Source organism: Cornus florida, unplaced genomic scaffold, assembly GCF_030987335.1.
Source record: "Cornus florida cultivar Cherokee Brave unplaced genomic scaffold, ASM3098733v1 CherokeeBrave_3.0.0_Hap2_Chr02, whole genome shotgun sequence".
NCBI lineage: Eukaryota > Viridiplantae > Streptophyta > Magnoliopsida > Cornales > Cornaceae > Cornus > Cornus florida.
Window position 1 is genome coordinate 37,840,449 of NW_026775572.1, and position 144,179 is coordinate 37,984,627.

The window sequence follows — 144,179 nt, forward strand, 5'->3', positions numbered from 1 at the left end:
ATTAAATCGAGTGAGGAAGGCTTGCAAGCTCTCCCCCTTCATTTGTCGGATTGTGAAAATACTGGCAATGGTTTTTTTCTGTTTCTTGTTTCCATAGTACTGGGCTAGAAATGCTACGCATAGTGATTCGAAGTTTGGAATTGACTTGTATGGGCAGTTTTTGAACCACTCCAGGGCCACCCCTATCAGACTGGATGGGAATATTTTGCATATGAACAGATCATTGTGTGCCTCTAGTGTCATTTCCTGAGTATAATGGTTTAGATGTTGGAGAGGGTCTCCAGTTCCATTGAATTTGATGAACTTTGGCATCACTAATTTCCTGGGTCTCCCGACTCATTCTATCTCATCAGCAAAAGGAGTCTTCACTATTGACGCAGTGAATTCCCTCGCCATGTCTTCGAGTGTTTAGGCCTTCGGCCCTTTGATTCGCTCATCCACTTACTTTTGGAGCCTTGCTTTAAAGTCACTTCCTGAGGAGGGTTGATCAGCCGCTGGGATCTGTTCTTCCCTCCCGCATGAATCAGCATCGTCTAATTGGTGTACCCTAGTGGTTCGGGGTCCTCCCATGCTAGAGTTTCCAATGATGCGGAATTGGCTTGCTGTATCGTTGGCGTCATCCAATGTTTCGTTGAACTGTTGCCGCGGGACCCTATGCTGGAGAGGAGGGTTATCGGGGATTACAAGGCCTGGCTCCGGAGGAAGATTTTCGTTCGTTCGTTCAGGTGGTAAGTCGATCGGACGTCGTTCGAGCGGTAGGTCGATCGGACGCCGTTCAGGCAATAGGTCGATCGGGGGATCATTCCGTCGAGTGTCCCCCCGAAGTCTTTCGTTTTCCTCACACAGGGTATTGATTTGCACCATGTTGGCTTCCTGAGCTTGCCTCAGTGCGTTGATATGTTCAATACTGGCCTCATTGGCTTGTCGAAGGACATCAAGTTGCACTTGCATCTCTTCACGTATTTTCTGCATGGTTTCTAGTTGTTGTGACTATGCGATGTCTGATCCTATTGGCATTCTGGATTTGAATCACTTGTAAGTAGTAGAAAATTGGATTTTTGTATCAAATTCCAATAGACGATGCCAAAGTATAGGTGCAAATTTTTACACCCGAGCACTTAAAGAAATAAATTGAATAGAAATGCAAAGAATATTAGTGAAGTAAAAACAATTTTCGAAGAGAAGAACAATGATGGGAATTCGATGCCTCTTCATTCTCATTCAGACTCTATTTATAAACTTTTCTTAAAGATTTACATGGAGCCATTTCTTGGCTTTTACTCTCAAACGTAGGTATTTATACCTATTGATCGTGCGTATATCATTATGGCAAATGTTATGGATTTTTGGGCTTGTTAAGACTGGACAGTCCATTCAGCTTTTATGTTAAGTGGAGCTTCCTTCACTTAATTGGGCTGAACTAGTATGTGCATATGGCTTCTGCTGTTGGGCCTCCAACTGATTGTGGGCTTCTGGTTTATTTTAGTTTGGTTGTGGGCTGCTCTTTTGCTGCCACGTGGTATGCTGTGATTGTTGGGGTTTTTTCCCTCCACGACTTACTTTTCATGAAAGTATTATTATTGAAGATGTCTTGAACTAGTTTGAAGAAGTTGAAGAATTTTTCGAGTACTTTGAGATACCTGAAAATAAGCAAGCTCCACTTGTTGCCCTTAAATTGAAAAGATGGGCTTCAACTTGGTGGGAACAAATATGCACTAACCGGAAGAGATAAGGAAAATTGATGGCTGATTTTTTACTATCAAATTATGAGGAATTGATATTTCAAAAATATCAAAATTTATGGATATGTGACTGCCTTCGGGTGGAGCAGTCATTCGGAAAAATGATATGCTGCCAGATCGAATCTCTTTTGTGTAAAATATATACTGTCACGTATGATGTATAATTTTTTTAATCTCCGGCAGTCTGTTAAGATACACTGCCATGTAACTAGTGTGTAAATTTTTTGTGTATTTTACACAACATTTTTACACAGCCACATCAGCATATGTCCTCTCCTTCCTATTTCTCATTTCATTAACGAATCAATTCTATATTACATATTTTATAAAAATTATGTGGGGTTCAGGCATAATACTGGTTGATTATTGTTAGAGATATATTTTTACCCAAAAAGTATAAAACAACCGTTGGAGTTAAAAATAAATAATTCAAAATTTTTGTTTAAATCTATTTACAAAAAAAAAAAAAAAAAAAAAAAAAAAAAAAAAAAAAAAAAAAGAAGAAGAAGAAGAAGAAGAAGAAGAAGAAGAAAAACAACGGTTGGAGATGCTCTTACTTTCTATAATCTCATATGGCCATGCAACTGCTTTTTTATTTATTTATTTATTTTACAACTAGTTCTAATTTACTACGTAAAGTTGGCATACATAGGTCGTGAACATTGACATTAGTATCTTACATGGCGAAAGTGTAATATTTGCGACATCAAATTACAAGGAGCTCATACGAGCATGCATATATATATATATATATATATATATATATATAAGTGCATAGTGTATTTGTGTGCAATATTTTAATTTACCGCAGCCACCATAATTCTCGGTCCCTTGAACCGAAACAACAGAACTTGAACACCAGAACTTCCTCTCCAAGCTGAGTGGCTCTTCTTCGCGGTCCCAGTGAATCCCGGCACAGGGGACAAGTTATGTGCCTGGATCCAACCCATCTGTCTAGGCAGACTCTGTGAAAGAGGTGTTCACATCTCAATTCTCTTATCTCATCACCTTCTTCAATCTTACACAGACACACAGCACATTCCACACCTTCATCTGACCCTTCGCCTTCGTAGCGCCTTACACTGAGTTCTTCGCCATTTGGCAAACGATCACATTGTGAATGCTGAAAGTTGGAGCGTGGGAACAAAAAATTCCGGCCCAAATTCAAATGGGTAGTGGCTAGAATTACATAATGATCCATCATGAATGGTTGGCTGTTATACTTGCGAAGTAAGTTGTGGTAGACACAGATATATGATATCAAAAAGAGGAAGAAGATTATTATTGAACAAATTGCCAAAATGCTCATGTTTCCTTGTTTTCTGAAGGTTTAGGAGTGAGGGGTGAAGGCATAGTACAAAATATCTATACATATATATAGAGAAAGAGTAGTGGCGTGGAAGGAATATTTGGCGGAGCAGTCCTCGCCTAGGCTGCTGTGGTCCCCAAAGGTCTGGAAGCCACAAATATTTAAATTAAATGGGGGCATTACTAAGATTTTTAATATATATATATATAAACACACACGAGAGTCAGTAACACGTGACGTAATCCTCGAAAATTATAAACTTTCTTGGGGCCGCCACGACAAGAATGTGCGACTCTGTTCGCTTTCATAATATACAAACCCACACTTACCACGTTTTTGAGAGTGATAGGACAGGGCTATCACGGTTCAAGGTCTTATCAATCATTATATGAAAATCTTACGATAGGTAAATGCATTTTTCAACCTCGACTCTTCGGCGGTAAAGCTTGTTCTACGCCAAACATAGACTATATTGTTTTCTCCTCAGACCAATTGTGCTTAGACGTAATTTGTACATTGATTGTCTTTGTTGATCTTGACTTCCAACCTTGAACTCATTCGTTGGTCTTGTTACTTCATGAGAAAATTTCTTTGTGAAAATTAAATACGTGATTTTAATTATGACGGCTGATATATAGCGTGCTAGGCTCACTAACCGTAAACCTTTTCCCATTCGACAACAATTTTTTCGTATGCAAAGCTGAGGAGCTAATTAGATTGATTACACCCTTTCTGTTCTCTGTTTGCACTGAACTAGTCTTTTATATATAATGTGTTGTGTGAGTCCGGGAGCTATGTCCTACTGTGATCCTTTCTCATGAATCACAATAGGACGTACGCGTGATAGGAAAATGGCCTTTTCAACCTTGACTTTCACCGACTGTAGGCTATAATGTTTTGTCGACCTTGGACTTGATGAAAGACTGTTCCAAAGTTTATTAGTGGCCTAAGTACACTTCATGAGATCATTCCCCTATAAAAAAACAAAAGCCCACCTCGCGGGGTTGGACGATATCACCGTCCATGCAAACACAGTTTCAGGTGGGCTTGAGCCCATCCCAAAAAAAAAAAAAAAAAAAAAAAAAAACAACTTATATTAGAGGTAATTTAAGCTCAACCTAAAATAATAATAATAATAATAATAATAGTAGTTCTAGCCCACCTCATAATAGATTAGCCCACTCCATATGCATGAGACATTATTGTGCTCAGAAATACAAAAAATATGTGTGTGTATATCTTAGATTCGTATCCAATCCACTCCTAATTTAGTATATATGTGTGTGTATACATATCCTAGTTTTGAATTGATTTTCTCTTGTTCATTGTTAGATATTCTTAAGAGTTCATGGATATTAATGTGAATATATATTAAGAATATCTAATAATGAACAAGAGAAATTCAATTCAAAACTAGGATATGTTTACTGTCTATTTTGTTTGTCCACTTACAAAAAATTTAGAAAAATCAACTTCTTGAATAAGTGTACTTATGTTCGGGTCCCCACTCCTATCCATTGCAAGGAAAAATAAATTTTTTCTTTTCTTTTCTTAAAGTTAAATCATAAAACAATGTTCCCCATGCATGTTCTCCAATTTAGTCATCTCAACGTCAATCAACACATGGTATGAACTATGAAGTAAACAAATAATACTTTTTTTTTTTTTTTTTTTTGATGGATTCTGTACATATTAAGTATTATTTATTTATATTTTAGATGTGAATTTTTATGACTGTTCATTTTAGTGGAAGTAAATTTTATTTGAAGTGAAACTGTATAATTGAGTTTTTGTTTATTTGTAAAAGATAGAAGTGAATGGTTTAGTAAAAAAGAGAAGGGGAGAAAAGCATAGTGGTGATGGGATACATGGGCGTATCCAGGAATTGTCAATGGGGTAGGCTAAAATTAAACATAAATTTAATAACACAATTTCTTAAGAATTTTGTTTTTTTTTAAATAGAACATAATCTAGATAAATATTTGAATTCAAACCGGTGATGGGTAGAGTTCAAATTTTTTTTATTATTACTTTTTTTTTATAACTTGATATGAGGCCTAGGACATAGCACTAGTTTATGTATTAGGGCTTGTTTGGATTTGGCCTGTTTGGATCTAACCTTTATTTTAGTATTGTGACTTAACTGACTTTGGCTTATTTGGATGAGCTAATACTAATAATAATAAATACATATATATATATATATATATATATATATATATATATATATATATTATTACTTTGGGTTGGGCTAAAATTATCCATATTAATTTTTTTTTTTCTTTTTCGGGGTGGGCTAGAGCCCACCCCAGCCCTCCCTTGGATCCGTTATTGGATGAGATAATCACACTTATTGAATTTTAGAAGAAGTAAAATTGTATAATTAAGTATTTGTTATTTGTAAAAAGTGAATGATTTAGTAAAAAATAAAAGAGAAGTATAGTTAGTAATACTTTAGAGATAAGAAGGTTTGACGAGTAATAGATAATTATAAATAATAATAGGTAATGAAAAAAAATAAAAAGAGAGTAAAGAATGAATCAGTTTTAAAAAATAATTAAAAAAATAAAGAAAAAAAAAAGATAAGAAAGAAGAAAGATATATATATATATAAACACTGAAGGAGAGAGAATAAAATTAAATAAAGATGATATTATTGTCTTAAAAAATTATATTTTATTGCTTCATAAAACTTAGAACTATATATTAATTATAACCATTTTTTCAATTAATCATAACCATAACTGTCATTATTCATTAGCAGTGGCGTAGCCACATACGGACATGTAACGACCCACTCCACCACATGATATGATATTGTCCGCTTTGGGCCTGAACCCGCACGGTTTTGCTATTGGGTTTCACCCCAAAAGGCCTCATACCAATTAGAGGTGACACACTTACATATAAGCACTTCACCTTTCCTCTACCCAGGCGATGTGGGACTGTGCACCCATAGCTCGCCAGTGTGGTAGCCTGACAGTATCTCTCGCACCCGCCCACGGCACACCCGCCCACAAGGTCATCACAATCCACCCCTCTTGGAGGCCCGACGTCCTCGTCGGCACACTTCCGGCTGGGTCAAGCTCTGATACCACTTGTAACGACCCACTCCACCACATGGTATGATATTGTCCGCTTTAGGCCTGAGTCCGCACGATTTTGCTCTTGGAAAAACCGTGCGGGCTCAGGCCCAAAGTGGACAATATCATACCATGTGGTGGAGTGGGGCGTTACAAATGGTATCAGAGCCTGACCCAGCCGAAGTGTGCCGACGAGGACGTCGGGCCTCCAAGGGGGGTGGATTGTGATGACCTTGTGGGCGGGTGCAAGAGACACTATCGATCAGGCTACCACACTGGCGAGCCACAGGTGCACAAGTCCCACATCGCCTGGGAGAGGGAAAGGTGAAGTGCTTATATGTAAGTGTGTCATCTCCAATTGGTATGAGGCCTTTTGGGGTAAAGCTCAAGAGTAAAACCGTGCGGACTCAGGCCCAAAGCGGACAATATCATACCATGTGGTGGAGGTGGTCGTTACAAATGGTATCAGAGCAAATTTACCCCACACATGACCTGGAATTGTTGCCGGTGTGGAGGCATTACTTGTATGGCGAGGAATTTGAGTTATTCTCTGATCACAAGAGCCTCAAATACCTTTACACTCAGAAGAAGTTGAATATAAGGCCTTTTGGGGTGAAACCCAAGAGCAAAACCGTGCGGGCTCAAGCCCAAAGTGGATAATATCATACCATGTGGTGGAGTGGGTCGTTACAAATGGTATCAGAGCCTGACCCAGCCGGAAGTGTGCCGACGAGGACGTCGGGTCTCCAAGGGGGGTGGATTGTGATGACCTTATGAGCAGGTGTGCCGTGGGCGGGTGCGAGAGATATTGTCAGACTACCACACTAGCGAGTTATGGGTGCACAGTCCCACATCGCCTGGGTAGAGGAAAGGTGAAATGCTTATATGTAAGTGTGTCACCTTCAATTGGTATGAGGCCTTTTGGGGTGAAGGCCAAGAGCAAAACCGTGCGGGTTCAGGCCCAAAGCGAACAATATCATACCATGTGATGGAGTGGGTCGTTACAGAATATTACTTTCCCACAAAATATGATATTTTTTTCCACTTTTTCAAAATATTATATTCTTTCTCAGTTTCCACTTTCCAAAAAAAAAAAAAGTATTTCATCAAGACATTATTTCACACTTTTGACTTTACCATAAATAAATAAATTGTTTCCATCACATTTTCTTTTCGAATATTTCACAAAAAACTATTTACACACTCCTACTACAATATGACAGACAAATAATCTAATATTTTTTAATTAGAAAAATTATTAGTTATTAATTACTATCAAAATTATTTTAGGACTTTTTGTTCTTTCAAAATTTAGTTTGTGTAATTGTGTTACTAATTACTATTCTCTAAATAAGACTTAGAATTTATTTTATTTGTTAGTTATCTTATATCTTGCTTTTTATTTAAATTCTTATTTTTATTTTTTAATATGGATGAATTTTTATTATGAGTACATTGATTGTCTTGCATAGTAGTTATTAAGAGGACAGTTGTGAATGTAATATTATGAATCAATATTTTAATTTTTACATATATTATTTTAATTCAAATTATATATATATATTATATGTATATTATTCTTATATGTCCCACCAGAAGAAATTTTTAGTTACGCCACTACTCATTAGCAGTCGCCTGTGTGTCTATATGTATAGATATAGACACACAGGCGACAGCTAATGAGCATAGATATAGACACATGCGACTGCTAATGAGCAATATATATATATATATATATATATATATATATATGTACAAGGAGTCCTTTATCTAGCTCTAGTGAATTGCCTGTGTTTCACATATTTAAGTGACGTACATTGTCCCCCCTATTACTACACGTTTTTTAACCATGAACGTACACAGGCTTTTGGATTCCATTATTGAGCAGCCTTAAAATCAAAACCTACAAAAGTCAACGGCATGCACGTGATCGACGACAATCCAAGTAAGCCGGACAGATAAATTGTGGAGTGCACAGTTGAAAGTGTTTCGAGTCTGACCCACCACTTTATGCACGTGATAAACGACGACCCAAGTAAGCCGGGCAAATAAATTGGGGAGGGCACGGTTGAAAGTGTTTCGAGTCTGACTCACCACTTTACATGTATTTTGGTATTTAGAAAAACATCCGTATTTAGTTATATGAGTTATCAATCAATTGTATCATATTATATAAATAAAAATATTTTTATTTTAATAAATTATATTACTACATTATAATATTTAATAAGTTGTCGAAACCATGTCATTACTCTAATAGAGATGTAACTAAATTTTCTTCACCACAACATTTGGAAGGTAAGGGTCACACAAATAATTGTTATATATATATATATATTGAATAAAGTTTTTCTCTAAGATAAACCTCTCTTTTTTTTGGAATTTTTATTTTGAAGTTTTTCTCATGGCACCCAAGAATTTTCACTTGGGGCAGAACTAATAGTGTAAAAATAAATTTAAAAATATATATAATTGTAATTTGATATTGTGTACACGAAGTATAGGGCATATACTTTTTTGGGTTTGAGGCTATATTTCAGAAGAGTTTTGATATGATGTGGGTTTGGTTTAGGGCCGGATTTGAAATATTTAATATTTAAGACTTAATTGGAGGTATTTAATAGATTTTGTACAATTTTGGGGCGGCCAAATAAAAAATATTTAAAACTCAAGACTTAAATTGAAGGTAATTAATATAAGTTTACAAATAAAACACACATGAAATAAGACCATTGGTATCTAAGAAGCACAAATACTTTTTCTTACAGTGACAAGGCATTATGAGACAATCAAACACTTTTTGAATACACGAATATGATTCAGACAAAATACGCGAAAGGTAATTTTGTAATTGTTATTATTATTATTATTTTTTTTTAGAAGAATGGGATTCAATGTAATATAAAAATATATTATGAGTCAATTAAAAAATAATATAAATTAAAAATAATAAAAATAACAAACTTATAATACTAAAATTACCGGAAAAGAAACATATAACACTAAGGAGAAGAGGGCCATAAAAGAATCCATATAACGCTCACACATCTCCATTTGGATTAATTTATCATTCACAAGGGATGGATTTTGAGGAAAAAAAAAAAAAAAAGATAGAAAAAAATCTGAAAAAAAAAAAAGGAGAAGAGGGCGAGAAAAGAATGCAAAAAAAAAAAAATACAAAATTAGTTTTATATACGTATATATTTTCTTTTTACAATTATCTTTAGTGAATGAATTATTTGCTTTTCTTTTTTAAAATCCATTTATACACGGATAGTTGTAAAAATAAAAACAAAAACAAACATATATATATATATATAGGAAAAAAACAAAAAAGAAAAGAATTCATTCACTCAAGGATAGGTGTAAGAAGAAATATATAATCGATCTCAGAATCCATCTTGTATGTGTATAGATTATTTTCTTGCTCTTTTTTTTTTTTTAACCTTTCTTTTTATTCTTTTTGATTTTTTTTCTAGCTCTTTTTTTTTTTTTTCCTCCTTCCTTTATTTTTTTTTTCAGAATCAATCCATATCTTGTAAATGAATTATCATATCACATAACATTAGTTACATATATATGCACACATCCTCAATTAAAAGAGGAGAGAAGAAGAAAAATTAGATAATTTAAATAGATATTTTGTTCTAAAAAAATAATGTTGTAGAGTCCCATAAAAATAGAAACTCAAGTAATTAATACATTTTAAAGTAAACCTCTAACTACAGTGAATGGAAAGTCACTTGTGTGACTCCAATTAGCATTCCTTTTAAAAAAAAAAAAATATCATGAACGTTCTCTATTCATCATGTGGCTATTTCAAGCTAGTGCTTGGTTTGTAACTCTAAATATAGTTATTTATATTTAGAGAAGACAAGTCATTCTTATCTACGTTGATGTGGTCCAATCACAAATACACAAATAAATTGTAATTACAAAATTAGAAAAGTTATAAATAGATACAATAACTTTATTTTGAATAAAATTTAATATCTCTCTCTGATTTCCTTATTTATCACTTTTCTTCAAAGAATGAAGTTTTGTTTAACTAATTTTCAGAAAACTGAACCAATAGTTCTCTCAAAATAAATATTTTTATAATTGAGTTTTTTAATAATTTTTTGAAAATAATTTTATGTTTATTAAACTTTTGAAAATTGTTTTCAAAGTTACAACCAGGCCTAACTATTGGGTTTTGAATTTCTACTCCTCGTCTTTCATTTTTATTCCTACTTGTGTATGTTCTTACACAATACCCACCAACCTTATTTTATTTATTATTTTATTCTAACAAGAAACTCATACACCCAAATTGTCTCTATTAGAATTAAATCGTCCATATAAAAAGTGAGAAAATATCACATGACTACAATCCTAAATTTAATCAGCCTTATTCAGCATACCAAAATCATGGTGAATTAGTGATGGACTTATTAAAACTCAAGTTTTATTTTTATTTTTTAAAGGTTAAAACTTAAAACTCATATTGACATTTATAACAACTAAAATTTTAGTATCAAACAAATCACTTAATTCAAAATATTGTGAAATATTTAATTAGTTTTGGTTTTAATATTTTTCTTCCAACACATTACATAACTAAAATATACACTGACTGTGCCATCTTAGTCTAAGTGATTGAGTCGCTCTCCACATTTGAGAGCCCGTATTTAAACTTGCACCATTTCTCTTCCCTCTAACAACATCAATTAATATCTAACTAGTAACATTCTTGCTTCAAAAAAACAAAAAATGCAACAACGACTCAACAATGGGCACATTGCCCTCTAACAACCTCAATTAATATCTAACTAATAACATTCTTGCTTCAAACAAAAAAAATGCAATAACGAATCAACAATGGGCACACAACGTGTGGCCTTGGGTTCAACTTTGATTCTCTCTTGAATATTAGATCCTCAGATTAGGCTATTAGCAGATGTTATATATCTGTCAAGAACTTTTATCAATCATAAAGTGGCTGTAATACGCAAAATAAATTTTTTTTAAAAAAAATATTTGTTATAAGTTACTATTCTCCAAACATAATTTTTTTTTTTTTAATGAACGTGAAGGTATATTAACTTTGAGCATTGCTAGTCTAATTGATGAGTAGTATCAAATAACCAAACCCAAGGGCTCCAAGCCATTTAACGGAAAATGGTGATTGATCACTTAATTATCAATTTCGGAGTCTACTTTCTTTGATTGACAAGAATCCTAGTGGTGGATATGGTGATTGGATAACCTGATTATCAGTATTTCAATCCGTGGCTGTCATGTAGGTCCGTCGTCGCTATTGGTTGTAAAAATGCTAACCCCTGCTATACCATTCAATCGTATTGTGGTGGATATGATTGACAAGAATTACAGGTGACATGATTGAAAAGAATCATAGTAGTGAATATGCACCTCACACAAAAACACAAATGTTAACCCTTTTAACTCTCTCTGATTGACAAGAATTACAGTGGTGAATACGGTGATTGATCGATACATGAACGGAGGTACATTCCAACGCCGTATCTCTGGGGCCCAAAGTGGCTCTTTCCCATTTGATCTTACAATTGCTAACCCCACCAAGTTTCTTTGGCTGACAAGAAATAAATTCATAGTAGTGTCAGTTGTGCAGCGAAAATATATAGAAAAAGGTATAAGTTTTTATTCACAGAGCATTTAATAAAATGTGCCAATATTTAATTAACTCTATTAAAATTATCGACTAATTAAAAATTACATCCAAAATAAAACTAAATAAAACATCTAGATTTAGATTTTGTGCGCTATCCCAAATGTAAAAAATTTATTATGTATGATTTATCAAACTTTGACTTAGATTCAAACCCTTTCACTCTACCAAGACTCAATCTGCTGAATGTTTCTGACTTTGCAACTTCTCGTTCAACAGCTCTCGACTTCAGACTTACGCCTCCAACCCTATAAAAGGATCACGGGTAGATCTACAACGCTCCACCATGCCTTGATTCCTTCAAAGTTTTATCTGAAAATTTTTCTTATTTGAATCTAAATTTTATGTAGAAGAAACATATATGTTTTCTCTGATCGTTGTAGATACAATATTCAATAAACTTGAATATGATCAGGATTTGAACAACACCCTAAATTCACTCGTGTGTATATATAGTGTGTATGGTCTTAAAATCTCACAAAAAGGCTTTTAAAATAAATCAGAAGTTTAAAGCAAAAAGCCACTCAAACTTAGATGAGAAAACGTGTTTATATAGACTTTAAAAAACCTATATATACTTGGAAAATGATACGGAATATTTGACTAGATAAGAATTCCAAGTGACATGGAGACTTAAAGGGCATGGATAAACTTAAGAAGATAAAAATAACAGCTTTTGCCCTCTCCAATGACTCTTAAATCCGTAATGGATAAGGAAAGTAAATTTGTTTCATAATAGAAGACTATTACCGTTAATACTTTTATAAAAGAAGTCATCAGTCAATATAAAAAGGGACGCCATAAATCCCATATTTAATCCTTTATCGGATATTCAATCTTTAAATACTAACTTGACCGTTGGAGTGCACCCGGCCGGCACCACGCTGGTCATCTCTTTTCTCTTGTCTTGCAAGAATCGTCACTAGCTCCGGAGCGTGCAAATTTTTGTATCAACAGTTGGCACCGTCTGTGAGCCGGAATGCAATCCGATCTTAAAGCCAGGGGCAAAGCCTGAGATAAGTAAAACTTTCCATTGGTATTTGCAAATATACATATAAGGATAGCTTTGAAATATATGTATAGGATATGATATATTAGCGGCTTTCACATCATGAATGCGTAAATCACCGACTAGAATCACTTTTATATTTGTTCGACCTAGATGGAGCTTAATGTACACTATGGTATGCCGAGGATCAAACTCATTGGGCCTAGCTTAGTTGTGAATAAATATTGTGGTGGTTCTGGTGTAATTTACATGTGAAAGGGAAAGTATTAATATTGGTTAATGGTAGATTTATGAGACTAACTAAGATATATCTATATCTGTACGGATCAGTCACTTTTATATTTGTTCGACCCAAATGGAGCTTAATGTACACTATGGTATGTCGAGGATCAAACTCGTTGGGCCTAGCTTAGTTGTGAATAAATATTGTGGTGGGTTCTGGTGTAATTTACATGTGAAAGGGAAAGTATTAATATTGGTTAATGGTAGATTTATGAGACTAACTAAGATATATCTATATTGGTACGAATCAGTCACTTTTACCTTTGTGTTTACACTAACCAGCCATATCATGATCAATAATTTTAATTTGCTTATTTTTATATAACTACATATAGTTATTACATTAGCTAATATTTGCCATCTTTAAAGGATTTCAGTAGTCTACTAAAAAGATGATTTCTCTTCTAGTTATTATACATATATATTCTTACCCAAAGCATCATTTTTTTAAGCAATGATCAAAAGTCCGAACAATGCTACGAAAGAAAAAAGAAGATGCTCTGAGCCGAGCAACTTTGAAAAAAAAAAAAAAAAAAAGGATTTCGTGTTGCTGTAGCCGTTGATTTTTGCTAGGATTTTGTGTTTTTCCCTTTAGATTAGCAAACATCCGGTGTAGAATTAAAGGGAGAGGTTTTGTTAGAATTTAATCTTTTTACTTTGGCTTTATCTCTTCTCTTGATGTGTATAGTTGACCATTGATTTAGAATTTCTTGAAAGGCCAACTTGATTAGTTTTTCATTACAAGAAAAGTTATCTCCACATTATCAAGATATTTTGTGATATGTATCACAAGTCAAGAAGTATCTTATTGGAATTCTAACTTCTCTCAAACCAAATTACATGTATACAAAAGTCAAGTAGAAGTCTGAAGTAAAGTCTGAAACCCACAATAGCCTAGTAGGCATAAAAACCAAACACATACTCTCTCTATGTATACTTATTCGTATTTTTCACTCCATTCAGGCATATCAACGTCCAAATATATATGTCCAATTTGAATTGATTTATCAAATTGATCTCTATTTATAGTGGCAGTATATTTTTTATTTTTGGAGAAATTTACTATAAAAATGTCTAATTGTATCAATATCACTCTTCCTTAATCTCTCCTATGAGCATAAAAATCACATAATGAAAGACCATTAGAAGGTGCCAGAACCTAATTGCACCAGTGACCTTACTCGTTATTAAAGATAACTTCCAATTATTTTACCATTATCTTTTATTCTCAGAGAATTAGAATTAGAAGTGAGAACAGTGAGCTACATTTTGATGCGGCTATATATCGAGCCACATCATTCCTATCTTTATCACAAATTTGGCATTTTCCTTTAAATATATGTGCACACTGCTTTGATCGTGGAAGGGATCTCACCTCCCAAGCATTATTGTAATTTTTGTTAAGGACAAAAATTAAAAAGTGATCAAAAGAGGAATATTTCCCTATTCCAGTACATGCCTACTACGTACCCAACTCACAGCAGATGATTTTAATGTTCAGATTAATGATTTGAGTTCCTTGGGAGTGATTATATTGTCTTGTTTCACCTGTGTATATAAATTGCATTTGCTTATTAATTCAGAATTAACCTATATGTGTCTATTATAGACACAAATGCATTTTTGTTTTTACTAAGAAACAAATGTGTGCAGCGGATTAATTATGCTTGAGAATGATATCTTAGTAGGGTATCCTGAAATTTTATTTCACCGTTAATAAAGTATTCCCTACTTGGATCAGTTGTTTGATATGTTAAGATTCTCATGTTAAATGGATGAGGTAAGTGAAGTTCATACTAATCTACTTCCCTTATTAAAGGGTGAGCTGGGTGAAGCTCATAGTAATCTACTTCCCTTGTTAAAAGGTAAGCTGGGTGAAGCTAATAATAATCTACTTCTCTTATTAAAGGGTGAGCTGGGTAAAACTCATAGTAATCTACTTTCCTTGTTAAATGGTGAGCTAAGTAAAACTCGTATTAATTAATCTACTTTCCTTATTAAAGGGACGAGAAGCTGACTACACCTTATTAAAGGGACCAGGCTGGGACCAACAACACATTCCTCCCTCGTTAAAGGGATAAGAATACGACTACTCCCTCTACACAGAAGAGTGAGATAATTCAAGCTTCCTTCATTTACCAGAGGGACGAGACGACTACCTCCCATATTAAAAGGGTCACCCTCATTAAGATTACACCTCTTTTCCTCATAAAGGAACGAAAGGTCAACTTCATCTTCTTCTCTCGGTAAAGAGACGAGGGGTTAACTACTCCCTTATTAAAGGGTGAGCTCACAAAGCTCGAGCAAATCCACTCCCTTATTAAAAGGAGCAAGAAAGTAATCATCAATCATGCTTACATTGGAAGGACTTGGCATTCTCGACGCTTGACAAGCAAAATTTTGGGAATGGGGGCTACTGATACGGAATATTCGACTAGATAAGAATTCCAAGTGACATAGAGACTCAAGGGGTATGGATAAACTTAAAAAGATAGAAATAACAACTATTACCCTCTCTAATGACTCTTAAATCCGTAATGGACAAGAAAAATAAATTTGTTTTGTGATAGAAGACTACTACCATTAATGCTTCTATAAAAGAAGCCATCAGTCAACCTAAAAAGGGACGCCATAAATCCTATATTGAATCATTTATCGGATATTTAATCGTCAAGTACTAACTTGACCGTCAGAGTGCACCCGGTCGGCACCATGCCGGTCATCTCTTTTCTCTTGTCTTGCAGGAATCGTCACCGGCTTCGGAGCGTGCAAATTTTTGCATCAACAGAAAATAAGTAAATTTTGTGTATAGGTTTTTGGAAAGAAGTCTGTACCAAATAGAAAGGTAAAAAAAACTAAGGCCTGTTTGATTTCCTAATTCAGTGCTGAATGTAGAACACAGTATGTGATTTTTAAAAATAAGTTTGTTTGATAAAATTTTAGGACACCGCTTAACATGGTAAGTACCGTTTAAAAGAGACCAAAATTTTAAGCGGGTAAGTGGTTGGGTTTAAAGAATAACTTTTTAATGAATACTCTACCCTCATATAATTGTGTTCTCTCTGCAATTTCTCTAATGATAATTAATTACATCTAACAAATTCCAAAAAAATAAAAAACACAATTCTACCTAATATATTTTAAACACGTATATAGCCTTTTGGTTACCATTTATATTGATTCACTATAGAAAACAATTATTTATATAACAAAATTCTATTCAATTTCATGTACTTTCTTTAATATTTTTAACACCATTTTTATACCCTACATAAATATTATGTAATTATTTATATAATAGAATTTTATTCCTAGAAAAGAATTGTATTTTACGTACTTTCTTAACACTCTTTTCAATACCCAACCATGTAATCCAAAACCCATATATTTTAAATTTTACTTTCTTTAATCTTTTGTAACATTTTTTTTGATATCCAAAACTTATATATTTTAAATTTTCATTAATTATTTAAATAATAGAATTATGTTCCTAGATAAGAATTCTTTTTCACTTTCCTTAATTTTTGTGACACATTTTTTAATACCCTACATATAAATATTACGTAATTCAAAACACATATATTTTAAATTTTACTTAATTTCTTTAATTTCTGTAACATATATCATACCTACATAAATATTATGTAATCCAAAACCAATAGATTTAAAATTTTCATCAATTATTTATATAATAGACTTTTATTCCTAAATAAGAATTCTTTTTTAAGTATTTTCTTTAATCTTTGTAACACCTTTTTTAATACCCCACCTAAATATTATTCAATCAAAAACTCATATATTTTAAATTTTATTTTCTTTAATCTTTGTAACACCATTTTCGATGCCATACATAAATATTATGTAATACAAAATCCATATATTTTAAATTTTTATAATTATTTATTTCATTGAGTGAATGTGATTGTTTTATTAATATTTTTGTATTATAAATATAAAATTGGTATGAGTATCAGATATTGAGGGCAAAAATGTAACATGTACAACTTTTAAATTTCAGCTTTTGTATATAACAAACAATCTTAATGAATTCAGTACTTAAACTTAAAATGTTATCAAACAGGTTTTCAAATTAATACATTCAGCGCTTAAAGTTTTAACACTTAAAATTCAGTACTTTGAAATTTTTAGTGCTTAATTTTCAGTTTTATCAAACACCACCTAAGTTACCCAAACTGTCTGAAGACTTTGAACTGGTTCAGAGTGGTTAAACCGGTTTAAGTTCGCCAGTGTTAATTTTGTTTTAAGAAAATTGAAATATGGAACTACTTCAAGTTGGCCAGACTTTAATAGAAAGTTTTAAAACGTAAATTTTTTTGGCAATAAGCAATTTTGAAAAACATACAATGTATGCAAGTGTCCTAATTTTCTAACTCAACTTCTTAAAGTGTTTTTCTTACCTTTTCGTAGACTTTAAGCTATTGAACCCGAACAACTCTTCAATTCCGCAACTAATCTCGAAACTTGAATTTTAAACTTAGAAATATAGCTCGATCGAACTTATTAATTTTGACATTAAAATTAACCAATTACAAAATATATATCTTACAAATGGTACTTGGAGATGGTGATTGATCCCTTGATTATCACTCTTGAGTCCAAATAAAACAACACCACATTTCCAACCCTGTACCTCCTGGCGCTGGGGGATCCGTCCTTGTTCATTATACGGACAACCATTCCAGCCTAACTTTCTTTCTTTGATTGACAAGGATCATCCCACGCGGGGGTTGCGGGGCTTCGTCCTAGTTCATTATACGTACAACCATTCCAACCTAACTTTCTTTCTTTGATTGACAAGGATCATAGTCATGGATATGGTGATTGATCACTTGATTATTAGAGTTCGAGACCATTCAATCAGACATAACCATTCCAGCCTAACTCGTACCCTTCCAGCCTAACTCGTACCCTTTGCAAAGAGAAACAAATGAGGCATGTATGGTGTACATGCATTGTATGACAAGAACATCGATCACATGGTAAAGAACTATCTTCATTTCATGACATATAACCTTTCACAAGCATTTGAATAAGTATATGTATTATATTGAACACAAGTATTAGGGGGACAAGAAATGATTTTATTATTAATTTTTTCTACAGCTGTAGGTCTGAGTTTCTATTGCAATGATATATATGAAAAAGAAAAAGAAAAAGTGAAATTACCACTGAAAGGGTGTAACTTGGTAATAGCTCTTCACTTGATCGATAATAACTCCTGAGTCTTACCAATTTTTTTTTAAAGGTAAAGCAACTGACATGTTGATGTCATGGAAATTTGAACCTGAGCCTTACCATTCAATCGGCAAAACACCACCACATTTCCAACTTTGTACCTGGGGGACCCCACTTTCTTAATTTCTTTGATTGACAAGAATCATAGCCATTAATTCAATCGGACATAACCTTGATGGAATGGAAATTTGAGCCTGAGCCTTACCATTCAATCAGTAAAACACCACCACATTTCCAACCTTGTACCTGGGGGACCCCACTTTCTTAATTTCTTTGATTGACAAGAATCATAGCCATTAATTCAATCAGACATAACCATTCCAACCTAGCTCACGATCAAAGGTAAAAGATCCAAAGATGGAGAGTTCTACGAGTTTCTCTGGCGAGGTTATATAAACGAAAAAAAGTGAAATTACCTCGGAAAGGGGTGTAATTTGATAAAATCTATCTGTTCAACCTTTTTAGATTTAAAAGTTGAGTGTTCAAAGTATAGGGGCATAATACGAAATTCACAATTTTCTAGGTTTGTGATCGATTTAACATGTTACATCAATTTGAGATGGCTGCCAATTGCCATTTATGATTTATCTAAATCACTCCTTCAAGATCATGGTTTGATACACTAATATATATATATATATATATATATATATATATATATATATATATATGTAGAAAGGTAATAGGATAGTTTCACATTCTAATAATCTAGAGAGCAAATAATCTTTACGTTGTGTTTGGCAGCATGGATTTTACGAACTAGAAGGAAAATGATTTTTACGCCATGAACTAATACACTAATTGTTTATTTATTTTGTTAATAAATGAATCAATTATGAATGTAAAATAACTCAATTAGATAATTAATTGCATGTCTTCAGCGTGAGTATCATTACTTAAACTCGAATTGTGGGACCGTTTTAATTCAAAATTTTGAATTAATTTTCCTCCGGTTTTTATTGTAGGACAGAATAAATGCATGATAATTTCTTGAGTTTGTTTAATTTGCGTTCCTTCTTTCTTTTCTCCTATCCTTGACTTCTATGAGGGCTCAGTCCCACCAACCTTCATGTTTCCTCTTGTTGAACATGTGGCTCAAATAAAATGCCAACGCATCAAAGTATTGCATCATCTCTTACATCAGAAATACTTGGCAGCCAAGGAGTATAATTAACAAACTACCTATGCATGCACAACAAGCTCATTTGTCAGATGGTAATGCTTCCAAAGGAAGCTTTGTATATACTTGATGACTAAGTATTTAGGTGACCCATTTTTGACTATAAATAATCTTTGCTCCACCTAATTTTTGGCATTCAAAATCATCAATTGTGAGTTTGTAATATCAGTTATAGAGTGAGGTTGCGTGGGTGTATTTGAGTTTTGGGTGTGAGCCACTTTACCTTGTATATTTTTATTTCCATAGTGAACGTAAATTCTTATCTCATTTGTGTGTGTGCCTATTTTAATTTCTTGTCTTTAATTTTCTCTTTTGTTCTCAAAACTCCTATTCAATCTTTGTTTTTTTATATATAACACCTCTGTTCCTCTATCATACAAACCATGGAATGTAATATATATATATATATATATAGAAACTCCCGTCAGGTTAGGTCCAAAATTACAAATGATGGCTGAAAAAGGCCCTAATAACACTCTGCTCAACGACAGCGCCCCTCAGATCGAATTGATGGCTATACTTTAGTTGCATATATAGATACATTATACATATAATACATCCTCTACAATCATTTTTTACTTTTATAAATCAGATGTATCATGCTTTTATTCTGTCCTTTTCTTTTCTTTTCTTTTTGGCGATTAACGTATTCATCTTAATGGTGAATGTTCTCTTCCGAGTCCCGACATATATTTATATTGTGTTAATTAATTGCAAGGGCATTTTGGTTATTTCATTTCAATTTTTTTTTTGTTTTTGGAAAAATTAATTATAAAATATGGAACAAATATGACATTTCATACCTTTTTTTTTCAAACATTAATAAAGGAGATCATTGTAATTAATTAGGCCTAACCGGATGAGGTATTAGCTAGTGTAATTTACCCTAATAAAAACCCATCAGTTGGTAGCAGATCTGCCTACCAACTGAAACCAGAAAAAAATTATACAAATAGTTAAATTGGAGCTAGGGTTACAATTTTCTTCACAAAGGACCAAGTTTATTCCGAGATTGCCAAAGTCGTTGGAGAGACAGGGACTTAATGAAAACGTTGGACAACTGTTGTTGAAATAAATATGGTGATTGACAAGATTTATAGTGGTGGATATGGGTTCGAATCTGACTGAGCGTAATAGTGTATGTGAGTGTGTTTCTTAAAAAAAAACACAAAGCAGCTCCATCTTTGTTCATCATAAATAAATAAAATCCCTTCATAGGCATTTGAATAAATGTATGTATTATCTTGAACACATGAGTATTAGGTCTACAAGAAATGAATTTTTTTCTTTCCGAGAGCTATAGTCTAGATATTTTTTCACTTTCCAAAATAGAAAGCCACATGTTTCAATGTGGCTGTGAGTTTCCTTTGCAAGATATAAAGGAGAAAAAGAAAAAAGCAAAATTATTACTTAAAAAAATGAAAAAGGGTTGTAATTTGGTAGTATTTCTTCAACTTTTTCCTATGGAATGGTTAGTGTTCAAGTATGGGGTCATAATTGGTGAAAATGGTATTTGACATTACTAGAAATATATAAATATAACTACTAATATTGGTGCTCTACTGATATCCTTTTCTAATTAGATAATGGCAAATTAAATTGCCAAAGCCTCCAGAAACATGTGGTGGCTTGAAGATACAGTTATTGAGCACCAAACGCGTCAATTTTGGAGAAGAGAAAATAGTACAAGGCAATTGATAGGGATTTCGATCTGCATTATGAAGTCTCAGATCCTTTATAACATCCCTTGAGAGGAATACCATCCATAGATCAGTTGCTAGGTTCTGGTAAAAATCTAACTTCGGAATGTCGAGACTACATTTCAGGATAGGACCATTATGAAGTGAGAGAATTTTAGTGATTACACCCACAAATTCCTTTTTGATGAACTGTTTGTCTCTCTGACAATCTCCTCAAAAAACTTCTTATCAAGCACAAGTTGTGGATGTGAGGCCCAAATAAACCTCCACTTTCTTGAAAAGATACTCATTCTTGAGTCATCTAGAATTGGCATATGCTCAAGCATACAGTCTATCATGTTTGTTAACAATCATATACTTCAAAAGCTTAAACTATTGGAGTATGGCCTTCTTTTAATTTAACACGTGATTTTTTAATTTTTTAATTAGGGCAATGGTAAAGTTTGAACTCGAGACCTTTGACTCTAATACCATGTTAACAATCATCTACTCCAAAAGTTTAAGTTATTGGAGAGAGTGTAACTTTAATATTTATATCCTTCAACAATATTATTTGGTTGGTCGCTGATTATATCCTCCTTGCCATGATGTACAACCTTCGCTTTATTAGCATCAGTCATTGTAGTTCAGATAAACTGCAATAAAAATATCATTTCAATGGGAACCTCTCTATTTATTTTTAAGCTTGCTCTTCAAACAGGGCTATTGGTGATGAATATTCCAATCAAGAGAAAGAGAATCGTCTAACTGACCTTATTATTTCCTTCCAGGTTACCCTATCTTCCAACTTGGTTTTCTAAGAAGGAGAGCATTTTATTGGATAAGGGAAAAAGCATGGTCTTGAAGTTAGCTTGAGAAAGCTAAGGAGACTAAAATGGGTTGAGTTTCATGTATAATATTAATTTAGATAGTTTCAAACATTTTCAGTACAAGCCAAGTGAGACAACAGATGCTTCAATCATATCCTACCATTATGAGCGCTTTAAAGCTTGAAGTTTTGTTAACCTTGCTGGGAGTCTCGTTGTGGGAGGTTTTATGTCTCGTGTTTTCTTTGATGTTTCAGTGGTTCCTTGATCTTGCCATGTAGATGTTGTATGGCGTTTCTTTGCCAGGTTGAAAAAAAAAAAAAAATCCTACCATTATTCCTATACCCAGCCTTCAATAGTATCAGATTTTACACTAGCAAAAATCAAGGAATTATTTGAGAAAATTCAAGGTTACTGGCTGAGATTGGGGGCATATACACGTTTAAAAGTAAGAGTTTTGAAATGACAGTTCCCTATTTTATAGTGTGTGGTTTCTGAGAGGAAAGAAAGGAGAAAAGTCATGTGCGTGCGAGCGCGCACACGGAGAGAGTGGCAGGTCCTACAGTGGAACATAAATCCTATATTTGATAATAGCTTACCCTTCTTAATTATTAAGTTAGGAGGAATGCAAAATTATGAGTTCTTAGAAAGAGATAGAAACTTGTAAGCTAGAATTCAATACGACTCTAAATAACATTTCAAAATGCATAATAATGTTAATACAAACTGAAAAATTCAAAGAAGTTAATTCAGAAAAGAAAGGAATCCATTTATAATATATCTATATCTATATCTATACTATTATTAAATGTGCAAAGTGTTTCAGTATTTTAATATTTCAGAATTTCAGTATTTATTTATTTATATATAAAAATATTTATTAATTGATATAAAAATAGTTTTTGTAAAAATAGTTTCTATAAAACTTTAAAAATCACCTAATAAAATCAATCACATTCTATATAAAACTCTTATTTTTAGTTATTTTTTATAAATAATTATAATTTCTATAAAACTCTAAAAATTACCTAATAAAAACAATCACATTTTATATAAAACTCTTATTTTTTGTTATTTTTTATAGATAATTATCACAATATAACCGGCTCGGCCCAATTATGTTTATGTCATTATCAGAAAAGGGCACATGTCATTATCCTATTCATCCAAAAAGCCTATAAATAGAGGCATGGAGGAATAAGGAAGGGGTACAAAAATTGAGAATTCTAGAAATCCAGAATTCCAGAGTACTAAAACTCTGCCAAAGAATTTTAGTATTTCAGTATTTATTTATTTATATAAAAAATATTTATTAATTGAGTTGAATTTCAAAGTAAAATACAAAAGCTGTGTCAAGAGTTTTCAGTATTTATTTATTTATATAAAAAAATATTTATTAATTGATATAAAAAGAGTTTTTATCTATATTATTATTAGATGTGTAAAGAGTTTCATTATTTATTTATAAAAAAAAATTTTATTAAATGATATGAAAAGAGTTTTTACTAAAACAAAAAAAAAATCTATAAAACAATAAAATCTACATAATAAAATTTAAATTAACCTATTTATCTATTTATTATTATCCATTTTTAATAAAAGAAAATCTAATTAGACAAGATTTATTAATATATAAAATATTTATTAATTGATATATAAAATAAAATAATTTTTATAAAACCCTACCACAAATTAGCTTTTATTATGAGTATCTTAATAAAAATAAAACTAATTAGACAATTATATATTTAAAGAAAATAAAATAATTTCAATAAAACTCTATTACAAATTATCTATTTTATTATCAATAAAACTCTATCAACAAAAATATATTTAAAGAGTTTGTATAAAACTCTAACACAAATTAACAATTTATCAGTTTATCATGAGTTTTTTAATAAAAGGAAACCTAATTAAACAAGTATTATTAATATAAAAAAATTATTTATTAACTGATATAAAATGAGGTTTTTAAAGAGTTTTTAAAATACAAATTACTTATTTATCTATTTATTTTGAGTTTTTTTTTTACTAAAAGTAAATCTAATTAGACAAGAATTATTAAAATAAAAAAATATTTATTAATTGATATAAAAAGAGATTTTAAAAGAGTTTATATTAAACTCTAACACAAATTACCTATTTATTTATTTATTACAAGTTTTTTAATAAAAGAAAATCTAATTTACCTAATAAAACCAATCACATTATAAATAAAACTCTTATTTTTAGTTTTTTTATGGATAATTATAGTTTTTATATAAATCTAAAAATTACCTAATAAAATCAATCATATTCTATATAAAACTCTTATTTTTAGTTATTTTTTATAAATAATTATCACAATATAGCCAACCCGCCCCAGTTGTGATTATGTCATTATCAGAAAAGGACACATGTCATTATCCTATTCATCCAAGAAACTTATAAATAGAGCCATGGAGGAAGAAGGAAGGGGTACAAAAATTAAGAATTCTAGAAATCTAGAATTTCAAAGTAAAATACAGAAGTTCTGCCAAAGAGTTTCAGTATTTATTTATTTATATAAAAAAATATTTATTGATTAATATAAAAAGAGTTGAATTCCAGAGTAAAAAACAGAAGCTCTGTCAAAAAGTTTGACTATTTCAATATTTATTTATTTATATAAAAAAATATTTATTAATTGATATAAAAAGAGTTTTTATCTATACTATTATTAGATGTGTAAAGAGTTTCAGTGTTTATTTATGTAAAAAAATATTTATTAAATAATATGATAAAACAGTAAATTCTACATAATAAAATTTAAATTAACCTATTTATCTATTTATTATTATCAATTTTTTAATAAAATAAATCTAATTAGACAAAAATTATTAATAAAAAATATATTTACTAATTGATATATAAAAGAAAATAATTTTTATATAACTCTATGAGTTTCTTAATAAAATTAAATCTAATTAGACAAGTATATATTTAAAGAAAATAAAATAATTTCTATAAAACTCTATTACAAATTACCTATTTTATTTCCCATAAAACTCTATCAACAGAGTTTTTATAAACCTCTAATACAAATTACCTGTTTATCTATTTATTATGAATTTTTTAATAAAAAGAAACCTAATTAAACAAGTATTATTAATATAAAAAAATTATTTATTAACTGATAAAAAAAGAGGTTTTAAAAGAGTTTTTAAAAAATTCTAACAAAAATTACCTATTTATCTATTTATTATTAGTTTTTTAATGAAACTAAATGTAATTAGACAATAATTGTTAAAATAAAAAATATTTATTAATTGATATAAAAAGAGTTTATATTAAACTCTAACACAAATTACCTATTTATTTATGATAAGTTTTTTAATAAAAGAAAATCTAAATAGACAAGAATTGCTAATATAAAAAATATTTTTAATTGATATAAAAAATAAAATAATTTTTCGAAAATTCTACCACAAATTACCTTTTATTATGATTTTTTTTTTAATAAAAGCTAATCTAATTAGATAAGAATTATAAAAATATAAAAATATTTGTTAATTCATGTAAAAATAGTTTTAAAATATTTCCTATAATACTCTAACACGTATTACAAATTACAATTTTTTAATAAAAAAAAATCTAATTTTTAGAATAAAATACAGAAGTTCTACCAAAATGTTTCAGTATTTATTTAACTATATAAAAAAAAAATATTTATTAATTAATATGAAAAGTATTTTTTTAAAAAAAAAAAACCCTATCAAACTCCAAAATCTATCTAATAAAATTTAAATTAACCTATTTATCTATCTAATATTATAAATTTTTTAATAAAAGAAAATTGAATTAGACAAGAATTATTAATATAAAAAATACTTATTAATTGATATATAAAATAAAATAATTTTTCTAAAACTCTTCCACAAATTAGCTTTTATTATGAGTTTTCTTAATAAAATTAAATTTAATTAGACAAAGATATATTTAAAGAAAATAAAATATTGAATGTGCAAAGAGTTTTAGTATTTCAGTATTTATTTATTTATATAAAAAATATTTACTAATTCATATGAAAAGAGTTTTTATAAAAAAAAAAAATAAATAAATAAAAGAAGAAAAAAAAACTTAATAAAACTCGAAAATCTACCTAATAAAATTCAAATGAACCTATTTATCTATTTATTATTATGAATTTTTTAATAAAAGTAAATCTAAAGTTTCAGTATTTATTTATTTATTTAAAAAATATTTATTAAATGTGAAAAGAGTGTCAATATTATTTATATAAAAAAAATATTTAGTAATTGATATGAAAAGAGTTTTAATTGAAAAAAACTTTTATAAAACTCTAAAATCTACCTAATAAAATTCAAATTACCCTATTTATTATTATGAATTTTTTAATAAAAGAAAACCTAATTTTCTAAGTAAAATACAGAAGTTGTGCCAAGGTGTTTAAGTATTTATTTATTTATATAAAAAAAATATTTATTAATTGATATAAAAAAAAGTTTTTATCTATAGTATTATTCCATGTGCAAAGAGTTTCAGTATTTAACTATCTATTTTTATTAAAAAAAATATTTATTAATTGAAATGCAAAGAGTTTTTATAAAAAAAAAAAAAAAAAAAAAAAAATGTCAATCAAACTCTTAAATCTATCTAATAAAATTTAAGTTAATCTATTTATCTATTTATTATTATAAATTTTTTAATAAAAGAAAATCTAATTAGACTAGAATTATTAATATAAAAAATATTTAATAATTGATATATAAAATAAAATAATTTTTCAAAAACTCTACCACAAATTAACTTTTATTATGAGTTTCTTAATAAAATTAAATCTAATTAAACAATGATATGTTTAAAGAAAATAAAATAATTTTTATAAAACTCTATCACAAATCACAAATTTTATTTTCAATAAAACTCTATCATAATACACAAAGATATAATATTTAAAAAGTTTCTATAAAATTTTAACTCAAATTTTCTATTTATATTTTTATTAAGTGTTTATTAATAAAAGGAGATTTAATTAGACAAATATTATTAATTTAAATAATTATTTATTAATTGGTCTAAAAAGAGTTTTTAAAAGAGTTTCTATAAAACTATATCACAAATTACCTATTTATTTATTTATTATGAGTTTTTTTAATTAAAAAAAATCTAATTAGACAAACATTTTTAAGATAAAAAAATATTTATTAATTAATATAAAAAGAGATTTGAAAATAGTTTCTATAAAACTCTAACACAAATTACCTATTTATCTATTTATTATGAGTTTTTTAATAAAAGGAAATCTAAATAGACAAGAATTCTTAATATAAAAAAATATTTATTAATTGATATAAAAAGTGTTTTTTAAAGAATTTCTATCAAACTGTAACACAAATTACCTATTTATTTATTTATTATAAAAAGATTTCCAAAAAATATATTAATTTCTATAAAATTCTACCACAAATTATCTATTTTATTTTCTTTAAAACTCTATCACATATAACTTGCTTTTATCTATTTATTGTGAGTTTTTTTATGGAGGAAATATAATTAGACAACGATATATTTAAAGAAAATAAAATATTTTTTAAAAAAAGTTTATATAAAATTCTAATAAAAATTACCTATTTATGTATTTATTATGAATTTTTTAATAAAATATAATATAACTAGACAAGAATTATTAATATAAAAATATTTAATAATTGGTATAAAAAATAAAATAATTTTTCTAAAACTCTACCACAAATTATCTTTTATTATGAGTTTTTTAATTAAAAAAAAAATCTAATTAGACAAGGATATATATATTTAAAGAATATAAATAATTTATATAAAATTCTATCACAAATTACCTATTTTATTTGCAATGAAACTCTATCACATTAGATAATGATATATTTAAATAGTTTTTATAAACTCTAACACAAATTACCAAAACTTTACCACAAATTAAGTATTTTATTTTCTTTAAAACTCTATCACATATAACCTGTATTTATCTATTTATTATGAGTTTTCTAATAAAATAAAATCTAATTAAATAAGGATATATTTAAAGAAAATAAAACAATTTCTATGACTCTATCACATTAGACAAGGATATATTTAAAGAAAATATATAATAATATAATAATACATATAAATAAAATATAAATGTTAAAGAATTTGAACATTTCAGTATTTATTTTTTAATATAAAAAATATTTATTAATTAATACAAAAAGTTAACTCTATCACATATAAGTATATAACCCTTGTATTTATCTATTTTTTATGAGTTTTTTAATAAAAGAAAATCTAATTTTACAAAGATATATCTAAATAAAATAAAATAATTTCTATAAAATTCTAACACAAATTACTTATTTAAAGAAAATAAAATATAACCTAGGATCTTCCAAAAACCACAAACTCCATATAATAAATTTTTATATCAATTTCAATCTAATGTATAATTAGTATAATTGAATTTCTATTTTTAAATTTAATTAAAAATTAATATAATTGAATTTCTATTGTAAATTAAAAATTATACTAAATTTCAAATTATTTAATAAAATTCAAATTACAAATTACCTAATAAAATTCAAATTACCTAAAAAAATTTGTTACTTTGCAAAACTCAAATATTTCACTATTAAAATAAAAAATTATTATTTAATAAAAAATAAAATATACATATTTCAGTATTAATATAAAAACATAAAAGAATCTATTAATTTACGAAACTTAAACTCTCTCACCAATTTCAAAATATTTCAGTATTTATTTATTAATATAAAATAAATTTTTATTAATCAATATAAAGATAAAAATTTTATAAGTTACAAAATATTCACCATGTGCATCGCACGTGCCTTTTCCTAATATATATATATTATATCATTTTCTCGTACATTTACCCTTGATTCTCACTGTTTTATAATAAAATGTGACTTTTCAAAATTATATTAAAAAAAATAAAAAAAAAATGCTCTCCTCTTATGTTATTTGTTACATAAATTTCCAACACCATAAAACAAGAAAAATTGAGTGTGGCGGAAATGCAGATGTTTGATAAAACAAGAAAACAAAGAATTCGAAATGAATACATCCGTAAGATGGTTAAGGTCACGGTAATTGGAGATAAAAAATAAAAATAAAAAATAAATAAATAATCAATTAAAATGGTTTGAACATGTTTAAAGAAACTATAAAAGAGTCGGTTAGGAATAGTGAAATGGTTCACATTGAAAGTAATGAAATTAACGTGGAAAGAGTTAGTAATGATACACAAAATATGGTTTGAGCTATGACCTTGGATAGAATGGAAGGAAAAATAGAAATCATGTAGTTCATCTCAAATAGTAAGAATAAATTCTTTGTTGAATTGAGTTGATAAAACAAGAAAAAACGGGGCATCTATTATTTCTTTTCTTTTTCATCATGTACGTATTCCAAGTTCTAAGAAGAGCCTTCAATTCACCTTGATTAGAAATGCAGATGTTGAGATAGATTTTTTGTGAGACAAGAAAAGATAGAATTAGAAATGAATATATTCGTGAGATGGTTGAATTCGCAATAATCGGAGATAAAATGAGAAAAAATCAATTAAGATGGTTTGACCATGTTGAAAGAAACTTTAAATGCGTTAGTTTAGAAGAGTGACATGATTCACATTGACAGTAACTAAATTAACAGGTGTAGAGTTAGCAAGAAAAGACACGAAAACATATAGTTTGAAATTGTTGGAATAAAATTCATGTGGTTGATATCTCAAATAGTAGGGATAATGTCATTGTTGAAAATGAGTTAATAAGAAAAAATGAGACAACTATTATTTCTTTTGTTTTTCATCTTGTATTTCAAGTTTCAAGAAGAGCCTTCAATTCACCTTGCATTAAAATTGGTGGTGATTTTGACTCATGTGACAGCAACCATCACAGATCCCTTCCCACTCCCTGTGTATATATGTATATCTCCGCAATTAACAATACTATTAAATGAAAATTGAAAATAAAAAACATAGTATATATGCAGTAACATTATGCTTGGTCATTTAGCGAAATGACTACTACTTTTTGTTATATATTAAGATAACCACTAGTGAAGGGTTTGAACAAATGAGCCCCCTGCGTCTCAATCAGCTCCAACTGACCTCTCAACATGTGCATGTACACAACCCAGTCTCCATTCCCAACTGAACTTGGGCATGGGCATCATCACGTATTCAATCATTTGTTTTTATTTCTTGTTTGTCATGTATCTTTAGATCGCTTATGTAATAATTATATTATATTGTTTTGCATTTTACTATGTATGCTTATATTTCGAATACTGAATTAGCAGTTTAAATTTAGATTTGAAAAAAGTTTGATTTAAACTTTAAATCGCGTTTGAATCAGCAAATTGAAATTCAATCAAGAGAGAATAGTGGATTCGGTGTTATTCCATAAACTTGAAAATCAATTACTAAAAATTTTAAGAGTTAAATTTAACTGTTAATTGCAAATTGGGGCATACCCAAAGCCCTACAAGATAGGCCCAAGGCTACACGACCATAGCAAAAGTTGAGTCCAAAACAAGAGCCCAAAAGGGCATTACAAGAAGAAAAAACATTATCCAAACATGACCTGAATAAAAAATAACGAACTCTAACCAGTAACTAACTGAATCAGAAGCAAGGCATGATTATCAACAATATGCAAGTTTCATACTATTTATGGGGTTTGGTATGTGGATGGGTTGGAAGTTTGAGAGGTTAGTTATCATTGAGAAAGACCAGAAGGGGTTTGAGTGTGATGCTTCATGGAATGAAAAGGGAAGGTTCCAGTCATTTGCAATGGTCTCAGCATAGGGGCAATCACATTTTTTGATTGAGAAAAGCTTGGATCTCATAGTGTTGATCACCAAGCTCAAAAAATTTACATAAAAATTTAAGTGAAGTCTACATCACATAAAAACTTACCAATAACACTTATTCTATTTTGTGTAATCAACCTAATAAATTAAATAATTAAGTCTTTGAATTTATATAAAATTAAGTACCGAATTAAGTTATCAAACAATATCGAACGACCTACTTCTACTCTAAATTACATGTTTCTTACTGCAGATTTCTTTATATATTCCTATCTGTCAAGTTTCAAACAGTTTAACCATTGTTTTAACTCCAGGAAATCAATCAGCAAAATTATAAATATGCAATTAGCTAAATGTAGTAAACTATTAGTATGTTAAATAAAAAATTAAACTAAATTGTAATATCTTCTTCTTTACAATAGAAATCTTACTCTTAGCATATGTACTGATGCATGATAGCCTCAATATCGATGCTCTAAAACAAAACTGATGATTGTCTAATGAGTATACTGATAATAGCTTAAATTTGATTATTATCATACTTTTTGGACTTTATTCTCAACCCTAATCTCAAGGAGCTTGTCCTTCAAAACAAGTTTTCAATCACTATATTATCTTATTCAAACAAATAAAAGTAAATATATTCAACAGCAATAACAGCTACTAATTGAAAATGATCCTTTTACCACAAAAGTGATAGATTTGATCAGATAGGTGTGGGGTTGAGTGAGAACTGTGATGCCATAACTGGCTGCATGCAAAGACATAGGCATTTCACTGGACTAACTGCAGGCTCTGGGTCCGAGTATATCATTTCTCTTAAAATCCTAAATCCTTCGGTATGATCAACATCTTTACTTTGCTCAATAATCATCTTTTTAAGCGAAGGCCAATTACAAGAAAAATGACTTTTTATCACGATGGAAAAGCCTTTCTACCATGGTTTTGAACCGTGGTAGAAACAGCCGTGATAGAAAGTTCAGACTTTGACTTTCTACCACGGTTTTGCACCGTGGTAGAAAATTTTAAACCGTGATAGAAACAGCCGTGGTAGAAAGTTCAGACTTTGACTTTCTACCACGGTTCCCCACCGTGGTATTTTTTATCACGGTTATACACCGTGGTAAAAAGTCTATTCGCAATAGAAAAGTAGACTTTTTACCACTGTGCATAACTGTGGTAGAAAGTGTTATATAATTTTTTTAAAAAGTAATAGTTTAGCCCTTATGAAGGTAATTTTTTTTTTAAACTACTACTAACCTTACAGAACCCTAAATTAATAAAAAATAACATCATAACCAAAATAATTTACAACTCATATATATATATATATATATATATATATAACCAATTTCAAATCATTGTTTTATACAAAAATTAACCATATACAAATTTGAAAAAAGTACATGATCCACACCTTATATATTTACTTAACCAAAATAAAACAAAAATTCTTCATACCTTCTTGCAACTTCTTCTTCATCAGCCATACAAAAAATATGGCGGCAACAAAAAAAGTAACTGCAACCCACAATCCTAGCTTTGACCTACAAAGATAGTTGAAGTAAGAGAATTAATGTAAAGCATTATAAAGGTACTTTGAAAGATCTACTCTTCGTCTTAACTCAAGCAAAACAAGTATTAATATGGTCTTAACTCAAACAAAGCAAGTTCAGTGTATCAAGGAAATAATCCCAAAGCAAGTATTAACATATACAAGTACTTTTGAATCAAGTCCAAATTATGAAAGTTTAGTATGAAATTGGACTCGTTCAATATTTGATAAAGCATGCAAAATCACAAGAGAAGATGATAGAATGAATTCCCAAAAGGAAATTGGAAAGTAGTTGATCAAATACAATGAAAATGACACCTCAGGAAGGGAATTGCCGAAAAGCATCTGAAGTTCAAAAGAAAACACTTCAGGTTACTAAAAGGTGTTGGATGCAAAAAAATCCATCTACCTAGTTGATGCAGCAAGGACTGGTAGGCTTATCCCATCAATTTTCTAGTAGTTTCAACCTAGCGTTGAATTAACAATTACAAACTAATTGTAATAATCACTTCGTTTATTTGCTTAATAGACACAATATCATGATCATAATGGTGATCATTTACCAGCTTGTTGCAATAAACAAATTGAATCTGTCGCCTATGTATTTACTTTAGGGCCTGTAATAATTTTCATGCTCTAATCACGTCATTAGCCCTTCTTTTACAGAAAAAAAGCAGGATACTAAACAGTTTCTTGACATGAGAGGAAACACAACAGAGATCAACGAGAAAGCAAAGCCAGTAAGTGCGGTATCAAAGTTGACTACGTTATACATGTAAAAGCATTCAATTTCAAATGAATATCATAAAGGGACAATAAGTGGTTATAAGAAGGAACCCAATCATGCACATCACACATTTGGCAAATCCTTTAATGATAATTTGAAATCAGTTAACCCAAATTTGATTAATCAAGAATTCCAACTTGAGCATCCATGTACCGAAAACACTTGGAAATCAAAAGAAGTGCATCTGGGCAATTACCAACCATACACAATTGCTAGTAAAGTACCAACACCATATGGTTCTAAGACCTCATTTACTACATTAGTGACTCAATATCCATTCAAGCATATTTGCAAACACTGGAAATCAAAAGAAGTGCATCTGGGCAGTTACCAAAGTTTATACACAATTGCTAGTAAACAAAGATCAACAAAATATAGTTCTAAGACCTCATTTACTACATTAGTAGCTCAATATTCATTCAAGCATATTTGCAAACACTTCATGACCACCAGCACACAAAAACCTTGCATATATACACATTAGAAAAACTCTTGATAAACCCATAACAACTATGCATATACTAGTACAAGACACACACAAAAACACACAGACAAGCTATTTCATAGGCTGTTGGAGCAATGTTAGATGGGGAATTACTTAGAGTTGTCGCCATAGGATATATTTATTATCCAATTAATAAAATAGAGGACTATCCCTACTGTATAAACCTTTTAGTGTGTTGATAGAACATTCATACTGCCCTCTAACAAAAATCGAACTTTGAACGAAATTATTTTGATTCAACATCTTTATCTCAACTTGTCCACTTGTATCTATAATATCAAATAAGTCATTTTCATCTTTGGTAAATCTACCAAGGGCTTAATTATATATATACACAGAAAATGCCCTAACTAAGAAGAATTAATAGACAAGACTGTCCTAACTAAAAAGAATGAAACCTTAATAAATAAATCCTCCAACACGAGTAACTCCACCTCATACCATTTTATCAATGATTTTGCTGACTTTTAAAAAATAAATTCCCCCGACAAAAAAATGACATCTCAATAAGTAATTTAAAAAAAAAAAAAAATTCAAGTTCCCTCTCTCGGTCTAGGTATTCTGCCTATTCAAGTTCTACGACATTACTGGCAATCTTTTACACAAATGGAGCGCATCCAAGCCTCTCTACTCTGCTATCTAAGACAATGATACGACGACACTTGGATTGTGATATTGTGGGTTGATGACATCCAAATAGCTAGCTAGCTAGGCTTGGGGAATATTATGTACTATAATATAAGTGTTATATATATTCTTACCTCCTCCTTTATGGGATATCTTGAGGAGGAATATTATTTACCTAATTAATTATTAATATGTTATTAAAAAAGATTAGATGATCCTTTAAAATGTAAAAGCCCTTGTACTGCTGCGATGGATTAAATACTAGCATGGCATCTTATTAATTAGAAGATCTACTGATGTGTTTTGGCTTTAATTATATTGTTGAAAAATATGAAGAAATTGATTAATTAATTATTCAACACCTAATTAACTTGGTGCTATTGAATCAAATTAAGGTTGGGGGAGGAATTGATACCTTTGTCTAATAGGATACTTGTGCATCAATTTGTTTATATCAGTGTCATTATATATATATGGTACTTATTCTGGTGCATATCTCCATCAAATTGCCTGCCCTAGATCATATATGCACTACATAAGACGGTGACAAATCTGAAGAATAAGAGTTTATCACAATTCACACTGGTGAGTGTCCAATGTGAAACCCTAATTAATGAATGCATGAACCCTAACAGATGAATGTCCTAATGGTTGTAATTGCCTTTTTGCCATTCAGTATATGTTGAATTCCATATCTCTCCTCGGACAAGGTATCATAACTAACTTAACTAAGTAGACATTCAAATACATAAAAAAATAAAAAGGAAAAATTACAGACTCCAAGTTTTGTGACCGGGTCCTTTACAAGGATCGCGATACCAAGTCAAGCTTGAAGAGTTGTGTGTGTTTAAGAGGTGGCCAAGTTTTACATTTATAAAAAGCCACTACTACCTTTCTCTATATAAAATATAGATAGGGCGAGTAGGGATCGTCCCAAGGGATTTGATGGTGTATCGAATTGTGAACTATGGTAATTAGGGTTAGTAGGTCGAGTGATCACACAATTGGTTGGTTGGTTGATTATACTAAATGAGCTAAATTATAATAAAGCAATGCAATAAGATAAAAAATAAGTAAGAAGGAAAGGTCTTGGGGTGTAGAGATCACCACCAAACAATACTATTCCAAACCATAATCAAGTGACTAATGAGGGAAATGAATGTGTTGCAACAATGTTGTGTGTGTAAAAGACATTCAATTGGTAAGGGTGACTCAACAAGTGCAAATTGTCTCAATCAACATGTGTGAGGCCACAATACATCTATTGGTAGAGAAATATATTGTCTAAACATCATGTGAAGATAACAAAATAACAATTCAAGTCATTGAACCTTTCATTAAGCTCATAGTCCAAGCAATCCATAAGGATGATTTAGTTAAACATGCATTATCTAATCATCATGTAAGAGGTACAAAATATCTATTGGGAGAAGAATAAATTGTCTAAACACATGTGAAAGATACAACATATCATAACTAATCATTAACCCTTCATTAAGCTCAAAATTCCCTTACATCACAAAATTAGAGCATATGCTTCTTGCATTCAAAAGCATGGAACATCAAAGAACAAGCATGAATTGTTTCCCCAACTAACACTACACTACTTAAAAGAGAAACACAATCCATCAAGGAATAAGTATGAACCATCTAGAGACATAACAAGAGCATTACATTAAGAACTTCATATTTTGGCAATCTCAAGATTAAAGGCATTAATACACATAGACATGCATCAATAACATTAAATTTAGAGGTGAGCATCTACTCTAGCATATATAGACATATAGATAGAGAAAATGATCAATTAGAAGCATCAATCCATAGAACTCAATGAATAATCAAGATCTTCATAAGTTCAAGAATCAAAATATGCATTACAACACACATCCCTCAAAATTACACAAGATTGGGTAAAGAAAGCATGTTTGGGGCTAACTCTAGCCCCAAGAAGATGTCTAGCCACTCATGGTAGTGATGATCCAACCCTCAAGGGCTAACTCCATGGCTGCTCCTTGTAGATGCAGATTTCCTCCAATGGTTGTTCTAGCTTCCTCCCTTCTTCCTCTCCAAGAATAGCCTCCAAGATGATTTTCAATGTGTGACAAGAGACTCTAAGCTCCTCCCCAAAAAGTGTATCATATATCTTATATAGGTAGGTCAAATACACCCTATGATGAGCTGTGGTCGTGCAAGGCATATTCTCCAATGATTGGGTGAAGGACGGAATAAATGAGCTGGACTTTAACTTTTTCTCGCTGGAGGAAGTTCGATCGATCGAACCTTAACTTGGATCGATCGAAGATGGGTTCGATCGATCGAACTGCATCTTGGATCGATCGAAGTGGTCTGACTCCTCCGGATAAGAACAAGGCTGAGATATTTCGAAGATATTTATGGGGAAAAGGACAAAAGTGGTTGGTAGGCGTACAACTGTGGATAAGATCAATCATTTGAATAGGACAAAATAGGGTTCGATCGATCGAAGGTGATGTTGGATAGATCGAACTTGGAATTTCAGCAAAGGCCAAGGTTGGATCTATCGAGAAGTACTGTGATCGATCATAGATGTTCGATCGATCGAACTCTAAGTTGGATCGATCGAACTTTTCAGCTGCACAACTTTGATTCCTTTTTGCTCCTTGCTTTCTCCACTTTGCTCCCTCCTTTGGTTTATCTCAGGATTGCTTCAATTAAGCTCTTATTTGGCTGAGTTAGCTCAATTTTGGGATTAGTGCCTGAAAATATAAATAACACGTAATAAGTCTAAAACGGCAAAGTAAGATAGATAAAGGTACTAGAATGCTTAAGCTTAACAGGTTTAAATGCGCACTTTTCAGTGCTCATCACACCCCCAAACTTAAATATTGCTAGTCCCTAGCAATGAACTAAGAAGTAAAGGAATGAAATGAACAATTAAACAAGTATAAACTAGAAAGCAAGTAAAATGATAGCGCCACTTTCGTAGGGAACACGATTGCATTTAGCATATGCAACAAGCCTTTTAAACCCCTAGGTTACCCCTAGTGGACGAGTAAAGTCTCGTGAGGGTTTCCAGAAATGGTACCCACAAACATTAAGCTCATTCTTTCAAAAGAGGCACTAATATTGCAAACAAGCATTGGGAGAAAACTACCTCAAGTATACAATTTTTTAACCGTTTCTAAGCAATCTCCCAAAATTTCAATATCAAGCAAGCAAGCATGGTCCTCCACACATCAAGAAAATGATCATGAAAATCAAAACAAGTCTAGAATCCATGTGAGAGGTCCGGCATCAAGTGTGTTGCTATCTTAGCTAACTAGAGAAGTAATCACATCCTTACCCTCAAACTAGCACACAAATCTAGTACCGATTATCAAGATAAGAGAGTGGACCTTTTATTAAAGCTTTATTGTTCTAGGTGCGCTTATTCTTTTCACTCTATATTTTTTTTATTTTTTTTTATTTTTTATTATTGAGGATCAAAGATGGAAGTATTGTGCAATGTGTTGATCTCTCAAGCTTTCTAGAAGATTCATGTAGCGAGCTTTAGGTCAATGACTCCTAAACCAGATGGCTTTAGGGCATTAGGTGTTAAGACACCCCTACGGACTTACAAACTCAAATCAGCTAGGCTACAAATCAAGACAACAACCATCTAATCATTTCCTACTTCTCACCTCTTGGGAGAAGTCCTCACTTTTATTGCTTTTTGCGACTTTTTTTTTTTTTAATTCAATTATTAACCTAGAGTTTGGGCCCTCCACCTTTCGGCGTGAGAATTTCACTACTTAATGAGGCAAGAATCCCGGCTACTCAATGAAAAGGGGTTGTTATCCACCTTTATCAAAAATGAAAGCTTTCAATGCACTACTAGCCCAATTGGGATATAACCAATTCAATAATCAACAAAGCATGTACTCCACAATTGAATGCTAGCGTGCGCCGGTGCTAGTGTAGAATCCTAGAATAAATCTCAAAACAATCACAAAATCAGGATGATGTGGACCACAAATGCAAGCAAGATATCAATCTTTTGAAAAATTTACTCCTAAATGGCATCCTCAAGGCATACAAGGAGTATTGGACTCTCAAGTTAAGCAATTTTTAAATTTTAAGCAATATAGTCCTCAAAAGATCAAAATCATAGCTAGAAATGGACCAAGTATAGAAATATCCCTCAAATACACAAGACATGCTCAAAATTTGAATTTTAAAGTAACACTGAAACATACACCAATACCCCCAAACTTAAAGTGCACATTGTCCTCAATGTGTGAAGAGAACAAAGGAAAGAGTATACCAGTGCTTTAGACATGAATGATCGAGATAGAAGTATCCAAAGTGGGTGGCATGGCCCCCCCAAACTTGGGATAAACTGTGGTTCTGAAACGTTTGCACAGTGCACAGTGGATAAAGTCATTAGATAACAAGATAGGATAATCAGTGCACGGTGGACATGCAAGTGTAAGATAGGATAAATAGAGAATAGAGAGAGAGGTGTAAGAGTGGTCCTGAAAAATTAGGCAGCACTCTCTCACTGAAGTCACTGTGGTGTACCTGATGGAGTCAAATATACAAATATGAGATACTAAGAGACATCCATAATCAAGAAGCAATATATAGAGAATATAAAGTGCAGGTACATCAATAAAATAATAAAGCCGACAGACCGGCCGCAAAATATAATACAGTAACAGTGACAGTATAATACAGATCCAGAATAAAAGAAATGAAAGCATAGAACAACTGGAAGTGGAGTCTCAGGAGGCCTGATAGTGAAGATCTGCAGTGGCTGAAGGTGCCGGCTGTGAGTTCGATTGATCGAAGATGGAGTTCGATCGATCGAACTTAGGTTTCCACTCTTAATAAATTTTTTTTTTTTTTTTTTTTTAGGTGAGATGCAAATTTCGATTGATCGAAGAAAGATTTCGATCGATCGAAGAGGATAAAGAATGTACAAGTTTAAGGGTTCAAGAGTTGATATGTGCTGGAACCTTGGATCGATCGAACTTGGAATTCGATCGATCGAACATGAAAAATTTTGAAAAGTCCCGAGAGCATGCATTTTGGAGTGTGGATGCAGGTCCAAAATTTTTCTAAGTGTTGGGTGCAAAATGAGAGCTGGATCGATAGAGTCCATAGTTGGATCGATCGAACCAAAGTTCGATGGATCGAACCAAGACTTGGATCGATCGAAATTATGCCTAAATGCTCAAAATGACTTGGATGCTCATGCAATCCCTTACTCAGTTCCTTCCAATTTATATGAACCATAAAAACAGTATCTAGACTTCGCAAGAATCGAAATGCAAGATAGAAATGAGGGAGGAATAGAGTTTTGACATCCTACGAATTTCGGTGCTAGTCTTTAACGTCTCTAGCAAGACCTAGGGTTCTTTTAACCCGGATCAAAGATCTTGCAATGCATCCCCTCCTTTTTGGGATGAGAGATGTTTTGAGTTCCACCCAACAAATGGTTCTTGGAAGAACTTGTTGGATTTAACTCAAAAGATGTTTTTAAATTCTTATCAAAATCTTCATCAATATGTTCATACACCGGGTCAATAAGATTTGCAGCCTCTAAATGTCTTTGAAAGACTTGGCCCTCTATGTATGGTTTCAATCTTTGCCCATTCACCTTGAAGATGTTCCCCTTCTTCAAGTCTTGTATCTTTACCGCTCCATGCGGTGCAACCGAGATAATTTCATAGGGACCTTCCCACTTGGTTCTCAATTTGCCGGGAAAGAGTTTTAACCTAGAGTTGAAAAGCCAAGCTTTTTGACCGGGTTCTAAGGACTTCTTCACAATATGCTTATTATAGAAGGCTTTGGTTCTTTCTTTGTAGAGCTTGGCATTATCATAAGCATTGTGCCTTAGCTCTTTCAATTCACTCAATTGAAGTAGCCTATTCTCTCCGGCTTTGGCTAGGTCAAAATTGAGCTTTTTAACTGCCCAAAAGGCTTTGTGTTCTAGCTCAACTAGAAGATGGCAAGGCTTCCCATAAACAATTCTATAAGGGGACATGCCAATGGGAGTCTTATATGCCGTACGATAAGCCCACAAAGCATCATTTAGCTTTCTTGACCAATCTTTCCGGGTGGGGTTAACCGTTTTCTCAAGGATATGCTTAATTTCCCGGTTAGACACTTCAACTTGTCCACTTGTTTGATGATGGTAGGGAGTGGCTACTTTGTGAGTGACGGAGTACTTAAGAAATAATTGCCTCAAGAAATGATTGCAAAAATGCTTTCCTCCATCACTTATCATAGCCCTTGGCATACCAAAACGAGTAAAGATATTGGATTTAATGAATTGAATGACCACGGAGTGATCATTTGTTTTGGTAGCACAAGCCTCAACCCACTTAGAAACATAATCAACGGCAAGAAGAATGTATTGATAACCATATGACATAGGAAATGGACCCATGAAATCAATGCCCCAAATATCAAAAATTTCAACAACCAATATATTGGTTAATGGCATCATATCTCTTTTAGACATTGTTCCCATCTTTTGACACCTCTCACACGACTTGCAAAAGTTGTAGGCATCTCTATGAATAGTGGGCCAAAAGAGCCCACTTTGAAGAACCTTTAGGGCGGTCTTCTTTGCACTAAAATGCCCACCACATGCAAGTGTGTGGCAAAACACTAGAACACTTGGGATTTCACTCTCCGGAATGCATCTTCTCACAATTTGATCGGGACAATAACGGTATAAAACAGGGTCTTCCCAATAGTAATTCCGGATGTTAGCAAAGAAACGATTTTTGTCGTTCTTTGACCAAGAGGTTGGAAGCTTGCCTATTGCCAAATAATTCACAATATCAGCGAACCAAGGCATTATTCCATTTGAGACTTGAAAAAGTTGTTCATCCGGGAAGGAATCATGAATTGGAGGACTAGGGAAAGGCTCTATTTGTAATCTGGAAAGATGATCAGCAACCACATTTTCGGTGCCCTTTTTGTCCTTGATTTCAAAATCGAATTCCTGGAGGAGTAAAATCCATCTAATCAATCTAGGTTTTGTTTCCCTTTTTGTTAAAAGATGTCTCAATGCAGCATGATCAGAGTAAACAACAACCTTAGATCCTAGCAAATAAGAGCGGAACTTATCAAGAGCATATACTATAGCAAGTAATTCCTTCTCGGTAGTGGAGTAATTCAATTGAGCTCCTAAGAAGGTTTTGCTTGCATAGTATATGGCACAAGGGAGCTTACCTACTCGTTGGCCCAAAACTGCCCCCATGGCATAGTCAGAAGCATCACACATAATTTCAAAGGGCAAAGACCAATTAGGAGGTTGCATGATAGGAGCAGATGACAATGAAGTGCGCAATTTATGAAAGGCGTCTAGGCATGCTTGATCAAAGACGAAAGGAGTATCCTTGGCAAGAAGATTGCACAAAGGTCTAGCGATTTTGCTAAAGTCCTTGATGAAGCGGCGATAGAAGCCGGCATGACCTAGAAAAGAGCGAACTTCCCTCACCGTTGAAGGTGGGGGTAGTTCAGAGATGAGTTCAACTTTCGCCTTATCTACCTCAATTCCTCTTCTAGATATGACGTGACCCAAAACAATTCCCTCTTGAACCATGAAATGGCTCTTTTCCCAACTAAGAATAAGGTTTGTTTCACGGCATCTTTTAAGCACTAAGTCCAAATTTTTGAGGCAAGCATCAAAGGAAGACCCAAAAACAGAAAAATCATCCATGAAGACCTCAAGATACTCTTCCACCATATCCGAAAAGATAGACATCATACACCTTTGGAATGTAGCAGGAGCATTGCACAAACCAATAGGTATCCGTCTATAAGCAAATGTGCCAAATGGACATGTAAAGGTGATTTCTCTTGGTCTAATGGGTCAAGGGCCACTTGGTTGTAACCGGAATATCCATCTAGAAAGCAATAGTATTGTTGCCCCGCCAATCTCTCTAAGATTTGATCAATAAAGGGTAAAGGGAAATGATCCTTTCTAGTGGCGGCATTTAATTTTCGGTAATCAATGCACACACGCCATGAGTTGGCGGTGCGCTTTGAGATTTCCTCACCTTTAGCATTTTCAACCATGGTAATTCCCGACTTTTTGGGAACTACTTGTGTAGGACTAACCCATTTGCTATCGGAGATTGGGTAGATGATTCCGGCATCCAAAAGTTTCACTACTTCTTTCTTAACTGCCTCTTTCATGTTAGAATTCAATCTCCTTTGGGCATCCCTAAAGGGTTTTGTATCCTCTTCCATGAGTATACGATGCATACAAATGGAATGATCAATTCCCTTAAGGTCGGCCACACTCCACCCTATAGCTTCTTTGTTTTCTTTAAGTACATTAAGTAGAGCATTTTCTTGGTCCTTATCTAGGCTTGAAGAGATGATAACTGGAAGAGTGTCGCGAGGACCTAGAAATGCATACTTAAGATTAGAAGGCAAAGTTTTTAGTTCAAGAGTTGGTGGAGATACCAAAGATGGAACCGGAGGAGTACTAGAAAGTGAAGGAAGAGGCTCAATTGGAGTTTTCCATGGTGGACAATTCAAACTTGCTACGGATTCCATTATATTGCTTACTTCATTGATTGAATTTTCATTATCAAACCCACAACTCTCATACATTTCAAGAAGACATGAGGCAAGAGGATCATCGGATAAAAGAGATGAGAGATCATCCTCAAGCGGTTGCTTCATGATCATTGTGGAAATTGATTCCTCAACAACCTCATCTAACACATCAATAACATAACATTCATCTTCATCTATGGGATGTCGACTTGCATTGAAAACATTGAGTTTGACCATCATGTTGCCAAAAGAAAGATCCATGATTCCGGACCTACAATTGATAGTGGCATTGGCAGTGGCAAAGAATGGTCTTCCCAAGATGATTGGGATTTGAGTAGTGGAATTAGCAACCGGTTCAGTGTCTAACACTACAAAATCAACCGGAAAGTAGAATTTATCTACTTTGACAAGGATGTCCTCAACCATACCCCTAGGTGTTTTGACGGATCTATCGGCCATTTGAAGCACCACCGAGGTTGGTTTTAACTCATTTAACCCTAATTGGACATACACAGAATAAGGAATCAGGTTAACACTTGAACCTAAGTCAAGAAGAGCTCTCCGGATCTCGTGATTTCCAATTACACATGAAATGGTTGGAGCACCGGGGTCTTTGCATTTGAGTGGAGTATTTTGTTGAAGAATGGAGCTCACTTGCTCCGTGATGAACACTTTCTTAAGACCTTGTCCTTTGTTCCTCCTCTTTTGTGTGCAAAGATCTTTCAAGAATTTGGCTTAAAGCGGAATTTGCTTAATTGCATCTAAGAGGGGAAGATTTATGTTCACTTGCTTGAAAACATCCATCATGTCAAGTATTTTCCCATCTTGCCTCTCTTGAGGTGAGGTTTCTCTCAAAGCATAAGGGAAAGGAGCTTTTGGCTCATGACATTTTGGCACTTGAGAAGATGATGAAGATTGAGTATTCCGATTTGGAGCATTCTCATCCAAAGAGATAGGTATGGAATTGGAATTTTGATGAGTGACAACATTTGGTTGCACCGATTCACTATCCTCCTTTGGTAACTCAACCTTATTGTCAACTTGCTTACCACTTCTCAAAGTAGTGATTGCTTGTGTTTGAACTTGTGAGGCATTCTCTGACGTAGAGTTTGCCTCCACACAAAATTGAGCTTTTGGGTTCCTCTCGGGTTGACTAGGTAACTTACCCACTTCCCTTGCATTTAATGCATTAGCTATGATCCCGATTTGGGACTCTAGCTTTGATATAGATTGAGAGTGTGAATGCAACAAGTTTGTGTTCTTCTCTAGGCTATCCAAAGCCAATAAATCCTTATCTTCAAATGTAGAATCATTATGAAGTGTATGAGGAGAATGATGCTCCGTTTGGAATTCATACAATTGAGGATGTGAAGAATTATTCATTCTTTGATGATATGAAGGAGTGAACCCTTGAAAACTTTCATTTCTCTTGTGAGGTGGAATGTACTTGTTTTGAAAATTCTGAGCTTGAAAAGAATTTGGATGTTCATTCCACCTTGGAACATAAACATTGGAATAGGGATGAGCAAATGTAGCATTGACTTGTTCATAGTGTTCATTATAAGCATGTCCGTGGGGACAATCAAAAGTAGTGTGCAAAACACTTGAACATGTCATACAAGGCTCATTCATTTGAGAGGTATGATGATGAGGATATGAATTGTTAGCCGGTTTTTGATTTAACAAGAATTGGTTAAACTTTTGAGAAAGAGTTTTAATCTCGGCTACAATTCCCATTGAACTCTCTATTTGACAAACTTGAGAATTTTTCTTCTTCTCTTTTCGTTCATGGTCAATTTGAGAAGTATAAAATTTTTGTAAAGAGTTTTCGCTTATCTTCTCAAAGAGTTGCCAAATGTCATCCTCATGTTTCCCAAAATATGATCCTCCACATGATGTATCAACAATATCTTTATGAATGTCGGATAGGCTCTCATAGAAGGATTGAACCACTTGCCATTTTGGAATGCCATGATGTGGGCATTTCCCTAGCAAGTCATTCAATCTTTCCCAAGCCTCATGTAATAACTCCTCTTCTTTTTGAGAAAAAGTTCTAATTGAAGTACGCATAGCATTGGTTAAGCTCATGGGATAAAACTTTTTTAAAAATTCATTTTGCATTTGCATCCAAGAAGTTATAGAATTTGCTTCCAAAGTATTGAACCAATGCTTTGCCTTGCTTTTGAGGGTGAAAGGGAAAGGGAGTAGTTTAATCACTTCCTCCGGGACATTCATGTATCTAATGGTGGAACATATTTCAAAGAATTCATTTAGATGCTTATAAGGCTCCTCATCATTTAGACCATAGAAAAGTGGACACAATTGAATAGTTTCGGGCTTGATTTCATATTGACTTGTCTCGAAATTAGGCAACATGATACAAGAAGGTGCATGGTATGCATGGAGATCATAATAGTCACGAAGTACCATTGGAGGTATTGGAGCTTGAGCTCCGAGACCGTATTGATCGAGGGGGAGGTTTTGCATGAAATGCGGGTCTAGGTGGCCAAGATTACCCTCTAGGTTTTCCATGTGAATGCCTAGAGTGAATGATCAAGTAAAGACTACAAATCACAACAAAACAATCAAACAAACACTTCTCCTCCACAACAAGTCAAATATCATCAACTTCCTCCATATACAATAATTCCCATACTCCCATGCTTTCAATGATATGCAATGCCACCACGTGGGCCCCCGATTTAACTAAGGAGATTGGGTAAGAAGGTCTCACAATAGTCCTTTAGCACTTCAACTCCAAATTTAAAAGCTTAGCTTAGCAACTCTTCATTTTAAGCATTTTTCCTTTGTTTTGCTTTGCTCCTTAGCTTGGAATTACTTTGCTAGCTCCTTGCTCAATGCACCTTGTTAATGAAGAACAAACTTAATAAGTAATCAAAAACAGAAAATAAAAAGAAAGTAAAGACACGATCAAAAGAGTACTAATCCTAATTGAATTTCACAATTCGACGTTGCCAATTTAAAATCCCCGGCAACGGCGCCAAAAACTGACCGGGTCCTTTACAAGGGTCGCGATACCAAGTCAAGCTTGAAGAGTTGTGTGTGTTTAGGAGGTGGCCAAGTTTTACATTTATAAAAAGCCACTACTACCTTTCTCTATATAAAATATAGATAGGGCGAGTAGGGATCGTCCCAAGGGATTTGATGGTGTATCGAATTGTGAACTATGGTAATTAGGGTTAGTAGGTCGAGTGATCACACAATTGGTTGGTTGGTTGATTATACTAAATGAGCTAAATTATAATAAAGCAATGCAATAAGATAAAAAATAAGTAAGAAGGAAAGGTCTTGGGGTGTAGAGATCACCACCAAACAATACTATTCCAAACCATAATCAAGTGACTAATGAGGGAAATGAATGTGTTGCAACAATGTTGTGTGTGTAAAAGACATTCAATTGGTAAGGGTGACTCAACAAGTGCAAATTGTCTCAATCAACATGTGTGAGGCCACAATACATCTATTGGTAGAGGAATATATTGTCTAAACATCATGTGAAGATAACAAAATAACAATTCAAGTCATTGAACCTTTCATTAAGCTCATAGTCCAAGCAATCCATAAGGATGATTTAGTTAAACATGCATTATCTAATCATCATGTGAGAGGTACAAAATATCTATTGGGAGAAGAATAAATTGTCTAAACACATGTGAAAGATACAACATATCATAACTAATCATTAACCCTTCATTAAGCTCAAAATTCCCTTACATCACAAAATTAGAGCATATGCTTCTTTCATTCAAAAGCATGGAACATCAAAGAACAAGCATGAATTGTTTCCCCAACTAACACTACACTACTTAAAAGAGAAACACAATCCATCAAGGAATAAGTATGAACCATCTAGAGACATAACAAGAGCATTACATTAAGAACTTCATATTTTGGCAATCTCAAGATTAAAGGCATTAATACACATAGATATGCATCAATAACATTAAATTTAGAGGTGAGCATCTACTCTAGCATATATAGACATATAGATAGAGAAAATGATCAATTAGAAGCATCAATCCATAGAACTCAATGAATAATCAAGATCTTCATAAGTTCAAGAATCAAAATATGCATTACAACACACATCCCTCAAAATTACACAAGATTGGGTAAAGAAAGCATGCTTGGGGCTAACTCTAGCCCCAAGAAGATGTCTAGCCACTCATGGTAGTGATGATCCAACCCTCAAGGGCTAACTCCATGGCTGCTCCTTGTAGATGTAGATCTCCTCCAATGGTTGCTCTAGCTTCCTCCCTTCTTCCTCTCCAAGAATAGCCTCCAAGATGATTTTCAATGTGTGACAAGAGACTCTAAGCTCCTCCCCAAAAAGTGTATCATATATCTTATATAGGTAGGTCAAATACACCCTATGATGAGCTGTGGTCGTGCAAGGCATATTCTCCAATGATTGGGTGAAGGACGGAATAAATGAGCTGGACTTTAACTTTTTCTCACTGGAGGAAGTTCGATCGATCGAACCTTAACTTGGATCGATCGAAGATGGGTTCGATCGATCGAACTGCATCTTGGATCGATCGAAGTGGTCTGACTCCTCCGGATAAGAACAAGGCTGAGATATTTCGAAGATATTTATGGGGAAAAGGACAAAAGTGGTTGGTAGGCGTACAACTGTGGATAAGATCAATCATTTGAATAGGACAAAATAGGGTTCGATCGATCGAAGGTGATGTTGGATCGATCGAACTTGGAATTTCAGCAAAGGCCAAGGTTGGATCTATCGAGAAGTACTGTGATCGATCATAGATGTTCGATCGATCGAACTCTAAGTTGGATCGATCGAACTTTTCAGCTGCACAACTTTGATTCCTTTTTGCTCCTTGCTTTCTCCACTTTGCTCCCTCCTTTGGTTTATCTCAGGATTGCTTCAATTAAGCTCTTATTTGGCTGAGTTAGCTCAATTTTGGGATTAGTGCCTGAAAATATAAATAACACGTAATAAGTCTAAAACGGCAAAGTAAGATAGATAAAGGTACTAGAATGCTTAAGCTTAACGGGTTTAAATGCGCACTTTTCAGTGCTCATCATTTTGCGCACAAATTTGTAATAAAAAATTATCTAAAAAATTAAATATAAGAGAAGACATGGACCCATGGTATATAATAGGAAAGAATGGAAAAAGAGAATCCATGCGGCCTACCCCATCCATATGGGATAAAAGGCAAGGATTGTGAAGAAGTTTTGATCACAAATTTATCAACCTAGTCCTATTAATCTAAAACTCTTGTTCTATACAAACAATAATTAATTGTATCTTATTCGTGTTACTCTTAAATGTATTGAATGATTCTAAAGACTATATCCACTTTTTCATTTCTCCCTCCAAAACCATGTCAACTCATATCGTATTTTATAAGCTCCTATATGTCTGTTGAAGACACCTCCTATAAATATACCTTCACAAATTAGTATATGTGTTGTTTCATCTCGAGAATCCTTTAAAAAAAAAAAAAAAAACATTTTTATAATTACATCTAAGTCTCATTGTGGTGTATTAACACTCGTGATACTTAATACTTCTGTATCCATACATTTTTAAGTCATTAATCTATCAACTTATTTTCTAACTATAACCTTGTTCAATAAACTGTCTACTACTATACTTACCCTTTTTTTGTGTCCCTCCTAACCACTCAAATAGAAAATTTTATATCATTCCCTAACATCTCTAGCTTTTTCTCCTTCCATTTAGTTTGGCTATATTGTTTTTCTTCCTTTTTGGGTATATCCATAAGCTCATTGCACTTATCGGTTAATGTTCCTACATTCCATGATAACATTTTAATTTTTATAATTGTTTTTATTTTTCTATTAGACTGAGAATTTATACTAATCCCCTTTTTCTCATCCGGAGTTGTGTAGTGGCAATGGTAAAATAATATCCTAAGAAGTAACCCTATATTTATAAATCTTAAACGGACATTTCTATAGTGGACTTACTGATTGTAAAACTAGTTATATGGACTTAATGATTGTAAAACTAGTTAAACAGTCAATGTTAATCATATTTCAGTCAAATGTGCAAGATTAGAGTTGCTTTCTATATAATCTTATCTCCATTTAACATCAGTCAAAAGTGACAGTACAAAATTCTTTTTTTTTTTTTCTACAATACTATTATCTTTATGTAAAATAGAACCGAAACTCCAGAGATATTCCATCTCAACAAATTAAGGACAATAACAATGGCCGGGGGGGGGGGGGTGGGGGTTTGGTTCTCCATCTTCATGTTGCTTCTGGAATGCAGAGATACTTGTTGCACTTGCGGCAGTGTTTCGCAAACAATCAGCAAGCCATGGTACAGGAGGGTCAGATGTTGATTAAATATGTTATGATGAATGCTATTGCTATATAGAAAATTCTTAAGAAATATGATAAAGTAAGCATAAAATGGTTTTGCCCCAATTGGATTTAACCAGTATTTAGGATTTCATTGTGCTGAAAGAGGTTCGTTTTATTTATATATATTTTTCTTCCCTTTTAGGTCCATAGCTCTGTCAATGGGAGGAACTTTAAGTCCAAGATGCAGGCTGAACACATAGAGATTCTGCAATCACCTTGGTTAATAGAACTAGGAGCTTTCTATATGAATTTCAATGAATCATATGGTGGAAAGTCTGATGAAATTTCCAGTCCATTCTTTTGTGATCTGAGCGCCACAGGGCTTGTGTTGACTTTGAGGCTTCCGGATTCTGTGAAATTAGAATATAATCTCACCTGGGCTATTTGCTTGGTAAGATCATACTTTGGATTGCAGGCTGAACACGTATGCATTCTCGCCGGAAAATATGATCCGGTTATTAAGATTTTATCAGTCTCTTGAGATTTTATCAGAATAATAACATAACAAAACCAAGATGATTTCGATTTCGAAAAGGATGACACCAATCTCAACCAGAGAATGGATGAACGAAAAAACCCAGAAGTTGAAAGTTGTGATTGGAAGAAAAAAATTGAAAACTCAGACCAATCCAGCGACACTGATACTACACAACCTAAGAATTGAACTAATAGTTGGAGAATTTCACAAAGAAAAGTCCCAATCTTTCATGGGCGAGAGCTAACACAGAACAATTCTTTCTCACAATGCTTTAATGGAATGATAACAAACTCAAATAACAAATCGATCAAGACTTGCTTGATCCGAGAAATTTTTTTTGAAAAATGAACAGGGAAATAAAATATGCATAACAAGACTAACATGGATTCACATAACTTGATCTGTTGAGATTCAACTCGAAAGATCTGCAATCTGGTCGCCGGTTGAATAATTTAGAGAGAGAAAGTGAGGAATTCATCTTTTATATATATATATATATATATATATATATATCTTTTAAAATATAATATGGAATAATATAGGCAAGGGTATTTTCGGCATTTTATGAAAAATAGTAGTTGATGTCATCATTTTCCGTCGTTGACTGGCGTTGACCGTAACGGAAGGAAGGTTCGTGTAGGATATTTTAAAAAGTAGAGGTGATCCGCGTAATTTTCAAAATAGAAAGGGTGCCGCCTGTAATTATGGCAAACTATAAGGGAGGTTTGTGTAAATTATCGTATAAAATATTTTTTTTTAATTTTTTTTTTTTAAGAAACTAACGGGAATAAAACCCGCTTTCTATATTCACTTTCTACCACGATGGAGCACCGTGGTAGAATAAATTACTACCACGGTTTTCCATTAACCGTGGTAGAAAAAGCAGTACAAAAGGCGCAATATTATCTCACTAAAACTTAGTGAAATAACCTCACTTTCTACCACAGTTAATGAAAAATCGTGATGAAATAAATTCACATTCTACCACAGTGCTTTTATAACCATGGTAAAAAATATAATTACTACCACGGTTTTAAAATAACCGTGGTAGAAGAAACTTACTACCACGTTTTTAAAATAACTGTGGTAGAAAGTGTCTTCTACCACGGTTATTTTAAAACCGTGGTAAAAAGGGCGTGGTACAAGCAAGTAGAAGCTTTATGAAGAGCAGTTCAGTCTTTGAACCCTTGCTAAAAGATATCTGTAGGGTGTGAAGTTTTCTCATGGTATATTCCATACAGTCTAGAGATTCCAAATAATGATGTATAGCCAATTCCAGAGCATTGTCAGCATATTCATCAGCAACCTACAAAACATTGAAAACCAGTCCACTCAGAAATTTTTTAATGTAAGAAATAATATCCGAGTCTTGATTCACATGTCTCACCTTAATTTGAAGAATCTCCAACTTAGGTGTACTTCTAACTAAGCATAGAGAGCTCAAAATCTGATCCACATCATTATATCCTAGCTCAATCCTCAAGTTTCTAACTGCAGTTGTAAGCCTCTTTAGAAGAGTACATGCAGCCAATTCACTACAAGAAAAATAGTTTTTTACGCCCTTTTTACCACGGTTATTTTAAAACCGTGGTAGAAGATTCTTTCTACCACTGTTAAGGGAAAACCGTGGTAGTAATTGTATTTTCTATCATAGTTATAAAAAAATCGTAGTAGAAAGTGAATTTATTTCACCATGGTTATAAATAGAAAAGTGAATTAATTAAACTCAAATTTAGACCCGCTATTTCTATCACGATTTAATGCAAAACCGTGATAGTAACCGTGGTAGAAAATGAATTTGGTGTGAGGCTTTCCGCGGGTCTTATTCCCGCTGCTTGCTTAAAATTTCAGGGCAAATCATTTCAGCCTCCCAAATCGCCTCCATCTCTATTCTCGTTCTCAACTCTGAACTTGCCCTCTCTTTGTCTCTGCAACTGCAAACTACAAAATCTACAAGAATCAAATCAGCCTCCCAAATCGCCTCCATCTCTATTCTCGTTCTCAACTCTGAATTTGCCCTCTCTCTGTCTCTGCGACTACAAACTACAAAATCTACAAGAAATCTACAATAATCAGATCAGCCTCCCAAATTGCCTCCATCTCTATTCTCATTCTCAACTCTGAACTTGCCCTCTCTTTGTCTCTACAACTGCAAACTACAAAATCTACAAGAATCAGATCAGCCTCCCAAATAGCCATTTTGGGTAGTGTTGTTGGACATGTTGCCACGGATTCAGGTTTTACACTCATAGCCTACTCATGGTGTAACGACCCACTCCACCACATGGTATGATATTGTCCACTTTGGGCCTGAGCCCGCACGGTTTTGCTCTTGGGCTTCTCCCCAAAAGGCCTCATACCAATTGGAGGTGAAGCCCAAGAGCAAAACCGTGCGGGCTCAGGCCCAAAGCGGACAATATCATACCATGTGGTGGAGTGGATCGTTACAAATGGTATCAGAGCCTGATCCAGCCGGAAGTGTGCCGACGAGGACGTCGGGCCTCCAAGGGGGGTGGATTGTGATGACCTTGTGGGCGGGTGTGCCGTGGGCGGGTGCGAGAGACACTGTCAGGCTACCACACTGGCGAGCTATGGGTGCATAGTCCCACATCGCCTGGGTAGAGAAAAGGTGAAGTGCTTATATGTAAGTGTGTCACCTCCAATTGGTATGAGGCCTTTTGGGGTGAAGTCCAAGAGCAAAACCGTGCGGGCTCAGGCTCAAAGCGGACAATATCATACCATGTGGTGGAGTGGGTCGTTACACATGGGCATTTGCGTCTTTGATCACAATCACAACTGAAATGGTTTATATCAAACACATGGTGACAAATCTTAGATTGAACATTTGGGGGTTTGTGTTTTACAACAATCTTCTCTCATTGATGATGGCTCCATTGTTTTGGATTATAACTAGAGAGTATGTTGATGTGTTCACTGCTGTGGGATCGAGTTCTGGGAATTGGTTCTACTCGGTTGCATTTTTTGCATTGTCATTGTCTTGTGTGTTTGGGTTACTAATCAGTTTCTTCGGCATTACTGCCAGGAAGGCAATCTCTGCCACAGCGTTTACGGTGACTAGTGTTGTTAATAAGTTCCTTACAGTTGCTATCAATGTGATGATTTGGATAAGCATGCTAGTCCGATTGGTTTGCTTTGCCTCCTCTTAACCATAGCAAGAGGTGTTCTATATCAGCAGTCAGTTACTGGGGTAGGCAATGCTCCATCAGTACGCGAGTCTGCAACTTCTAAGCTGCTGGACAACGAAAATGATGGTAACAATTATGGAGATGAGGACGAAGAGAATGGCATATCTGGTAAAATTTCTGGTGTATGAGTTTTTCCTTTTGAATGTTTTCGGCCGCTGCCAAGAGTGTACTTGTTTGAAATTTTATGCCTATCATTAGTTACTTAGATATATGTCTTCTGAGTTATGCCTATCATTAGCTACTTAGATATCTGTCCTGTATTAAATTTGCACGATATTATTATTTTGAGATATTATTTGAATGTTCTCTTTTTGCCTGGCCTTTTTTACACTTGCTTCACATTGGTAGTACGATACATTATTTTGAGATTGGTAGTATGATGCAATTTAGCTATTCTTTTACTATGATACATTATTTGGAGATTGGAAACCTATAGCCTCACATGATGATGTGAGATAACTTAATTATGATTGTTGTAAAACTTATAAAGAGACATCTATGGTCTCTCCAAATCTTCACCTGAAAACATGAAATTCCAGTACAAAAGGAAACAATTTGGATTGATTTACAATTATTGTTCTTTGAGATTTATTCTCTAAGAAAATTCAACCTGTTGTCAGATTACAAGACTCCATGAATATCTTATCCTTAATATTTTATAGTATGAATCCTTGTCAAATTGTTGGGTGAGTTAATTTCTCATGCCTTAGGAAATTGTTGGGTTACTTGTACTGCTGCAGAAATTAGCAACTTTTAGTCCGTAACCGAGCCTGAAGTTTACTAGTCACCAATTTGTAGGAGACCTGGGACCCAAGTCTCTAGTCTATTTTTCAGCCATTCTTCTAGTTTGGTAATCTAGGTAAACTTTCTACTGAATAAATGGAGTCCAGGTTTCTATGTTAAAACTGTCTTCTAATACATGCATAGAAGTTTCAAAACAGTGTTTTCATAACCAATCTCTGAGATGTGCTTGTGAATTGGTAACCCTAGAACGAAACCAAATTACTTACTACTTCCTACAGTCCTCATGACAAGTTTCAGGTCAGTTTTCCTCCAAGGGGAAAAGTGTGGTGGTACAGACGTATCCGGTAAAATGAGTCGAGCCTCATAGTTAAAGTAGTAATTTTAGACTAGCAGAGACTGAAGTTTGCTGAAGTCACCAATTTGTAGGACACTTGGGACCAAGTTTCAGTTCTCTAGTCTATTGTTCAGCCATTCTTCTAGTTTGGTAATCTAGGTTGACTTTCTAATGACCAATAAACGGAGTCCAGGTTTCTATGGTAACACTCTTTTCTGGTACATGCATAGAAAGCTTCCAAACAGAGTCTTCAGGACCAATTTCTGAGTTATGCTTATGAATTGGTACCCCTAAAACAAAACCAAATTTTCCTAAATGACAAATTTTAGGTCACTTTTCCTCCAAGGTGATTTATTCTCTAATCTCTCACAAAAATTCCTGTGTTTACCTGACACACACAACCCTGTGGTATCGACATGTATCCAGTAAAATAAGTCATTCCTCAACGTTAAAGCCCCTTGAGGTCCAATTGCCAATCCACTACAAGATTTCTTCGAGCTTATCTGGCATAAGTAGGAAATTGAAAACGATCATAGGAGAAGATTTATTTGTATAGACTCTTCCTCAAATACAATTATGTTATGTTTAGGAATAGCGAATGATGAGCACTGAAAAGTGCGCATTTAAACCCGTTAAACTTAAGTATTCTAGTACCTTTATCTATCTTACTTTACCGTTTTAGACTTATTACGTGTTATTTATATTTTCAGGCACTAATCCCAAAATTGAGCTAACTCAGCCAAATAAGAGCTTAATTGAAGCAATCCTGAGATAAACCAAAGGAAGGAGCAAAGTGGAGAAAGAAATGAGCAAAAAGGAATCAAGTTATGCAGCTGAAAAGTTCGATCGATCCAATTTAGAGTTCGATCGATCGAACATCTATGATCGATCACAGTACTTCTCGATAGATCCAACCTTGGCCTTTGCTGAAATTCCAAGTTCGATCGATCCAACATCACCTTCGATCGATCGAACCCTATTTTGTCCTATTCAAATGATTGATCTTATCCACAGCTGTACGCCTACCAACCACTTTTGTCTTTTTCCCTATAAATATCTTGAAAATATCCCAGCCTTGTCATTATCCGGAGGAGTCAGACCACTTCGATCGATCCAAGATGCAGTTCGATCGATCGAACCCATTTTCAATCGATCCAAGTTAAGGTTCGATCGATCGAACTTTCTCCAGCGAGAAAAAGTTAAAATCCAGCTCATTTATTCCGTCCTTCATCCAATCATTGGAGAATATGCCTTGCACGACTACAGCTCATCATGGGGTGTATTTGACCTACCTATATAAGGAATATGATACACTTTTTGAAAAAAGAAGTCTCTTGTCACACATTGAAAATCATCTTAAAGGCTATTCTTGGAGAGGAAGAAGGGAGGAAGCTAGAGCACCATTGGAGGAGATCTTCACCAACAAAGAGCAGCCATAGAGTTAGCCCTTGAGGGTTGGATCATCACTATCATGAGTGGCTAGACATCCTCTTGGGGCTAGAGTTAGCCCCAAGCATGCTTTCTATACTCTAATCTTGTGTATTATTGAGGGATTAGTGTCGTATGATACATCTTGATATTCATGTATATATAAATCTTGATTATTTCATGGTTTGTATGGTTTAATGCTTCTAATTGACTATTCTATTCTATCCATATGTCTATGTATGCTAGAGTAGGATATTCATGTGCTTATCCTTAGATTTAGTATTTTTGATGCATGTCTATGTGTATTGATGCTATAGATCTAGAGATTATCAAGATGATATGCTTAATGAATGCTATTTTGGTTCATTTGATGGTTTATGCCTATTCTTGATGGTTTGTGCCTCTCCCCTAGTCTAGATAGCTTTATTTTCATGCTAGTAGTGTAGATTTAGTGTAGTGATAGTGTAATGTTAGATGGGAGGACAATCTACTCTTGATGTTTGATGTTCTATGCTTGTGAGTCCAAATGGCATATTCCTCTAATATTGTGTTGCATGTGGATTTTGAGCTTAATGAAGGATTAATGACTAGTTATGATATGTTGTATCTTTCACATGTGTTTAGACAATTTATTCCTCTCCCAATAGATATTTTGTACCTCTCACATGATGTTTAGATAATGCATGTTTAACTAAATCATCCTTATGGATTGCTTGGACTATGAGCTTAATGAAAGGTTCAATGACTTGAATTGTTATTTTGTTATCTTCACATGATGTTTAGACAATATATTCCTCTACCAATAGATGTATTGTGGTCTCACACATGTTGATTGAGACAATTTGCACTTGTTGAGTCACCCTTACCAATTGAATGTCTTTTACACACACACAACATTGTTGCAACACATTCATTTCCCTCATTAGTCACTTGATTATGGTTTGGAATAGTATTGTTTGGTGGTGATCTCTACACCCCAAGACCTTTCCTTCTTACTTACTCTTTATCTTATTGCATTGCTTTATTATAGTTTAGCTCATTTAGTATAATCAACCAACCCAATTCTCTTTTGCAATCATTTGGTACGCTAGAGTCGAAGTTGAAATTCCAACACGTATAATCCCTTGGGACGATCCCTACTCACCCTATCTATATTTTATATAGAGAAAGGTAGTAGTGGCTTTCTATAAATGTAAAACTTGGCCACCTCCTAAATTCACAACTCTTCAAGCTTGACTTGGTATCGCGACCCTTGTAAAGGACCGGTCAGTGAACCTTTGAATTTGGACAAAAAATAGTTTAAATATGATTTTTTTTTTTTAATTTATTAAAAAAAGAATCCATTTCAATCCCCTTCCAGTTTAAACTGTTTTTTCCTCCAATTTTAATCTCAAAGATGTTAATTCAATGCTTCCAAAGTACTCAAATGCAACATTAATGGATTTAAAACAAAAAGTCCACTTCAGGCCCCTCCTGGAGTAATTGAGAAGATAAAGAAGCCCTATGGAGTTATAGTTGGGTGTTTGGAGGAGCGAGATGGAAAGATTAGGGCTATTCTGATGTCTAATTTTGAGGGAATATGGGATATAATATGGCTATGTTATGATATAGTGAGGAGACATTGGACTTGGGTCCCAATCCCAATCCCAATCCCAATCCCAGAGTGCAATATGAAGGGTTCAAACATGGCTGGAATTAGGTTCTCCTCTGGCCTCACCTTGTGCTGATCAAAATTGTTAATTTGAATTAGACGGCTACTAATTGATGATGTAATATATCCGTCATATGGTATGCTAAGTATTGCATTAGTGAGTATGTAGGAGTAATATTTTTGTTGTTGGCATGTTATAGAGTGGACATCATTTCAATAAACTCAAAATGAATCTTTCTTATACAAGAAAAATATAGATCTTGTTGCACTATTTTAAGAGTTGGGTTTCTCATACCATGTCCCTTTCTAACTCTTTAGGTCGAAGAAGTTCTTAAGATTCTTAGAGTTTAGAATCTTGCTTTTGGTTACTAGTGTTATCCCAATTTTATTTATTTTTTATTTTTTATTTATTTTTATTTTTCACTTGCCATGTACTTGAAATGTAGTCTTCCAAAGGGGCTGGGAAAAGACAACAACGGGAGCGTCGATTACATGACCTATCAAGTACATTAAAATTTGTAAGTTATATGATTTTTATGTTCGATAAAATTCTTTTATGATTGCACATTTTTAATACTTTTTATACTCATACTCAGGGGGGTCACATGCCTTTAAGTGACCAATTTTGTGGTGTATCTTGAACTTTATTATCTTATTGGTACATCGGCCCGTGTGGAGGCCATTTTTATTTCATGCTTAAAAATATTGAAAGCATGGGAGTATGGGATCATCGTATGTGGAGGTTTTGATTGATTGTTGTGGAGGAGAAGTTGTTGATATGTTATTTAAGGAGTTAATGCAAGTTGGCAACTTAAATTTTTTTTATGTATTAGTTGTTATTCATATTATATGCATATGATTGATGTAAGAAAAAATGAGGTGGATTAATTACCTTGAAAAAAGAGTGCTATAGTCACATCTGTATTCTCTAGTACCACATGTTTTAGAATGGGCTTTCCAGTCAGATTGAACCGCATATCTCTTTGAACACTTCTCACACTTGTACTTTTTCTCACCATGCTTTCTTGAGTAGTGCTTCTTGATTGTGTCCACTTCTCACAAATACACCTTCCTCTTAACTTCTTTTGTAGTTTTATGCTTTAGCTTCCAAGGTAGGTTGTGTCCTCTTCTGTGGAGCTAGAGCTGGAGGTTTTCATTCAAAGGAAAACCATACCAGTCTCAGCTTAATCTCAAGTTGCCCATCATTGATTTTGCTGAATTGCAAGGTCCAAACCGGTCCCAAGTCTTCAAGTCCCTCGCCGATGCTTGTGAACAATATGGATTCCAAATAACAAAAAACAGAAAAAGCCATAAACTAGAAGACCTAATAAGAATTAAATTAGGTTTACAAAAGTACCTAACTCACAAATCTATAAATTCCATAGATGTCCAAGGGGGAAAAAGAAAAAAAAGAGACAGGTTTGATATAACCAATTAGTTGCATCTGAATGTAGAGACAGGCTTGCCCCTAGATTTTCAATGCTTGTATGACCTTGCAACACCTAACATTCACCCCTTTTTTTGGCAACCAAAAAAACTAAGGTGTGAAATTATAGTGTCAACAATCAATTTGGACTTATGCCACAAAGATCAACAATTGAAGCTATTTAAATATAAAAATAGATAGAAGTCATAAATATAACAATTCAATCCTAAAGTACCTAATTTATGCACTTTAAAGGATGATGATAGAAATACAACCAGGTAAACTTCATGGAATTGGCTACTAATCATGCAAAATAATATAGCTGCTTTTTCCATAACTTTACTAACTAGGATGCCCATTTATTGTCAACTATCATATCTTCGCAATAAAAAATGCTCGAAATTGAATAAACAAAATCAGGATGCCATTTTTCATGCAAACGATGTGCCTACATAGTTTCAAGATTGTATTATAGGAGGCAAAAATTATTTAGTATGAACATCCTTCTTATTTAGTATGCCATTTACTATTATTTCTATCTTTTTGTTGCATAGAATCATTTCAACCATACATGCACTTATGCAGAAATTATTAACTTTTAGTCACGCGAGAAACAATCCATCTTAAAACACCCATTTACTTTTTAAAGGTAATTCTGGATTTGGAATCACAGGATATTCAAAATATGGAAGATAGAATAATTAATATATATATAATGAAGGCACAGTTAAAAATCAGAATAATGAAATGGATACGGGTCGGTAATAATGTCAAAACACAACCTCCACCACTAGCTCCTGTCAGCTTGGTAACTAATTTGTACTTCAACGTTGTTCGAAGCACAGTTTCTATTGAAGAATGGCTAACCCCCATACATTGAAGCAACCCTTGGTTCATTTCCATTAATTCTTCTAATTTCTCTTCCTTCTCAGTTATAGCAAGGTCATCAAGAACATGAGACTGGATAATAGTAGCCAGTTCATTGCTACTAGAATCAACAGCAGTAAATACAGCTGCCATAGCTTTTGGATGCCTGAGAGTCCTCTCTGAAACACCAGCAACTAATGCCTTTGTATTCCTCCCAACTTTGGTGTTAGTTATGAGCATTTTGAGTGGCATATTGGACTTGATCTGTGTCAAATCACCTGGCCTGAACTTGATCATATTACCTGTTACATGGAATTTCATTACTTGCATATATATCCGAATTCTGAAGCCCACTTGCATTAATAAGCTTTAAAAAAAAAAAGTATCAACAAATCACGTTCATAAGCTATTTCTCAGTCAATTAGGTCAGCTCAGCTCAGCTCCTCAAGAATCCAATTCTCTAGTTTCAAATATTAGCTTCTTATTTTAACACAAAATGTAGTGCTCCTTCATTGAAACTCTTACTGAATCTTATTAACTTTTCCATAATCTGATCAACTGCTCTCCCAATTTCCTTTTGGGATAAAATAACTATCATCTTCTCTTGTGATTTTGTATGCTTTATCAAATATTATAGAGTCCAATTTCAGATTCCTCTTTTGTAATCTTAATCTTTGTTGTCTTCATAAAAAGTAGAAATTCAAGTTCTTGAGATTCCCAGTAATCTAAATCAGATACTGGTGTTGTTGATTTGTATGTTAATTCAATGTAGTATATGCAGCTCACACTCAACGTCTTTAGATTAGGCAATCTTCCCAGAAAGAAGGCCAGTGCAGGAATTTTATGTTGTCTTTTACAACAACCTTGTATTTCTAAGTTTTCCACATTAATCATATAGGGTAGACCATCTTTTTTAGTTGCGTATCAATTAATGTTTTGGTGAAAAGATTGTCTACATAAAAGATTATACAACCAATTTTTAGGTTCAAACTCAAAGTAAGGAAAAACTAGTCAGTAAAATGTGGATTTCAACTAGTCTTTGGACTCTCTTTAACCCAATTCGGATAACATCTGGCCCATTGGTGCAAAACCTATCTTCTGAGGAATAGAAGCATTTGGAACATCCCTGTTCCTCAAGGCTGATCATGGTTCTGGCACAAACTACTATACCTTAGCCCCATTGCCCGTCCTTTATTGCGAATCAAGAATGGGAAGTCCTGTTCATTCTCGCATATCAAGTCTCAAATTAGAGAGAGTGCAGTTACCAGTGCACCAATAACAAGTGATCACAATCCACAACATCTACTTTCATAAGTGGAAGTAAAATTACTCTTTTCTTATGTTCTTTTAAGAGCAATATTATATGAATCAAAAAAAGTTCATTAGACTAAGGAATACAAGTGGATGACAATAGTGTTTACTGGATCTTATCTTAGATATGCTTACTGATTATTTCCTTCTATTTGCATTTGAGCTAGTTTTTGGCTTTAAAAAAAAAAAAAAGAAAAAAAAAAATCAAACTACTCTAGCTAAGTATTTGAAGCAAAACAGAGCCATAAAATTAACAAGATGACCCATTTGTTGCTTGTTGAATTATGTCCTGGATTAGCATAGTGATGTTGAGATGCTTCTTCTATTGCCCTGTTTGCCATCTCCCCAAGCTCTTTTGCTCTTTTCCTTCTCTCTTCTCATTTTCCTTCACTCATTACTCTCTCCACACCCACCCTAATTTCCTCCCTCTTCACCAACACTCCACACTTGTGTTCTTCACCCAAGTGCACAACAGCCTTAGCCCAAACACTCACACCAATCTCCAATACCTCCTACAACAAACTTCTCATTCAAAAACTGCTCGCCAAAGAAGGGCCATGTTATCATTGGCACGCTGCCGCATACTCTTTCCAGCGTCGAATTCCAACCACAGTATGTCAAGAACGCGCCAATGGTAGGATGTGACAAGATCAATACTTACTTTGCTTGAGTTAAGACGAAGAGTAGATCTTTCAAAGTACTTTTATTATAATGCTTTCTTTGCTTGGTTTAATTTTGGCAACTTTACAACTTGCTTTACATTAATTCTCTTACTTCAACTATCTTTGTAGGTCAAAGCTATGATTGCGGGTTGCGGGTGCAGTTACTTTTTTTGTTGCCGCTATATTTTTTTGTATGGTTCATGGAGAAGAAGTTGTAAGAAGATATGAAGAATTTTTGTTTTATTTTGGTTAAGTAAAATATATAAGGTGTGGATCATGTACTTCTTTTAAATTTATAGATGGTTAATTTTTGTATAAAATAATGATTTAGAATTGGTTATATATATATGAGTTGTAAATTATTTTGGTTATGATTCTATTTTTTTTTATTTTTTTATTTAGGGTTTTGTAAGACTAGTAGTAGTAGTAGTAGTAGTATATATATATATATATATATATATATATAAACCTTCATAAGGGCTAAACTATTATTTTAAATATATATATATATATATATATATATATATATATATAATACTTTCTACCACGGTTATGCACTGTGATAGAAAGTTTACTTTTCTACTGCGGTTTTTCACCGTGGTAGAAAATAAACTTTCTTCCACAGTTTTGCAGCGTGGTAGAAAATAAACTTTCTACCACGGTGGGGAACTGTGGTAGAAAGAACGACTTTCTACCACGGCTGTTTCTACCACGGTTTAAAACCGTGGTAGAAAGGCTTTTCCACCGTGGTAAAAAGTCATTTTTCTTGTAGTTAAAAGTCATTTGCAAATACTTTTGAAGAATACAGGAAGAAAATATAAGTACTAAAATAAGATATGACCTACAATTAAGACTTATGAACCAGATCAACAAGATGACTATATCTCACCTTAAGGAAATAGCCATCGAAAACAATACTGCGAATTCTAGACAAATCATCAAAAAAGTTGATCAAATTGAAGCTCTTCCCCTGCCCGGAAATTTGTAGTTCTTTGCACTGTGTAATGGTAACTAATTTCAGGTTCGGGAGGCTTGTAAAGCACATCAATTCAACTCCATGGCATTTTGAGACATGTAGAACTTCTAGCTTCGGGGCATTTACTTTGAAATGGGCAATACTGTTAGGCACTGAATGTTATACATTTTAGCCCTTTTACTTGCATGTTTTATTCTCTGAATAATAGTTTATTTGTGATTTTACATTGTTTTATTGTTTTTGTTTATTTTAGGGCTTTAATTGTAAAATCAGTCAAGACCAGTGATTCTGAGTTTTCAAAGATGACATTCCGTGGGACTGAGCAATGTTGAAGATCCAAGTCTAATTATACTTAGAAAAGAGTCCAAAAGAAGCCACAAGTTAATGAGAATAGAAAGAAGAAGAAAAGGAAAAATCCTTCTCCAAAAAGGAAACTTTCGCCAAAGTTGATAACTTAAACCTGTTTTGCTAAATTCTTGCGTTAGTTGAAAGAAAATTCGAAGACCTACAATTTTGTATTTCACGAGGATTCCATAAAGTAGCTGTTTACCTTGTCAAAATTGGGTTGGAAGTCTGTATGAATTTTGGAGTCCTTATTTGACAGAATTTCTATATATGTCTTCTATATGAAAAAGGGAACTTTAGGGCTGATCTTTTATTACTTAAAGGGAGTCCTCTACAACATCGAATTATGATACAGAGGAGCTTGAGGCTGAGATCAGAGGAGAAGTATTCAGAAGAAAGAAGAGATCAATCCATGGCGGTGAAGATGTCTTCCTTAACTATGAAGAATTCCATTCCAGTCATGCTTGGCTAAACGCTTTGTTAGGGTTGGGATGTAGCCCTAACTTAGCACACTAATTTGATTGTATTTAATTATTGGAGAATAATTTTTATCATGCATGATTGTGTAATCTATAGGGTTTTTTATTGAATTTTCAGTAAGAATCAGTTTTAGAGTTTTAATTCAACTACAAATATTTTTCTATCTTGTCTTAGATATGTTAATCTTGTGATTGAACACAAATCATTCACTTCTTGTAGATGTGAATGAGATGATTACACAATGGTATTTCTCTGAATATGATGTTAGAGATTTGATGGATTATGCCTAGAAAAGATTGACCATGCTACACCCTAGAGTATAGTTGTTAGGTAGATGGTTTATACCAATCGAAGATAGTCCATACTTAGCTTTAAATTATATCATTTTTCTAGCTTAATTAATATGCGCTTGTAGCCATGATTAATTCCCTATGCATGTTATATGATATATCTCCAATAAATTGATGCAATTGACTGGTGGTGCGACGTTAGTGATGAAATCATACCCCTAGTTCTCTCTCTCTGTTTTCTACATCCTATTTAATCATTGTTCTTTAGATTATTCTTCGACTTAGTTAATTTAGAATTAATCATCACAATTCGATTATCCTACTTTCAAGTTAATTTGGAATTTAAGAAATCTGTTGACAAACTTATTTTACACAAGTCCCTTGGGTACGACACCCTTACAAGTAAACCCTATCCGCAAAGATTCGTGCACTTGCGAGTGGTACATATAAATCTCACAACAAGTTTTGGCGCCGTTGCCGGGGACTTGTTTTAGTTCTTAACAAATAATATTAAATTCTACAATTAATTTCAACTAGGATCTTAGTTTAGGATTTTAATTTATTTTATTTTATTTCTTTATTTTGATACTGTTTTTCTTTTAATTATTGTAGGTGACATTATATGCTTGGAAGACGTTCTTTGTCACTCCCTCAGCTTCCGTTAGACCCAGAAATCAAAAGGACTCTCAGAAACTTGAAGAAAGATTTTGGAGGCCTTAAAAAGGAAAAGATGACGGAAGATCCACTAGCCGCAGAAGCAGTTTACTGTTTAAAGGATCACGACGAACCAGGTGCATACAACTCTTCATCGGCAGTTCAGTATCCTCAAGTAAGGGCCCTCACTACAAAATTAAGGCAGTATTCTTCAGTTACGGCCTTCTTTTTACGGCCTATCAAAAGAGGATCCATACCGGCACTTGGATGACTTTGCAGAGGTGTGCAGAACAATAAAGATCCAGAACTTTGACGATTATGTGCTCAAGCTACACCTTTTCTCCTTTTCATTAAAGGACAAGGCGAATGATTGGTTTAATTCATTACCAGCAGACTCCATCACTACATGGACTGAATTGCAACAGAAGTTTTTGAACAAGTACTTCCCTATGGTGAGAACTACTCAATATCGAGATGCTATTACTCATTTTGCTAAAGGGCCCGATGAGCCTTTTCATGAGGCTTGGGAAAGATTCAGAGACCTCATTCGGAAGTGTCCTTATCATGACATGCCAAAATGGCAGCTTGTCAATTTTTTTTCATAAGGGGCTCAATAAGGCACAAAGATATATGGTAGATGCCTCTTGTGGTGGAAATTTTATGTTGAAAAATGTAGAGGAAGCATGACAGCTCTTCGAAAATATATCTGATAATTCTACACAACATGTTTTACCTCCAGTAGCAAGACCTTATACCATATTGAGGAGAGTAGAAAGTGTGAGTAAAGCAGGAATAAATAAAGGGTTAGTGAGTCAAATTGAGGCATTAACCAAGATGATGGATCAATTGATGACTTCACAGTCAAATTTTACTCTTCCTTCGACTAATGCTCAAGGCTTTGAAGTGTGCTCTTTCTGTTCCAGTCCAACTCACTATGTGTCCATTTGTCCAAGTGAAGCTCAGTATTCAGAAATTTCACAAAAGCAAGTTAATGCTGCCTATGAAACACCTAGAGGTAATATGTTTTCAAACACTTACAATCCGGCTTGAAGAAACCATCCAAACTTCTCATGGAGAAATCCAACCACAGGGACATCAGTTCCTCTACCTCAAGTACCTCAGGTACAAGGTAATTTTCAATCTCTAGTTCAGACTTTAAATCCTCAAGGGATCAATCCTATGAATGCCTTCAGTCAACCTCAACAATTCTTATCAATGCTCGAGGCAATGATGGCAAAACAGTTAGAGCCAACTAATCAACTTGTGTAGTCTCATTCTCAATCCCTTGCCAAGTTAGAGACTCAAGTTGGCTAACTAGCTCAAGCCTTGAACAGAAGAGAGGATGGCAAGCTTCCTAGTCAACCAGTAGCAGAGGTGTGCGCATAATTGATGACATTACTGGCGAAGAAATCCACCATGAACAAGTACAATCAATTACTACTTTGAGAAGTAGTAAGAAAGTTAAAAATAAGGTGAAAGAAGAGGAAGCAAAGAAGAATGAAAATTAGAAGAAAAGACTTGAAGAGAAAAAGGAGCGTAATGAAAAAGCATAAGAAGTACCTCCAATTACTGAGCCATCTCTTGAGCAGAGGCATGTAGTTGTGCCATTCCCTCAGAAACTACAAGAAACATCAAAGGCAGCGAATCAAGTAAGCAAACTTTAGGACATAATAGAGATGTTCAAACAGGTGAAGATTAATCTCCCATTGGTTGATGCAATTCACCAAATTTCAACTTACACCAAATTTCTGAAAGATATGTGTACTCAGAAGAGGCATTCAAATAGCCATGTTCCTAAGAAGGTGCTACTAACTGAGCAAGTCAATTCTATAATCCAGCACTGCACTGCTCCAAAATTCAAAGATCCAAGCGCTCCAACAATTTCATGCACAATAGGGAATCATAAAGTAGAGCGAGTTCTCCTAGATTTGGATGCAAGTGTAAACCTTCTTCCTTATTCGGTTTACTTGCAACTTAGATTAGGAGAATTGAAACCTACCTCAATTATTCTCCAATTGGCAGATAAGTCAACCAAGCAACCCCGTGGTATCATCGAAGATATAATCATCAAAGTAAATAAATTTTACTTCCCAGTGGACTTTATTGTGGTAGATACCGAGCTAATTCCAGAGTCAAAGAGGCACATTCTAGTGATCATTGGTCGTCCTTTCCTTGCAACAGCAAATGCAAGCATAAATTGTAGGAATGGCGTCGTGGACTTATCTTTTGGCAATATGAAAGTACGCTTAAATATTTTCAATGCCAGTCAATGCCCTTCAGATGATAAGGATTGTTTTCTTATCGATACCATCGATGAATATGTTGAAGAGATGGCCCCATTTGCTTTAACAAGATCCACTGGAAGTATGCATATCTCACTTTGACACCGAGTCTTTTGATGTCGACAAAAGTATTGAAGAGGTGAATGCCATTCTTGATGGGGCCAATATGCATAACATTCCACCATAGAAAATTCCTATTGAGCCACTTCCACAGTTGTCAAGTGAACCACCTACGCCATCTTTGAAGTCTCCATCAGAGCTAGAGCTGAAGTCGTTACCTTCTCGTTTGAAGTATGCATATCTTGGGCTAGAAAACACTCTTCCATTGTATAATTCATTTTCGGATAAACAGCTATTTCAACTTCATAAGGCATAATTCAAGTCCCTTGGGTACGACACCCTTACAAGTAAGCCCTATCTGCAAAGATTCATGCATTTGCGAGTGGTACATATAAATCTCACAACAAATACCTTTGCAGGTAGAAAACTTCAATCGCAGAAGCAACGGGGCTTTAACAACTAAAGTTCCGAATGAATGGCATCAAATGAAATTCTCTTCAGCTGAAGGCTAACTAGATTGCGAAAGTCTCCAGAAAAAAGATGCGGTGGCTTGAAGACACATTTGTATAGCTCCAACTTGGTTAATTATGGACAAGAGAAAAGATAAGAAGGCAGTTGATAGGGACTGCGATTGGCATTAGAATTATATAAAGAGAGTTCTTTGATGCCATTTCTTGACAAAAATAGTATCCACTGATTAATATCTGGGCTCTAATCAAAACCCTTTGGGATGTAGAGAACAAATTTCACAATGGTGCCATGGTGAAGTAAAAGAATTTTATTGATCACCGTTAGAAATTCGGATATTAAGCACGTTTCATTTTTCCATTTGTTGATGGTCTCATAAAAACACAGTTTATCAAGCACTAGTTTTGGATGGGAATAATATTAAGTCAAGACAAATAAAATATCAAAACAGTGTAACCCAACTTACGACTTAGTACTTTAGTGTCTTCCAAAGTAGATGGTGGAGGATTCGAAGCGCTCGTATGAATGAAGTGGGTGTGTAAGTGTGTTTTTAATCAAGAAAATAAATAAATAAAATTACCGTGGTGTCTTGGATCCCTTCTGTATTACTTTTTTTTGGGGATGAATTTGTTTATAGAACACTATAAGAGAAGAGTAACTGCAATTGAAATAGGATATTTAAAGAGACCTAATTTAGTTGGGTTTGTATACTGATCGAGGATTCTTAATTAAAGTGATATCTTAACTATGGCTATTGGATATACTTGTCAGATGATATGTTGGTAACTAATATTACATCTAACTGGAGAGTAAATAATTAATATGTGCAAAATTTCATTAGATGAATAACCGGAGACTTACGTGTTGCAAGAGCAGTATGCCTAAAATCAAGAGTACCCAACACTCTTGTCAAACGTATGCAAGGTTCTCCCACCTTTCATTTATTTAAAAATCAGTTAGAGTCAGATTAGTGTGCCATTAATAAATTTTTGCATTTATATGGAATAAACTATACTATCCGTGAGAAATTATTCTATAACATTACTTGGTTACAAATTTATCTAGTGAATGGGCAAAGTTTCTTCTTTTCGAGTGGACAGAAATTCATGCGATCCAGGTGGAAGATATATGAATTGGAGATACCTGGAATGAAAAACCAAATAGGATTAGAAAAATCACGGGAGACGAAAGGTGGTTATCGAATTTTGGATCCAAATTAAATTGGGACATGATAAGAGTATTGGGTGGGTCCTTAGTCGAATGTGGTCCCCTTCAAGAATAGATGAGGGTGTTATAGTTATTTTTTCAAATTCGTTTATGAAAGAATGAGAAACTAACTCCAAAATGAAGTGTTTGATGAGCTTAAAAGAAAGTTAAATGGTTGTTTATAAAAGGGTCAAGTGCAAAAAATACTCTTATAATATGCTTACAGTGCATATTGCACTCCTCACGTGGAAAAAACAATCCTAAATTATGATATTTGTGCAAAAAGTTCCTTTTTACACATTTATGATATAATTGGACTAAAATGCGCCTAGCAACACATTTTATAATATATATATATATATATATATATATATATATATATATATATATATATATTTTGTGAAATGACTAAAAAGGGTTTGACCTTTCTTCTTCTTCAAATCCCTTTGGCATTCTTCTTCTTCGTCTTGGTGGCTACTGCCAGAGAGAGGGAAGGGAATGCTGGAGAACTTTGTGACATATAAATTTTGTAATTGGCAATATTCGATGTCAAAACAAGTCCTAGTCGAGTTGTAATTATAAGTTACCATATCAGGATCTGCATCGAATGTGGAATCGGAAGGTTGTTCAAAGATACTATACTGAGATCATTAAGAAAGGAAATAATAACACTTTATGAAGAGATTTAAGAAGGTTAGGACACTTGTATATTTTCAGAACTTACTAAAATAGTGTTTTTCAAGTTTCAGCCTTCAAGATTCAAGATTGGTCATCTTGAACCGGTTCAAGACATTCAAAGCTTGCTTCGAAAATCCACCGACCATCTTAAACCGATTCAAGGCTTCAGACAGGTTTTCTTAACTTATGTTTCGTGTTCTGATTTTCCTTCTTAGTTGGTTTAGAATTGTACCAAGTTGTAATGTTTCCTATTTTCTATTTTATGGAATTTTTTGATTTTTTTGGATTATTTCAGGCTTGTCTCGTTTTGCGTGTCAAACATTATGGAGTGTACAGGATGGGATCAGAGAGTTAGTTGGGCATTTCCTCGAGTTCAGAACTCTTAAAAATGCATTAGTTGCCGTTTTAGTATTTTTTTAATTTTTGATGTGGTGCACAAGAATTATGTTTTGGAGTTATTGAATTTCATATATTTTTATTTGATGTATAATTATGTAATTATACGTCCAAATGAATGAATGTACCAGGTAATATATACGTATATTACAATATTAAAGATGGAATATTTTTACTTAGTGGGCCCACGCGATATAATTTCATCACTTATATCATTGTCTTGTTCATCAGTTTTCTGGTCATTTCCTCTCCCAAAACAGCAGCTCTCTCTCTCTCTCCCCAAAATATTTTCTCCCTCTGCAAATCAAGTTTTCAAAGTTAGATCTTTCATTTGCCATTTAGATTTCGACTTTGCCATAGAAGGCAAAGTTGACGAGCTCGACGAGAGCTTCGTATTGATCGGAAAATTGCTTATGATTCCTTTGCATTTTGCTATATATACCCATGCCCTCTTTGTTTTATTTCGAGACTCCTCTAGCAGCTAATGTTCTAGACAGCTCTTTCTTGGAGTTTTTCTCTGTTTGTCTCCTCCGATTTCTATCTACAATTTGCTTCAATATCTGAGTCATCGGACAGCCTTTCCGGTCTCTTCTCTTTTGGTGTGTAAGTATTCATCTTTTTAGCTATAACATCAGCAACCTTTTTTCTATTCTATTTTTGTTTTATGTTTCTCTATTGATCCTCAAAAAGTTACATATCAGCCGCAATTTTATAGGAGGTGAGTAATAAGTAATTGTTCTTCCTATTCACCTATCAAAAGAAAAAGAAAATATCTTCTCCACCTATGCTATTTTTGAGAAGTCATCGTCGTCATCCAACCTTTCGTCTATTAAAAACATTCTACTATTTACCAAAAATGCCTCCAATTATAGCAAAATAACACAACTGCCTGAATATAAACGAGTTGTCATACGAGTTTTTGTCGATCTCCCAAATTTTGCCTGAATATCAAAGGGAGAACAATTTCATTTGCAGTTCTACCATGCATATTCTTAAATACTTCCCTCTCGATTCCAGTGGGAACTCGTTCATTAGTTAAGGATCCGTATTCCTCTGCAAAGAATTATACCTTTCTACTTTGTTATGAATTGTGTGTTTCCATTTTTTATTTTATTTTTTTATCTAATTGCTTTTTCATGTACTAAACTTATCAGGACTACATGGGGAATTGGCAGACAGTTACTTTTGGACCATATGGTTCTCGTGAACCTGGTAATCAATGGAATGACGGAACTTACAGCACGGTAAGGGAAGTAATTATATACTCGGCCGGGTCGGAAATTGGATCCATCCAAGTTGTCTATGATAAAAGAGGAAGGCCAGTATCGGGAAACAAGCATGGTTTTTGCAGCCAACAATCATACAGGGTAATATATATATATATGTGTGTGTGTGTGTGTGTGTGTGTGTGTGTGTGCAATTTGATTTTCAAATCTGCCACTCATGCACAAATTTTCTTTTAGTTCCGTAATGATTTATTTTTCTTTTCTTTTCTTTTATTATTATTATTATTATTATTTTTTGAAATGTTTGTAGAAAAGTTATATTTCCTCCGTCAATCAGACTCTACATTTTTTCCTTTCAAAATTCGCTCATATTATTATTATTATTAATTTTTTTTTTTTTTAAAAATTTCCCATTAGATTCTTCTTTTTGCACTCATATATGATGTATTTATTGTAACCTTTTTTTAAAAAAAAAAAAAAATTATTCCTGTAATTTTATGAACTCATTTTGTGCAATTTTTATTTTCTGTACTTTTTTGTGAACGTTGACATACTATTTGAATCCTGACTAATGCACCGTTTCTAAATCTCCCACCCCAAATATTGAGACTATTATGCATTGCTAAATTTATTGAGGCTAATTAAACCAATTAAAAAAAAAAGAAAAAGAAAAAGAAAAAGAAAAAGAACAGGACATTTGCAAAATGTGACATAGATAATGAAGCTATGCATGGTTTTCAAAATACAAAGACCTTGTAATTGTAGTGAATAGAAATATTACATTATGAAATATATATATACATTAGAAATATTACATTATGAAATATATAGAAATATTACAAATCAATACTTTGGTTCAGACAATCTTATATATGTAAAGTATTTATAATTTTTATTCTACTCCTTTATTAACATATTATTTTATTTCATTATTACTATTTTTTGTTTGCCTTTTGATTTGCTAGTTGATTGTTTTTTTTTAATAAAGTACATTAAGTCTCCCCTGAAATGAATCTCAACTCAGTCACTACATATAAATGATGTACGTATACATATCTTAGAACTCCACAATCCACATTAACAAACATAAAACTGTATAGACATATCTTAATATACAAATCTGTAACTTGTGACCCAAAATTTGTTTTGTCCTGGGTCCTGTTGCAACCCAATTTTGATCCAATTATTGGGCTTCTAATTTTTTATTTTTTTTACCCATTTCTATCTCGGGATTGTGGACCTAGATTCGAGTCTCTATTGTACCAAGGTTTTGTAGTGTGGTGGTATGAGAAAACACTAATGTTACGTTTGGTGTGCAAGAATGGAATACAAGTGGGAATGAGAATGAGAATGAGAATGAGAATGGAATGGATTGGAATGCCCATTCTCATTTTATTGTTTGGTTGTAAATATGAAATGTGTAGGAATGGAATGATAATAAGCATTCTAGTGTTTGGTTCGATCAATTTAAAATTTAGAGTGGAATACATTTCAAATTGAATTCTCCAAAATATCCCTTTTAGTAACAAATAAATTAAATTAACAAAATGAAATTCTCTAATATTTTTTTATAAATAAATCGTCGCAGTGGTGGTGGTGACAATGGCGGTAGAGGTGGAAAGAGGTACTGGTGTAGGTGGTGGTGTTGGAACGCGACGGCGGTGGCAATGGTGGAAGGCGGTGGCGATAGTGGTGGTGGTAGGTGGCAATGGTGTTGGTAGAAGGCGATGGCAGTAGTATGGCGGCGGCGGTGGTGGTAGAAGGAGATAGTGGTGTAGGTGGTGGCGGTGACTGTGGAGGTGACTGTGGTGGTGGTGGTGGTGGAAGATGATGACAATGGTGGTGGAAGAAGGCGTTGGCGATGGTGGAAGGCAGTAACGGTTGTGGAAGGCGGTGACTTGTGGTGGAAGGCGGTGGAAGGTGGTGGCGTGTGATACCCCCTTAATTTCGAAACACAGGTTGATCATGTCCGCGCACAAAACTAGAGGATATCAAAACAATTAAAGTATTTCAAACAAGGACAGATTACAAAAAGAAATAAAAAGAATAAATAACTCGCCGAAGGAAAATCTATTAAATAATAAATCCATTAATAATTCTCCAATGGTTACAACTCGGGAATCCCGTAATTCAACTCCTAAAAACATTATCTAATAATCCAGCCAACTATAAAAAAAAAAAGTCTATCATCCTACTTTGAAATAAAATAGAAAGAATGGATAAGTCCTCCAACTGCGGATCTTCAACCTTGAGATTTGGACTTCTAATAACCTGAAAGATAAAAATAAGTGGGTCATACCCACGAGCAAGTTCTCTCTACCAGGTCTCTAAAAATCAATAAAAAGATCATCTTTGACCAAAATCAATCCTAATAAAGTCTTTATCTTTAACATACAATGATACACATATATATAAATAATTATATATAATACAATAGTCACATCTATTACTAAGTTCATTAATTCCAAAATCATTAATAATGATTAAAAAATAATCATACCTAAACCAATCCATCATTTCTTTTAAAGAAAAGTTCATTAATCTCAATCTATTCCTAGACAGTTAATTAATCATTTAAACAAATAATATAATTAAATGAATATTATATAAAATTCAATAATGATTTAATTATTTAAATCACACAATCAATATCTAAGTTATGACAAATCATCCATATCTCCACAAATATTATTTTATTAATATATATAAAATAATACACTGACCTGTAAGTATTAGATTATTCTAATTTAAGAATATCTAATCTTAATCCAACCTATATATACAATAACCATAGATGAAGCTTTAATCATCTAACACATAACAATTTAATTACACTTTGCAAATCAACCATGTCATTATAAATATATTTATTTATATATTGACAATTCAATCATGCTTCATTTAAGTATATTTATTTATACATTGGCAATTCAATTGTGCCTCCACAAGTATGTTTATTTATACATTGGCAATTCAACCATGCATCCACAAGTATATATATTTATACTTTTAAATTAGCAATTCATCCATACTTCCTATGTATGCATTTTATTTATATAAATACTTAGGCAATATATTTACGCCTTTGGTAACTCATTCATTTCTACAATTTAACCATGTATCAAACCTTAAAAGTTAATTTATCAACCAAACATTTTTTGCATAAGCAAATTAACTTATTAATAAAACAACTCATACCTAGGCATTCCATGCATATCATATACATATAATTAATTTAATAATCAATCTATCCAGATATACCAAATAAGACTAATAATATTAATTATCTTAAATAATATAAACATATACACATATTTTATTTAATATATATATATAACACATTCCTTAATAATCCTTAATTATTTAAAATCATATATATATATATATATATATATATACCTCCTTCATCGCCAATATATTAATTTAATTATATTTATGCAAATTAAACACTACTAAATATCGTTACAAATGTTTCCCATAAATACTCCCTCGGTTTAAATAATTTTTCGACATCGTCTTACTAAAACATAAATATCTCCTAGTAGGATGGGAATCTGATAATGAAATTGGTATCATTGGAAAGAAGATGAAAATTTCTTAAATTTGAGCTCAAGAATGATTTAATTTCGATTTAAAATGATTGAGTTATGACCGTTTCAATTTCAAGTATCGAAACAGGCCAACATGGATTTTCCACGCGTGCCTACGCACTGGATCCAAGCTCTGTGTGTGCTGCGACGTTCTTATTGGTTAGAGTCTTTCAGCTATTGTGAGCTTGCCACACTGAATCCATCACTTCCTTTATGCTGCATCCAATGGTCACAAATTCGTGCACAAATGAACACTTTCACACTGGATTATTTTCTGTTGACTAGAATATATCTAAGGTTTAGATCATCGAGTGCACCATCTTTTCATAGTCTACGCTACACCAGATAATCCCACAGTTGACCAGACCACTTCTATGGCCCATATGCACATGCTCACCAAACTTTTATGCGTCGCGATGCACCATATCAATCCACATAAGTTTACTTAATCTTATGACCCTGATTGGCGTGTGCACCATCTTGCCATACACACGCCCACACCGAATTATTTCCCTATTGAGGCACCGATTTACAGAAGCCTCTTACGGAGTACAGTACACAGTATATATTTTGCATAAATACATAACAAACAAAACAATTCAAAATAAATAATCTAAAAATATAAAATAATCCCAGAAAATTTCAGAAAATTCCAGAAAAATTCCAAAACTTTTAGAAACCCTAATTTATCTACTTGGGTCATAGATCACCCAATAAATTGATTAATAAAATATATACAACACACACACACACACACACATATATATTAACTTAAAAAACCAAAATTCCAAAAGAATAAAAATATAGTATTTCATGTTTTTAATTCATCAGATCTAACCATGATTTAATCAATAAATTTAATTAAAGACTTGATACTCAAGGTGAAATCCTTATGAGTTCTAAGAGGGAAGATAGAGAAGAATTCCCCCGAAGGTTTCGAAACGAAATCGACAATTCAAGCTTTGATTCTCTCTTCTAATTCTGACATCCTCTTTCTCTGATCCGGCCCACTCTTTGTCAACCTCCTTTTCTTCTCTCTACCTCTCTTATTTTTCTAACGTAAAAAATCCTTTTTAAATAAATTAATCCTATGTGTATATATAACCACATTAATACCCTAATCCTTTTCCAATTATGACTACCATATAAAAGAAATAATAATAATTTTTAAATAATATATATATACCTTCTATAATTAATCATTAATTAATTAAATCATACATACCTATATATATCCTTAAATATATATCTATAAATATATATCCTTCCATAACACTTATTAATTAATTAATTATAAATATATATGTATTTATATATATATATATTTATATAACACTTATATATATATATATATTTATAATTATACAAAAATGATCATTTAAATAATCACCTAACCACGGGCCGTTATTAATTAACCCAATAAGGTTTCATTCAAGTTCAATACCACATCCTTTGGTCCAACTTCCCTTAAACCCAAATCCAATTAATTTAAATAAATCAAATAAGTAAATAAATATTTAAATTAAAATAACTAATTACATGAATCACGTAAACAAAACAATAAATTACAACCAAGTCACACCATATCAATAAAATTAATACCAATAACTCAATCAATAATCAAACACACACACACACAACAATTATCATATTAATTCAACAAATATAATCACGAAATAAAATCTAACTAAAATAAGACAATTAATCTAAACACTTAATTAAATAAAACAAATCATTTAAAAATAAAATAAAATAATTAATCACAATTAATAAATCCTTTAAAATATCGGGGTATTATATGGTGATAGTGGTGGTGATGGTCGTGGTGGAAGGCGGAGGCAGAAGGTGGTGGAAAGTGGTGGTAGTGGAAGGCAGTGGCAGCGGTGGTGGAAGGCGGTAGCGGTGGAAGGCTGTGGCGGTAGCGGTGGAAGGCGGCGGTGGCGGTAGTGGTGGTGGTGGAAGGTGGTGGCAAAAGGCGGTGGTAGCGGTAATGGTGGTGAAAGGTGGTGGTGGTGGAAGACAATAGTGATGGAAGGCGGTGACAGTAGTGGAAGATGGTAGTGGTGGTGAAAGACGGTGGTGGTGGTGGTGGAAGGTGGTGGCGGTGATGAAAGGCGATGGCAGCGGTGGTGGTAGCGGTGGTGGTGGTGGAAGGTGGTGGTAGGGGTGGTGAAAGGCAAAGGTGGTGGTGGTGGTGGTGGTGGAAGGTAGCGGTTGTTTTTGAACTTGGAACATGAGGTTTTTTTTTGGGACGTTGATTTTTTAAAAAAAAAAAATTACTTGGGAATGGAATGGTCATTCCATAGGTTTAGTTGTGGAATGAATTTTCATTCCCAGGAATGGATTTTCATTCCAATGGAATGGCCATTCCCACTTTGAATTGCATACCAAACAAAGGAATGGTTGAAATGGGCATTCCATTCCATTCCATTTCTGTACACCAAACGCAGTATAAGGGTCAGTCTGGTGCAATGGAAAAGGGGGGAAAGGAAATGAAAGGTGATGGAGGGTGATTAAAAAATTGTGTTTGGCATAAATGGTTGGAAGGAAAGGAAATGGAAGGGATGGTTTTGGAAGGATAACACAAGGCATAAATAGTAACTTTCTTATCCTCCCAAAAATGGAAGGAAATGGAAGGAAAGAGAAGGAGAGGCTTGATGTATTATTTCTGATGTCAAATTTACCCTCACACAAAATCAAGATTACACTTTATATTAGGATTTTAGTTTGCAAAATAAGAATTACAGACCTTGATTAGTTGATTTAGAAAAAAAAAAATTAAAATAAAACCCATACATATAGAACTTGTAAAGAGAGGGGGGCAAGCTTGAGAGTTGAGAGACAGCGGCTGAAGCTTGCGAACGGCGAACCCGAACTAGAACAACAGGGGATGGAAACTTAAAGATATGGGTTTTGATTTTTTGAACAATCTGAAATGATATGCCGATATGGGGGTTTTGATATAGGTAATAGGTTTTGAACTTTTGATTCTTGCAGAGTAAACTAAAATATATGGGTTTTGAACTTTTGATTCTTGTAGATTTTGTACTTTGCAGTTGTAGAGAGAGAAAGGGCAAGTTCAGAGTTGAGAACGAAAATACAGATGGAGGCGATGAGGAGGCTAAAATGATTGGCCCTAAAAATATTATTTTTATATTACATAGTTAAATCTATAAATTTATCTTTTAAAATATAAAAGGGTATAATAGTAAATTTTTTGAAAAAGTTTTCTTTCCTTTCTTTTCCCAAACATGATTATTATCTTTTCCATTCTTTTTCTTCATTAATCAACCAAATACGATAGGGGGTTAAAATTATCCTTCCCTTCCCTTTCCCTCATAACTAATGTTATTCTTTCTTTTCTTTCCCACCGTACCAAACATAGCCTAAAAGAAGAAATAGATAGTTTGAGAGAGAAAATATTGTGGGTTTGAAAACTTGTAATCTCCATTTTTTTCACATAGTGCAATCTTTTACCGATCTTGATTGTGAAAGTTACATTATTCTTTCATTTTTTTTAGTGCATGTTTATGGTTTTCCAATGTTTGTCACACCTAAGTATATTATTGTTCATTGAAATGTTACAGGTGAAATTAAACTATCCTACCGAATACCTCGTTTCAATATCAGGGTACTGTGAGAGCTATCTTAATACATGTGTTGTGAAATCTCTTACATTACACAGCAATATAAAACAATATGGACCATATGGTAAGGAAGAAGGAAGTCGTTTTATGACCCCATTAAATGCTGGCAAGATTGTTGGATTCTTTGGAAGAGTGGGTGAACGTTTGGATTCAATTGGAGTATACATTAAGCCATTCAAAACTACAATACCATGTTTTGGTCTATTTGGAACTACTAGTGAACAACAGTGGGATGTCGGAACTAACCATGCATTTGGAACTACTGGTGGACAGCACCACGATGACGGAACTACTCATTCATTTGAAACTACTGGTGGACAACAGTGTGATGATGGAGCAGACAATGCATTGGGAACTACTGGTGGACTACAATGGGATGATGGAACTTCCGGCATGGTATGGGAATTAATTTTATACTCCAGATCAATAACTGATTCCACCCAAGTTGTGGATAATGACCCTATGTGTTTGCTTTAAAAAGAAAAAGAAAAAAATAAAGAAGTTAATATTATACTATATACTAAAAATGCCATTATGATTTTTTTATTTTTATTTTTATTTTTTAGGGTTAGAACTATTTTTTATCTTTCACTCGTTACAAACTCTGCACCTCCCATCCTATCTCATTTTATTTTTTGTTCTCATAAAATTGTATATTTTGTTTGTAACCCCTTTTATGAACTATTAAAAGGTCGCATAAGGGCTCAATTTATATTGAATCAGCCCTGCCCATATAGAAGGGAGAACTAAATTTATTTACAGTTCTACCCATGCACATCCTTAAATGCATCATTCTTGATTCCATTGGTCTGGTCATTAATTAAGGATCCATATTTCTCAGCAAAGAATTATTTCATTCTACTTTTTCTTGAATTGCATTTTTGCACACATACATACATATAGAGAAATGATCTCTTGCACACTAGTGAGTAAAAAATTCATCTACACCAAGCATAAGGACTGTTCCACGCGCACGCGCGCGCACACATTTTAATATATATATCAATTTTGATCTAATTACTCTTATGTAAACTTGAAGTACTAATATCTAGACCTTTTAGGACACCATTGCGAATGGTCAGACAGTTACTTTTGGGCCATATGGTTCTTCAGAACCTGGTAATCAGTGGAATGACGGAATCTATAGCACGGTAAGAGAAATAATTATATACTCAGCCGGACTGGAAATTGAATCCATCCAAGTTGTCTATGATAATGGAGGAAAGGCGGTGTGGGGAAACAAACATGGTTTTTGCACTCGACAACCAAACAGGGTAATATATATATATATATATATATATTTATGTATTCAATTTGATTTTCAAAGTTGCCATTCATGCACAAATTTATTTGATTCTATATTTGTCATGCCTCTCAATTTTTGTGAAAGCAAGCTAGCTAGATAACATAGCATGTCAGTAAACAAAATAAAAACAATAATTACGGACTATACCACATCATCCATAACTTTCAAAATACGAAGATCCATTAAGAACAGTTGTAATTGTAGTGAATGAAAATACTATAAATCAATACTTTGTGATTCTTATATTTGTCAAGTATTTATCTTTCTTATAACTCCACAATCCGCATAAACATGCATACATATCTTAACATACAAAAATATTCTTACTGTTCTTGATTCTGACCTTTATATTTTTTATTTATTTATTTTTTATGTGTTTGTGGTTTTTCGATATTTGTCGTAATAACTAAGTTTATCCTTGTTCATTGAAATCTTATAGGTGAAATTGAACTATCCTACCGAGTACCTCGTTTCAATATCAGGGTATTGTGGGTACTATCTTAGTACATATCTTGTTGTGAAATCACTTACATTACACAGCAATATTAAGCAATATGGACCGTATGGTAAGGAAGAAGGAAGTCATTTTATGACCCCATTAACTGTGGGCAAGATTGTTGGATTCTTTGGAAGGGTGGGTGAACGTTTGGATTCAATTGGAGTATACATTAAGCCATTCCAAACTATAACACCTTGTGTTGGTCTATTTGGAACCACTGGTGTCGGAACTAACGATGCATTTGGAACTATTGGTGGACAGCACCACGATGACGGAACTAACCATTCATTTGAAACTACTGGTGGACAACAGTGTGATGACGGAACTGACAATGCATTGGAAACTACTGGTGGACACCAGTGTGATGATGGAACTTCCGGCATGGTAAGGGAATTGATTTTATACTCCACATCAATAACTGATTCCACCCAAGTTGTGGATAATGACTCTATGTGTTTGCTTTAAAAAGAAAAAGAAAAAAAAGAAGTTAATATTATTCTATATACTAAAAATGCCATCATGATATATATATATATATATATATATATATATATATATATATATACACATGCTTAGAACTACTAGTATTTTTTATCTTTCACTCATTACAAACTCTGCACCTCCCCTCCTATCTCATTTTATTTTTTGTTCTCATAAAATTGTATATTTCGTTTGTAACCCTTTTTATAAACTATTAAAACGTCGCTTAAGGGCTCAATTTATATTGAGCCGGCCTTCCCATATAGAAGGGAGAACTAAATTCATTTACAGTTCTACCCATGCACATCCTTAAATGCTTCATTCTTGATTCCATTGGTAACTGGTCATTAATTAAGGATCCATATTTATCAGCAAAGAATTATTTCATTCTACTTTTTCTTGAATTGCAATTTTGCACACATATATACATATAGAGAAATGATCTCTTGCCCACCGGTGAGTAAAAAATTCATCTACACCAAGCATAAGGACCGTTGCAAGCGTGCGCGCGCGCGCGCACACACACACACACACATATATATGTATCACTTTTTGATCTAATTACTCTTATATAAACTTGAAGTACTAATATCTAGACCTTTTAGGACACCATGGCGAATGGTCAGACAGTTACTTTTGGGCCATATGGTTCTTTAGAACCTGGTAATCAGTGGAATGACGGAATCTATAGCACGGTAAGGGAAATAATTATATACTCAGCCGGACTGGAAATTGAATCCATCCAAGTTGTCTATGATAATAGAGGAAAGGCGGTGTGGGGAAACAAACATGGTTTTTGCGCCCGACAACCAAACAGGGTAATATATATATATATATATATATATATATATATATATATATATGTATTCAATTTGATTTTCAAATTTGTCATTCATGCACAAATTTATTTGATTCTATATTCGTTATGCATCTCAATTTTTGTGAAAGCAAACTAGCTAGATAACATAACATTTCAATAAACAAAATAAAAATAATAATTACAGACTATACCACATCATCCATAACTTTTAAAATACGAAGATCCACTAAGAACAGTTGTAATTTTAGTGAGTGAAAATACTACAAATCAATACTTTGTGATTCTTATATTTGTCAAGTATTTATCTTTTTTATAACTCAACAATTCACATAAATATGCATTCATATCTTAACATACAAAAATATTCTTACTGTTCTTAATTGTGACCTTTACGTTTTTTTGTCGTTTTTTATTTTATGTGTTTTTTTGGTTTTTCGATGTTTGTTGTAATAACTAAGTTTATCCTTATTCATTGAAATCTTACAGGTGAAATTGAACTATCCTACTGAGTACCTCGTTTCAATATCAGGGTATTGTGGGTACTATCTTAATACATATCTTGTTGTGAAATCACTTACATTACACAGCAATATTAAGCAATATGGACCGTATGGTAAGGAAGAAGGAAGTCATTTTATGACCCCATTAACTGTGGGCAAGATTGTTGGATTCTTTGGAAGGGTGGGTGAACGTTTGGATTCGATTGGAGTATACATTAAAGCCATTCCAAGCTAAAATACTTTGTGTTGGTCCACTTGGAACTACTGGTAGACAGTAGTGGGACAACATAACCTACAACACGGTAAGGATATTAATTATTGGAAAATATTTTTAAAATCAATGAATTGAAGTGAATTAGTTTACCGAGCACTTTTGATTGGTTATATATGCAAAATATAAGGAAATAGACCCATCAATAATGTTATGTATAGTGGAAGGATGACCCATCAATAATTTCTTTCTAGAAATTCACTTTAACACTTCGGCATAAGTAGCACTACACTTAATAATATACTCTAAATCAATAATTGATTACATCCAAGTTGTTTATGATATTGAAGGAAAGCCAGTATTAGGGAAAAAGCATAGTCGTGACGGCAAAACGCTGAACACAGTTATATATATGTGCTAGTGCGTAATTGGATTTTCAAATTTGCGACTCATCCACAAATTTATTTGATTTTATATTTTATCATGCCTCTTATGTTTTGGGAATGATAGCTAGCTAGACAACATAACATCTGAAGGAAAAAAAAAAAAAAAAAAAAAAATTGGGGCAATAACAGTGGTTAGCCAAGCATGTTACTAAAAAATTTGACACAAAAGCCAGGATTAGTCATAATTTGCCATTTAATACATTATTATAATAATAAAATTTTTATTTTTATTTTTTTTAAAATTGAAGATTATTTTAGTACTCAAGCTTTTATTTATACAAATATGAAGGCCATGCATACTTAACCTCTTTTTTTTTTTTTTTTTTTTTTTTTAACAATATAACTTATGTAGGCCAATTTCACTGGATTCAATGGATGGTGTCACGAGTGCTAACTAGGAGCAAAGACTTTTCCTCCTCTGGTCCAGCAAAAGTAAATTGGAGCATATCCTTTTATTGGTATTTTAGTCAATTATAATTTGCATTCAATAAGGTTACAATAACGGATGCTTTGTCTTGTCCTTAATGGTTCCTTATGATAGATAAGATTGTATATGTTGTTGCATTTTGAATTGTATTTGCTTTGACTTAGTCGTTTGGTTTTCCAGCTTTGTCGTATTTTTAGGAGTCTGTTTCGGAAGTTTGGTTCATGAGTTGAACCTTTTGTTGTACTCTGCTATATATATTCCATAATGGAATGTCAAGCCTATGTGGCCAAGTTCCTTCTCTTATGTTCAACACTATTTAGCCTTTATGATATCAGAGCAATTTTAATTGTTGCCGCTATCTCCTTTAGCCACCATCAAAATGACCACAAACACCAATACCAGTTCTGGAACATCCAATCCTGTGATTCACAACACCAACGAACCGAATAACGTACTGATCACCATCAATATCTTTGCTTAAGCTCCATAACTATGTATCATGGAAACTCCAATAACTATGTACCACCAATAACTATGTATCATGGAAACTCCAGTTTCACACCCTTTTAGTAGGATATGATCTTCTTGGTTATATCGACGGATCAAAATCTTACATCTACTATTATTGCAAACAATACCACTACACTAAACCCAGCTCATACTATATGGGTTTAACAAGACCAATTGATTCTCAATGCTTTTATTGGTTCTCTGATGCGATATGTCGCCGCACCACAATCAAGCTTGAGAGTGTGTGGATTCTAAGGCGAGGGCCAAGAGTTTTACATTTATAAAAGCCATTACTACCTTTCACTATAAATATAGCTAGGGCGAGTAGAGATCGTCCCAAGGGATTGTGAGGATCGAACAAGGTCGTGGAATCGCTATTAGGACTAATAGGTCGAGTGATCAAACAATTGGTTGGTTGGTTGATTAGATAACAACTAAATTAAACTAATTGATAACAAAAAGAATGCAATTAAGAGTAAGTAAGAGAGAGAGAGAGAGATCTTGGGGTTTAGAGATCACCACCAAGTAATGCATTTCTATATTATTGACAAGTGATTAATGAGGGCAAATGGTGTGTTGCAATATTGGTGTGTGTGTGTGTTTGGTTGATTCAACAAGCAAGGATGACTAGTTAAGCATGTATTGTCTAAACTTCATGTGAAAGGCACAATATATCTAAGCAATGAAGCATATATTGTCTAAACAACATGTGGAAGGCACAATAGATCAAAACAAGTCATTAATCCTTTCATTAAGCTCCCAATCTAAATACAAAACAAGGTTAGAGACATATGCTACTTGCATTTAAAAGCTTGGATCATCAAATAACAAGCATGGATTGTCCTCCCATTTAACACTACACTGCAATTACACTACATCTACACTACTAGCATGAAAGTAAACTAGGAGAGGCATAATCCATCAAGGAATAAGCATGAACCATCAAGAAAATCACAAGAGCATTCTTTTAAGCACTATGTCTTGACAATCTCCAAATCTATAGCATCAATACACATAGACATGCATCAATAACACAAAATTTAGAGACAAATACATGAACATCTATTCTAGCATACATAGACATATGGATAGAATGAAATGATCAATTGGAACATTAAACCACATAAATCATTGAATAAATAAGATCTATATATATCAAAGTGTCGAAACATTAATTACAACACTAATCTCTCAATAATACACACGATTAAAAAATAAAAAGCATGCTTGGGGCTAACTCTAGCCCTAAGAGGATGTTTAGCCACTCATGGTGATGTTGCTCCAACCCTTAAGGGCTAACTCCATGGTTGAAATCTGCTCCTTGTTGATGAAGAACCTCCAATGGTGTCTCTAGCCTCTTCTCCTCTAAAGCTTGCTCTCCAAGAGATAATATGAAAATGATATTGGCTCCCTAGAGAATTAACCCTAGAATTCTATTAGCTCCCCTTGTAAAAAGCAATTCTTTTCTAGAGAATTAACCCTAGAATTCTATTAGCTCCCCTTGTAAAAAACAATTTTTATCTTTATATAGGTAGGTCAAAATGACACCCAAAATGAGCTGGGGTCGTGCACACAATATTCTCTAATGATTAGATAAAGGACATCTTTCAATGAGATGAAAATTTAACTTTTTTGCACTGGAGGAAGTTCGATTGATCAAAACTTGGACTTGGATTGATCGAACTGGCTGAGATCCATCGAACTTGGGCTGGATCGATCCAACTAGCTGAGCTTTTTGGGAAAAGACAAATCTAAGATATTTTGGGAGATATTTTTGGGAAAAGGACAAAAGTGGTTAGTGGGTGGTACAGCTGTTGATAGGATCAATCATATGAATACGGATAAAAGTGTTCGATCGATCGAAGGGTGGTGTTGGATCTATCGAACTTTTGGACTTTATGCTTTTGGGTCAAGGCTTGGATCTATCTTGAAGTGCTGAGATCGATCATTGTTCGATCGATCGAACCTTGAAGTTGGATCGATCGAACTTTGCTGCTTCCCACCTTTGGCTTCATTTGCTTCTTTCTTTCTCCACTTTGCTCCTTTCTTCATTTAATCCAAGAATTGCTTCAATTAAGCTCTTATTTGGCTGAGTTAGCTTATTTTCGGGATAAGTGGCTGAAAATGGAAATAATACGAAATCAATCTAAAACGGTAAAGTAAGATAGATAAAGGTACTAGAATGCCTAAGCTTAAGAGGTTTAAATACGCACTTTTCAGTGCTCATCATTCTCTTTCTCCCACCATTATCCCGTTTATTGCTCGAGCCAAAACATCACAAGAAGCCTGGACAATCCTCGCCAACACCTACGCCAAGCCGTCACGGGGGCGCATCAAGCAAGTAAAAAGCCATCTTAAGAATCTCTCTAAGGGATCTCAAAATATTACTAATTTTCTCCAGACCGTTAAAGCTCGTGCGGATGAGCTTACTATTCTTGGAGCACCTATAGATGAAGATGATCGATCTCACGGAGAAAATTCTTGATGGCCTTGGCGACGACTACAAAGAACTTGTGCAAGCTGTTCAAGCTAGAGACAACTCGATAATCTTTGATGAAATCCATGAAAAACTCTTGAATTTTGAAGTGTCTCTTCAAAGAACGAAATTAGAACCATCACACTCAGCTTCGGCAAATCCTGCAAGTCACACCAACTTGGGTTGGCATCCTACATCCAACCCAAAGTCTGTAAACAACTGTACAGGCTGGCGCCCGTCGCCTAATACCAACAATCGCTCCCCCGCGTCACCTAACGCTTGACCAAACTATTATCGAAGTGATCGGCCTCCTCCACGCACTTATCTTAGCTATTGCCAAATTTGTGGAATATAGGGACATACTGCCAAGAGATGTCCCTCCTTTTGCCTTGTACCAATTCAGCCATACATAACTCCTAGTGCACCAGTGCCCAACTTTTCGACACCATGGCAGCCTCAGGCTCACTTCATTGCTAATACCACTTCTGACACTCCGAAGTGGCTACTTGACAGTGGTGCTTCTCACCATGTCACTGTTGACCTGAGCAATCTATCTCGTTATGCACCGTACACCGGTTCCGATGACATTATGATTGGCGATGGTTCGGGTCTTCCTATAACTCACACTGGTTTTACACCTCTTACTAATTCTAACACTGCATTTACTTTAGACAATATTCTGTGTACCTAGCATGAAAAAGAACTTAATATCCATTTCCCAATTTTGCACATCCAAAAATGTTTCCGTTGAATTCTTACCTTTTTATTTTCTTGTGAAGGAACTTCACACGGGGGTAATCTTTTTGAAGGTCAGACAAAGGATTGGGTGTATGAATGGCCGGTTTCCTCTCCACCGTCCTCTCCATTATTAGCTTTCGCTAGTGTTAAGACTACTCCATCTGCGTGGCATCATAGATTAGGCCATCCTGCATTTCCTCTTTTAAAGCACATTGTTTCTCATTATCAGTTAGATTTGTCCTCCTCTATGTCATCTGATTTCTTATGTAATGCTTGTCACTGTAATAAAAGTCATAAATTACTTTTTTTTCTACCTCTTCTCTTATCTCTTCTCAACCACTTGAAATCTCTGATGTATGGACCTCTTCAACTATTTCACATGGCGGCTTTAAATATTATGTCATCTTTGTTAATCACTTCACTAAATATATTTGGTTTTATCCTCTCAAACAAAAATTTGAAGTTAAAGATGTTTTTATAAGAATTAAAGCCATTGTGGAAAAACACTTCAAAAATAAAATTCATACAGTTTATTCAGATAATGGTGGTGAATACTTGGTTCTTGCTACTCATGGCATTTCTCATCTTACTACTCAGCCTCATACACCTGAACACAATGGGTATTTTGAAAGACGACATTGTCATATTGTCGAAACAAGTCTTACTCTACTCTCTCCCATGCCTCACTTCCTTTAATTTTTTGGTCTCATGCTTTTGCTGCTGCTGTTTACTTAATTAATCGAATGCCCACTCCCACACTTAATCTTTCTTCTCCCTATGAAACAATTTTTGGTTTCGCCCTAAACTATTCCAAACTTCGAATTTTTGGTTGTTTATGCTACCCTTGGCTTCGTCCTTATTCTACTCACAAACTTGACTCTCGGTCCAAACAATGTATCTTTCTTGGGTACTCTCTTACTCAAAGTGCCTATTTATGCTTTCATCCTTCTACAGTAAGAATGTTTGTTTTTCGTCATGTTAAATTTGTTAAGTTGGTACTTCCTTTTCTCACTATTTCCACTCCATCTCCCCGACCACAACCTAATACTATCTCCACTTGGATTCCTCTTGTAATAAAAAATCCGACATGTCCAGTTTCTTTAGTGCCATTCTCCACACCATTTGAAGTTCAACCTCAATTACAACCCTTGTGTGATGCTCTGTTGGTCTCTACCACCACCACATCGGCTCCTCCCGCTTGACCCCAATTGCTGCAAGAGTCTCACACCCAATTAACCCCCTCTGCACCTTCAGCCGAACCCCAACCAAACTCAATACACACTGCCTATACCAATTCCTCACTCCCAGCACCTATACACACTTTGGCCACTAGGGCCAAAAACAACATCCGAAAGCCAATCCAGAAACTTAACCTCTCCACTCAACTCTCCCAAGCTTGTGATGTAGAACCAAACACTGCGACCCAAGCCCTCAAAGATCCGAAATGGCGTAGGGCCATGTCTGAAGAATATGATGCTCTCAGTCGAAATAGGACATGGGAGCTTGTACCTTCTATTTCTAGCCACAATATCGTTGGTTGTAAGGGGATAAGGGCCATGTCTGAAGAATATGATGCTCTCAGTCGAAATAGGACATGGGAGCTTGTACCTTCTATTTCTAGCCACAATATCGTTGGTTGTAAGGGGATATTTCACACTAAACGTAATTTTGATGGTTCTATTGACGGGCACAAAGTATGCTTGGTTGCAAAAGGCTTTCATGAACACCTGGGAGTTGACTATCATGATACATTTAGTCCTGTGGTTAAGCCTACTACGGTTTGTCTTGTTCTTAGCATTACTATTAGTCGTGGGTGGTCTCTACCACAACTTGATGTAAACAATGCGTTTTTGCAAAGCCATCTCTCTGAGGATGTATATATGTCCCAACCTTCAGGTTTTGTTGATTCTGACTATCCAACTTATGTTTGCAAGCTTTGAAAAGCTATTTATGGGCTTAAGCAAGCTCCACGAGCATGGTACCATGAGCTTCGCAAATTTCTCATTGCTTCGGGATTTCAAAATTCTCATGCTGACACTTCTCTTTTTGTTTTCAAAACTGGAGGTCATCTTATGTTCTTCTTGTTTACGTTGACGACATTATTATTACCGGTGATAATGATGATTTGGTTCGTCGGTTTGTGCATATGCTTTCTCACCAATTTTCTTTTAAGGATCTTGGACAACTATCTTATTTTCTTTGTGTGGAGGTTATTCCAAATGCCAGAGGTATCTTGCTATCCCAACGGCGATATATTATGGATCTTCTTGCTCGAACAAAAATGATGGATGCTACCCCGGTACTCACTCCTCTACCTACAAGTCCCCCTCTTACATTGCATTCGGGTTCTACTCTCTTGGATCCTATAGAGTATAGAACCATTGTTGGGAGTTTACAGTATCTATTAATCACATGGCCGGATATAGCTTTCGCGGTCAATAAGCTCTCTCAGTTCATGCATCGGCCAACTACCGACCATTGGGTTTTTGTAAAATGCCTCTTACATTATCTTTGTGGTTCAACTAATGTAGGCATTGAGTTTTACCGTGATTCCCGTCTATCATTGCATGCCTTTTCCGATGCTGATCGGGCTGGTAACAAGGATGATTTTTCTTCTACAAGTGCATATTTGTTTATCTTGGCCACAATCCAATATCTTGGAGTTCGAAGAAGCAACGCATGGTTGCTAGATCCTCCACCGAGGCTGAATATAGGTCCGTTGCTGCTACTGCTGCTGAACTCAGCTGGGTGTGTTCTCTGTTGACTGAACTTGGTGTTATTCTGTCTCACTCACCTGTGATTTATTGTGACAATGTTGGGGCAATTCACCTGTGCTCAAATCCCATTTTTCATTCAAGGATGAAACATGTTGCTATTGACTTCCATTTTATCTGTGATCAAGTTCAAAATGGCACTCTACTTGTTGCTCATGTTTCTAGTGCAGACCAACTTCCATTTTTATCTGTGATCAAGTTCAAAATGGCACTCTTACGTGTTGCTCATGTTTCTAGTGCAGACCAACCTGCAGATGCACTTACCAAACCACTCCTAGGTCTTGGTTCCTGTCTCTAAAAAACAAGATTGGCCTCTTTGACCGAGCTCCATCTTGAGGGGGCATGATAGATAAGATCGTATATTCTGTTGTATTTTGAATTGTATCTACTTTAACTTAGTCTTTTGGTTTTCCAGCTCTGTCGTATTTGAAGGAGTCAGTTTAGGAGGTTTGGTTCATGAGTTGAACCTCTTGTTATACTCTGCTATATATATTCTGTAATGGAATGTCAAGCCTGTGTGGCCAAATTCCTTCTCCTCTGTTCAACACTATTTAGCCTTTACCTTAAATGTTGGTGAAAATGGTTAAAGGCAACACAAACATGTGTCTCTGCGTGTGATTTTAAGTAATTTTCATATTTTCGTATTTGCTAAGCCTGAAAGTTTGGGTTGGTTATTGTTTCTTGTGAAACTACGTCAATTCAATGATAAGATGTGGTATGTTATCTCTGGTGTTCCTTAAAATAAATTTGGTGATTGTACTTGCAAAAGAAGAATCTTGTTGATTGTGAAAAAAAATTATGTTTTCGATCTATTTGGTTTAAATATATGATTTGATAAATCATCATATCACATTGGATCTATTTTATAAATGGATAGCTAGTATAGAAAATCTCTGCTTTATCCAAGATTCCGAACTCTGTTTCTAGCCACTATATCGTTCATACATCAGAGAAAAAGAAACAAAAAAAAATTGATATTAACAGAATTTTGAATAATTCATGTCTTTTAGAAAGGAACGAAGCTAGGAATTCTATTCAAGGGTACAATGTACTTAATAAATACAAATTTGGAGTGGGGGAGGGTTCATTTTAAAAATTTATACATACAAAAATGAAATTTTTTAGAAGTTGAGGAGGCACATGTACCCCTTCATGCTTTTAGATAAAGTTGTAAACAAAACTTCCACAAGAGAATTTGCAAATTCAAAACACAGATTCAAAACAGAAGCAGAGGGAAGCATCAATGCCTTGCCATTGTTGTTAAGACAAATAATAAAATAAAAAAATTCCTAATAATTTTTGTTTCTTTCTTAGTTTATATTTGTTATTTTTGTAATAATCTTTTGCTACCCACTTAAACCGAGCAATCAAGACTAGATTGACGTTAATGGACCTTGTTTGTAAATTATTTCCACGTGTACTGATTTACCTTACCGAAAAAAAAGAAGACTTCGGGCATTGCATCAATACAATCATAGTAATTATATTCTCAAGTGGAAACTTGGTTATTAATTTACATAGATCTTAAATATTATGAACAGATGATATATGTATTAAAACATTAATTTATGATTATGACATGGGGAGCCACCTGTGCTTAATGAGTATCACCATCCAATGTTTTTTTTTTTTTTATTTTTTTAATTTAAAAAAACACTCTTTTCCCAACACACACAGTTGGATAATCTAACTATTTTTAAACCTGTGCGACTTACAGATCTCTTCGATTGTGTTTCTCTCTCTCTCTCTCTCTTTCTTTCTTTTTTTTTTTTAATTAAATTAAATATTGAATTGAGTTATCAAACATTATAGAAATTACATGTTTCTTACTGCAGAGAGGAAATCAATCAGGCAAATTATAAATGTGCAATTAGCTTTATGTACTAAACTATTAGTATGAAAAATAATTTTTATAAAAAAAATTGTAATATCTTCTTCTTTACAATAGAAATCTTACTCTTAGCATATGTTCTTAATCTAATATTATACTGATGATAGCCTCACTATCGATGCTCTAAAACAGTACTGATGATTGTCTAATGAGTATACTGATATAATTAAATTTGATTATCATCACTATATGATCTTATTCAAACAATAAAAATAAGTCTATTCAACAGAAATAAAAGCTACAACTGAAATGGGTTTTGCACAGTGGTAATAGTTTTGGGGGGTGGAGAGTAAGGTTTAGTATATAGAAATATATATTATATATATGTATTATATTCTGTTTCCTTCTCCCTTCTTTCCTTGTATATGTATAATATATTATTATACATATAAATTCTATTCGTGTTCCTTCTTTTCTGCTTGATTTATTCATTAATTTATTCCTTTTGTCAACTTTGTTTCATAGATATTGTATATCAATATAATGTAAACTTATCAAGAAATGAATAAGAGAAACGTAACATAAGTGGCTCTTGATTCATGGATGTAGGCCTTAGTGCCGAACCATGTATATACCGTGTTCTTAATCTTTCTGTATTTCATCTTCCTATTTTACATCTTATAGTTTCACATCATAAAGTTAACATGGTATCAGAGCAATGATCCTAAATCGTTTTTTTTTTTCCTTTACTGATTGCAGAGAACAGTGAAGGAGAATACCAGTAAAATCTGATCCGTTTCTGGTTCAGATCTCTCTTTGTTTTTCCTTTTGATCAACCACGCACCTCCAAGCGACATCCCGCACTATCACGTGCCGACGCTCCTGCGAAGTAGATCTGACTTGCTTTTCACGCACCCACGCAACGCACGCTCTTGCGAGTAGATCTCACTCGCGCTACATGTGCCCACACGCTCCTCCTTCACCAACGGTAGTCAACGCTCTGAAGCGTTGTTCTGGCCACTTCCTCGGCTTTGTTCCGGCCTTTCCCCAGTTTTGTTTCGGATCTTTTTCATTTCTCAGATGGATTACCTGGATATCTTCCAATGTTGCTCTAGCCCATTTCTCGGCTTTGTTCCGACCCATTTCCCCGACATTGTTTCGGCCATTTCCCTTAACGTTTTTCCGGCCTTTTCGATGTTTTTCGCTCCACTACCATTTTCAAGATTTCATCTCCAAACTCAAGCTGGCTTCGAGAAATCCATCTTGAGTTTGCAGGAGAATATTGAAATATATATTATATATATGTATTATATTCTGTTTCCTTCTCCTTTCTTTCCTTATATATATGTATAATATATTATATATATTAAACATATATATTATATTCGTGTTCCTTCTTTCCTGCTTGATTTACTCCTTAATTTATTCTTTTTGTCAACTTTATTTCCTATATATTGTGTATCAATACAATGTAAACTTATGAAGAAATGAATAAGAGAAATGTAGCTTTAGTGGCTTTCGATCCATAGATGTAGGCCTTAGTGCAGAACCATGTATATACTGTGTTCTTAATATTTCTCTATTTCATCTTCCTATTTTACATCTATAGTTTCACATCATAAAGTTAGCATGGTGTGGGCATTTTTGGAAAAATAAAATGGTAAAATGGGCATTATAGCACTAGTTTATGTCAAATTTCTGATTGAAGGGTGTTTTTTGAACAATGTGAAAAAATAAGGGTGTTTTTTGCACACTTTTTTAAATAGGTAGTAAAAGTGTTACGAAAAGTATACTTCAGGAGTTTTTTTTGCACTTCACTCTTTATAAAATTGGCCCCACATCGGAATATAAAAAATAGGTAATGGGGATGATGGTGGTGGAAGTCGGTGGTTATGGTAGTGGAAGGGGTGATGGAGGTGACAATGGTGGTGATGGTGACGTCGGTGTGGTGGTGGCGGTTGAAGGTGGTGACAGTGATGGTGGTGGTGGTTTTTAAACTCAAAACATGAGGAAGTTTTTTGGACTTTATTTTTTGAAGGAAAAAAAAAATTACTTGAGAATGATATGGTTATTCTATAGGTTTAATTGTGGAATGAATTTTCATTCCTTAGAATGAATTTTTATTCAGAGAGAATGGTTATTCTGACTTTAAATTTTATACTAAACAGAAGAATTGTTGGAATGTGCGTTCCATTGATGCCTACCAAACGTAACATAAAGGTTGGAGAACAGTTATTTGGTTTAACCCAAAGGGTTGTATGGGCTAGCCGTTGGACCGAAATTTGTGTTTGGTGATGGTTTGGCTGACCCAGTACCTATTTAGGTAAGACCAAATAAGAACCAGTTGGTCTATAAATAGGCCTGGGTTCTTCGATTACAATTTGTTCATTTCCAGATTCCAAATCTAAGTTCTCTCATCTATCCTCTCAAGCCCTAGTCTTGATCATAGTTCTAGCCAACTTTCTTTGGGTTTAAACCAGTGGTTATATCTTGGGAGACTGTCATCTAGAAGTCAGTACATCACTTAAAAGGCCAAATATTGTCTTAAGGAGAGAGTATTTTATGAGTTGCATAATGTGGAATGGTACTAGAATATAAATTATATAATATGGATTAGTAACCTAGAGGGGGTGAATAGGTTTAATTTGCTCTTTTACCCATTTTTTACTTAAATTAAATTTACCGAAATAAAAGTAAATTAATCAAACCACAAAGCAAAAATAAATGCAAGTAAAGTTTGAGTGACATCGAATTTTAGCGAGGAAACCAATTGGAAAACCTCGAGGTTTTGTGCGCTATCCCAAGCGTAAAAAGATCCACTATATATGAAGCAAAGTATATCGAACTTTGATTCTGGCTCACACCCCTTCACTCTACCAAGACCCAACTTGCTGAACACCCCTTGTTTTGCGACTCCCCTGTCCAATAACTCTCGATTTTAGACTTACTCCTTAAACCTTGTAGAAGAATTGCTGGTAGATCAACAACACTTCTCAAAGCGCCTTGACCCCTTCAAAGTGTGATCGGAAATTCTTCTTATTTGAATCTGAATTTGATGTTGAAGAAATAGATTTTGCTTTTCGGAATTTTTGAATCTTCAATTATACTCCAATTCCGATGAAATAGAGAATAACACTACTAAATCACTCTTGTGTTTATGTGTGTGCTCTAAAAAATAAAATCATAAAAATTATATTGATTTTCTGAATAAAAATCTCACAAAGATGGCTCTCAATTAAATCAGAATTTTGTATGCAAAAAGCCGTGAAATCCTAATTGAGAAAACATAGTTTTATAAACTTTTGAAAACCTAATTGTACTTGGAAAACAAGTCAATTTTGTGCATAATTAATATAGTAAAAGTCTATGCAAAACAGGAAGCCAAAACAGATCAAGAAAAAGTTACTAAAACTATCTAAAGACTTTGAACCGGTTCAGAGTGGTTGAGCTATTTCAAGTTAGTGAGCTTTCGAAGAAAATAATTTTGACACTTGAACCGGTTCAAGTTGGCCAGTGAGTTTTCAAGGAAAATAACGTTAGACACGTGAACCGGTTCAGGGTAATTGAACCGGTTTAAGTTGGCCAAACTTTTAAAATACCAATTTTGAAACAACAAAGTGTCCTCACACACTCTCTTACCTTCCTAAAGCGTTGTTCTCATCATTCCAGAGTGTATCGAAGTATGAACACGATCACTTCTTCAATTCCGCTTTCGATCTTGTTTCTTGGCAAACCGAACTGAAAATTTACAACTCAATTGGACTCGTTTTGAAGACGAAATATGCTAATTACAAATTTATATCTTACATATTTTATTTGTTTGTTTCTTATTATCATTATTGCATTTAATAATAATTAAAATTACAAATATATCCATGTTTTATAAAAATAGTAGCACAACACAACAATCATATAGATAACATAGTAGACTGTTGGGGGAGAGGCAATGATTTCCCAACAACTCTTCAATACTTTATCTATGCCATAGAACCCTAAATGGGAGCTTACTTGTGAAAAACCATAGATGAGTTATGACATGGAGGCTACATAGATGAAGTAGATATTAGGTGCACCGTGCATGCCACGTCATCAGTTTACCCACCCAATAACAATGCACTATTTTAAAAAAGTTGATTTACCTACCTATAAAATTGCTGAGAACGAGTTAATAGAGTATCAAGCTAATTCGACTATTTTATATGATGGGGATTAATAATAATTAAAGAGTAATGATACGGCAACCGAATTTAATCACCGAATAAGACCCGAAATTACCATATAACTCACTCATTCATTAAATGGAAAATTCTACCATTTTAAAAAGACTACTTTACCTTGGGTTGAAGGAAAATATTTGGGAGAATTGTTTAATCATAGGTTGCTGAGACAATTAAGCAGGAATAAGAAGAGTTGTCTGAATGAGTTCATTCTTGATGGATAATGGAATGATGATATTTTGATGAATACTTCACAGGAGGTATTACAGGTTTCTCATGTTCAAAAAATTTATGGGGGTGAGGATCAAATTAGATGGAAAAATAATTTCAGCTTCAAGTCAGCATGGGAGGTTTGTAGAGAAATTAATCAACCAGTTTGCTGGTCTGGGCTGTGTTGGAGTGGGGGGAGACCTATATGGCCTACCCATTCAGTTTTAATGCTGCAGATTATTATTCTCACATATTCTTTTCTGCAAAGGATTGGTTCTCACTTGCTTCTAGATGCAATTTGTGTTATAAGAATATATAATCGTTAGATCATTTGTTCTGTGGTTGTAATTTTACTTGGCAAGTTTGGGCTAATATCTCTGATATTTGTGATTGGAACTAACAAAGAGTTACTGAGGTTCAGAATCTTATGATGGTTTTTATTCAAAAATTTCAAGGGAAGGGCAACAAAATGGCAAGGATATTATTTGTTGCTGTGTTATATTTCATTTGCTTGGAAAGGAATGAGAGATTACATAATGACAAGTGTATGGAGCTTGCTAAGTGTATTTTGTGGGAGGTTCTTGATGTAATGGGGATTACACTTCAAGATATTTTGTAACTCTCTGTTTTTGTTTGCTTTGTTTTGTTCCTTAGTTTGGGTTGTATCCCATGTTAGGTTGATGTTTGTTTTGTAAGTAAGGGCATGTCTTTACTTTTTCCCTTTGTACATTTTTGTTGATATTTATAAAACATCTTTCATTTAGGGGGGAAAAAAAGAGAGACTAATTACCCTCAAAATATCATCCAACCTCCTCCACGTTTTCTCTCTCAAATAATCATCCAAACCCACCCTTATTTTTCTCTCAAAATTCTTCCATCTCTGTCACTGTCCTACCCGCCTCTCCACCTCCACCGTCACCATCTTTTTGTTCACTGTCCTATCCATCTCTCCACCGCCACCATCTTTGTGTTGCCCCACCCCTCCATTGCCACAATCCCTTAACTTCACATCTCTTCATAAAAGACTTTCAAATTTGTTCATTCTCAATGACTCATCAAACTTTTCAAATTATCTATTCATTTCTATTGTCTTCTTTATTCAAAAAAGACCCAAATCAATAGTACACCATGACATAGATGAGTAGAGCCATTTTCCTTCACTAAGCCTTAATGAAGTTAGAGATTAGGACATATATGTGAGAGATGCGAAATTAAAGAGAGAGAGAGAGAGAGACAGAATCGGAGAGAGAAGAGAGAAGAAAAATTATGATTTATTTGCTGATTTGATGGGTCACCATTAATTTTTCTAATGAATTGTTAAATTGAATGTTGGGTCGATGATGATGATACAACCTTCCTTATTCATCGCTTGACCCAATTGGATTAACTAAAGATTGTAGATCATGGAGAGGCATTGCATACTTATTGATGAGACGATAGGTATATATATATATATATAGAGAGAGAGAGAGAGAGAGAGAGAGCTATTTTGAACACAAAGATATTTATTTGAGAAAGAGAAAACGTGGAAGAGTTTGGATGATATTTTGAGGGTAAAACAGTTTTTTTTAAATGGTATAATTTTTCAAATAATGAATGAGTAAATGATGTGACAATTTCGGGTCTTATTCGGTGATTAAATATACCATTAGTCATAATTAAATGATCAATTATGATGACATCGTGTTATAGTCAATCTACAGTTACATGAGTGCGGTCGGATATGTCCGAGTGTCCAATCCTTTATATTATAAGAGAGAACCCCGAATAGATATAAAAAGTAACAAAGAAGATTAGAAAAATGAAGAAAGAGACAAAAATACAGCTATACACGAATTAAGTTCGAAATGGGCCTTTGGTGGCCCAAGTCTGAAGTTGAATTTGAAACCAGCCAAGCATGGCATCTTATCAGCATCGCCAATAAAAGCAAGGCCCACGCAGATTTTGACAATAGCTTTTTTTGGGAGGCGAATAAAATTTTTATATTAGTTTTGGGGTGAATAGTTATTATGTTCATTTTAAAAAATAATAATAATTTGGAGGCATAAAGAAGAATTTTGGAAAATATTGGACGCTCCTAGCTCCGCCCTTTTAATGTTGTTTGATAATTCAATTCATTGCTTAATTCTGAATGATGGTAAGTACCACTTAAAATGAAATATTATTTTAAATGACAAAGACATTAATTATCACCGAGTGTTTAATGCTAAAAATTTAAAAAGATATCAAAAAGAATATTTATTTTTTAGTAAATCAACTTTTAAAATTTTTAGTACTTAATTTTCAATTTCAATTTTTTTCAAACCTAACCGTACACGTCGTTTAAATGAACTTTTCCTCGACCATTTTAAAAAGTTATCAAAGTAATATTTATTTTTTAATTACCATTTAAAAAGTTCAGCATATAAAAATTTACTTTTAAAATTTTCAATACTTAATTTTTAATTTCAATTTTATCACCAGAAAATAATAATATTAAATAAATAAATGAAAAAGAAAATTGCTTATGATTCCTTTGCATTTTGCTATATATAGCCATGCCCACTCTGTTTTATTTCAAGACTCCTCTAGTAACTAATGTTCTAGACAGCTCTTTCTTCCATTTCTACCTACAATTTACTTCAATATCTGAGTCATCGGACAGCCTTTCCGGTCTCTTCTCTTTTGGTGTGTAAGTATTCATCTTTTTAGCTATAACATCTGCAACCTTTTTCTATTCTATTTTTGTTTTATGTTTCTCTATTGATCCTCAAAAAGTTACATATCAGCAGCAATTTTATAGCAAGGTGAGTAATAAGTAATTGTTCTTCATATTCAGCTATCAAAAGAAAAAGAAAACATCTTCTCCACCAATGCTATTTTTGAGTGGTCATCGTCGTCATCCTAACCTTCTTTCGTCTATTAAAAACATTCTACTATATACCAAAAATGCCTTCAAATATAGCAAAATAACACAACTGCCTGAATATAAAAGAGTTGTGATACGACTTTTTGTCTCCCAAATTTTGCCTGAATATCAAAGGGAGAACAATTTCATTTGCAGTTCTACCATGCATATTCTTAAAATCTTCCCTCTCGATTCCAGTGGGAACTCGTTCATTAGTTAAGGATCCGTATTCCTCTGCAAAGAATTATACCTTTCTACTTTGTTATGAATTGCAGATTTCCACACATATTACACACACACACACATATATATATATATATCCCTTCTTTTTTTTTTTTTTTTTCTTCTAATCGATTTCTCATGCAAACTTGAAGTACTAAACTTATCAGGACTACATGTCGAATGGGCAAACAGTTACTTTCGGACCATATGGTTCTCGTGAACCTGGTAATCAATAGAATGACGGAACTTACAACACGGTAAGGGAAGTAATTATATACTTGGCCGGACCGGAAATTGGATCCATCCAAATTGTCTATGATGATAGAGGAAGGCCAGTATGGGGAAACAAGCATGGTTTTTGCGGCAGACAATCATACAGGGTAATATATATATATATATATATATATATATATATATATATATATATATATATATATATATATATATGCAATTTGATTTTTAAATCGCCAGTCATGCACAAATTTATTTGATTCTACAGTTGTCATGCTTCTCATGTTTTGTGAAAGAAAAACATAACATTTCAAATAATAATAATAATAATAAAAGAAAAGAAAAATAAATTATTACAGACTACACCACGTTATTCATGCATATTATGAAAAAAGAAAAAAGAGAGAAGAAATAAAATTTAACTCGGTGTAAAACGATTTACACAAATTCTAATAAATAAGTCCATTAGAATTTCAAGTTTCAAATCTAATACGGAAGTTATATCAATTATCAAATCCTCTTTCACTTATGGCATAAACTTTAGGGTTCGTTTGGTTAGCCTAAGGTAGCTAGAAAAGAAAAGAACTGAAAAAAAGAAAAAATTTAAATTAAATTTGTTAAGAGTTTGGTTAGCGTGAAAAACAAAATTTTGAGGGGAACAGAATTCTCGCAGCCTAACTATTTTCCTGCCAAACATTTCTTGCACGAAACGTGCGAAATTAAATTTTAACGTGGAAGTGAAAGAAGCAGCTATTTTTTTAAAGTTTCTATTTTACCCAATAACTTCATTCTTTATTATTATTATTATTATTATTGGGCATGAAAGAACTAGGCACCAACAAGGGCTTCCTTTTCCTATGGATTTACTTGATACTTGATTTTCATTAGATTTGGAAATCAAATAAATAGTAGTGTAGTTTGTTGGGTCTGTATTAACTTACAAATTCCATATATCATATATATATATATATATATATAGAGAGAGAGAGAGAGAATAATGATCTCTTGCTCTCCGTAAAGCAAGAAAATTCTTTGGCACTTTCTAAAGTAATCTAATTGTCACATTCCAAACCCACCTATATGATACAAAACTACTATTACTATTTTTAGTTCTATCTGTTTGGTACTTACCTTTTATTATTTTAATCAGTAGTATTAGTAAATATTAAATTTAGAAACTAGAAATAGTAATAGTGTATTGAAATGAAATCATATAGGTGGGTTTAGAATGTGATCATTAAAAATATTAAATTTTTAATGGTTACTTTAGAAAGTGCGGAATAATTTTCTTGCTCCACTGGGAGTAAGAGATCATTACTCATCATATATACACACACACACACACACACACACACACACACACACATATATATATATATATATATATATATAAATTATTTTTTTAGTTATTGATAGCATGATACTCAAATTCATTCATATATTTACAAAATTATTGAAATATAAAATTTCTCAACTTGTATACATTTTTATTCATGAAGCTTATTACAGGTCAATTAGAAATTAAAAATAAGGAATCAACAATTAGCTAAACAATGGGGGTATATATAGAAGGACCAGTTGATCACAAATTTATTATATTAATATTCTATTTTATATAATCAGGGCAGAAAAAATTTCTTACTAGTCAAATGTATGTTAAAAAATCACTTTTTTTTTATTTTTATTTTTTTAATTTTTGTTTCCTTTTGTTTTTTTTTGTATTTTTATCGAACCAAATGAAACCTTGGAAAATTTAAAGCCTACTCAAATGTTCGATATGTGCTATCTTAAAGACAAGATCGAAATCATTAAACATATATGCATATCTGCTATCTTAAAGGCAAGATCCAAATCGTATCATATAAACAGACATGGAGCCAATGTAGGCTCGGGGCACCTGCCTCCTTGTCCTAGCCTCGTCCAATATATACATCTATGATAAATTTTATACAATGTCCCCGGCCTATAAATTTTTAAATTGCTAAACATATCTCTCAATTTTTTCTTTCTTCTTTTTTATTCTTCATTTTCCTTATTAGTTCCTTTGTAGAAAAGTTATAGTTCCTCCGTCAATCAGACCCTACATTTTTTCTTTTCAAAATTCGCTCATTTTATTATCTCTTCGTCTTCTTCTTCTTTTGCCTTAAGTTTTTTATTTATTTATTTTTTTTCTTCTTAATTAAGATTCTTCTTTTTGCACTCATATATGATGTATGTATTGTAACCTTTTTTTTTTATTTAAATTTATTCCTGTAATTTTATGAACTCATTTTGTGCAAATTTTCTTTTCTGTACCTTTTTGTGAATGTTTGACATACTATTTGAATCTTGTCTAATGCACCGTCACTCAATATCCCACCCCAAATATTGAGACTATTATGCATCACTAAATTTATTGAGGCTTATTAAACCAATGAAAAAAAAAAAAAAAATTAGAACAGTTGCCAAATGTAACATAGATAACGAATAAAAATATTACATTGTGAAAAAACAAAAAATAGAAATATTACAAATCAATACTTTGTAAAGTATTTATATTTCTTATACTACTTCTTTATTAACATATTATTTTACAATGATTTTTATTTCATTTTTACTTTTTTTGTTTGCCTTTTGATTTGCTAGTTGATATATATATTTTTTTCATCAAGTGCATTAAGTCTCCCCTGAAATGAATCTCAACTCTGTCACTACATATAAATGATTTACCTATACATATCTTAGAACTCCACAATCCACATTAACAAACATAAAACTGTATATACATATCTTAATATACAAATCTGTAACTTGTGACCCAAATTTTGTTTTGTACTGGGTCCTGTGGCAACCCAATTTTGATCCAACTATTGGGCTTCTAATTTTTTTTACTTTTTTTTACCCATTTCTATCTTGGGGATCATGGACCCAGATTCGAGCCTCTATTGTGGTGGCATGAGAAAAGTCTAGGGGTGACAATTACGACACGATACGAATCCGACATGGGTTAAAAGGGTTTGGGTTTGGCATAAACAGGTTTGGGTTATAAAAGGGTCGACACGATTAACTCGTTTGCTTAACCGTGTTGGGTTAGGGTTGAGAAATTCAACTCGTGTAACCCGTTTATAATCCATTTAACTCAACATGTTATAATTGTGATTATGACCTTTGTAATATGTTACTTGTTTAAACCGAATTACGATGAATAGTTACGTCATTTCAATATAAACCTTATTTATGCCTTAGGATTTTTCTTTTTATTTTGAATATTTGGGTTAATTATGATAATTTTTTCTATTAATTAGTATTTGATTAAATATTAAATGTCTCATTTTGATAAACAGGTCATTAAACGGGTTAACACGTTTAATTGTTTAATAAACGGGTTGGGTTAGTGTTGAGATTTTTGACACAATTATTAAATGGGTTGGGTTTGGGTTTACCTATTTAGTATAATACCCTTACATCGACATGACACGAACACGATCTACGAATACGAATTGCCACCCCTAGACAAAACACTAAAAGAAGAAATAGATAGTTTGAGAGAGAAAAAATATTGTGGTTTTGAAAACTTGTAATCTCCATTTTTTTCATGTAGTGAAATCCTTTTGCCGATCTTGATTGTGAACGTTACATTATTCTTTCATATTTTTTAGTGTTTATGGTTTTTCAATGTTTGTCGCACCTAAGTGTATTATTGTTCATTGAAATGTTACAGGTGAAATTAAACTATCCTGCCGAATATCTCGTTTCAATATCAGGGTATTGTGGGTGCTATCTTAATACATATGTTGTTGTGAAATCTCTTACATTACACAATAATATAAAACAATATGGACCATATGGTAAGGAAGAAGGATGTTGTTTTATGACCCCATTAACTGCTGGCAAGATTGTCGGATTCTTTGGAAGGGTGGGCGAACGTTTGGATTCAATTGGGGTATACATTAAGCCATTCCAAACTACAACACCTTGTGTTGGTCCATTTGGAACTACGGATGGACAACAATGGGATGTCGGAACTTATCATGCATTTGGAACTACGGGTGGACAGCAGTGGGATGAAGGAATTAACCATTCATTTGAAACTACTAGTGGACAACAGTGGGATGACGGAACTTACAATGCATTAGGAACTATTGGTGGACAACAGTGGAATGATGGAACTTACAATACTATTGGTGGACAACAATGGGATGATGGAACTTACGGCATGGTAAGGGAATTAATTTTATACTCCAGATCAGTTATTGATTCCACCCAAGTTGTGGATAATGACCCTATATGTTTGCTTTTTTAAAAAAAAAAGAAAATAAAAAATAAAAGAAGAAGAAGAAGAAGAAGTTAATATTATACTATATACTAAAAATGCCATTATGATTTATTATTTATTTATTATTATTATTATTATTTTTTTTTTAAGTGTTAGAACTATTTTTTATCTTTCACTCATTACAAACTCTCCACCTCCCTCCTATCTCATTTTATTTTTTGTTCTCATAAAATTGTATATTTTGTTTGTAACCCTTTTTTAAACTATTAAAACGTCGCCCGGCCCTGCAGATATAAAAGGGAGAACTAAATTCATTTACAGTTCTACCCATGCACATCATTAAATGCTTAATTCTTGATTCCATTAGTAACTGGTCATTAATTAAGGATCCATATTTCTCAGCAAAGAATAATTTCATTCTACTTTTTCTTGAATTGCATTCTTGCACACATATATATACATATACAGAAATGATCTTTTGCACACTGGTGAGTAAAAAATTCATCTACACCAAGCATAAGGACCGTTACACACACACACACACATATATATATCACTTTTTGATCTAATTACTCTTATATAAACTTGAAGTACTAATATCTAGACCTTTTAGGCCACCATGGCGAATGGTCAGACAGTTACTTTTGGGCCATATGGCTCTTCAGAACCTGGTAATCAGTGGAATGATGGAATCTATAGCGCTGTAAGGGAAATAATTATATACTCAGCTGGGCCGGAAATTGAATCCATCCAAGTTGTCTATGATAATAGAGGAAAGGCGGTGTGGGGAAACAAACATGGTTTTTGAGCCCGACAACCAATCAGGGTAATATATATGTGTGTGTGTGTGTATTCAATTTGATTTTTCAAATTTGCCATTCATGCACAAATTTATTTGATTTTATATTTGTCATACCTCTCAATTTTTGTGAAAGCAAGCTAGCTAGATAATATAACATTTCAATGAACAAAATAAAAATAATAATTACGGACTATACCACATCATTCATAACTTTCAAAATACAAATATCCGTTAAGAACAGTTGTAATTGTAATGAATGAAAATACTACAAATCAATACTTTGTGATTCTTATATTTGTCAAGTATTTGTCTTTCTTATAACTCCACAATCCACATAAACATCCATGCATATCTTAACATACAAAAATCTTCTTACTCTTCTTGGTTGTGACCTTTACCATTTTTTTTTTTTTAATGTGTTTGTCATTTTTCGATATTTGTTATAATAACTAAGTTTATCCTTGTTCATTGAAATCTTACAGGTGAAACTGAACTATCCTACCGAGTACCTCGTTTCAATATCAGGGTATTGTGGGTACTATCTTAATACATATTTTGTTGTGAAATCACTTACATTACACAGCAATATTAAGCAATATGGACCGTATGGTAAGGAAGAAGGAAGTCATTTTATGACCCCATTAACTGCGGGCAAGATTGTTGGATTCTTTGGAAGGGTGGGTGAACGTTTGGATTCGATTGGAGTATACATTAAGCCATTCCAAACTAAAATACCTTGTGTTGGTCCATTTAGAACTCCTAGTGGACAGCAGCGGGACAACATATCTACAACACGGTATGGATATTAATTATTGGAAAATATTTTTAAAGTCAATGAGTTGAAGTGAATTGGTTTATCTAACACTTTTGATTGGTTATATATGAAAAATATAAGGAAATAGACCCATCAATCAAAGTGGTTAGCCAAGCATGGTACTGAAAAATTTGACACAAAAGCCATGATTAGTCATAATTTGCCATTTCATACATTTTTATTAAAAAAAAAAATTTGAAGATTAATTTAGTACTCAAGCTTTTATTTATACAAACATGAAGGCCATGCATACTCACCCTATTATTATTATTATTTTAACAATATAACTTATGTAGGCGAATATCACTGGATTCCATGGAAGGTGTCACGAGTACTAAATAGAAGCAAAGACTTTTCCTCTTCTGATTCAGTTATTGAGGTACAAAGCTAAAGTAAATTGGAGCATATCATTTTACTGGTATTTTAGTCAATAATAATTTGCATTCAATGAGGTTACAATAATATGCTCTGTCTTGTCCTTAATAAAGGCTCCTTAAATATTGGTGAAAATGGTTAAAGGCAACACAAAGTTGTGTCTCTGCCTGTGATTTTAAGTAATTTTCATATTTTCTTAGTTGCTAAGCCTGAAAGTTTGGATTGGTTATGTATTTTGTTGAACTATGTCAATCGAATGATAAGATGTGTTATGTTATCTCTAGTGCTCCTTAAAATAAATTTGGTGATTGTACTTGCAAAAGAAGAATCATGTTGATTGTGAAAAAAATTTATGTTGTCGATCTATTTGGTTTAAATATATGGTTTGATAAATCATCATATGACATTGGATCTATTTGTTTAAATATATGGTTTGATAAATCATCATATGACATTGAATCTATTTTATAGATGGATCGCTAGCATAGAAAAACTCTGCTTTATCGTTCATACATCAGAGAAAAAAAGAAATTGATATTAATAGAATTTTGAATAATTCATGTCTTTTAGAAAGGAACAGAGCAGAAATTTTGTTCAAGGGCTACAATGTACTAAATAAATAAAAATTTGGAGCAGGGGAGAGTTAATTATAAAAATTTATACATGCAAAAATGAAAATTTTTAAAAGTTGAGGAGGCATATGTCCCCCGGCCTTTATTGGCTCCCTTCATGCTTTTAGATAAAGTTGTAAACAAAACTTCCACAAGAGAATTTGCAAATAACACAGAAAACTAACTAGCACTGTTACAAGATGTTGACACACAAAAATGGCAACCTAAGTGGTAGCCACTTTGTCATCCAAGTGCACAAATGAGGGAGAGACAAGTGGACCAAAATCATGGTCAAACAATAGATTGACACGTGAGCTTCATTAAAGGAAAATAAAATTCCAATACTTGTGTGGTCCGGCAGATAACAAATGTGTAATATTTCAACTGACACTTGGAAGAATGCAGAAGTTCACATATGGCAGAATTATATAGTAACAGCTGACTATATAATTCAGCCACAAAATGGGTATAATTAGTACTCCAAACAAGTCCTAAAAAAGAGGGATGATAGGTCAACTCAATGTTACAAACAAGGAAGTGGGTTGGTGTTATAGGGTTAAATCACACCACAAATTTTTGCCTCTGTAATGGCACTTGGGGTTACCAAGTCATAGCCAACACACAATACAATACACACACAATACTGAAATGTAAAGAAGGCACACACAGTTTACATGGACAAGCCCCAACCTTTGCTTATATTAAACATACTACAAAGGAACACAAGTTCGTACAAGGAACCACGGTTCAACACACTATGTGTCTCTTTCTCCATTTCCCCTCTATAGAACCCATATTAGCAATATATAGACAAACTCTCAAAACTGCCCACAACTGCCCACTAAAGTGGTTGATGACACCTCCATCCACCTAGGGTTGTGCTGGAACCCTCTAAGTGTGCCAGCACTACATATGCAGTTGCCAAGCTTAACTGCTAGGTTGTTGGCATGCTTTGCTCATGCCACCTACCCACAAGAAGTTGCACATTATCTGCCACCTTCTATATATCAGCATAGTGGAGGAAAACTGACCCCAACCGCCTGTGTGTTGTTTCCTCAGATCTGTGCCACATGCATGGGAAGTTACTCAGCACACCCCCACTCCCCATAATGTGTGGGAAGTGTTAGCAACTGCCCCCAACCAACTGAGCCCACTTAGCCATCTTTCATAACCATAAGCCATGACTTGTGTGGTTCATGCTTTAAGTAACATCTGAGCCAACCTTGTGAACCTAGCCCATGCCAAGCCCACTAATCTGCACTCACATATAAATGTCTCAGAGTGCACCGTGTGCCAAGCCATGCATACCCGTGTGCACTCCCAAGTGCACGCTTGGGTGCATGCCCATAAACGCGCCGTTACACGTCCGTGCGCGCATCGTGTTGGACGCCTGCCCGCGCGCCCTCCTAAACTCCCGCGCGCGCGTCGGTACATACTTGTTTGCCCTTCAATAGTTTGGATGCTCCCCTCTTGGGCAAGCATCTAGGAATGGTGCAACACGTGCTCATGCACGTTGGCTAAGCCCTCTAAGCAAGCCATGCCATAGCCCAACTGATGTGCTCAACAGACCCCTCCCTAGTATAGTTCTAAGGAATATCAGTACTCAGACAATAGTAAACATCACATGTGTTTGAGGAGTCATAATGACCTTTCAGGCCCTTCCCGACATCTAAATCAAGTGCCGTCTGCACCAACCATCTTTTATGGACTCAAGGTACCTCCCATAAAGATTTCGAGCCAAAACTCCAAACTTCACTTTTTGCCATATTTACGAAAATGCCACTGTGCACCCCCAATGCATGCTGAGCATCCTTCTAAGCATTTTTGTGTGCACGTTGAGCATCCTGTGCATGTTAATAGCCCACTGAGCATCCTCATGGCTGTCTAACCAAAGACAAGGTGTTCCCAAGACATGGCATAGCCTTGATATGCCTATGTCTTCCCTTGGACAAATGTCAATGGGCTAACAAACCACCCCCACCAGAAGAAGTCGATGCTCTCGTCAACTTGTCCAAGTACTCCTTAACCTATTTTTCTAACTGCTATAATGTCACATCCCTTTCCCAACTCGCCTTTGCTTCACTGTATCCTTTCCACTGCACCGAGTAATCAGTTCGGCGATTTTTCTTACTTTGACCTTGGGTCCGGTACGACAAAATCTTCTCCACCTCCTTATTAAACTGCAGCTGAATAACAGGTGGGGCTCTCTTAGCTTGCTGTCTTGATGTATCTGCAGTGTTCTCATGAAAAGGCTTAAGGAAACTCACATGAAAAGTAGGATAGACCTTCAGTCTCTCAGGTAATTGTAATCTGTAAGCAACATTCCCCACTTTCTTCACAACTTCAAAGGGACCATTATACTTCTAAACCAGCCCTCTGTGAACAGTCTTGCTACTTATCTTCTTCCAAATCTGTGGAGTCAACTTCAATAAAACCTTGTCTCCCACTTAGAACTCTAATGGCCTTCTCCCTTTATTTGCATACTTCTTCATCCTTCTGGCAGCCTTGGCAAGGTTGTCTTGCTCCTCTTCCACCCATCTCTTACATGGAACGGGCATACCTGTATGCTGCAGGGCTCCTTCCACCAGTCCTCTGTACTACCACCTCCTGTGGGGTGCGAGGTTATTGCCCTGTTGCCAGCTCAAAGGGACTCATTCCTGTTGCTGAAGACTTGTGCAAATTATAAGAAAATTGTGCAGTGTCTAGCAACTCTAACCAATTTTTCTGACTTACAGTGACATAGTGCCTCAGGTACTCTTCCAGTAACTAGTTCATCCTTTTAATCTGTCCGTCAGTCTGAGGATGGTTTGCTGTGGAGAACTTCAGTTCAGAACCCATTAAGCCAAATAACACTTTCCAGAACCTTCCCGTAAATCTGGTGTCATGATTATTAACAATATCCTCGGGCAAGCCAGAATATTTCACCCCAAATTTATGAAACAAACCGGGGGCAACTTCTGCTGGGCATGCATGTGCTACAACAATGAAAATTGCATATTTAGAGAATCTATCTACTACCACGAAAATAGATCTTATACCTTCTACCTTAGGAAAACCAGAAATGAAGTTCATTGAAACTGATTGCCATGGACGCTCTGGTATAGGCAAGGGTTGCAGTAGCCCTGCCTCTTTCTTCCTCTTATGCTTGTCTTTCTGATAGATCATATAAGCCTTGACATATAACTCTATGCCATTCTCCATCTTGGGCTAGTAGTATGATCTGGATATCAACGTCAGCATTCTATCCACCCTTGGATGTCCACCCACTGAGGATCATGTATCTCTCACATTAGTTCCCGTCTCAGACCCCCAACAAGAACATATAATCTACCTCCTCTAGCATAGAGTAGATCATTTTCAATCCAGTACTTTCTGACTTCACCATCAGCAACTTGTTGCTTAAGTTTCTGATAAGCATTATCGGACTGGGATTGCTCTCTGATTTTGTCAAAGAAATCAGTCTACACTGTTGTAAGCGACGTCACATACTCCTGCACTTATTTCCTACTTAAGGCATCAGCAACCTGATTTTGCTTTCCAGGCCTGTGAACCATACAAAGTTAAACTCCCCCAGAAACTCCTGCCAACAAGCTTGCTTTGGAGTAAGCTTCTTCTGTGTCTTGAAGTAAGTATTGGCCACATCATCAGTTACCACTTTAAACTTGGTACCCAATAGATAGTGCTTCCATGCGTTAAGATAATGTATCACTGCAGTCATTTCCTTCTCGTGAGTTGAATACCTCTGTTCAACATCCTTAAACTTCTTGCTTTCAAAGGCACAGGGGTGTCCTTCTTGGACTAAGACCCCGCCTATTGCTCTATCAGAGGTATCATTATGCACTTTAAATGGCAAACCGAAGTCAAGCAGTCTCAAGACCGGTTCTGTAGATACTGCCTGCTTGAGTGTCTTAAAAGCTTTCTGGCACTCCTCAGACCAAACCCACTATTTGTCTTTCTACAGCAAGTCCGTTAAAGAACTGACCTTCTTGGAATACCCCTTGATAAACTTTCTGTAATAGTTTGCCAATCCTAGAAAAGATCTCAACTTTGTAACTTTAGTAAGTGCAGACCAATTAAGAATGGCTTTCACCTTTTTCTCATCCATTCTGACATGGCCCTTACTAATCCAATGTCCCAAAAACATCACTTCTTGGCGACAAAACTCACACTTCTCCTTTTTGATATATAAACTCCTTTAGTTTTGAGAAAACCAATCTCAAGTGTTTTAAGTGATCTTTCAGAGACTCACTATAGACTACTATGTCATCCAAATAAACAACAACAAAATGATCGATGTAGTCATTAAACATATTATTCATTAAATTGCAGAAGGTTGCCGGGGCATTAGTTAGCCCAAATGGTATTACAAGAAATTCATAAGACCCATAACGAGTTACATATGCATTTTTGGGTTCATCTCCTTCTGCTATACACACCTGCCAGTAGCCTGCACGCAGGTCCAACTTAGTAAAGTAAGATGCTCTTGACAACTTGTCAAATAAGTCTGCAACATTAGGCACTAGGTACTTGTTCTTCACAGTCACCTTATTAAGAGCCCTATAGTCCACACACATCCGCATTAAGCCATCCTGTTTCTTCTGGAATGACACTGGCACGCCATACGGTGCTTTGGATGGTTGAATGTAGCCAGACTCAAGCAACTCATCCAACTGCCTACACAGTTCAGCCAATTCTGAAGGCGTCATCCGGTATGGGGCCTGAGCAGGAGCCCTAGCACCCGGCTCCAACTCTATTTTGTGATCAATAACACGTCAAGGAGGCAACTACTTGGGTAGTTCTGGTGGCATCACTTCTGCAAATTCCACTAGAATTTCAGCAACAGAATTTGGAACTTTAACAAACTGGTCCGGTTTGATCTCTATCATGGCTACAGGAAAGGTAGAGTCTCCCCTCTTCAAACCTGTTTTCACTTGCAATGCAGAGATTATTTCGATGCCATACTTACGCTATTCCTTCTTCTTGTGCCCATAGAGAGCTACTGATGGAATAAAACACGGGCAATCCTGATCCCAAATAAAAATTTCCCCAAATATGGTACAACTACCACTCTGGCTTTCACAAGGAAATCATTCCCAAGGATTAGGTCAAACTACGCCCTTTCAATAACCAACTTTCATAGAAGTGGTAGCCATGCCTAAGACAGGCTTGGCTTCAGAATTCACAGCCTTCATCTTATTAGCATGAACAACTAACTATAAATTAAAGTTACTTACTTCTCTTTGCGCAATGAAGTTATGAGTGGCCCCCGTGTCCACCATTGCCATAAGACTAACTACGCCCTTTCAATAACCAACTTTCATAGAAGTGGTAGCCATGCCTAAGACAGGCTTGGCTTCAGAATTCACAGCCTTCATCTTATTAGCATGAACAACTAACTATAAATTAAAGTTACTTACTTCCCTTTGCGCAATGAAGTTATGAGTGGCCCCCGTGTCCACCATTGCCAATACTTCCTTGCCATTCAACATCACTTGAATGAACATGAGCCATTTCAGAGTCATGAACTGTTCTTCAGTAAGAGCATTCAGCATCTGCAGATGATTGACTCGGGTTGGACCCTCCGAGTCTGAGTTTCCTTTTGAATTAGCCACAATAGCATTCAGCTTCCCCCTCTTGGGGCAGTCCCTAACACGGTGGGGACCATTGCAGATAAAACAACCAGAGTTGGGCTTAGTCCCACTGCTACTCCCTTTGTTGATGTAATTTGCCTTGGCCTTGACAAAGCCACTGCCTTTGTCCTTCTTTTGATTCTTGTCCTTGAACTTGAAGGACTGGCCTTTGTCTTTCTTCCCCTCCTTGGACTTCTTCTTATCTTGTGTGCTAGATCCAGTCATCTTGAAATCTACAAGACAATTTGCCGCTGTCATGGCAATAGAAAGGTCCTTCACACCTTGCCTACGGAGTTCTACCTGAGCCCATGGTTGCAATCCGGACATAAAATTGAACAGCTTGTCCTCCTCTGGCATATTTCGAATGTCCAGTATCAAGGAACTAAAGTCCTTCACATAGTCACGAACGGTGCCCGTGTGCTTTAATTTATTCAGCGATTCCCTTGCAATCCATGCAGTGTTTTGAGGCAAGAATTGGTCCTTCAATTCCTTCTTTAGGATCTCCCAAACTTCAATTCGAGGCCTACCCACAGAAGTATCGTCCTCTGTCCGTGTGCGCCACCATAGTTTTGCATCACCAGATAGATACATGCTTGTAATGGTCACCTTCTCACCATCAGGGATCCGGGCAGCCTTGAAATACTGCTCCATGTCCCACAGGAAATTCTCCAACTCTTTGGCATTTCGGGTACCACTAAAAGACTTGGGATCCGGCACCTTAATCTTCTGTGACAAAGGATCACCACTTCCTCTAGAACTCCCATGAATGGCCCTCTTCACCAGGGACACTTTATCTTCAAGGTCTTTCAGGTTGTTCTTGAAGATATCTGTCAGCGACTCAACATCTTCAGAGATATGGGTCAATTGCTCTTTAGTGGCTTGCACGAAGTCACCAAACCCATCAGGATCAGTCTTTAAGATCTTCACTTCAGAAGGCAAGTTTTCAATTTGAACAACAAGGCTCTCTGCACCATTTTGTACCTCTGTTTCTGTAGGAAAACCCACAAACTCTTCCAAACAAGAAACTCTTTCACGAGTATTGCTTCCGGCCATCGTAGAATGGGGCTCTGATACCAATTGTTACAGGGCTAAATCACACCACAAATTTTTGCCTCTGTAATGGCACTAGGGGTCACCAAGTCTCAGCCAACACACAATACAATACACACACAATATTGAAATATAAAAAAGGCACACACCGTTTACAGGGACAAGCCCCAACCTTTGCTTATATTAAACATACTATAAAGAAACACAAGTTCGTACAAGGAACCACGGTTCAACACACTCTGTGTCTCCCTCTCCATTTCCCCTCTACAGAACCTACATTAGCAATATATAGGCAAACTCTTAAAATCGCCCATAACTGCCCACTAAAGTGGTGGATGACACCTCCATCAACCTAGGGTCATGCTGGCACCCTCTAAGTGTGCTATCACTACATATGTAGTTGCCAAGCTCAACTGTTAGGTTGTTGGCATGCTCTGCTCATACCACTTGCCCACAGGAAGTTGCACATTATCTGCCACCTTTTATATATCAGCATAGTGGAGGAAAACTGACCCCAACTGCCTGTGTGTTGTCTCCTCAGATTTGTGCCACATGCATAGGAAGTTACTCAGCACACCCTCACTCCCCATAGTGTATGAATATGAGTGGGAAGTGTTAGCAACTGCCCCCAACCAATTAAGCCCACTTAGCCATCTTCTGTAACCATAAGCCATGACTTGTATGGTCCATGCTTTAAACAACATCTGAGCCAATCTTGTGAACCTAGCCCATGCCAAGCCCACTAATCTGCACCTATATATAAATGTCTCAAGGTGCATAGTGTGCCAAGCCATGCACACCCGTGTGCACGCCCGAGTACACACTTGGGTGCACACCTATAAGCACGCCGCTACATATCTGTGCGAGCATGGTGTTGGACGCCTGCCCGCATGCCCGCCTGAACGCCCACGCGCGCATCGGTGCACACTTGTTTGCCTTTTAGTGGTTTGGATGCTCCCCTCTTGTGCAACCATCTAGAAGTGGTGCAATACATGCCCATGCACGTTGGCTAAGCCCTCTAAGCAAGCCATGCCATAGCCCAACTGATGTGCTTAACAGACCCCTCTCTAGTATAGTTTTAAGAAATATCAGCACTTTGACAGTAGTAAACATCACATATGTTTGAGGAGTCATAATGGTCTTTCAGGCCCTTCTCGACATCCAAATTAAGTGTCGTCTGCGCCAACTATCTTCTATGGACTCAAGGTACCTCTTATAAAGATTTCAAGCCAAAATCCAAACTTCACTTTTCATAATATTTAGGAAAATGCCACTGGGAACCCCTAATGCACGCTGAGCTTCCTTCTGAGCATTTTTGTGTACATGCTAACAGCCCACTGAGCATCCTCATTGCTGTCTAACCAAAGCCAAGGTGTTCCCAAGACATGGCATGGCCTTGAAATACCTATGTCTTCCCTTGGATAAATGTCAAGGGACTAACAAACATAACTATAACGGGTGGACGCTTGCCTATTTACTCAAAAGCTCGAATTATTGGGTAGTGCTGCATACCCACCCATTTATACACACTTCAACCCCCATCCAAATTCGATGTGGGACAAGTTTCACTTGTAACATTCTCCCCCACCCGAACTCACGCAACGCCCTCGTTGCTGTCAGACCACCCTACTTTCCCGGAGGCAGACCCCGACGCCCTCCGTGTTGAGCGCTTGGCGTGACACCGGATTAAGGACTGCGTCTAGCTTTGATACCAACTGTAACGGGTGAGTGCTTGCCCATTTATCTAAAAGCTCGAACTATTAGGTAGTGCTACATACACACCCATTTATATATACTTCAACCCCTACCCAAATCTGATGTGGGACAAGTTTCACTTATAACAGTTAGACACTTGGCAATCACAGAGATAAGGACAAGAGATGAAGGCCTATTTTGAAGGTGGTGGGCTAATAATTAGTTTGCAAGTGGAAGAATGAAATAGTTCGTGGGTCTGGAAGTTGAACTTCTACCACTGGCAATGGGAATTCTTGGATAAATTATTTCCTAAAATCAATGAGGGGATTGGCCTAACAAGTTTGACACGTATAAGAACTGCTATAAACTGCCTAACTCAGTTTAGAAGTTCCTATTTTTAAGGGATTTAAAACTAAAAAGTAGTTAAGGAAAGTGGTTCCTAAAATCTAGGGATAATGGGATCATGGTTAGGCAAGCAATCCATTTCAAAATGAATGAAGCAGCAGCAGTTAAAGGACGTGGTATATATATATATATATATATATATATATATATATATATTCAGATAAGTGGTTAAAGAACATGGGACACATGGCAGCAATGGAAGAAGTTCACAGGTCGTGGGTCTGAAAGTTAGATTTCCATCGCTGAACATGGGACAAGTGTTTTATAAAGAAGAAATGGGCAGTTACTTAATAGGACATGGGTCCTTCTTGTAACGCTTGTAATGCCTATAAATAGTGTACTTGGGACTACATTGCAAACTCTCTCAACGACATCAATCAACATTCAATACTTTGTATTTTAATTCAAGTAATTTCAATACAAGTCTTTTCAATTCCTTTACATTCATGCACTTATTTTCAGTATTGCATTTCAATGCACTAGATAGCATTGTAGTCTTAACTAAAAGTCTTTTTATCGAAGGCAAATCTGAAACCTTATAATCACTCGATCATTCCAAAATGATCTTCCTTTTCGTTTGACCTCTCTGAATCTTCCGAGATTCTGGCACGCCTGCACATTCCAAGTGTCCCAATTTTATGGAAACATTAATTGGCAAGCCCGGCGGGACACCCGGTAGAGATTGCAATGCTGCCAAAATCAAAGTTGACTCGTCAAACTACAAGTGGTGATGAAGAGCCAGAAGAAGAAGTTCAGCCGGCTAAGGTTGGAAGTTCTAATCCTGGTCCTGAAGAATCAGGAGTATGTGCCGAGGTGCAATCATTAGTTACACCATTGGCCGAGGCTATGGATAGATTATCTGCCCGCCTGGATGACATGGATCATAGATCCATCCAGAGCTCTAAGAATCTTGCACAGAGTATCGCTCAACTATCAGTCGTCGTTTATAATCGACCAGCTCAGGCTGGAAATTCAAATGCTCAAGAATTGGTACCTCAACCGAATCCTCATCCTCCACAAATAGTGACAGTTCAGCAAGTTCCTGTAGTCAGTCTTCCACAAAACCCACCAGTAACTTGGCCAGAATTTCCACTATTTCCTCAGCCACAGGTACAGTAGCCAGTTCCACAACAGCAGTACCACCTACCTCCAAGACCACAAATATATCCTCCAAATTTCCCTAGAATAAATTATCTTAACCCGGGGGCAGTTATGGAAGATGAAAGAATAACCCACCATTCCCACCAGTGTCATCACCTATGGTGCTCGGGGGGCAACCAATGACCAATCAACCAGGTTGGCCAGAGAATAATCAACCACCAGCGGCTAACCAGTCGCCAGGAATTAATTAACCGGCCCAACTAGTTTTTTTAAATAGAGGCCAGTTGACGGAATTGATAGACCGGGAATTTGGTTTAGCTGCCAGAAGAGTAAGTTGACTGGCTTATAGGAAGCCATACCTGGAAATAGTTGATGAATTTGAATTCCCTAGAGGGTACAAAGTTCCAGATTTTGTAACTTTCAATGGGGAAGGTAACCAATCTACCGTAGACCACATTGGCAGGTTCACTATTCAATGTGGGGAAGCGGGAGTAAGTCAGTGGTTGAAATTGAGGCTTTTCCCAAACTCCGTCATGGGATCAGCCTTTTCTTGGTATATTCACTTACCACCAGATTCTGTTCATACTTGGCAGCAGATGGAAGAGCTCTTCCATACACAGTTCTACCGAACAGAGTCAGAGGCAACTTGGCTGATATATCTCGGCTATGCCAAATGGCTAATGAATCTGTGGAAACGTTTATTGCCAAGTTCAGAAGGGCCAAATTGAAATGTCGTGTATCTCTTCCAGAAAGGGCAATATGTCAGGCTAGCCCTTAATGGCCTAAACTTTGAACTCCGGAAGAGATTTGAAGGAATTGAGTTCAGAGACTTATTTGAGTTGGCTGACAGGGCCAACAGATTTGAGTCCATACTTAAAGAAGAAAAGGATAGAAAAAATTCTTCCAAAGGAACTTATTATAAAGATCCTAACTATGAAGTTTTCTCAACAGAGTTGGAAGATGATTTGGAAGCTAATATGGCAAATGTTCATATCAAAAAGCCTTATGTTTGTGAGGTTCTTGTCAAATCAAAATCTTTCATAAGTGGCGGACAAGCATCTTCCTTTTTGACCAAGAAAGGAATGGCTGATTCTGGAAAAGTTTATACTTTCAGCCTGTCCAAAATGGAGCAGATATTTGATCATCTTATGGCTGATAAACAAATATTGTTGCCCATAGGACATATTATTCCTATGTCTAATGAGTTGAAAGGAAAAGAATTCTGCAAATACCACGATTCCTGGAATCATAGTACTAATAATTGTTTTGTATTCCAAAACGTTTTGCAGAAAGCCATTGATGAAGGTACGTTGAAATTTCCAAAAAGGAAACCGGAAGTAATGGGAGTGGACAGTGACCCATTTCCTACCATTGTTACTAGTAATATGATCAGCTTTGCTCCAGAGTTTCCAAGGAAAAAGATAGATACTGGGGACGAAAAATAGATGTAGGAAGTTCCAGTTAAGCCAAAACCAAATTTTTCCGGCAGTAAGGTAATAGCAGACTTGGAAATAAAGTTGAAAGAAGCCCAGATTGTTCTCATTAATCACGGCCGATGCCTAGACTGTTAAGGCCATGATAATAGAAGAAACCACCAATGTTCATGGGGTAAATTCTTATTCTTCCAGAAGAAGCATTCATGATCTGCTGATGGATGCACGGTCGATACATGACCGGCAAAAAGAAGTTACAATGATACGTTCAGGCCAGCACTTTTCTACTTTTAACAGAAGACCACAAATTCAATCTGAGGTTTGGGTACAAGACGGTGATGTTTCACACAAATTTCGAATAGTGAGACCACCTATTACTCTGCCTGGGAGATGGAAAAGATTACAACATCCAAAATTCCTGAAAGAAAGGCCTTCAGCCAAATATGGCCTCACTCGGACCCAGAAGAAGAGGCTACAGTGCAAAAGGGCTGAGGGGCGGAAGAAAGAGGAATCTCAGAATGGCTGTTTTCAATCAGCCGAGAACAGAAATAGGAAATCAAAACATCAACCAGAAGACATGGACATAGCCATTATCTTTAGTGATGAAGCTATACTCGAAGGGCAAGAGAAAGACACAAATGTGGAATCAAAGCATGCTCCCAAGTATAAATTTCGTTTTGGAAGTTTTCCTGATGAATTTATTTGCAATATGGCCTTTGTGTTACTAGTTGTATTTGAGGCTACTCCTCGTCAGCCAGTGACTTTAGAAGAAGGCTTTAAGATGGAAGAGTCACCTAAAGCCACTAATGAAGACACAATAGTGGTTAAAATGGCGGCCGAGAAGGTAGACCCAGTTAAGAAGCGATAGACTCCAACAGAAAGGACTTACGTTGCTGATAAAGTGGTACTTAGAAAACCACCTTTAGCCATGACCCAACAACTAAGGCCATTATATGAAAAAGTTTGGGTGGAAGGACAACCAGTCAAAAGGGTGCTGGAATATAACAAATCGGTCATTAACATTATTCCTGTCATAACCTTGAGGTTATTATACCGAACTTGGATCCACTTAATTTTTTTTATATTTTTTCTATTCTTCATCAATTATCAATGTTTTTTATGGAGATGAATTTAAGTTTGTGGAAAGAATTACATCTGCATCCGGTGGAAAGTCTTACATGGCCGATGCAATTCTCTATGATGTGAATCATATGCCTACTAGGTTCATAGGCATGGAAGAAATAGGGCAACCAATATTGACCATTATGGAAATAATTTTGGCTGGTGTTGGTTTCAACAAGTTACTTAAAAGAATCTCACTGCCGATTATAGATCTTCCACGGCCAGTTGTTAAAATCCACACAGTTGGTGATGGAGAAAGAGCCCAATAAAGAATCAAGGAGGGAGCAGGCCTTCTGGGCCGCTTCCATTAAGTTAAAAGATTACTCGGCTGAGAAACAATCGGCCATCAGAGAAATTTATTGCAAATGTTTTCGGCTAACATGGCTGAAATTATTAAAGAAAATGCAAATCCAAAGACTTTGTATGAATTGCTGTCAAAATATTCATGGGCATACAAAAATTCAAGAAGATCAGGCACCAGAATAATTCCATACCAGAATAATGCCGTTCTTCCAGTAGAGATGGCAGTTAGATCGGCTAAAATGACGTTACATAACAACTTGATTCCGGTCGATCACGATCATGCCTTGTTAACGGTGTTGGAAAACTTTAATGGTGAAGTCCATTTTGGGTCTATAGATGGCAGAAACCTTGAAGGGTATCAGCCAATGTTTTGAGAAGTTATGGAAGAATGTGATCGGCTAAGGCAGCAGGCTGACATGAAATAATACCATCTTCGTGGTGATTCAAAATAAAGGAAGTTGATATCATTTTGGAGTTCGTTTGCCATTTTATTCCAACTATTAGTTTAGCTATGGTTATGAAAAATCCTTTCCTTATCTATTAAATTTCAAAAAATCTTATCGGCTTGGGCAGCCGTAAGACGTTTGAAATTTGGGGGGTATAATGTTGACACACAAAAATGGCAGCCAAAGTGGCAGCCACTTTGGCATCCACGTGGACAAATGAGGGAAAGACAAGTGGACCAAATTCATGGTCAAACAATAGATTGACACGTGGGCTTCATTAAAGGGAAATAAAATTCCAATACTTGTGTGGTCCGGCAGATAACAAATGTGTAATATTTCAATTGACACTTGGAAGAATGCAGAAGTTCACATGTGACAGAATTATATAGTAACAGCTGACTATATAATTCAGCCACAAAATGGGTATAATTAGTACTCCAAACAAGTCCTAAAAAAGAGGGATGATGGGTCAACTCAATACTACAAACAAAGAAATGGGTTGGACACTTGGCAATCACAAAGATTAGGACAAGAGATGAAGGCCTATTTTGAAGGTAGTGGGCTAATAATCAGTTTGCAAGTGGCAGAAGGAAACAATTCGTGGGTCTAGAAGTTGAACTTCTAGCGCTGGCAATGGGAATTCTTGGATAGATTGTTTCCTAAAATCAAGGAGGGGATTGGCCTAACAAGTTTGACACGTATAAGAACTGCTATAAACTGCCTAACTCGGTTTAGAAGTTCCTATTTTTAAGGGATTTAAAACTAAAAAGTAGTTAAGGAAAGTGGTTCCTAAAATCTAGGGATAATGAGATCATGGTTAGGCAAGCAAGGCAAGCAATCCATTTCAAAAGGAATGAAGCAGCAGCAGTTGAAGGACGTGGTATATATATATATATATATATATATATATATATATATATATATTCAGATAAGTGGTTAAAGAACATGGGACACATGGCAGCAGTGGAAGAAGTTCACAGGTCGTGGGTCTGGAAGTTAGATTTTTGTCGCTGAACATGGGACAAGTGTCTGGTAAAGAAGAAATGGGCAGTTACTTAATAGGACATGGGTCCTTCTTGTAACGCTTGTAATGCCTATAAATAGTGTACTTGGGATTACATTGCAAACTCTCTTAACGACATCAATCAACATTCAATACTTTGTATTTTAATTCAAGCAATTTCAATACAAGTCTTTTCAATTCCTTTACATTCATGCACTTATTTTCAGTATTGCATTTCAATTCACTTGATAGCATTGTAGTCTTAACTAAAAGTCCTTTCATCGAAGGCAAATCCGAAACCTCACAATCGTTTGATCACTTCAAAAGGATCTTCCTTTTCGTTTGACCTCTCTGAATCTTCCGAAATTCTGACACGCCTGCACATTCAAAGTGTCCCAATTTTGTGGAAACACAAGGGTACTATAACAAATTCCAAAACAGAAGCAGAGGGAAGCATCAATGCCTTGCCATTGTTGATAAGACAAAAAAACAAAATAAAAAAATTCCTAATAATTTTTGTTTCTTTCTTATTTTAAATTTGTTATTTTGTAATATTCTTTTGCTACCCACTTAAACCGAGCAATCAAGACTAGATTGACCTTAATAGACCATGTTTGTAAATTATTTCCATATGTATACTGATTTACCTTACCAAAAAAAAAACAAAGACTCCAGGCAATGCATCAATACAATCATAGTAATTATATTCTCAAGTGGAAACTTGGTAATTAATTTACATATATCTTAAATTCCATGAACAGATGATATATGTATTAAAAAATTAATTGATGTTTATGACATGGGGAGCGACCCCTGTTTAATGGAGTATCACCATCCAATGTGTAAAATAAAACTACTACAACAACAGCAACAGAATTTTTTTTTTTAAAAAAAAAAAAAAAAAACTCTTTTCCCAACACACAAAGAATAGGATAATCTAACTATTTTTAAACCTTTGCGATGTAATGGAAATTATTTTTATCTATTCTATTCTTGTTTTGTGATTTATTATTATTATTATTATTATTATTATTTTAAGAATCTAACCATATAAAAGAAAGAACATGTAAAAATTCACCTAAATGAATATATATATAAATCTTAAAAGTAATGAAGCATAAGCTTAAAATATGAATTCGTAAAGCAAGATTTAGTGCAAATGACAAAATCCAATTAACTATGTAAATTAAATTCTTCATGGAAATACTTAGTCTCCGACTTAAAGATCTCTTCCATAGTGTTACTCTCTCTCTCTCTCTCTCTCTCTCTTTCTTTTTTCGGTAATTCTCTCCCTCTCTTGAGAAGAAAATTTTTCTGAGTATCTCCAACGGTTTAAGTCAACCTAATTATTCATGTTTAGCTCTCTTGTTCTCTAATTTTCATCAAAAGCATCATTTTTTTTATTTTTTTTTCATAATAAAAATCTCCTACATTGATCCTCTAGGTAAGTGAAAATTTCATTATAAGTGTTCAGTGGTAAGTGAAGTCTACATCCCATAAAAATTTACCAGCTATTCTATTTTGTGTTATCAACCTACTAAATTAAATAAGTCTTAAATTTATTCAAATTAAGTATTGAATTGAGTTATCAAACAACATAGAAATTACATGTTTTCTTACCGCAGACGTTGTTTCAACTCCAGGAAATCAATCAGGCAAATTATAAACGTGCAATTAGCCATATGTACTAAACTAGTAGTATGAAAAATAATTTTTACAAAAAAAAAATTGTAATATCTCTTCTTTACAATAAAATCATACTCTTAGCATGTGTTCTTAATCTAATATTAAACTGATGATAGCCTCAATATCGGTGCTCTAAAACAGAACTGATGATTGTCTAATGAGTATACTGATATAATTAAATTTGATTATTATCACTATATGATCTTATTCAAACAATAAAAATAAGTCTATTCAACAGAAATAACAGCTACTAACTGAAAATGATCCTTTTACCACAAAAGTGATAGATTTGAAGGAGAACTGTGATGCCATGACTGTCTGCATGCGAAATTTAGACACTTCACATGATCACTAACTGGCAGTAGAGCCCGAGAATATCATTTCTGCTTTTGGTGATGCTCGAGAAAAGAGCATTAATTCTCTTGAAATCCTAAGTCCTTCATTGATATCCACTTTTTTACTAGTCTCAATAATCATCTTTTCAAGGGAAGACGAACATGCAAGTAGAAGCTTTATGAAGAGCAGTTCGGTCTTTGAACCCTTGCTTGAAGATATGTGTACGGTTTGAAGTTTTTTCATGGTATGTTCGTTACAGTCCGGTGCTTCCAGATAATGTATAGCTGATTCCAGAGCATTGTCTTTGTGTTCATCAGCAACCTACAGACAAAAGACAATGAAATTCAAAACTTCGAATTTTTTTAATACAAGAGACAATATATGAGTCTTGATTCGCCTCTCTCTCACCTTGATCTTAAGAATCTCCAAGCTAGGTGAACTTCTAAGCAAGCATAGAGCACACGAAATCTGATCCACACCGTTAAATTCAAAATTATGTAGAACAAGATGCCTCAACTTTTTAGCCGCAGTGGGAAGCCTCTTTGGAACATTACATGCATCCAAATACTTCGGAAGAAAGAAAATATAATTAATAAAATAAGATACGAGCTATACGCATTATTTGACAGGACTCATGAACCAAAGAACATTACTTATATTTCACCTTAAGGAAAAAGCCATCCAAAGTAAGACGACGAATTCTAGGCAAGTAATCAAAAAAGCTGATCAAATTGATGCTCTTCCCCTTCCTGGAATTCTGTACTGGAAAATGCAATTGTTCTTCTTTGCATCGCGAAATAGAGACATCTTTCACCTTCCGAAATGAAAAAACAATAGAGACATCTTTCAAGTTCGCCATGCTTCGAAAGCACATCAATTCAACTCCATGGCAATTCGAGACGTGTAAATCTTTTAGTTTTGGAGCATTTACATTGAAATGGTTAATACCTTTGCAGCTAGAAAGCTTCAGTTGCAGAAGCAATGGGGCTTTAACAACTAGGGTTCCAAATAGAATGGAATCGAATGAGATTTGCTTCATATAAAGGCTAACAAGATTGCGAAAGCCTCCGGAAAGATGCAGTGGCTTAATGACACAGTTGCATAGCGACAGCCTGGTTAATTGTGGACGAGAGAAAAGATAAGAAGGCAGATGATAGGGATTGTGATTTGCATCAAAAAGAATGAGTTCTTTGATACCGTTTCTCGACAAGAATAGTATCCATTGATCAATATCTGGGCTCTGATTAACCCATACCTTCGGGATGTAGAGAACAAATTTTACAATATGGCCACTGTGAACTAAAAGAATTTTATTGATTACATTCAAGAATTCATTTTTTAAGCAAGCTGCATTTTTCCTGGTGTTGATGGTCTCATCAAAAAATTGTTTATCAAACACAAGTTTTGGATGGGAAGCCCAAGTAAACCTCCAATTTCTTGACAAAATACTAGTTCTTGCTGCATCTCTGGTAGGCATGAAATCTAGGATTGAGTGTATTATGTTGTTTGGCAGGCCACTGATCATATCTTCTGTCTCCATTGCTGTTTTAAGAATCCAAACAACCAAACATCACTTAACCCAATGGGAATGAAATTAAATCAAGAGTAATAAAATATCAAAATAGTTTAACTAACTTACAACTTGGTACTTTCTCGTCTTTTAAAGTTGTTGGAAGAGAAAAGGTGACAGTGTGAGTTATCAAGGATAAAAAAGAAAAAAAAAACCCTTACCTGTGATTTCTTTGATCCTTCTGTATCATCATTTTTTTATTTTTTATGTTTTTTGATGAATTTTTTTTATAGAACATCATAGGAGAATATCTAAAGAGGCCTTCTAATTTAGTTAGGTTTGTATTTTGAGGATTCTAATTAAAGTGATATACCATAAATAACTAACTAGGGCTATTGGGTATACTCGTTATATGGTAGGTAGGTAACTACTTACTTACCATATAACAAGTATGGTAAGAATACTTGTTTTATTTATTTATTTAATTTTTTATTATTTTTTTATTATACAGATTGCAATCAAGAGTACTACCCAACACTCGGGTCAAAATCAAGAATGCATATTGCAAGACCTTCTAATTTTATTAGGATGTTTTTAACTGTATGGAATTGAAACTTTGTTATATAATAAGTAATAACTAATATTAGATCTCACCGAAAAGGGACACTAATATGTGCCAAATTTTATTGGATGAATAAGTGGAAAGTTAGAGTTTGGTTTTTATTAATTTATTTTTGATTTTTTTTTATTGTACAGATTGCAAGAAAAGTACTCCTAAAATCAAGGTTACGTACCCCAGACTCTGGTCAAAATCAAGAGTGCATATTACAAGACCTTTTAATTTTATCCGGATTTGTTCAATTGCATAGAATTAAAGCTTGGAATTAAAATTGAAGCTTTGAAATTGCTGGAATGAAAAAAAATTGGAGTTATTTTTCTTAAATTTCACCAATTTTAATTCCATATAACCGAACTACTGATTGTTTTGAAGTTAGACAAATACTTTACCAATATTAATCATTATTAGGTAACAGGTCAAGAAAAAATACAAGAAAGTAGTTCATAACAAAAAGGCATTGCAATTTCAATGGTCACGAGTTCCTTTATACAATTGTTAATATAAAAAATGGGATCATAAGAACAAATTTCAGAATGGGGCCAGAGAAAATTGCTTATCAAGCACAAGTTATGGATGCTTGGTCCATAATTTCAGTAAGGTCTATTATGCCTGCCACTGATCATATCCTCTTTGTGTTAAGTACTATTTAAGCAAACTTCCACACAGACCCATACCTCCACCGAGACTCAAATCCCCCACCGAGATTCGAAGACCTCTCTTTTGAGGTAGATTTGTACTAGATTGGCTATTGCCCATTTGGTAGAGTAAAGAGAACATGAGGACTTGGACTGCGGAGAGGCTTCCATGGCTGAATAACATGATCTCATCAGCAAATATGAGATGTGTTATATACTTGGGGTTAATAATCAAAGACTATTTGTCAAATCTCACCTCAAATAACTTGTAATTAGACACGGGAGTTTTCCTCCATATCTTTACTCGGTTCTAATAAATAAAAATTAGTACTCAAACATTCAACACCAATTGCTTTTGCCACAAATCTCTTCTGGAACCAAAATTACAGATTGATTGGAGTGAAGGCAAGATAGTTCACGAATGAATAAGAGAACAACTTTGAATATGCAAAGTTATGTGAAATTTAGAGAAAATTGGAGGCAGGATGATTATACAGTAAGGAAATCATTAGCAAAAGAAAACTAAAAACATAACGAAACCTACAAGGATAAATTCAACTTATTTTAAGAATTATAAAAAAACAAGAAACTTAATTGTCACGGGCCTAGAGATTTGGCGCAGCGGCACGGCCCGTGCGGCACCAAGGCGTTGCTTCAGCTCGCGCAAGTGTTCTGATCAGCCACCACGACCTGCCCTCCCAAGGATACATGCTGACTGGTTTCGACCTGCCTTAGTCTCATTAGGGGAACAGCTCCAGCTCCCGACCAGTTTGTGCAGGGATGGCCAACTCCCTTCTTCATAGTCAAGTCCACGACCAGCAACAAGCTCCTCGCACTCAACCGAGTCGACCTGCCTGAATTCTGAAGAGGTACCATCCTGTGCTCCTGCATGCCCCTTCCCTGGAACCATTTCCAATCAAACTCTGCTCTTTGCCAACCAGCATGCATGTCTTCCATCCTCCAAGCGTCTTAAGAATCATTTCGTGACACTCTCCCCCACCCAAATCCTGCGACGCCCTTGTCGCAGTGCGGCGCTTCACTAATGCGTCCACTCCCTTCTAAAGTCTGCCTCCATGCGATATGCTCGTTTTCCCACCATCGCTTCCTTGTGCAGCTCCCTGCATTGCACTCGCCCAATGATAGGCCTCGGACCAAGGGGACGTCCACTCCTCAAGAACGTGACTCTTCTCCGTCATGCCTCCTCCGCGACATCCCGAGCAAGCAAGGCCCTCCTGTTAACTTGATGCTCGCCCTTCACCATGGTTTGCATCACCCAAGGACTAAGCACGAACTTTGGTGCGCGTGGCCCTCCGGTGTGCAACTTCAACGGACGCCTCTTCCTAGGGAGATGGAGGCTCCCCCCTAACTGCATTGATTCCTCCTTATCGACGCAACTGCATTGCACCGTCTTCATTCTCTGACCCCTCCCGGACCGACAAGGGGGCACCCCACCGTGCTTTACCCCAAGTCCTACTCTGATACCATTTGTCACGGGCCTAGAGATTTGGCGCAGCGGCACGGCCTGTGCGGCACAAAGGCGTTACTTCAGCTCGCGCAAGCGCCCTGGTCAGCCACCATGACCTACCCTCCCAAGGATACATGCTGACTGGTTTCGACCTGCTTGGTCTCATCAGGGGAACGGCTCCAGCTTCGGACCAGTTTGTGCAGAGATGGCCAACTCCTTTCTTCATAGTCAAGTCCACGACCAGCGACAAGCTCCTCGCACTCAACCGAGTCGACCTGTTTGAACTCTAAAGAGGTACCATCCTGTACTCCTACACGCCCCTTCCCTGGAACCATTCCCAGTCAAATTCTGCTTTTTCCCAACCAGCATGCATGTCTTCCATCCTCCAAGCGTCTTAGGAATCACTTCGTGACACTCTCCCCCACCCAAATCCAGCGAAGCCCTCGTCACAGTGTGGCGCTTCACTACTACATCCACTCCCTTCCAAAGTCTGCCTCTATGCGGTATGCTCGCCTTCCCACCATCGCTTCCTTGTGCAGCTCCCTGCACTGCACTCACCCAATGATAGGCCTCGGACCAAGAAGACGTCCACCCCTCAAGGACGTGACTCTTCTCTATCATGCCGACTCCGCGACATCCCGAGTAAGCAAGGGCCTCCTGCCAACTTGATGCTCGCCCTTCACCATGGTTTGCATCACCCAAGGACTAAGCACGAACTTTGGTGCGCGCGGCCCTCTGGCCCTCTAGTGCGCAACTTCAACGGACGCCTCTTCCTAGGGAGATAGAGGCTCTCCTCCCAACTGCATTGATTCTTCCTCATCGATGCAACTGCATTGCACCGTCTTCATTCTCTGACCCCTCCCGGACCGACAAGGGGGCACCCCACTGTGCTTTATCCCAAGTCCTGCTCTGATATCATTTGTTACGGGCCTAGAGATTTGGCGCAACGGCACGGCCCGTGCGGCACTAAGGCGTTGCTTCAGCTCGCGCAAGCGCCCTGGTCAGCCACCACGACCTGCCCTCCCAATGATACATGCTGACTGGTTTCGACCTACCTTGGTCTCATCAGGGGAACGGCTCCAGCTCTCGACTAGTTTGTGCAGGGATGGCCAACTCCTTTCTTCATAGTCAAGTCCATGACCAGCGACAAGCTCCTCGCACTCAACCGAGTCGACCTGCCTGAACTCTGAAGGGGTACCATCTTGTGCTCCTACACGCCCCTTCCCTGGAACCATTCCCAGTCAAACTCTGCTCTTTGCCAACCAGCATGCATGTCTTCCATCCTCCAAGCATCTTAGGAATCACTTCGTGACACTCTCCCCCACCCAAATCCTGCGACGCCCTCGTCGTAGTGCGGCGCTTCACTACTGCATCCACTCTGATATTAAAATTGATGACGAGGATCAATCCCTTATTTTGTTGTGTTATTTGCCTCCTTCCTATGAGCATTTTGTTACCACATTGCTCTATGAAAAATACACTATTAGTATGGAGGATATTAAATCCTCATTAAACTCTCAGGAGTTGAGGGAAAAGGTGTCCGGGAATATTGAAGATGAACAGGCCGATGGTCTATTTGCAAGAGGCAAAAGTGAGATAAATGATTCTGGTAGTAGGGGCAAATATAGATCTCATAAAAATGTGGAATGTTACTACTGTTACGAGATAGGGCACATCATCAAGCATTGTCCCAAACTAAAGGCAAAGAATGGGAATGTCAAAGAGAAGGTTCAAGAAATAGCTTCTGTGGCAACTGCTACAACGAGTGATTCGGAAAGTGACAATTATATTCTCATGACAACCTTGTGTTTAGGTATATCATTTAATGACAGTTGGATTCTTGATTCTGGTTGTTCCGTTCATATATGTCCCAGTAGGGATTCTTTCTCTTCTTATAAAGAGGTGAAAGGTGGTTCGATTTTGACGGCGGACATGAAAGCTTTCAAAATTTTGGGAATTGGAACAGTCAAGATCAAGACGCACAATGGGTTGGTAAGAACATTGTCAAATGTGCGACATGTACCGGATCTGAAGATGAATCTTATTTCAGTAGGTGTGCTAGACTCCAAAGGTTACAAGGTTGTAACAGAAGGTGGAGCAATAATGGTCGTGATGAATTCTCTTGTGGTGCTACAGGGCACCAAGGTGAAAATTTTATATCTTCTCCAAAGGAATACAGTAACAGGTGGAGTTTCTACAGGGTCTTCTACAATTAGCAGAAATTTGCATTCGGGTCTTGGCAAAAGAAGTGTTCAAAAGAGGAGTTACGATCCTAATTCTCAAAAGGGTTGTGAGGGGATTACACAATGTGGTGGGAGAATGAAATCCGTTTTCAGATGGCAACCGAAATTACAACAGTCCTTATAGGGAGGCAGACCCATGAGGACAGGTGTGATATTGACTTGCAATAATCTTGGTGGCAATGAGATAGTCCATTCGAGTGACATTAAGATGCGTGGGAGGCAAGTAGTTGGTCACAACAGAGATGCGAAGAAAAGTCAAGGACGTCCTGCTTTCCACAATGGTGAGAAGATGACTTTTCATTACCAGCCGGTGGTTTATGGGCAGTTGGAGAAGGTTGTTGAAGGAGATGTCAAACTTGGAATTTCTGACATTGCTTTTGGAAATCATTTAGAGTTTGCCACAAATACTGGAGGTATGTTTGTGGCTGCGCAAGACATACATAGGTTGAAGAATGAGAGCCCGAGGGTTAAGTTTGAGGATAACTCAAGCTTAACTAAAATTCTTAATTAATTTGTTTTGTGGAGAAGACGGGTTGTTTGGCAGAGATACAGTGGCTCATACAGAATTTTCGCTAAGGTGGAGATTTATTAAATATATGGCTCAAATTAAGGTTGCATACTTCAGTTGGGGACCACCAATTTGTGTGATTAGCAAGTATTTTTCATCACCACTTACATCAGCTTCTTGGCAGCCAAGTTTTTGTAATCAACAAGCTATGTAGGCGTGGTCAGCAAGCTGTTTTTTAGTGTCGGCCCATGTGTGATCAGCAAGGCTTACGCTTGATCAGCAAGCATAAGTTGATTTTGTTTGGCTATAAATAGCCATGCCTCTCCATGTTGTTTGATCATTCCAAATCAATTGAGTGAGTTTGTAATATCAGGTAGTGGGTGAGAGAGTTTGGGTGTAATTAGTTTTGGGTATAAGCCACTTTGCCTTGTTTCTCTTTATTTCCACAGTGAAATATTGTTCTGTCTTCTTCCCGTGGATGTAGGCATAGCCGAACCATGTAAATTCTTGTCTCGTTTGTGTGTGTGCTTATTTATTTTCTTGTCATTTATTTTTCTCTTGTTCTCATAAACTCCTATTCGATCCTTATTTCATAACACTAATTAATAAAAACTTGAAAATACCAAAAATCACAATAATTTAAGCCAATAAAAATGTAATGCATCAATAGTAGTGTATTAGGATAACAGATTGCCAACTAATTGGCTCTTCAGTCCACCCACATCATTTCTGCTCTTGATGATGCTCGAGAGAAACACATCAATTCTCTTGTAATCTTAAACTTATCATTAGCATCTAATTTTCCAGTAACCTCAATTATCATTTTTTCAAGCGAAGGCGAACGGGCAAGTAGAAGCTTTATAAAGAGCAATTCACCACTCAAATTCTTACTAAGACCTATTCTTACAGTTCGAAGTTGATCCAATGTCTTGTCCATGCAGTCTGGTGCTGTCAGATAATCAAAAACTAGACCCAGATCATCGGTTTTAACAGTAACTGCAACACCCTATAAAAAAAAAGGGAGAAATATATATATATATATATATACACACACATATATATTTGGGATTAAGTTAGTTTTATTAATTAAACAATAATACAATAATTTGAGATTATAAATATGAATAACAATATATCACTTAGATTAGCTTGTCTCACCCTTAAAATTTCAAGTATCTGCAAATTTGGGGAACTTCTAATGAAGCAAAGAAGGCATGAAATCTGATCCACGTCATTAAATCCCAAATTATGTAACTGAATATGCTTCAGCTGGTTAAACATAATTGGAAACCTCCTTAGTACCATACCTGCTGCCAAAAACTTTTAAGAAAACAGCAAAAAGATTAAGATAAGACAATCTTTTCTTCTGGCTATCTAAGAACATGTAGATATGTGTATTTATATTGCTAGCTAGCTGAACCAAATAGCATTGAACATGCAACTCACCTTCACGAAAAATGCATCGAAAGTAAGCTTCTGAATTTTAGGCAAATCGCCAAAAATGTTGGTCATATCAATGCTTCCCAACCCCAATCGACTTTCTAATTCTTTGCACAGTTCTATACGGATCACTGTCAGGTTTGGAATTCTCTTCAAGCATATTGATTCAACTTCCAGGCTGTCTAACACATGCAAAACTTCGAGTTTTGGAGTTTGCATATTAACATTGCCAATACCATTGCATGTCTCCAAGGCCAAAAACTGGAGCAGTGGGGCACTAACTACAACCTTTCCAAAGGGACGATTATCAGAAAATATGATTCTGTTTAGATAAAGGCTAATTAGATGGCCAAAAACTACGGTGGGTCGTGGTGACTTGAAGACACAGTAACATAGCCTCAAATGAGTCAATTTCAAACAAGAAAACAAATGAGGCGGCAGTTCATAGGGCACATCATCTTCATTCTCAAGGGTGAGTTGTTTGATACCATTCCATGACAACAAAACTATGCAATTATCAATACATCTTCTCTGATTAGGATAATGTAAGATTGGAATGTAGAGGCTAAATTTAAGAATGGGACCACGGCGAAGTTGGAGAATTTCATTAATCAAGCATACGAATTTATAGCTTCTTCTAGTCGCGGCTAACATGTTACTGGTTTTAAATTTGTCGTCATAGAATTGCTTATCAAGCACTAAATTTGTATGGGACTTCCAAGTATACCTCCACTTTGTTGACAAGATACTAGTCCTTGCTGCATCTCTAACCGGCATTCCGTCTAGGATTGAGTCTATTATGTTTCTTGGCAGGCCACTGATTACATCCTCTTTGTCACTTTTTTCAGCCTTCCTTCTCTGACTATACGACATTGTGGTTCTGAAAATCAAAACAATGATGGAACAAAAATTCAGTAACAGACCTCACTGGTTTTGCATGTTCCTTAAATTATGTTATTACTATATCTTTTACTGCAACAATCTTCATACACACGCAAATATGCATTCGTCTTTGCTTTAAGTTTCCAAACATTTCAAAAATCATTTCAACTTCACGGAAACAAAACCTACAAAATTATAAACAGCCAGTTGAGCGATTTCTGATCCCATTAGACCACTTTTTCAGCATTTTCTCTCCCAGCTGCTCAGAAACTTGGGGGCATGATTGATTTAGTTTTCTAGATAACTGAAAATTAAAATTGTACAAAACAACAGTTCCTTAGAAATTATTTATTTATTTTTTTTTCCAAAAAAAAAATAATAATAATTGTCTCTTTCACAAAATTGTCTTTTTATAATTATGTGAAAAGAGTATTCTATTTTCTGACCGATAGGCCCTTTATATTATGCTTCCAAAAAAAAAAATAATAATTGTCTCTTTCACAAAATTGTCTTTTTATAATTATGTGAAAAGAGTATTCTATTTTCTGACCGATAGGCCCTTTATATTATGCTTCCAAAAAAAATATAAAAAGCCTCGGGTTTCCAACTTCAAAATAATTGGTGATTTTTAATTTTATATATATATTTTTACCCACAAATTCTAACAACTCAGATTTCATTCTCTTGCAAAAAGAAGAAAAGAAGGTCAAAGGAAAATCAGAGAAAACAGAGCAAGAAGAAGGTAAAAGGCAAAACATAGAAGAAAATTTGATCTTTGTTAGGGGAGAAAACAATTTGAGGGGAAAGATGGGATATAAAAATAAAAATAAAAAACCATTTCTTAGAAAAATATAAAAAATCTCTGAAAATGAGTATTGTTTTAACTGAATTTTCATAAAACATTCCTCAACAAAAATTAATTTTAAAAAACTGTAATTAGAGTGCATCAACAAGCAGGCCCTAAACTTTTTGATAAGGAGAAGAAATAGGAGAACAGAAAGAGAGGGGACACTTCGGAGACTTACTTGGAGATGATCGACCTAGGGTTTCATCGATAGATAGATCCCGGCTTGTGAGGCAGGGCTCTCTCTCTTCGTTCTTTCGCTTTCTTTGTTTAGTGTTGTTGATATTTATTAATTACTACAAACTCGTATCTTTTGAGAATGTTAAACGGCCCACTATGGTCATAAAGGGTTCCTTTGTTTGGATGTATTTTTTATTATTATTTTTTTTTCTATATTTTGGTGTTTGATTATTATAAAATATTTACAAAAAATATATATATATATATATTAAAATTTAATAAAATTTTTTGTTATTTTATAGGTCTAGTTCGAAGAAGTCTCCTCATGTTTTTGCCCTCTCATTAGACCTTAATCTCGACTTACTTTTTTTGTCAAACACTACAAAATACAAATAAAAAAATATTTTATCTAAAAAATAAAAATAATTTTTGAAAAAAATATTTTATGTGAAAACAAAAGAGTCAAAATGTCAAAAAAAAAAAAAAAAAAAAAATGTAAATTTTGATTTTCCTAAGTTATGGCCTTATTAAACATGAATGATGCTTTGAGAAAAAGTTAATTATTATAGTTTGATAATTACTCCATCCGTCCCACAAAGAGTGTCATGTATTTGTGAGTCATAGTTCCCAATACATGACATTCTTTGTAGGACGGTTGTGAGTCATAGTTTCTAATACATGACATTTTTTGTAAGATAGAGGGAGTAATATCTATATGTATTGTTACCTGATTCTACACTAGCAGAACATACACCCATTTGAGCCCAACTTTGGAATTAAATATTTATATATTTTTATGTTATAAAAATTATTTATTGTAAGAATTTAGAGGCCAATTTTGTTTACGTTTTGGAATTTGTTTCCACACTTTTTCTAGTCTTTTAATTGTATTCTAAACCCTCTTTTCAACATCAGGCGTTCCTTAATGCATTATTAATAGCGGGTGTAGGTGCAAAAATACGTTTGACCAAAAACAATTTAAAAAAACCTCACAACACGGTTACGACTCTTATTGCTTGTCCACCAAATTATTACTATATGGTAGCTACTTCCTTGCCTTACAGGAAATACAATCAAAAAAAAATTGCAGCTTCATACTACTCGATAGTATTAAGTGGGCCAGACCTCCATTTGACAACTGATTGGCACACTAATTGCAGCTTTCTGGGTTCTTATCAAATTGGGCTTCAATATTGGGCCTTGACAGACGTCCATGACTTCCTATTTGCCTGGCCATACAGCTTATTTGACGTGGCGCTCTATTATTGAAGAATATTTTTTCCCTATCAATAGAGCTCGAGGAATCCAGGGGCGTTGGCTGCAAAAATCATTATCCTAAAATCAGATGCTAAAGAGTACTACTCCTTCCGTCCCATATTAATTATCTCTATAAAAAAATTTAACTCACTACTATCATTTATCTTTAAGTAAGTTTTTAAAGTCCATAATTAGTATGGGACGGAGGTAATACTTAACATGGCCACTATTAAATTTCTGTGTTTTTTTTTTCTTTGTTAAACTATATTCCTCACCTTAGTTACACAATTCGTTCAAAGTGGTCCCGCTCTCAAGCTCCACATGCGGATTTGCTATTTGGGAGCGAATTCGCACAAAATCCGTAAATTCAATTTTTGCAATTCGCGAATTTGTTGACGTGCCACACATATAAATTGGCATTATTATACTATCATATATATATACACACACACACTTAATGTTTGAAAATATACAACTAAAATACTTCCCAATCAAAAAATATTACAAATTTTTGCAAAATAACAAATTCATGATTTTCATACAAATTCACTTTATATAGCTTTGTTACCGTCCCAGTGATGTGGAACACTTATATTATTATATATACATTTATTACTTATACTATTACTCAATATCTAGATTAATTTACTTACAGTGCACGTATGCCCCAGCTGTATTGGCACTGATATACTACCATGTATATATTAATCCTTGAAAATATCCAATCGGAGAATATTACAAATAAATCATTAACTTATTTATTGCATATATATTATTAATGGAATACATAATAATGAATATATTTGCATATGAATTTAAATAAATAAAAAAAATACAGATATATATATATATATATATAGATATATATCATGACCTTTTATAATTTTATTTAAACCTAATATACAGACGCTCAAGCTTTTGCTCCCACACTCGCTCTATATGACTCACCCTTGCAATTTGGGGACGAATATTATTTTCGTTTTACTTTTAATAAATCAATTCCTCTAATTTCATGGACAGTGAAATGTGATTTTTCAGTCAGTTTTCTTTTGGAATCTGAATGAAAAAAGTACAGGAAATACAAGCAAAAAAACCTTCATTGATCTTGGAGGTAAAATTGGGGAAAGAATCAGGCATAATTTAGGTGGTAGAAGAACAACATTATACGTTATTTCAAATGTTATGAAGTGATTTTGTAAGAAGACCTATACAAAATCATTTTTGTGCTAGATAATTTGCATCCCTGACCCAAATGCTGAAGATAGTCAGGCATTTAAATCCATTATCTTTACATGTTTTAGAACTTTCTTCAAACATATCATGTGGATTATTTCCTCTAAACAACTAGCCTCCTAAAATGAGCAAAAAATAACTAGCATTTACTAAATTTAGGGTAAAATACACCATTGATACATTCTTCCACCCCTTCTCTTATCTTAGAATCTATCCCACAAAATCCATTTCCATAACACAGCATAAATTTGCTTTAAAGGCCTGTAGAAATTGAATTATTGCTCTTAACAAGTAAAAGATTGTTGGCATCACGTAATCAGTCACCAAGGTTTCGAGTTTCCTGCAAGTTTCAAGAACTACCAAATGAAGCAAAAAAGTGCATGAATTAAGGTCTGAGATAAAATATATCATGGAAACCCTTCAGGAGACACCACATACAGGGAAGAACGGTAAAGGAATGGTACACATAAGGAGCATGGATCACTAAACATAGAAATTGAAGTTCCTCAATAATATGGCTTCGTAAAAATCAACCTACTTCTCATCTCACCTCTGAAAATGATCTCCCTTAACGAAAGATTCTAAATTTGAGGGAAATAAGCAATTAAGTACCTGGATCGCCTTGGAAGAAGTGATCTGTATCAGCACCACGTAAAATAATACATGGTAAAGAAAAGGTACATTTCGACCAAGAAGAAGAACCCATACTAAAAAAATAAACATGTTTGGGGATCCAAATACAAGTTTTTAACAGGAACCAGACGGAATGGTCTTTATATTCAAAAAGCTGATAATCAAACATGACTACATGAGTCTTTTAAGTGTACATATCCTAGTTGGACTTTCACTTTATACAACACTCGTCCTCAACACATCTCGTCCTTGCCTAAACTCTAAAATATACTCTAAGAGTACACTGAAAAAAAAAAAAAAGAAAAAAAAAAGGGCATCAATCCTATGATTCCTATCTTAGTATGAACTGTTCCATACTGGAGCAGGAACTGTTCCATAGAGGACAGATAATTCATGTCGGATAATGAAGAACCACAAAATAGATCAAGTAACACTAAAATAAGAACCACAAAATGGATCGACACTAACAAAGTTAACTGTTGCAGTTAACTGACCTGGTGATTTAACATTCCATTTATTGGAAAAACAAGACACATTCAAACCCCAGCCCATAATTGAAAGCCTAAAGCTCTCGTAGGAAAATTTCTTCCAATTCCAATTTGATCACAAAAATAACTGTGTTCTTTCATTTTCATTCTTCAATCTTTGTTTTTTCTTAAATCAGTTCAGGTCTTGCATATCTAACATGTACCACTGAAGTTTTCTTAACATTTGCATTTCCAGTAATACTTTGCAAAAGGAAATAACCTGCAAAAAGATGAGAAAGAGGAATGCAGGAGGAACTCTTTGCCACCCTAGTCATGAATCAGAAAAATAAAAAATGTCACTGGACTAACTGCCACAACATAACAAAGAAAAGAAGACCAGGATCCACTAATAGGAACAAATAAAGTTGTCGATACCAATTGTACCTCAAGTACTAGTTCACACAGACTCTTAGAGAAAATCAAGAAGGGGAAGATGGGAGAAAAACTATATTAGGTTGTTTGCTTGTTAACCCAAAAGACTATAGCTGGACTAACTCACAATGGATTCCTCGAACATTAATTCTGCTTTTGGTGAAGCTCGAGGATACTGCATCAACTCTTTTGAGATCCGAAATCCTTCACTTACATCAATGACTTCATGCTTGACATACATTTTCTCAAGCAATAGGCAATGGGCAAGTAAAAACTTCATGAAAATCAGTCCGGCCCTCCAACAATACTTGTGAAGGCTAATCTTCACAATTCGAAGTGTGTTCTGTTTCAGGTCCATGCAATCAGGTTCTTCCAAAAAATTGGAAATCGGTTCCACAACAGTCTCTTCCTTTGGGGCATAGGCCTATAGAAGACAATGAAATGAAAAACCAGTTTCTTCAACAATTATTTAGTAAAGGACAATTGGCTATGTATCTTAGTTCACTAGTCCCACCTTAATCTCAAGGCTCCACAAGTTAGTAACGCTTTTAAGCAAGCAAAGAGTGCACGAAATCTGATCTAAATCATTGAAATTTTTGTTATGTAAAGTTAAATACATCCAGTGCTTAACTGTTGGAAGCCTCTTTGTGACAGTAACTGCAGCTAAAACCTTTGCAACAAAACAGCTAGAAATAAGACACAAGAAATATGATTAAATCTTATACAACTAAACCAAATAACAGGATTAAATGTACACTTACCTTGAGAAGAAAGCCATCCAATTGTAGTGCCTCAACTCTAGGCAAACTACCTACAAGCTCAATCAAATTGGTGGTTTTAACCCACTGGGGGTTATTAACTTTATATTGTGGAGCAATAGTGACATTAGTAAGATTTAGGGTGTTTCTAAAAACGATTGACTTAAATCCAGAAATACATGAAATAAACAGAAGCTGTAGTTCTCGAGCACGGATATTAAAATGGTCAATACCAGTGCAACTTATTAAATAAAGTTTCTCAAGTAAAGGGGCGCTGGAGAATAGAGTTCCAAGTATATTGGTGGAAAAGCTGATTTCCTTAAAATGGAGGCTAATAAGATTACGAAAGCATTTCATTGTATGTGGTGGCTTGATTATGCAATTATGGAGCTTCAAATATGTCAGTTCTGGACAAGAAAAAATACCAGAAGGCAATTTATAAGGATGGGAATTTTCATTATCAAATGTGAGTTCCTTGATACTCCTTGAAAGGACTAGTATCGAATGGTCAAAGTCTGGGCTCTCATCAGCATAGATATTTGGAATGTAAAGAACAAATTTCAGAATGGAGAACCTGTGAGTGTGAAGTAAGAGAATTTTATTGACTATGCTCTCAAATTTGTCTTTGGTATAATGTTTCTTTTTTATGGTCTCTTCATAGAAGAGGTTGTCGAGCACTAGTTGTGGATTTTCCATCCAAATATACCTCCACTTGCTTGACAAAATACTTGTTCTTGCTGCATCTCGAAGAGGCATGCTATCTAGGATACAATCTATTACGTTTCGCGGTAGGTCACTCAAGATATCCTCTGTGCCATCCATAGCCTTCCTCTTAGGACCAACTGACATTGTTTTTCTGATTTCAAACAGGGAAACACTTAGCTCAAAGGGAATGACACTTTAACAGAGACAGAAAATAATCTAATTCATTCAGGGAATATATATATATATATATATATAACTACTGGCTTTCTTAATTTGGTCCCTTATTACAACTTTCTTCCACCAACTTTGGCTAGAAAGGAATGTATAGAAGCAATATTTGTTGCAAAAACATTTTATAGGGTTCTGTTTGTGTTCAAATTTCCCTCAACACATGTTCCATGTAGCTTCTGCGCTTCTTAGGAATAACCATCTCTAAAAGTATTGAAGTGTGACAGACACAACCCCTCAAGTATTCAACTTTTCTTCTCTTTTCTTATTTATTTTTTCTCTCTGTTTTCATTTTTATAAACAAAGAAAGGAATTGACACCATAGACACGAGTCACATGACTATGACAAGTCAAGCTTTAATCGAACCACTTCTATACAGAAAATTTATTGCGTGTGTGTGTACTTATGAAGAAATATAGAGTAAAAGAGTATTAGATGTAAACATAATTAAGTCTATAATACTTAGCCTCGTTTTATATAAAGTGCAATTGTTAGTTAAAAAATGTATCATGCGTCCATGCCTATGCTATTTAGAGTATTCTAGTCAAAGTATTTATTTCTGAAATTTTTTATAAAAATATAAATAATAAAATGGATGAGGATGCGAGCACCTGTGTTGTTTAAATAATAGAATACAGTTTTTAGAATTACTTGTTTTTCTTTTCAAGAAATATGACATTTAACTTTGGTGTAGCCTGGTAGGACCAAACTCTATAACTGGAAGGAAGAAAAAAACTACAAGAATCAATAACTACATATATTAGTCACATCTTCATTTCATAAGAAGTTTGTCATTTTTTTTTTCGAACTATATATATATATATATATATATATATATATATATTGTCAGTTTTTAATAAAGAGACCAATATATATAACTCAAAGAACATGTAAGTTTACATTGGGCATTTCTCAAAAATCTCAAAAATATTATGAATATATATTTTGATAAATATTTATAAAATGTTTTAATTTGCATTGTAAGATTAAATATAATTCCCCAAAATTAATTATATAATTTAAATGCTGTAAAAATTGCTTCTTAGTTCTAGAACTAAAGAAGAGACGCAAGGGTTGTAATGTTCAACAATTTTCTTTAGCTTACACATACAAATTCTTTTGCCACACAATGTTCAAAAAAGAAAGGAGTGAAAATGCATGACAATGTCATAATTGATTCAAACTCTATAAAAATTCAACGTAACAAATGTCAAATTTAGCAGATTGTATAGCTAAACAAAGTACGAACTGCCAAATCCAATTTGTTTTTTCACATCAATTGGACAAAAAAAATTAAAAAACTACCTCCATGAAAGAAGTTATTTTCCAAATGAATAAGATCCAACAAGAAAACTTATGTGTGTGTGTGTATATATATATTAATATCTCATCGAGAAATAAAAGCATAACTAAGAAGTAATGTCACGGTGAATATTATAAGACATAGGAATACCATGAGAGTACACAGTAAAGCAAATACATTCTTGCGATAATTCTAATTTTCAGCATTTTAGAATTTTCTGAAAATTCGTTAATGCAAGGGCATTTTTGTCTTTTCACTTTACCATCCGGGTTTGTGGTTGGGTCCAGTTACATTTCCTACATTTTAATTTATGTGGTGATGTAGCATTTGTATGGTGCAATTGTCTATTTGTGGTGTAATTAGAGACAAAAAAATAAAGAGAAAAGGAAAATAATTTCAAGTGGGACCCACCACTAACTTATTTGGCCAAGAAATCTTCTTTTCTTTCTCATTTTCTTTCTCTTTCCCGTATGCTCTCTCTCCCTCTCGGTTCCTTCTCTTTTTCTTTCATTTTGGAGACAAAAACTTTGAGGTTTGATTACTCAATCATCTTTCATCGGATTTAGGAACCGTTTGAGGCGAAACGAAGCTTGTAGTGAGCTCTACGCATCCATACTATCAATTTCCAGATTTGAGTCTTCCTTGGAGCTCGAATTTGGAGGACCTATTCTAGGGATTTCGGCTTGGATTGTGAGGTAGGGACATCTTAAGCCATGAAATCTTGCTCTATAATGAATCATGCTCCTCTATGTGTGTTATAGCATGTTTAATTGTTGTTGATTTTGATTAAAATGATTTAATTGACAACATGCTAGTTATGTAAATGTGTATAACATGGTTAAATGAAAAGTATGTCTATGTGATGGTTGTTTACATTTTTTTTTGAGGTTACTAACATGCTATAATGATGCCATGAGAACATGCTTATTTATTATTATGCTAAGTTCCCATTTGTCATTATATTGAGATCATGACATGAGCCTACATCTCATTGGGTTGCATGAAAAAGGGAAGTGGTTGTCTTGAAATGAAAATGGGGATTTGGGAATGAATGTTTTGGGAAAAAAATTGGTTTTGACAAACCCGGTCGCTGCGGAGTTACCAACGGGCCGGAGGTTAATGTAGCCTAGGGAGGACTAGGGAGAGTACCCTAGCGTGGTTGAGCTATTCGGGCCCCTCGACGGCGCCACGGGGTCCCCAAGGGCCTAGGGACGGTAGCCAATCCTCCTCTCGTCGCGGTGGGTTTACCAAAGGGGGTTACATTAACTTTGAACGTGATGGTTTTGAGAATGAAAACGGGGAGTGACTTTAGCATGCATTGCATCTCACTCCATTTGCATTTGTGTGTGATTGAATTTGACTTGTATTTGTAATTATTTTTCCCCTTCAATGCATGTCCCCAATCTCCCATTGGCCCATGCTTTATTTGGATTCACTAGGACACAAGAATTGTGTCTTAAGTGTCACCTACTGAGCTATATACTCACCCCTATATCTATATATATTTTTTTCAGGTCTTGGAAAGGAACTGGTGGATGACAACCCACCTCAAGCTTGAACGGCGTCAGAAGTCCATTTTTGTATCTTTGTATATTCCCCATTATTTTGTAAAACACTAGAAGTGCAAAGATGTATAATTATTTTGTGGAACTTTGTCATGTAATATAACTAAAGTATTGATGATGTTTTGGATGGGGATTTGATAGTATGCAACTTGTTGATGAATGGATGGATAATCCTAGTTTGAAGCATTGTCTAGATTAGTTGGTTGTATCATTATCTTTTGTTGCCGTAAATTCGGAATTTGAGCCATGACAGGTTAAAAATGCAATTAAACAGGTTGTGATAGGCCTATTTTTAGGGGAGGTCATGCCAAATTTTTTTTTGTTTAAAAAGTATTAGTTTTGAGTCGTTACAATTATTTTCAGTAATTGTAAATTTATTGAAGAAGAAGGGAAAGCAATATACAAGGCTAAAAAAACTAATCAGCCCAAAGAAATAAAAAACCAAAAACATTAGTCATGCATGCTAGGGTTTGACAGCATATGTGCAGTCACTCACAAATCACACATATCATTTAACGTCCACAGTATAGTCACGAGACCTCTTAGCCACTGGATTACCAGAACAAGTTTAATAATGATATATGTTATTTGAGTAAATAAATAATTATATATGTTGTGATAGATAAAATCAAGAAGACAAGCCTAAAATTCAATGAGAGATGCCGAAAATTGACATGGACAACAAATGAATTGTTTAAATTCAACTCAAAAAGTACCTGGAAGTTTTCTTTCTTTTCATCTTCTACGTTGAACACTGAGGAAAAATTATTCCCAGAGGATTGATTGAAAGGGTTTAAACTAGGGTTTTTACCCCTGCAGTGCGAGAGGTTTCACCGATAAAGCAACCTAAGGAGGCACAGACGATGGATCACAGCTCTTGGAGCGACCGACCCAAACCGAATAGGTGGTGGTCACTTTTTTTTAAAAAATCAAATCGACAAATTATTGATTTGTAGTTTATCAAATAATCAATTTGAAAGTTTTTTTGTCATTTAAAAAATTATTATTATTTATTTGTAAAGTTAGAGTTAAAATTGTCATTTTTTTTTTAAGATTGTAGTACAAATATTAAAAAATAGAGTGAAAATATCACGTCCTTACAAATAATATCTATTGTATTATTGGTGTATATTTGATGAAAATATAACCAAAATATTGGTTTAAGAACACTTAATTATCTACTTACCCGAAAAACTCTTAATTATCTGATTTTTTTTTTTCTTTTTATTATTCTTCTTCTTCCCCCCATGGTTTGTTTATTTCTTATTTTTCTTATTTTATTTTATTTTATTTTTCACTTTTTAATTATTTTTAACAAATAGTCAAATGTTTTACTATATTTATTTATCTTTTCTTTAATCCATATTTATATTTTAACAAGGAGGTGATAATCGCACTCCACTTTTCAACGTTTGTACTGCAATCTTAAATGAAATGACAATTAGAAGTGTAACTTTACAAGTAAATAATTATTACTTTTTAAATGACAAAATTGTCCTTTTAAATTTATTCTCTTTATCTCTAATCTTTCTTATTTTAGTTCTCTTTTAACAAGACAAAAAATAAATTGAATAATTGAATATATATATATATATATTTACGAGACCAAGAAATAAAAATTTATATGAATAAATTGACTATTTTGACCGGACCAAAAAAATAAAAATTAACCATTAAAAAAATTATCTCTTTTGATATGAAAAAAAACCCCGAAAAAAAATATTTATTAAAGAAATTATATTTTTTGTCAACATCCCAAAAAGAAAAAAAAAGAAAAAAGTATGAAAAGAAGAGGATTATATATATATATATATAGATATATATAATCTAAATTGAATAAATTATCTCTTTTGATAAGACTCTAAAAAAAAAAAGTTATTTTTGTCTAATAAATTATTTCTTTTGACAGGACCCATAAAAAATTATCAAAAAAAAAAGTTACATCTTTTGACTGAAAAAAACTTAACTTTGTTAATATCACTTTCAATTGTACTAAAAAAAAAAAAAAAAAGGTCATTATGGAATAAATTATTTCTTTTGACCATCAAAAATTAAATTATTAGTATAGAATAAATTATTTTCTTTGAGAGGACCTCTAAAAAAACAAATAGAAAGCAAAAAAAATAATAAAGAAGGTAAAAAAAATGTTAAAGTTGTATAAAGGGTAATTATGACGTTATAAATTAAGGGATAATGCATTAATGAATTCAACGATCTTCTTATCATTTCCTTTAAAAGAAAAAGATAAATGTAGTGCAATTGAAAAAAAATAAAGTGTGAATATCGTCTCCCTTATATGTATAGCATATTATATATTATATATTATTATTATTTTACTTTATAAACAAAAAAAAAAAAAAAAAACACACTCACACATATTGGTATAACCGGCCATTTTTTACTTAAATGGGCGAGGGCCGCTAGGTCCACTAGAGTATCAAATTATTATAGATTGGATCCAAAGTCACCTTCTTAAATTAAGAATTACCAAATTCAGATGGTCAATGGCTTAATGGATTAAATATTATAATTCATATAAAATTTTCGAATCAAATTCAGACTTCCTTTATTTATTTTTAATAATTAAGAGATACGATACCCTCACAAGCCATGCGTGCCTGCAAACTTTGGTATAATACTAGACCTGTCAATGAAGCGGATCCTGATCCAGATCCGATTCGAATCCGATCCGATTAGTCGGATATGGATTGAACAAAAAATTCGATAACCCGGTTACGATCCAAATCCGATAATTCATTAGCTTAACAAATCGGATATGGATTATGCTGATCCGACCCGATAAAAATCCGATCCGATCCGATTGAAATTATATATATAAATAATTATATATGTATAATTATTTATCAATAATTTTACACATATATATATCAATATTCCTATTAGAATTGTATTAAAGGTAACACAAAAATCCAAAATAATAATAATGTTATATAAAAATATTGTGGTGTTCTCGTCCACATGCTAATAAATCTCTTAGTACACATACTAATAAAATCATACTCTTTATAATTATATATGTTAGTAAATATTAATTTAATTCGATTTTGAATCCGATCCGATCCGAATCCGAGCTAAATAGGATATGGATTAGGACATTTAGTCCGAGAACCCGTTAGTGATCGGAATCCGATAATCCATTTGCTTAACAAATAGGATATGGATTTGATCGATCCGATCCAAATTCGATCCATTGACAGGTCTATATAATACCCTTGTTAATAGCCCCATTGGGCATGGGGATGCTTTTTGATCACAGGACTTCCACTTTTAAAATGGGCCTCTTGTAAACTTCACCACTCCCTTTGTATTTTTAAAGTGACAAGATTATATTATATAATCCTACTTTAATAAGTTTAATGTTAAGGAGTGGATTCAGAGGCACTCCTATCCCCAGATCTATCTCACAAATAATTTTTTTTTTAAAAAAAGCTTGTTCTAACTATCGTGTTTGTGTCGGAGTGATTTTGATGTAACAACCCTCGATCACTTTACCTAAATATAATATTGTTTGTGTTTTACTCTTTCATATTAAGAGATTTCCCAAAAGGTCACCCCATCATGAACTACTACAGGTTAAACACACTTAATTACTGAATTTTTGATGGCTTTCTGGCTATCACGATCTTAAAACGCATTGTGCCATAAAAAGATGTTAAATCTTACATATAGCACTTTACATTGTGGGGTCATGACACCTTGTAAC

General features: G+C 34.4%; 8 protein-coding genes, 1 long non-coding RNA gene and 1 pseudogene across 25 annotated transcripts; 5 read left to right on the forward strand and 5 right to left on the reverse strand.

Moving 5' to 3' along the window:
* Window positions 1-2,499: 2,499 nt before the first annotated feature.
* Window positions 2,500-3,071, reverse strand: LOC132286585 (E3 ubiquitin-protein ligase RHA2B-like). Its single transcript, XM_059788947.1, has one exon. The coding sequence runs from the start codon at window positions 3,049-3,051 to the stop codon at window positions 2,545-2,547; it is 507 nt and encodes a 168-aa protein (XP_059644930.1). The 5' UTR covers window positions 3,052-3,071; the 3' UTR covers window positions 2,500-2,544.
* A 5,877-nt stretch (window positions 3,072-8,948) lies between these two features.
* LOC132296069 (GDP-fucose transporter 1-like) lies at window positions 8,949-53,286 on the forward strand (annotated as a pseudogene).
* A 5,410-nt stretch (window positions 53,287-58,696) lies between these two features.
* LOC132296070 (mevalonate kinase-like) lies at window positions 58,697-59,807 on the reverse strand. The gene is made up of 2 exons (XM_059794313.1): window positions 59,283-59,807; window positions 58,697-58,734 (listed from the first exon to the last, which is right to left on the reverse strand). Exons 1-2 carry the CDS (start codon window positions 59,782-59,784, stop codon window positions 58,697-58,699), a joined length of 540 nt encoding a protein of 179 aa, XP_059650296.1. The 5' UTR covers window positions 59,785-59,807.
* A 6,011-nt stretch (window positions 59,808-65,818) lies between these two features.
* On the forward strand, window positions 65,819-66,526 carry LOC132296071 (uncharacterized). The gene has a single exon (XM_059794314.1). It carries the CDS (start codon window positions 65,819-65,821, stop codon window positions 66,524-66,526), a length of 708 nt encoding a protein of 235 aa, XP_059650297.1.
* A 2,954-nt stretch (window positions 66,527-69,480) lies between these two features.
* On the forward strand, window positions 69,481-89,609 carry LOC132294731 (jacalin-related lectin 3-like). Of its 17 annotated transcripts, XR_009478181.1 has the most exons (10): window positions 69,481-69,835; window positions 70,387-70,599; window positions 77,636-78,091; window positions 78,757-78,969; window positions 79,441-79,884; window positions 80,586-80,798; window positions 81,287-81,330; window positions 82,310-82,389; window positions 86,150-88,856; window positions 89,125-89,609. XR_009478181.1 is itself a non-coding variant. In XM_059792695.1 (9 exons), exons 2-8 carry the CDS (start codon window positions 70,393-70,395, stop codon window positions 82,353-82,355), a joined length of 1,623 nt encoding a protein of 540 aa, XP_059648678.1. In that variant the 5' UTR covers window positions 69,481-69,835; window positions 70,387-70,392; the 3' UTR covers window positions 82,356-82,389; window positions 89,120-89,609. The 17 variants fall into 17 exon arrangements, 9 of the variants coding, with proteins under 9 accessions (XP_059648678.1, XP_059648677.1, XP_059648683.1 ...); XR_009478178.1 differs by lacking the exon at window positions 86,150-88,856 and having other exon boundaries at window positions 81,287-81,602; window positions 89,120-89,609; XM_059792695.1 differs by lacking the exon at window positions 86,150-88,856 and having other exon boundaries at window positions 89,120-89,609.
* A 5,612-nt stretch (window positions 89,610-95,221) lies between these two features.
* On the forward strand, window positions 95,222-102,985 carry LOC132296072 (jacalin-related lectin 3-like). The gene is made up of 3 exons (XM_059794315.1): window positions 95,222-95,348; window positions 98,487-98,629; window positions 102,181-102,985. Exons 1-3 carry the CDS (start codon window positions 95,222-95,224, stop codon window positions 102,760-102,762), a joined length of 852 nt encoding a protein of 283 aa, XP_059650298.1. The 3' UTR covers window positions 102,763-102,985.
* An 18,577-nt stretch (window positions 102,986-121,562) lies between these two features.
* Window positions 121,563-123,087, reverse strand: LOC132296073 (F-box/FBD/LRR-repeat protein At1g13570-like). Its single transcript, XM_059794316.1, has 3 exons — window positions 122,212-123,087; window positions 121,956-122,114; window positions 121,563-121,868 (listed from the first exon to the last, which is right to left on the reverse strand). Exons 1-3 carry the CDS (start codon window positions 123,085-123,087, stop codon window positions 121,563-121,565), a joined length of 1,341 nt encoding a protein of 446 aa, XP_059650299.1.
* A 6,149-nt stretch (window positions 123,088-129,236) lies between these two features.
* LOC132296074 (F-box/FBD/LRR-repeat protein At1g13570-like) lies at window positions 129,237-130,840 on the reverse strand. The gene is made up of 3 exons (XM_059794317.1): window positions 129,974-130,840; window positions 129,686-129,847; window positions 129,237-129,533 (listed from the first exon to the last, which is right to left on the reverse strand). The coding sequence occupies exons 1-3, from the start codon at window positions 130,838-130,840 to the stop codon at window positions 129,237-129,239; spliced, it is 1,326 nt and encodes a 441-aa protein (XP_059650300.1).
* Window positions 130,841-134,679: 3,839 nt separating this feature from the next.
* On the reverse strand, window positions 134,680-137,502 carry LOC132296076 (F-box/FBD/LRR-repeat protein At1g13570-like). The gene is made up of 6 exons (XM_059794318.1): window positions 136,657-137,502; window positions 136,410-136,565; window positions 136,019-136,319; window positions 135,688-135,743; window positions 134,976-134,999; window positions 134,680-134,703 (listed from the first exon to the last, which is right to left on the reverse strand). Exons 1-6 carry the CDS (start codon window positions 137,500-137,502, stop codon window positions 134,680-134,682), a joined length of 1,407 nt encoding a protein of 468 aa, XP_059650301.1.
* Window positions 137,503-139,307: 1,805 nt separating this feature from the next.
* On the forward strand, window positions 139,308-140,598 carry LOC132286595 (uncharacterized). Its single transcript, XR_009472817.1, has 2 exons — window positions 139,308-139,585; window positions 140,405-140,598. It is a non-coding gene; the product is annotated as an uncharacterized LOC132286595 (long non-coding RNA).
* Window positions 140,599-144,179: the final 3,581 nt, after the last annotated feature.

What these genes read in the sequence shown, in the direction of transcription:
- LOC132296073 (XM_059794316.1), bottom strand. Translation starts at nt 123,087, where the DNA reads ATGGAGACAGAAGATATGATCAGTGGCCTGCCAAACAACATAATACAC. An exon ending in TGGATGGCTTTTTCCTTAAG is followed by an intron (nt 122,115 to 122,211) that starts GTGAAATATAAG and finishes TTTCTTCCGAAG; the next exon opens with TATTTGGATGCATGTAATGT. An exon ending in TGGAGATTCTTAAGATCAAG is followed by an intron (nt 121,869 to 121,955) that starts GTGAGAGAGAGG and finishes TTTTGTCTGTAG; the next exon opens with GTTGCTGATGAACACAAAGA.
- LOC132296076 (XM_059794318.1), bottom strand. Translation starts at nt 137,502, where the DNA reads ATGTCAGTTGGTCCTAAGAGGAAGGCTATGGATGGCACAGAGGATATC. An exon ending in TGTGGAGCCTTGAGATTAAG is followed by an intron (nt 136,320 to 136,409) that starts GTGGGACTAGTG and finishes TGTCTTCTATAG; the next exon opens with GCCTATGCCCCAAAGGAAGA. An exon ending in ATGTTAAGAAAACTTCAGTG is followed by an intron (nt 135,000 to 135,687) that starts GTACATGTTAGA and finishes GTGCTGATACAG; the next exon opens with ATCACTTCTTCCAAGGCGAT.
- LOC132294731 (XM_059792695.1), top strand. Translation starts at nt 70,393, where the DNA reads ATGGGGAATTGGCAGACAGTTACTTTTGGACCATATGGTTCTCGTGAA. An exon ending in GCACTCGACAACCAAACAGG is followed by an intron (nt 78,970 to 79,440) that starts GTAATATATATA and finishes GAAATCTTATAG; the next exon opens with GTGAAATTGAACTATCCTAC. An exon ending in ATGATGGAACTTCCGGCATG is followed by an intron (nt 79,885 to 80,585) that starts GTAAGGGAATTG and finishes TAGACCTTTTAG; the next exon opens with GACACCATGGCGAATGGTCA.
- LOC132296070 (XM_059794313.1), bottom strand. Translation starts at nt 59,784, where the DNA reads ATGCAAGTGGGCTTCAGAATTCGGATATATATGCAAGTAATGAAATTC. An exon ending in CATTATTCTGATTTTTAACT is followed by an intron (nt 58,735 to 59,282) that starts GTGCCTTCATTA and finishes ATATTTAAATAG; the next exon opens with CTTCAATTGTTGATCTTTGT.
- LOC132296074 (XM_059794317.1), bottom strand. Translation starts at nt 130,840, where the DNA reads ATGTCGTATAGTCAGAGAAGGAAGGCTGAAAAAAGTGACAAAGAGGAT. An exon ending in TCGATGCATTTTTCGTGAAG is followed by an intron (nt 129,848 to 129,973) that starts GTGAGTTGCATG and finishes TTTTCTTAAAAG; the next exon opens with TTTTTGGCAGCAGGTATGGT. An exon ending in AGATACTTGAAATTTTAAGG is followed by an intron (nt 129,534 to 129,685) that starts GTGAGACAAGCT and finishes TTTTTTTTATAG; the next exon opens with GGTGTTGCAGTTACTGTTAA.
- LOC132286585 (XM_059788947.1), bottom strand. Translation starts at nt 3,051, where the DNA reads ATGAGCATTTTGGCAATTTGTTCAATAATAATCTTCTTCCTCTTTTTG.
- LOC132296071 (XM_059794314.1), top strand. Translation starts at nt 65,819, where the DNA reads ATGTTCAAACAGGTGAAGATTAATCTCCCATTGGTTGATGCAATTCAC.
- LOC132296072 (XM_059794315.1), top strand. Translation starts at nt 95,222, where the DNA reads ATGGGGGTGAGGATCAAATTAGATGGAAAAATAATTTCAGCTTCAAGT. An exon ending in AGTGGGGGGAGACCTATATG is followed by an intron (nt 95,349 to 98,486) that starts GCCTACCCATTC and finishes GTAATCAATAGA; the next exon opens with ATGACGGAACTTACAACACG. An exon ending in GCGGCAGACAATCATACAGG is followed by an intron (nt 98,630 to 102,180) that starts GTAATATATATA and finishes GAAATGTTACAG; the next exon opens with GTGAAATTAAACTATCCTGC.